General features: G+C 47.7%; 2 protein-coding genes across 3 annotated transcripts; one reads left to right on the top strand and one right to left on the bottom strand.

The window, feature by feature from the left end:
- Positions 1 to 19,975: 19,975 nt before the first annotated feature.
- On the top strand, positions 19,976 to 41,517 carry BNIP5 (BCL2 interacting protein 5). The gene is made up of 12 exons (XM_060615325.3): positions 19,976 to 20,167; positions 27,900 to 28,510; positions 29,464 to 29,583; positions 31,352 to 31,416; positions 31,659 to 31,899; positions 32,939 to 33,070; positions 34,546 to 34,604; positions 34,922 to 35,159; positions 36,277 to 36,408; positions 37,274 to 37,338; positions 38,741 to 38,998; positions 39,740 to 41,517. Exons 2-12 carry the CDS (start codon positions 27,904 to 27,906, stop codon positions 39,773 to 39,775), a joined length of 1,953 nt encoding a protein of 650 aa, XP_060471308.3. The 5' UTR covers positions 19,976 to 20,167; positions 27,900 to 27,903; the 3' UTR covers positions 39,776 to 41,517.
- Positions 41,518 to 41,634: 117 nt separating this feature from the next.
- PNPLA1 (patatin like domain 1, omega-hydroxyceramide transacylase) lies at positions 41,635 to 92,276 on the bottom strand. 2 transcript variants are annotated; one of them, XM_060615326.3, is made up of 10 exons: positions 91,591 to 92,276; positions 66,350 to 66,582; positions 65,141 to 65,206; positions 63,741 to 63,950; positions 61,582 to 61,642; positions 53,157 to 53,714; positions 50,458 to 50,536; positions 48,978 to 49,103; positions 45,495 to 45,621; positions 41,635 to 44,746 (listed from the first exon to the last, which is right to left on the bottom strand). In XM_060615326.3, exons 1-10 carry the CDS (start codon positions 91,793 to 91,795, stop codon positions 44,696 to 44,698), a joined length of 1,716 nt encoding a protein of 571 aa, XP_060471309.3. In that variant the 5' UTR covers positions 91,796 to 92,276; the 3' UTR covers positions 41,635 to 44,695. The 2 variants fall into 2 exon arrangements, with proteins under 2 accessions (XP_060471309.3, XP_060471310.3); XM_060615327.3 differs by lacking the exon at positions 91,591 to 92,276 and adding an exon at positions 67,567 to 68,150.
- Between the last annotated feature and the right edge of the window lie 27,253 nt (positions 92,277 to 119,529).

The raw sequence follows: 119,529 nt of genomic DNA, 5'->3' as shown, positions 1-119,529 counted from the left end.
GTCTACACAGTGTTGAGTAGAGATGGTGGTCTTAAAATAGTGGGTGATAACAACTATGTATAGCTCTTTGATAAAAAGTTCGGTGAGAAAGCTTACTGGCAAGTGTGAAATAGCGTGTAAAGCAGACCGCACACTATACTACACCAGAAACTGATAACGTATCAGTTACAGTGATCACAATGCTCAGTTAGAAATGCTTTCCAGCACTGGCATTTCTTCCACATTTCTGTCGACAGACGTGTACCAATATGCCAAGAACGAAGAACAGTGTGGAAGGCTTTCACGACGCGACACAGAGCTCAGTTACAAATATGCATCCTAGTATTTGGAAACTGATGCCTCTCTTAATGAAAATAAATTTTAATGCAAAAGAAACCCCGTGATGCGGAATGAGGAGATGAATCAACAAGCAAAAAAAAAAAAAAAATGTCTTCCCGGAAACACCTCTTTACCCTTCCGGCCATGGTCGCTGAGAGTGGCTGGTTCTCCACACCCACTCCCGCCGTGGACGTGGGTTGAGGCAGCTTCACCATATTCGCCACCCCCCCCACCCCCAAACTTGTCCGGAGTTTTGCCTTCCACAATCCTGGTTAACCCCGGTTTCATTTACCCTAGTCAACAGTGGCAGAAGCCGATGATTCTCCTTCCTACGTCATTGGAAAGTCAAGAGTAGCCTCCTGTGGTGTCACAGCGCCTATGTCATTGTCCTCACTCGGTCTCCTCGCGTAGACATTTTATCTTCTCACATCATCCCAAGAGGAAAGGTGAGCACAGCGTGGTAAGATACATTGAAAGAGAGAGACCCCATTTACCTAACTTTTATTACAATATATTGTTGTGATTGTTTTATTCTGAGCCACCGTTGTTAATCTCTTACTGCACCCAATTGATACATGAAACTTTGTCATAGGTGTGTATGGATAGGAAAAAAACATCATATATATAGGGGTCTGTACTCTCCTAGGATTCAGGCATCCACTGGGGTCTTGAAACATACGCCCCGTGGATAAGGGGGGGAACCCCTGTGTTCCTGTGAATGAGAGACTTTGAAGACAGGCACGTACTTAGGTACAATCCACAAAACAAAATCTATTATTTGTGCAGGGTTGCTGTGAATCTACACTAGGTATCTCGAATGTATTCAAAATATTTTGTATTTCACAATATTTTTAATTCCATTATTCATTTTCCGAGTTTCATTGTTATGCCTTTTAATGAATGTTCCTCTTTTATTTTTTGGCAGCAGATTGCCTTATGGTGATTCTATTCATTTTTTTCCTATTTCATTCTGTCTTTTTGAATGTCCCTCTTTCATTTTGAATTATTTTATCTTTATGGCAACGTTGCCTTCAGCCAAGTAGTTATGCAGTGAAAATGCTTGCGGTAGAGACATCTGTGGCAAAGACGTTTATGGTGAAGCTGCCTCGACCCACGTCCACGGCGGGAGTGGGTGTGGAGAACCAGCCACTCTCAGCGACCACGGCTGGAGGGGTAAAGAGGTGCTTCCGAGAAAACACCTTTCAGAAATGTTCTCACATACAAGCAAAAATATCTTTATAGAAATAGTCCCTGGAGCCCTGGGTTACAATTACAAAAACTTGGGAAAAGCCCAAATGACTAGCAGTAGGGTTTGGATAAATAAATACAGTGGAATACTATTTTGTTCTGCAAGATAGTTGATATAAATTATACCAAGGAATCAGACTGGAAGCACGGGATATTCTCTAGACTTCGTGTCCTCCAAGAAGTCATGAGGATCTTCCTCACCTCTCAGTGCCCCCAGTGAGAAAGGAGAAGTTGAACTCGGATGTCTTAATTGTCAAATACCTTGGGTTTAAAAGAGGGAAGGGTGTAGCCTTGGAGAGGGAAGCAGGGACCAACTGCCCGACAGCTGGTTTTGATCCACCTCTTCACCCTCTCCCCACACCCCTGCCTGTCTAGGTTGGGGTGCAAGTGGGGCCTGTGAATTTCACTCCAGCTCTTAGAAGGAGAAAGGTCATTAGCGGAAGGCTGAGAAGCCAATGTGGGTGAAATGCAATATTCTTCTAAATATTCTAAAATGCATGGGAAATACAGGGACATTGTTGAACTCCTGTCCTGGGTATTGACTGTCTCTTGGAGTTCTGAACCCTTTCACTCATTCAGTTAAAAAAAAAATTCTTTGGGGGCACCTGGGTGGCTCAGTTGGTTGAGCGTCCGACTTCAGCTCAGGTCATGATCTCGCGGTCCGTGGGTTCGAGCCCCACGTCGGGCTCTGTGCTGACGGCTCGGAGTCTGGAGCCTGTTTCAGATTCTGTGTCTCCCTCTTTCCCTGACCCTCCCCTGTTCATGCTCTCTCTCTGTCTCAGAAATAAATAAATGTTAAAAAAAAATTAAAAAAAAATTCTTTGGAGCTTGGAAGGAAGAAGGGATCTCCCCTACTCTTTGGGCCCAAACTCCCTTAAGAAACAATTTATTGTGGAATCACCACCACCAGAGGAACATAAACAAGAAAGAGCGAGTGGGGGGCGCCTGGGTGGCTCAGTCGGTTGAGCTTTGGACTCTTGATTTCGGCTCAAGTCATGATCCCAGGGTCGTGGGATTGAGCCCCCCGTCGGGCTCTGTGCTGAGCGTGAAGCCTGCTTAGGATTCTCTCCCTCTCTCTCTCTCTCTGTGCCCCTCCCCCACTTGTGTACATGCTTACGTGTTCTCTCTCTCTCCCTCAAAATAAAATAAAATAAAATAAAATAAAATAAAATAAAATAAAAATAATAAAAGAAAGAAAGGACGAGTTGTGAAATAGTGTATGCTAGATGTTCCTATCTGTGAATGTAATAATAGCATTATGTGATGCTATGGTATTTGCTATTAAAAAACGATCCCAGAAGGGCTTATTCAAAACCATGGCTATCTCTAAGGTGTGTGTGGGGGTGTTAGATGGCCAGTGGCCTCCAGTGTATTAAGTTACACACAGACACATTTATTCTCGTACATATTCTTTGCTTTGCCCCCAGCAAAGTTGGCCCACAGGCTTCCCTGCCCGTCAGGGGGCTCTTGTTTTGATAAGATAAGACCTTCAAAGTCTGCCCTGGACTGCTTGGTTTCGGGTTCCCCAGTGGGAGTGAAGTGATCTTCTTTATTTTGCCAGTGCAAAATCCTGCCTCTTCCCTGAAATGTGGCTTATTCCAGCTTGGGCCTTGTATCCAAGATCCTAATATCTGATCAAATTCCCCAGGGAATTCCAAAGCAGTCAGAAAGGACTGGCCCTCAAGTATCACCTTGTGGACAACACCTGCAGGTGAAAACCTGGTCCTGCCTTGAACTTAGTGGGAAGGTCAGAGCTGACTAAGAACCTTGTCATAAGGGCAGACAGACCTGTGAGTAATGTCTTGCCTTGGCTTTGGTTTCTTTGGTACTGGTTTTACATTTTTAAAATTTCAACATTAATTATTTTTCTTCGTAGTTCATTGTATTTGCTTATTTTGTAGGGCCATGAAGGGAACACTTTGAAAGTGGCAGGACGGTACTGTCGTTTGTCCGGAATGCACCCTTCTGCAGGGCCCTCAAGGTGATCGACTCAGGGCGCTTCTGAGTGCTCCCTTCTAGCAGGAAGGGGAATATTCCAGTGGGTTCCTGACTCGGAGGAGAAGGGCAGATGAACCCTGAGCCTGGATGAGAGTTCAAGTGGGGGTTCCGGAACCTGGAGACCCAGATTGCTGAATAGCTGGGTGTGAAAGAGAGTGTATCTGTTTCCTGTAGCTACTGTGACAAACTACCACAGACTTGGGGGCTTCACACAGCAGAAACATTCTTTTGTAAGAGGCCAGAGATCTAAAATCAAGGTTTCAGCAGGTCAGTTCCCCCTGGAGGCTCTGAGGGACAATGGATTCCACGCCTTTCTCCTAGTTTCTGGTGGTTGCCAGTAAGCCCTGGCACTCCTCGGTTTGTAGATGCACACGTACCTCCGTGACTCGCGAATCTCTCTGTCTTTCTAAAGACGTCTGCCATTGGATTCAGAGCCCCCTCTAAATCCAGGATGATCTCATCTTGAGGTTCTTAACATAATTACATCTGTAAAGACTTTTTCCAAATAAGGTCATATTCCCATGTTTCAAGGGTTAGGACTTTGCCATATCCTCTTGGGGGGTCAATATTCAACTCACTACAGAGAGGGACCCAGCGAGAGCGAGAGCGAGAACGAGAGGGAGGGAGAGACAGAGGGACGTTGCTTCTGCTCTCGTTGCCCTTCTGGCTACTGGAATTGGTCATGGCATGCTGCAAATCTCTCTCTAATAATTTGCATGATCTCATATTTGCAAAAGAGCTGCCAGCTCCTGGAGCCAAGGTGCAGCCTTTCAGCCAGTTCAGACCTGGCTGGAAGGTGGGCATAATGGGGCCCTTTTGCAGAAGACACCAGGGCGCTTAAGAGAAGGGGAAGTAGATGGGCACTTTGGGGCCGGTGGTCAGCTTCTGAGGAGCAAGGGCCTTCTCGAAACTCCTCCCCTCTGCTTGTGGCCTCCTCGTGCTGGTGGGGAATGCCCACCAACGCTGTCAGATGGGAAGGCTTGATATGGGTTTATTCAGTGTCTGGAGACACCACGTGGCCTTCTCTTTGGGAGTAGGATCATGACAGAGAAGGTCTGGCCTGCAGACCCAGGGCAGCGTGTCTGAGGCCCTGGGTGGACAGGAAGGAAGTTTCCATGGGGCACAGCAACCTGGAAGCTGTCGCTGAGTAAGATACTCCAGGAATCCCCCCCTAACACCCTCTTTACCGAAGTGGGTACCCATTTCTATAGTTTGCCTGGTGGGGGGACCAAGCCAGGAAAATACTGTTAACTAATTTTAAAAAATGGAGCATATAGGGGAGCCTGGGTGGCTTTGGTTGGTTAAGTGCCTGACTTCGGTTCAGGTCATGATCTCACGGTTCGAGAGTTTGAGCCCCGTATCAGGCTCTGTGCTGACAGATCAGAGCCTGGAGCCTGCTTTGGATTCTGTGTCTCCTCTCTCTCTCTGCCCCTTGCCTGATACTCTCTCTCTGTCTCTTAAAAAAATTAAACATTAAAAAGTGTGGCCTGTAAGTAATACATATGTATTATAGAAAATTTGGAACATTTGGCAAAAGAAAAAAAAATAATCACCTGCAATTCCATTCCAAATGAAAGTCATTTAAAATATTGAAGTGATTATATTTCCATTAAAAAAAAACCACGTGTATGCTTTAATATCATTTACATTATTCTGCATGTGCAATTTTATATCCTGAGTTTTCTACTTAATGTGTCATAACATATGTAATGGAAATACACAGTGTATATAAGGTGTAACTATACATTAACAGTGAAGTTGAACATGTATTATGTGTTTACGGATTATATTAAATTTGTATTTATTTTTCATCCTTTATAAAATAAGGAGAGTAACCCGTTGCCTGTATCATTTGTTGCAAATGTTCTTCCTAGTTTGGTTGATCGCCTTTTAACCTTTGATCGTGTTTTTGATTTGCAGAAGTCTATCATTTTGACTAAATCAAATCTATCATTCTTTTCTTATATGACTCTTCTCATTGTGTTTTTTTGTTTTGTTTTGTTTTTAAGTAAGCTCTAGGCCCAATGTGGGGCTTGAACTCATGACCCAAGAGTCACATGCTTGACTGACTAAGCCAGCCAGGTGTCCTTCTTTATGATTTTTATTCTTACAAAGTCCTTCATTCAAATTTAATTATGTACTTATTTTTTAAGCTTTTTTAAGTGGCGTTATTTTTACATGTAATGCCTTAATGCATCTGCAAATTATTTTATCTTTTAAAATGTTTATTTACTCTGAGAGAAAGAGAGCATGCAGGCGTGAGCAGGGGAGGGGCAGAGAGAGAGAGACAGAGAGGAAGAGAGAATCCCAAGCAGGCTTTGCGCTCAGCACAGAGCCCAACCCAGGGCCTGAGCCGAAATCAAGACTTAGCTGCTCAACTGACTGAGCCACCCAGGTGCCCCATCTGCAAATTATTTTATACTACCGTATAAAGTGTGGATCGAACCTCCCCACCTCCCAGCTAATTTCTCCAACACCATTTGCTGTATAATCCACTTCTGGTTTGTGAGCTTGCTTTCTCATGCATAAAATTCATATACTGCTTGGAGTGGTCTCAGAGCTATCTATTTTTTTCTGCTTGATTTGTCCATTAATTCTTGTTGACACAGCCTTGTTTTACTTCTTTAGCTTTATAATACATTTAACAGCTGGCAGAGAAAATGTCCCTTCTTTATCTCAGTTATTATTTTTTTAATGTTTTTTTTTTTTTTTTTGAGACAGAGAGAGACAGAGCATGAGCGGGGGAGGGGCAGAGAGAGAGGGAGACACAGAATCGGAAGCAGGCTCCAGGCTCTGAGCTGTTAGCACAGAGCCCCACGTGGGGCTCGAACTCACTGACTATGAGATCATGACCTGAGCCGAAGTCCAACGCTTAACCGACTGATCCACCCAGGCGCCCCAATCTCAGTTATTTTTATCTTCCAAAAATTTTACAGTAAACTTACCTGTAAGTTTTCCAGTGAAATATAGCCATGGAAAATTTGCCAGTTTCTAAATTCCAATTCTGTCAAATTCTTTTGAATTTTAGCTGAAACTATGATAAACTATAAATTAACCAGCAGAGAATTGGAGGTTTTCTTTCATAAGCTCTCCCTTTAAGAATATGGATGTTTCTGTATTTTCTCACATCTTTTATACTGCTTATAGATCTCGTACTTTCTTTTCATACAATCTTCATACATTGCTGTTGTGGCTGCAATGTTTTCTGCCATCACACCTTCTAGCTGGTTCTATAGAAATTAAATAGTAAATAGAAAATATTATAAATAACATTAACTAGAAAAACTTGACTTTTTGTGTGTGTATTTATTTTGCACACAGGCTCTTTTGTGTTATTAATTCTAAAAATTTTCAACTGATCCCAGTTTTTTGGCTGTGTAATTATATTTCTGCAAGTGATCATGATATCGCCTATCTGTATCTAAATTATGAAAGGATTTCAATCTAAAATAGAACCAAAGGATATGAAATGGAGAATCTCACACATGCACCCTCAGAAAAACAGAAATTAAGAACCATTAAATGCCAGGCTTACAGAAGACCAAGACTTATCTCCTAATCCATGAGCGTCTGCCAAGAATCTCTCCCTCTCCTCAAGCCAATGAAACCCACTGCTTGGACTCTGGCTGCACCTCCTGTCTATGTGCTCCTTGACTGGAAATACAGCCCATCCCAAGCCCTCAGCGGTCTCCCCCGAAGCTTGCTAAGGCATACATTTCTTGAATTGCAATTCCTCTGCTATTCCAAAATAAACTCAAATTTCTGATAATTTGAGCTTGCCTCAGTTGACCTCCTTCTTTAGGCTGACATTTAATGGTGTCAAAAGTGAGATCGGAAAGCCATGACCCTCCTGCCCCAGGGAAGAAGAGCCTCAGAATCAAGAAAGTCTCCTGCACTGAGCCCTTTGAGCTCAACGCTTTCACGAGTGGCCTTCTGCTTCTAGTTTTGTGAGTCTCCTCTCTGATTTCAAGCTCTCTCCTTTTGGTTGAGCTCTCTGATTTTTTTTTTTTTTTTTTTTTGGATTTGGATAAGGACAGATTGTCCTTCTGGTGAGTACTCTTTTGGTTTCTGAATTTAGAATGCACTTGGTTTCTGAATTTAGAATGTGCTTGGTTTATGAATTAGAATGTGCTGGGTTTAGATTTAAACTTGTGAGTTTTCCTGAGAGCAAGATTAAACTAAACTCAATGGGCATGGGTTGAGCACCTTGATGCTGCTAGAGCCACATGCTGCCTTTCTGTGAGAGAGAGCCATCTCTGAAGCATAAGGCTGCTGGGTAAAGATAAGGTGATCATGGATGAGCAAGTTTCACGGTAGGGCCCTTGCCACCAGCAAGAAAATTCTGTGCAACGAGGGATACCTGGGCACAGGTCAGATAACTAGGGCAGAAGCTGTCTGCCGGGAAAAAGGAGTATCCCGTGAAAGGCACACTGTCAGACAAAACCAAAGTCAACCCCAGTTGGGCATGTCCCCTAGGCAATCTAAGATTTTTTTCTTTGCTCTCAGGAAAACTTCAAAAATGGGATCCCAGTCATCTAAACGCTTTAAGGATGGCTTAAAGGATGCCTCCTTAGCAACTATGGTTGGTTTCATGTTAAAACAATTATGGTCTCTCTTCATGTGCATGGACTAATTTCACGGAAGACAACCTAGAACAACAGACATTATGAGAAATGTTCCAATTAGACAGGATCATTCATTTAAAAAGTGCACTAGAGGGGCACCTGGGTGGCTCAGTTGGTTGAGCGTCTGACTCCTGATGTCACTCAGGTGGTGATCTCAGGGTCGTGGGATCAAGCCCCGAGTAGGCTCTGTGCTGACTGTGGAGACTGCTTCAAGAGTCTCTCTCTCTCCCTCTGTCTTTCTCCCTGCTCATGCGTTCTCTCTCTCTCTAAAAAAAAAAAAACAAAAACAAAAACAAAAAAACTTGCATCCGAAAGCGAGGGTTCCCAAATCAAACAAACAGAATGGGACATGGAACACCTATTTTAATTGGCATGCAGAAGCCCCCGGAGGGCTTCAAATTTCCCAAACAGTTTTATTGAAATATTCATTGCAAAAGGCTAATGAAAAATTAAAGGCATGAGGTACCTAACACAAAAGGCCGTGAGACTGACGTCCCTCCTGCTTCTCCTTCGACTCTCCTTCACTTGAGTCGTTCTACCGGTCCTTCGTCTGATTGGTCTCCACTCTGAAGAGACCACAGTACTGTAAACAAAAGTCAGTTGTTGGTGGTCTTACAGATGCCCCTGTGTTGACCCCTCAAAGAGACCCCTCCCGTGGGCTGACGGGATCTGAGGGATTTTCTGGTAAACTGCTACCAGTGATTTCCTTAAACGGTCAAGGGAAATTAAAATGAAAGTTAATGGCGAGGCACCTGCGGGGCTCAGCTGGTTAAGTGTCTAACTTCAGCTCAGGTCATGTTCTCATGGTTCATGGGTTCCAGCCCTGCATTGGGTTCTCTGCTGTCAGCGTGGAGCCTGCTTGGGATTCGCTGTTTCCCTCTCTCTCTCTGTCCCTCCCCAACTTGCTCTTTCTCTCTCAAAATAAATAAACTTAAAAAAATAAAATAACGTTAATGGGAAATCTTGCCAATTTCTGGCTAGATACCAGAGCCACACCCTGTACTTAATATTTATTTATTTTTTTAATTTCTGGGATTTAAAATTTTTTTTATTATCATCTTTTAAAATTTTTGAGATGGCACAAGGGAGGGAGAGGCATAGAGAAAGGGACAGAGGATCTGAAACACGGGCTCTGTGCTGACAGCAGCAGGCCTGATGTGGGGCTTGAACTCATAAACTGTGAGATCATGACCTGAGCCAAAGTCAGACGCTCAACCCACTGAGCCACTCAGGCGCCTAAACCCCACTTGCTTTAGATCCTGTTGATGGGATCGTAGGAAAGCTGGCCACAGCCAGCAAAAGGTAAGAATTCTTACGAGGGTCAGCTCTCCCGAATCTCTGCCCTGCTCAGTTGAGAGACGAAGATCAAATTTCACATTGTCTCTTCCTTTCCAAATCCAAATCCAAATCCATTGGTTACTGATCCTTTTTCCTCCTGGGTAGCTGTTACTTTCTTGTCTTGTTTTGTGTCCTAAGAACTTGGCAACCATCATGTTGGAGGTCCCCAAATATGGCCGGACAGGAATGTGGGCTGCAGCCCATTTGCAGGCAGGGTCTATTGCCAGCCCCAGGGGGACTCGTCTAAGTCTTTCATTTATTTAACTACCTTTGGAGAGTGGCTTTGGATCTTTGACAGGTATCATCTTTCGCAGGCTTTGGGGCAATGACCCTTGGGTCCGTGGCGTTGTTAAATACTGCCAGGAATATTTACTGTGCATCCTGGCTGAAACCTGACAAGATATTTGAAAAGATTTTTTTAAGTGGCTCCATAGGCAGAAGTTGGCTACATTGGAAACTGATAAAATCTGTATCTATGCGTATGTGCGTATCTGCATCTATATCTATCTATCCATCTACCTACCTAGTTACCTTTTATGTATAACTTTTATTTCCATCTCGGGTCTTGCTGTGTTGGTCAGAAATTCCCGGAACAACGTTCAGCAATTATGAGATAATTGGCTCTTTCTTTTCTTCCTGGTTTCAACTGGAAATACCTCTGATATTTCACCATCATGTAATGATGCGTGCAGATTGGAGAGATTTATGTCCTTCTTACTTATTTTCGTTTTGCTTGTGTGTTTGTTTTGTTTTACCTGGCTCTCAGGTACAGTTCAGGGTACATTGTTTGCCTGTAAGACCCCCTCTGGCATGTGTTATATATGTTAAAAAAAAATTTTTTTTAAATGTGTATTTATTTTTGAGAGAGAGAAAAAGAGACAGAGTGCAAGCAGGGGAGGCAGACACAGAATCGGAAGCAGGCTCCAGGCTCTGAGCGGTCAGCACAGAGCCCAGCGCGGGGCTCGAACCCACGAACCATGAGATCATGACCTGAGCTGAAGTCCAACGTTCAACTGACTGAGCCACCCAGGTGCCCCTGTGTTATGTGTGTTTATCCCAGGTGTATCTTCCGCTGCCAAACTAGCCCTTCCTCTGCCAAACAACCCTGCTCGTCTTTTCAATGTGTATCTTTTCCCTTGTATTCTTACAAACCCAGCATTGTCACACTTTGCCTGCTTATCTTCTTCATTTCCATAGTGTTATTTGGTACATCTCATTCTGTTTCTCACTTTTTTTCGCCAAACGCTACATTTTTAGGATGCTTCCATATTGCTATTTGTTCTTCCAATCAGATGCCTCTAATTGTGGAAATAATTCTTCAGGGTGTAGAAGAATTTTATCTGTCCTCCTCCCCGGATCTTTTAACTCTCTGTTACCACAAATAGTGCTGCGGCAACCCCTTTGTTCACATGCCCTTAAAGAGCCGTGTGAAAATTTCTAGGAGTAGAATTGCTACATCCTGGTACCACGGACACCAGTCCACATGCCCCGTATCCGCAGCAGAGCATGGAAATTCCGGTATCCCCATCGATTCACTACCATTCAGTGCTTCAGAGTCGTGTAACACATGAAACCCAGTTTCAAAAACCACGTTTTTTTCTTTTTTTTTAAGTTTATTTATTTTGAGAAAGAGAGAGAAAGAGAAAGAGAGTGGGGGGAGGCAGAGAATGAGAGAGAGAGAGAGAGAGAGAGAGAGAGAGAATGAGAGAGAAACCCAAGAATCCCTGTGCCAGTGCAAAAGCCTGATGCAGGACTTGATCCCACCAACTGTGAGATCATGACCTAGGCATAGACCAGGAGTTGGATGCTCACCCAGCGACTAAGCCACCCAGGCGCCCCAAAGCACTGTTTTTTTCAGTGGTTACTTTCATTGATCTAAGTCATATTTTGGATATGTTTTAAGATAAATAATTTTATCATGAAAAAGAAATAGCCTCCTAGTCAAAAAAAATCCCCATGGCAGGGGGCTGCTGGGTGGCTCCGTCAGTTCAACATCAGACTCTTGATTTCCGCTCAGGTCATGATCTCACATTCGTGAGTTCGAGCCCCACGTTGGGCTCCGTGTGGGACCCTGCTTGGGATTCTCTCCCTCTCTCCCTATCTCTCTGCCCTTTGCACATGCCCTCTCTTTCTCTCAAAATAAATAAATAAACTTTAAAAAAATCCATCTTTTGAAAAAAAAATCCCCATTGGGATTGCCTATAGAAATTGTCAATTTTGTTTAAGCCCGCTGACATGGTTCCCTGACAGTAACAGTTTCTTAATCTTAAATTGTCCTTGATTTCTTAAAACACAGTCTACTGGATGTTATGGCAAAGTCATATGATATACTTTTAAGTTTAATTTATTGCTTGATATTAAGAAATACGGTTATATTACTGCTGTAAGTGACTCTGATGTATCCCTGAGAGTGACCTGGAAAACCCAAAGCATGTGACTCTCATTATCAATTAGTGTCGGTAAACTATGGCTTATCACCTGTTTTTGTATGGCCCAAGAGCTTTTGAGAATGATTTTTACTTTTTTTTTTTTTAATTTTAGAGAGAGAGCGGGAGTGGGGGAGAGGGGCAGGGGGAGAGGAGAGAGAGAATCCCAAGCAGGTGCCACACTGTCAGCACCGAGCCCCATGTGGGGTTCGATCCCGTGACCCCAGGATCATGAGTTGAGCCGAACCCATGAATCAGGTGCTCAGCCAACTGAGCCAGCCAGGCGCCCGGAATTTTACATTTTTAGATGGTCGAAAGAAAGATTTTCTAGAAGAATCATCTTTCATGGCATGCAAAACTTATATAAAATTCAAATTCAGTGCCCATAAATATGGTTTTATTGGAACAGAGCCATGATCATTTGTTTACATGTTATCTATGGCTGCTTTCTCACTCACTCTGTTCACAGAGTTGAGTAGTTGTAGCAGAGGTCCTGTGGCCCACACAGCTGAACATATTCACCATCTGTGCCTTTACATAAAAGCTTTGCCAAACCCTGGTATAAATTTTTTAATCAACAAAAGTTTATGGAGAACCTACTAGTGAAGAATGTGCTATTCTGGTCCCCATGGGCAATTACTGTCCTACCAGGGAGAAGTCACAACCCAGGGTGACAATTCCTAGGATGAAACAACATGGGGGGGGGGGCTCCAGGGGAATATAGCAGAGGTCTCTGAGCCACACTGGGGAGATAAGAGAAAGCTCATGGAGGTGGTCACATGTAAGCAGACACCTACAGAGTAAGAAAGAGCTGGCCGTGTGAAGAAGGGTGAAGGGAGGTTGGAGGTGGCAGGAAGAATATTCTGGGCAAAGAGAACAGCAAGTCAGATGACCAGAGGATCCCGGCTTGTTGAAGGAACTGGGAGGTGTTTGCATTATCGTTTGCATTATGGGCTTGTTTGTAGTTAAACCAAGTTTAGTTTGCATGTGAATAAATAATTGCCTGCATAGGGCTCTTCGTGATACAAGCAAAGAAGAGGGGAGGAGAAATCATTGACTGATTGGTTCACTCACTCATTCATTCAATGACCATTGACTGAGTACCTTCTCAGTGCTGAGCACTAAGTTCTGAGGACACCGAGGAAAACCTGAGGAGGTCCCTGTCGTGAAGTGAGGAAAGCAGATAGAAAAATAATTTTCACAGGTATGAAGAGTGCCCATAGCGCCATGTCAGGGGGGACCCACATCATTTCCTACCCACTTCTCCCTGGCTGCCTAGTCATTTCCCAGGCTCCCTTGCAGCTAAGGATGGACATACAACCAGTTTTAGTCAACAAGACATAGAAGAGATCTGCTGAGAAGTGTCTGGGGAAACTCTTCACATTAAAGGTGAAGCCTCACAGAACACCATCACTTTTATCTTCTTGTCTACCTTGGAATTCGAATGTGATGGTGGCACAGTGGGATCTGTGGCAGCCATCTTGTGATCATGAGGTGATGGTCCTTGTTAGCATCATCAAGCTGCTGCACCAAACCTGGAACTATCTCCCTTCAGGGACTCCCAGTTGGTTAAGATCATTACATGTCATTGCTTAAGCCAGTGGTTCTTCCCTGGGGGTGATTTTGCTCTCCAGGGAACATTTGGCAATATCTGGAGACATTTTAGGTTTTCACTACCAGAAAGGGGATTACTCCTGACATCTAGTGGGTAGAGGCCAGGATCTACCATACACAGGACAGCCCACCCAACAGATAATTATCTGGCCTCAAATGTCAGGAGAGCCAAGGTGAGAGCCAAGGTATAAGACATTGTTGACCAAGGGTGCTCGTTACTGATACAGAGAGGGTGAAAGGCTGGCCAGAGCCCCAGGAGGGTGAGTGCAGGGAATTATGTCAGCTGGCCTCTCTCCCACAGCACCGTTAGGTTAAACACAAGTTGGGTGAGAGAGGTGTGGTCCACAGCCCCTCAGCCGAGACCTCACCGTGGGCTCCTCTACACCCAGTGTCGCCACTGCCCGAATGCTTACTATGTACCCCAGGTGAGGTGCTCATGAGAATCACCTTCTTGAACTTTCCTGGCAATTCTGCCAAGTCGGTAGGTATCATTTATTCCCATTGCACAGCTATGAAAACTGAGGTTCAGAACACTAGGGGGCCACGGTTAATGACCTGTTTGGAGACTGACAGGTTTTCTTTTGCCATTTAACCATGTCCCTTAAACATTTTGTGTTTTTGCGTGTCACTTTCCAGGTCTATAAAATAACAATATCAACTTTATAAACCTTGTTGTGGGGACAAAAATAAATAACACACGTAAAAGCTCTTAGTACGAGTCCCGACATACAGCAAACATTGCACAAACGGCTGTTGTTGTTACTATTACTGGTATGCCCACCGCAGGCAAGGAGCTGGCCTGCAGCACAGCTCCGTCCAAAGTCAAAGCCATGCCATCACGATGGTCCCTTGAGTTGCCCACTTGCCGCGGGGACCCAGAAACAACTGAGGATGGGGAGATTCTGGGAGCCACTGGAGGACAGGAAGAGTCACTGAGGCAGGGGAGAACAGCTGGGAATGGAGATTCATGGAGCACTAAGGCCCAGCACCTAAATTCAGTCATTTTATGCAGAAGCCTAAAGAAATTCTGAGGCCAGAGGACTTTGGTCCTTGGTCCCTGACCAGGCTTGGTTAAGTGTGAGGTCATAGTGCCCAGGTACCTCTCACTGAGGGCAAAGAAGACGTCTTTCCAGGAAGCTCTGTGAGTGGAGGGCCCACACAGGGCTGGCGCTGGACTTTGAATTGGTGGATTCCCGGCAGAGGGTGTGTCCCTGGGAAGGAGGGCGTGTCCACGCTCTCGTGCTCTTTGCTCCCGGGAATCACCATTTCCATAACGCAAGTTATCTTGCTGGGATGACAGCTGGATTTCTGGGAATTGGGATTCTAACCTCAGACAGATTTGAGCGCCTCTCGTGAAAATTCTTCTTTAGATACATCACTCAGAACTGCCCCTCTCTTGGCTCCTGAAACTAGAGCACTCTCCTCTACCTGCCCCTCTTTTATTTTTTTTTTTATTTTATTTTTTTTTTTTAGTTTACTTATTTTTTTTATTTTTTAATATATGAAATTTACTGTCAAATTGGTTTCCATACAACACCCAGTGCTCATCCCAAAAGGTGCCCTCCTCAATACCCATCACCCACCCTGCCCTCCCTCCCACCCCCCATCAAGCCTCAGTTTGTTCTCAGTTTTTAACAGTCTCTAATGCTTTGGCTCTCTCCCACTCTAACCTCTTTTTTTTTTTTTTTTTTTCCCTTCCCCTCCCCCATGGGTTTCTGTTATGTTTCTCAGGATCCACATAAGAGTGAAACCATATGGTATCTGTCTTTCTCTGTATGGCTTATTTCACTTAGCATCACACTCTCCAGTTCCATCCATGTTGCTACAAAAGGCCATATTTCATTTTTTCTCATTGCCACGTAGTATTCCATTGTGTATATAAACCACAATTTCTTTATCCATTCATCAGTTGATGGACATTTAGGCTCTTTCCATAATTTGGCTATTGTTGAGAGTGCCGCTATAAACATTGGGGTACAGGTGCCCCTATGCATCAGTACTCCTGTATCCCTTGGATAAATTCCTAGCAGTGCTATTGCTGGGTCATAGGGTAGGTCTATTTTTAATTTTCTGAGGAACCTCCACACTGCTTTCCAGAGCGGCTGCACCAATTTGCATTCCCACCAACAGTGCAAGAGGGTTCCTGTTTCTCCACATCCTCTCCAGCATCTATAGTCTCCTGATTTCTTCATTTTGGCCACTCTGACTGGCGTGAGGTGGTATCTGAGTGTGGTTTTGATTTGTATTTCCCTGATAAGGAGCGACGTTGAACATCTTTTCATGTGCCTGTTTACCTGCCCCTCTTTTAAATCAATACCTTAATTTTCGCTGGAGACTAAGTTTATCTTTTGTGTCCCCGTGTTGCATACGGAGGCCACAGCAGAGGGTAAATAATCTTTCTGAAAAAACAACTAGGTGGGGGGGGGAGGGGGGGAGAAAATTCTCCATTTTGTGAATATGTCACTGTTGTTCATTTTATTGTTACAGGGCCTTGGAGTACTTTCAAGTTTTTGAGTTTGGGGCTATTACCCAATAGTGCTGCTATAAGCCCTCTTGTAAGTGTTGTTATGGGGGAGCCTGCGCACACGTTTCTGTTGTGTTTGCATCTAGGAACGGACGTGCCCCCGCCGGGGGCGCGGGTGTCTGTCCAGCTTTCGGAGACATTGCCCCTCAATTTCCCGAAGTGGTCGCATCAGTTTCCACGGTCTCCAGCAGCGCATGAGAGTTCTGGCCCCCCCCCCCGCATCCTCGCAGACACTTGGTATTGTCAGTCTGAGAAACGTACAAATGGGGCTCCGCGCCGCGGGGCTGAAACCTGCACTAGAGAGAAAGAAGCCAGACGTGAACAAACATGCAGTCTGGTTCCCGTGCCCCGAAACGGCCAAAATAATGCAAACCGTGAGAGGTCCCCGTAGGGGTACCGGGGAGAAGCACGTGCTGGGTTCCATTTCCTGATCTGGGCGCTGGTTCCACACGTTCATTCTCTTCGTAAAAATTCTCAGTGGCTATGATTTGTGCGCTTTTCTCTATGTTATATTTATGTATTTACTTACAAGTGTTTATTTATTTGGAGAGAGAGCGAGCATGAGCAGGGGAGGGGCAGAGAGAGAGGGAGAGAGAATCCCAAGCAGGCTCCGAGCTGTCAGCACAGAGCAGAGCATGACTCGGGGCTTGAACTCATGAACCTGAGACTATGACCTGACCTGAAATCAAGAGTCGGTCGCTAAATCGACGGAGCCACCCAGGTGCCCCCTCTCTAGGTTATATTTAAATACAATCTTCAAAAACTATTCCGTCTCAGTTTCCCCCTCTCCCTTCTTCTGTCTACTTTCCTCGCAGCACTGATTGGGAACTGTCCCCATCAGAGTCCCCTCCGTGGCCCTGTGACCTGTACAGTGGCACAAGGCTGGCACTCAGAAAGGCCTGCAGTGGGTTTCATGCTCCGCCGTCTCTGTCTTGGAATAATGAGCACTTTTTGAACAAGGGGCCCATCGTTTTCATCTGGCACCAAGCCTCACACATCGCAGAGCCGGTCCCGGCCACGGGCCGCTGCCAGTGTCTGTCCACAGATTCCCGCCGAGGTTTGGTCTTTGACGGGCACCAGGGACAGGGCTAGGCTGCCCCTCTGCCTGATTAGAGATGCCCGTAATGGCCCTGGGACAGCTCTCCCTTCTGTGAGAACCTGGCATTGTATGTACTTGTGGATGGACTTACTGGGTCATAGGGTAAGTTGGTGCACGTCACCCCCTTGACTCTGCCCCTGCTCTTCCATCTGCTTTTTTAAAAAAATTGTGGTACGATATGCCTAACATAAAATTTACCGTTTTTCAAATGTGTGGTCTTTAAAAAATTTTTTTAGTGTTTATTTTTCAGAGAGTGTGAGCAGGGGAGGGGCAGAGAGAGAGGGAGACAAGATCTGAAGCAGGCTCCAGGCTCCGTCCGGGCTGTCAGCACAGAGCTCGACGCAGGGGCCCGAACTAATGAACGGTGAGATCATGACCTGAGTTGAAGTCGGACGCTCAATTGACTGAGTCACCCAGGTGCCCCTAAAATTTTTTTTTTTTTTGATGTTTATTTGTTTTTGAAGGAGAGAGAGAGACAGAGTGTGAGCAGGGGAGGGGCAGAAAGAGAGCGAGACACAGAATCTGAAGCAGGCTCCAGGCTCTGGGCTATCAGCACAGAGCCTGACGCTGGGCTCGAACCCACGAACCGCAAGACCATGACTTGAGCCGGAGTTGGATGCCCAACAAACTGAGCCACCCAGGCACCCTTAAAATGTACCATTTTAACCATTTTTCAGTCTATGGCCCCCCATGGCATTAAGTACATTCACACTGTTGAACAACCAGTCTACCATCCATCTCTAGCTCTTTCATCTACCCAAACGGATACTCTGTACCCATGAAATGATCCCCCCGTTCCCTTCCACCTCCGTGTATGATTCTTCTGTGCGTCTCTCTTCCCAACTACACTGTGAACACCATGAGGGCTGGGGCAGGGGTGTACTTATTCACCTCTGAATAAGAAAGAGCATGTATGATGCAGATGGGGCCGGGAGGACATGGCTAAGAAAACGTAGTTTCATTAAACAAACGAAAAGAATAAGTGTGTGCATAGGAGGGATATAATTTAACCCTTGTTTGAAGCCTGGGTCAGCTCTTGAGCTAATAAATCCTCTGAATTCAGTGTTGAGACAGTGCCCAGCACATAGCTGGATCCAAAATCTGTTTGCTGGCAGGATGAATGAAATATTAATAACTGTGCTACCAGTAATAAAATATTGGCCCTTTATTGAGCACTTACTAGGTGCTAGGCATTCCTAATACACAGACAGTACAGAGAAACATGCCTGGCACTATATTTTCTTCTTTTCCTTAGGAGCATTATCACATTTAGCCTTACGATCACCCTCTGAGGTGACTAAGTTTTTGAATAAGAAACTCGGAGACACTGTGTCCCCCACTGGAGGTCACAGAGCTGACATATGGTTCCAGGTCTGCGTACCTCCGAAGTGCAGTGCTTTCAATATGTACTTGGTGATGTCTCCCCATGACAATGATCCAAAATTGGATCTCTAACAATTTTTGCTTTTGTTTAAATAAAGCTAGTTTCCTTTTTTCTTTTTATTATAAACATTATAAACTCTCTAAAGAAATTCAGGCATTACAGAAAGTGAACATATGGATTTTTAAGACTTCTTAGGATGTTCCAGGAGCCTGGGTGGCTCAGTCGGTTAAGTGACTCCTGATTTTGGCTCAGGTTGTGATCCCACGGTTCATGAGTTTGAGCCCCACATTGGGCTCCTCACTGCCGGATCCCAAGTGTGGAGCCTACTTGGGATTCTCTCCCTTTCTCCCTGCCCCTCTCCCACTCGTGCATGCTCTCTCTCTCAAAATAAATAAATAAACTTAAAAAAAAGACTTTTGGGGTGCCTGGGTGGCTCAGTCGGTTGAGCGTCTGACTTCAGCTCAGGTCATGATCTCACGGTTCATGAGTTCAAGCCCCGCATCGGCCTCTGTGCTGATGGCCTGGAGCCTGGAGCCTGCTTCGGATTCTGTGTCTCCCTCTCTTTTTGCCCCTCCCTTACTCATGTTCGGTCTCTCTCTCTCTCTCTCTCAAAAATAAATAAATGTTAAAAAAATTTATTTTTGAGAGAGAGAGAGAGGGAGAGAGAGAGAACATGAGTGGGGTGGGGGCAGAGAGAGAGGGAGACACAGAATCCGAAGCAGGCTCCAGGCTCCAAGCTGTCATCACAGAGCCTGACGCGGGGCTCCAACTCTCTATCTGTGAGATCATGACCTGAACCAAAGTCGGACACTCAACCGCCTGAACCACCCAGGCACCGCCCCCCCCCGCCCCCCAAAGACTTCTTAAGATGTTCTGTCAAGATTCATGGCGACTCTATCCAGGGATAGTGGGATTTGGAAAACGTGCCCCTTGTCAACTCCTCCTTTTGAGTTTTTCCTCCAGCTCAAAGGATGGATGTGTGGCATTCAGTGGCCTTTCTTTCTAGAGCCTTCTCTCTTTGGAGAGAACTGAAGGTGGAGGTGATGAAAACTACCTCGTCCTTCTCTCCCCCACCTGCGTTCCCCATAAGGACTTGCTTTCTTTTCCAAGGACTGGCCTCCCTCCAGCCAGGTCTAAGGTTGTTTTTTCTGAGCACTGGTTTCTTGTTGAGGTTTGGGTGTGATAGGGAAGTGTCAAGTGAAACTGTTTTTCTCCTAGCTGAGGTAAGCCTCCTATCGCTGGAAGAGCAGGAAGCGGCCCCGTGATAGGACGGGACGGGGCCGTAACTGGCCAAGGTTGGCGTGCACTGGCCCTCGGCTCTCTGGATTGGCTGCCCATGAGCTCAGCTCCTGGAAGTTAGGATATATATACATGGGACCGGGGCCAGAGCATCTTCTGAAACGCTGGAAAGTGACAGCAGCAATAGGGGCATCTCCTTCCCGGGAGAGTGAGGGGGACTGCCCCTCGATACGACTTCCAGCCGACAGGGAGCGGACCCAGACGATGCGAGGGTACCCGACGTAGAACCCCCTGGTCTGGAGGTCCTGGCCTAAGGTGTCCTGCGACAGAAAAGAGCGACTTCTGTTGTCTGAGGTTCGTTGGACGATACTCTCTCCTTAGGGGGCCGGAGTAGTGGGTAGACATCTTGGGGGTCCTAAAACTAGAGCAGACCCAAGACTCAAACCCTGAGTCTAACCCCAGTTCTGCTCCAGCTTGTTGGGCCTTCCCTAGGCCTCAGTGTCCTCATCTTTAGAAAGAGCAGACTTCAGTGAAGGAAACTCAGCCGGACTTACAAGCTCTGAATTCAAGTCCCAGCCCTGCCACTCACTAGCCCAGCAATCCCGAGCAAGGAATTTCACTTCCTTGAGCCTCAGTTTCCTCATCTGTCGAATGGGAGCAGCATGACCTATCTCTCCTGCTCATTTCTTTCTTTTTAAAAAAAAAAAAATTTTTTTTTAACGTTTATTTATTATTGAGAGACAGAGTGACACAGAGCGCGAGCAGGGGAGGGGCAGAGAGAGAGGGAGACACAGAATCCGAAGCAGGCTCCAGGCTCTGAGCTGTCAGCACAGAGCCCGACGCGGGGCCCGAACTCACGGAGTGTGAGATCATGACCTGAGCTGAAGTTGGACGCCTAACCAACTGAGCCACCCAAGTGTCCCGACTCTTGCTCATTTCTTTATTGAGTGTTGTAGAGGTCAAGTCGTAGTCTTTATGTGAAGGTACATAGTGAAGGGAAACCTTGCATAAGCAGGAGGTGTTATTGTTACCCATGGCTGGATTCAATTTCTATCACGTTCTTGGAATTTCGTCCAAGGACAAGAAGATTTTGTGAAGAGTTCTGGTGGCCTGCTGCTCTGACAGGGATTTGAGGGGGGATTATAGCATTGCACTGCCTGTGGTCTTGGAGGGAGGACACAATGGGGTAGGGACAGGATGGGGCATCAGCAGAACGCAGTCTAGTCCTCTTAGGAGGTTTCCAGCTTTGGCAACGAGGGCCCCACTGCACCGGCCCAAGTGTGCCCCACTGTGTATCATAGCGCCTGAAGTTCCACCGTCGGGAAGCTCATTCTTTTGGGTTTCGTGCAAATGCCCGACCTTTGGAAAATAGGCACCAGGTATAAGTGTGTCTGGCAGCGACAATAAGGAACAGGCAGATGGTCAAAGTCCACCCCTCTATGCTGCAGGTCAGCCTGGGCAGAGCTGGCCCCCCAGCGGTGCCATGTGGTGGCTCAGATGTCCCTGTGATCTGAGGCTTCGTGCAGAGGTCCCGCCATGCTCTGCCGTGGTTGGGCCCTGGCTGGAGCCTCTGTCCTGGCCTAAGCCTCACGTTTTGAAGTGGGCAAGGACCAGCAGGGGAATATCCAGAGGAGGCGCCCAGATACCGGGGTGATGGGGATGATGGACTGGAACAGAGACTGCTTAAGGGGTGACACGGCCTCCCCTCAGGGGTATGCAGGGCGGCCGCTGGTGACTTAAGCTCCGTCTCAGCTGAGCTTAGGAGCTGAGCTTAGCTTTAAGGAGGGCTTCCTTAAAATCTGGGTTGGCTGACAATGGAATGCTCTGCCTTGAAGGGTGGTGAGCTCCCACTCCACGAAATGTTCCAACAGGGGTTCTAAGTCTGCCCTGCGGGAATGTGGCATAAAAGAGTCCTATGCAGGAGGTGGGGCTAGATACTTCCAGGTCCCTTCTGGCGCTCAGAGCCTATTAGGAGCCCCAGAAAGGAGAAAGAATACCTTGAATTGTTACCATCTAACACCTGAGAGGTGGGCGTGGGTAGAGGATGGGTCTAGTGTTGAAAGAAGAGATGACAGCCTTGTCCCCCACTTGAGTCTGGCCAGTGGAGGTGGAGGGTCTTTCCCAAGAAGACCCTCACTACACTGTATGTGGGGGATGTGAGCTGTGGGTGGGAGCCACATCATTGTGGGATCCCAGGTTGAAGGCTTTGAACTTGAACAGAACTCCTACTCCAGGACTTTGGAGTGTCCGTGGGGCCACCTGTGCCGATGATAAGTAAGTGTGACCTCAGGGTACAGCCCTTGATCCTTCAGCCTACTAATTGGCTTCCAGCCCAGGGGTCTGTGAGCCGCGCCTAGGGTTTACAGTCTTTGCCTGTGTGGCACAGGTGTCTGTACGAAGGTACACGTAGACCTGTGACTCCATGTACGCAGGTGACAGCATGCCTGTGTGTAGACGTGGTTATCTTCACTGGTGTGGAAAGCAGATTTGTTCACCCTTAAGTCCTTATGTGTGTGTTCATATTTACGGAAAGCCACTGGGTGTAGGAGAGAGAAGGAAGGATTTAGAATCCAGAGAGGTGGATTCAAGCCCCAGCTCACAATGCTTCCCAGCTGCGGAAGCCCAGGCAGGCCTTTCAACCCTTCAGAGACTCAGTTTCCCACTGCCAGCCTGTCTGGTTCAGCTGGGAACCAGGCAGGCTCAGGTCCTGTCTCTGAACTTGGAGGTAGACATGGGAGTGGGGTGGGGGGAGGGGTGTGTGGCAAATGAGCTCAATTGTTCCCTTGCATTTGGGGCAAGAAAACTACACGGTGTTATGAATCCACATAGGTTTATGTGTGTTGGGTGTGCTTCTGTGACACAAGAATATGTGAGCCCATTCAGGCTGCAGCGACCCATAGACTGGGGGCTCAAACAACAAGCCTTTATTTCTTCACAGTTATGGAGGCTGTGAGTCCAAGGACAAGACGCCAACAGATTTGGCGTTTTTAAAAATTTTCTTTTAATGTTTATTTATTTGGGGGGGGGGGAGGGGCAGAGAGCGAGGAAGACAGAATCCGAAGCAGACTCCAGGCTCTGAGCTGTCAGCACAGAGACTGATGTGGGGCCCGAACTCATGAACCGTGAGATCATGACCTGAGCTGAAGTTAGACGCTCAACTGACTGAGTCACCCAGGTGCCCCTAAAATGGTTTTTTTTTTTTTTGATGTTTGTTTATTTTTGAGGGAGAGAGAGAGAGACAGAGTGTGAGCAGGGGAGGGGCAGAGAGAGAGGGAGACACAGAATCGGAAGCAGGCTCCAGGCTCTGAGCTGTCAGCACAGAGCCCGACGCAGGACTCGAACCCACGAACCGTGAGATCATGACCTGAGCTGCAGTCGGATGCTTAACCGACTGAGACACCCAGGTGCCCCTTGTTTTTTTTTTTAAGTGCTTTTTTTCTTATAAACTTATTTTATTTTGAGAGAGAGCGAGCGCGCGTGTGCCCACGCATGTGGGAGGGGAAGAAAGAGAGGGAGAGAGCGAGAATCCCAAGCAGGCTCTGCACTGTCAGCCCAGAGCCCGATGCGGGGCTCGAACTCACAAACCAGGAGGTCGTGACCTGAGCTAAAGTTGGCTGCTTAACTGACTGAGTCACCGAGGGACCCCCAGATTTGGAGTCTTGTGAGGGCCTCCTGGTTCACAGTCAGCTTCTCAGTGTGCACTTACGTGGTGGAAGGGGTGAGGGAGCCAGTCTCTTTCATGAGGGCTTTGCTCTTGTGACCTAATCACCTCCCAGAGGCCTCACACCTAATACCATCTCACTGGGGCATGAGGATTTAATACAAGAACCTGGGGGGGGGGGGGGCACAGACATTCAGTCTATAGCAGTGAGCGTCTGTGGGTGTAGACTCTGGGCCCCCATGTGGGTGCCACGCACGCTCCCTCAGAGGGGCCAGCTATTTGTTAAACATTTGTTGTGTGAAGCACAGGGGTGGAGAGGCGGGGCGGCAGAATATCCCTGTGAACTGTCGCCAGAGCAGTTACAGAGTAATGTAGCCGGATGAATAAACTGGAGAATGGTGTACGGGTGAGGTCAGTGTGTAACCGAGAAAAGAAAACAAAAGTGTCAGTATGCTTAGAAAACCCCCAGAAAACTTCCTGCTCCACAGTAACTCAAGGTCAGCCCCGTGTGCTTGCTCTGGTGGGTGGTTGTTCTTTTTAACACGTCACTGGCCTGTGTCACATCTTATCAGAAGTCCCGTGATCTGCACATCACTTGGGTGTTCCTGAGCAGACTTGGACTTTGTTCTGAAGTCCGCTTTCTGCCAAGGCCATAAACGAGTTTACGAGAGCAGTTGGGTTTCCATGCGGCAACAGTTTGCTGCAGTTTCAGGGTTAGGGGTCTGGAAGCACATCCAGGACAGGGTGAAATTCCCCGACGGGGTGCATGTGGGTGGACGCCCAGGCAAAGCTGGGGTGCAACACCCGTAAAAAGAGGAAGGAAGGAGGAGGTCTTGCTTTGATGAGTTTTACTGAATTTTACAGTCAGAAAGTCTGCAAAGATTTAATTTCAGCACACATAGAATTTGGGGTGTGTGTGTGTGTGTGTGTGAGCATGCGTGTGCGCGTGAAAACACAATCCTCCCAGGGCTTTAAAAGTCTGAGGACACGCTGGCCAAAGGGAGGATTTTCCAGGGTGTCTCCCTGGGGGTGGGTGGGCTTGGCCTCCTTGGCAAGCCACACGCTCTCAACTCCTGGGGCTGGTGCTGGCAGACAGAATCTTTGGATGTTACAGAGGAGGAGCAGGGGTAGGGGGGAGAGCAGGCTGAGCTGGGTCACCGCTGCCTGGAGGGGGAAGAGTTGCGGGAAGCACGGAGGGGGCGTGTGAACACGGTATCCAGTGCTGCAGCCCCCCCCCTTGCAGTACCTCCCCCCCCATAAGGAAGGACGAGGCATGGGAAGAGTCCCTGGATTTGGAATCGGGAGGCCTTGGGAGATCCTGGAATCTGTCTGGGGAAACGCTCCGATGGCTACAGCCTCTCCCAGCCCTTGGGGCTGCTGCAGCTACTGCTGTCTCCCTCTAGGCCCAGGGCACGGTGGTTCCAGGGAAGGGGTGGCCCAATCAAGGCAGTTTTCTGGAGAAAGCATTAAGAAGGAAACCACTGCCTGGTGGCATTGTACTGATGCTCTGATTGCAAGTTGCGGCGTGTCCTTTGAATGCAAGAGGACGCGACTGCGGCCATCAGCCATGGTGGAAACCGTTACCATAGCAATGACAGCTTTTAAACAGATTACTGCGCCTCTTTCCCCAGTAGCTGGGAAGGATGCTTCGACCCTCTGCGCGATGTCCCCCCCCCTCCCCCCACCCCTGGAGCCAAGTTAGCGTATGAAGAAGAGGGACTGAGCCGAACTAGGGTGTTCTGTTGTGTTCTCCTGGTTTGGTGGTTTTGTGATCGAACAGCTTCTCTGCCAACCCCACCCATTGTGCCCTGACCACAGGAATATATGGAAAAAAGAGAAAGAACCCTAACACCATTCAGTAAATATTTCTGGCCCCGCTGACTTGGATCTTAAATTAAATAGAGCTTCAACCTAAATTTATCTTCTCTTAAGACCATGTGCTACTAAAGAGAGAGACAGAATAGAGCATTCCCATCACCACCACTTACTGGGGTGCCCATTTGAAGAAGACCAGAGCATTTTCTCTGAGGGCACAACCTGTGTCTGGTTCGTTATCCCCAGCACCGGCCATAATTCCTGGTACTTAGTGTGTGCTTATTAAACCCTTGTTGAAAGACATAAACTAGAAGAAAGAGAATATTTTCCTCTATGATTTCTTCGGCTTACCCCACCCTACACGGTATTTTGAAAGCACAACCATAAGGCAGCCTCCGAAGGCTTTCAAGAGCATTAGTTAATTTCCATATAAGGTACAGACATGTCGTGCTATGAGTTTTTGTGTAACTCAAATGCTCCTTTTAAGGCACATCAAACAACAAATAAAGCTTTCCAAGTTGCCTGCTTCCTCCCCAGCCCATTGTCTCATTTCCTCCAAGATTGTCCCCGTGTGTCTACTGCTGCCCACTGGCCTCTGGCCGCCCTTTGCAGCCCTTCCTCCCCCAGACTCGTGCTTGAAGGAGGGAAGACTCCCCAAATGTTACAGTCACCTTCAAATCTCTCTGTATTTCCCCATGCTTTTCCTCTCTCTCTTTACGTATTGTCCTCATATTCACATGGATCCCTGAACATCTGAAATTGCAATTATAGATTGCTGGTTTTGCCTATAAGCTGGACATGTAACAGAGCACATTTTAAAGGAATGAATTAGTCGGTAAATGCAGGAGACACGATGTAAATACATAATACATGAATATGTAATACGCTAAATAATACTTAGTAAATGCATGATGAGGCGATGATTACAAATTAGAATAGGCGGTGCAGGTGTCTGAACTCCACGGGAAACTCTGTGGGGCTCAGATTTGGGATTCAAGATCATTTTTAAAAAATTTTTTTAAACTTCCACCAAAGGGCAAAGGGGGTCTGAACAACTTTGGAAAAATTGGGAAGCCACGGGAGTTTCAGATTAAAGACACACCAATGAAATTCACTGTTCCCATCCTGGCCTGCTTAAAATGCTGCCCAGGAGGAGATGGTTCTTTTTGTCTTTTGCATGGGCAGCTGCTTCCTTCTGGATGGAGAATGAAAGGCCCCTGCTGCTCTCATGTACATTTCCTATATGTTAACTACACACCCAAAGATACCTTATATATTGCACAGTTTACTAAATGTTTGTGTAATACATTTATTGAATTAGTACTTATTGAGTGCTAGTGACGTGCCGGGAGCTGTTCTAGGCACCCAAGATACAAGACCTAGCAAAACAGACAAAGGGAAGGGAGAGAGACTCAGACAATAAACAATGACACACACAAAGGTGTGATATTGCGTAACATCACGTAGTACAGGTGGGGAGTATGTGCTCACGAGGGGTGCACAGAGAGGGCCTCTCTGGGAAGGTGACATTTCAGTAAAGCCCTGAAGGGAAGCAAGGGAACAAACCATAAGAATGTTCTAGAAAGAGGGAACAGCCAGTGTGAAGGCCCTGAGGCAGCGAGCAGTGCTTGTGTGAGTAGAGTGAGTGATGAGAGGTGGCAGGAGGCCTAATGGGACCAGGTTGGACAGGGCCTTGCTGGCCACTATAAGGACTTTGACTTTGACTCTGAGTGAAAGAGGGGCTGTTGGAGGCAGGAGAGTGACGTGCTCTAACTTAGGTTGGAAAAGGCCCCATGGCTTCTGAGGGGAGAATCTGGAAGGAGGACGAGAGGAGAGGAGGAGAACCAGTTGGGAGGTGATTATGGTAGTCCAGGCCAGCAGACCTGGGGCTAGACTCAGGCAGTGTTGAAGGAACTGGGGAGACAGGTCAGGGTCTGGGCGTGCTTTATGGAACCAACAGTCTTTGCTGATGGATCAGATGTGGGGAGTGAGAGAAAGCAAGGAGTCAAGGATGACTTCAAATTTTTGGCCCAAGCGATTGGAGGAGTAGAGTTGCCATTTACCGAACTGTCTTGTGAAATATTCTTAACAGCCTGTGAGACAGACAGGCAGGTCTCAGGCATAATGCAGATGAGGACAGTGGCACATGAGCTGCCCAGAGTCCCCAGGGGCAGGACTTGGCCCCTGGCTCCAGCTGTATTAGTTTCCTATTGTTGCTGCAACAAAATACCAGAAACTCAGAGGCTTTGGAACAAAACGAATTCATTATCTTTCAGTTCTGGAAGTCCAAAGTCCACAATCGGGTCTCCACAGACTAAAACCAAGGTGTTGGTAAGGTCCTGCTCCTTCTGGAGGCCCCAGGGGAGTTATAGACCTGCTGTGACGTCTGGGGCATGACCTCCCATAGTTTAGTTTCCTCCTCTGGAAAATGTGGACAAGGGTAGCCCTCCTTCCCAGGGCTTTTGAGGAATTTAACGGAGACAGCAGCTTTGAGGGCTGATATCACTCACATTGATGGGCAGGGTGGATCGGCGCACGGGGCAGCACTGGTAACCCGCCACCACGTCTCTGGTAGGTCTCCGGTAAGGGAGCTGTTTGCTTTGTTTGCAGTGCAATGGAGCCCAGGAAGCATCTGTCAGGGAGGAGAACCAGGTCTCTGGATAGGTCACAGAGCCCCAAGAAGGTCCGCCGGTGCTTCTCCATGCCCACTACCCCCTCCAGAAGGATGCTTCACCAGGCAGCCAGCGATGGGAGCAGATGTCCCCAGAGCCCAGCTCAGTCTGTGGAAGCTCAGGATGCCACGGCCACAGCCCACAGCCTGGAAGAGACCAGGGAGTTTCTTCCCACTGACCAGAGGCTGCCACAGGACACCAAGAAGGAAAAGACCCAGAGACGGGGCCAGCAGGGGTGGCTGAAGACCTTGATGAACTTCCTCCTGAGGACAGGCCCGGAAGAGCCCAAAGAAAAGGCCAGCCGGAAGGCAAAAGGGAAGGAGGGCCTCCCCAAGCCTGCAGAAACCCCGGAGGCACCAGGGGAGACAGCTCCGAGGAAGAAAGCCCACGACAAGAAGGCCAGTCGCAAGAAACACAGTCACAAGAAACATGTTGCTGAGGAAACCAAGGGGGCCCAAGATCAGAAGGCCGAAGGCCAAGAGATAGGGCTGCCCAAGATGGCTGCTGCCCCACGCCCTGAGGAGGCTGACCTGGGCCCAGCACCCAAGGGTGAGCAGACCATGCCTGGTAACCCCACTGCCCCAACCCCAAGGGCTAGGGTACTCTAGGCTGACTCCTCAAACCTTTCAACAGAGGGGACGTGGAAGTTGGGACAACCATCAGGGACAGCACCACCGTGAAATTTCTTTGAGGCAGAACAGCACGGTGGCTGAAAGCCTGAGGTCAGACCCCTGTTCCGCCATTCATTAGCCGTGTGACCTGGGGCTGGTGACATTCCTCCCCGAGCCTCGATATTTTTTTCGTCCATGAAATGGAGATGATAACAGTTGCTATCTCCTGGGTAGCCGTGGCCCAGAGCTGGCACGCGGAAGGTGCTCCGTTAAGTGGCAGCTGTTGTTGTTAAGTACTCTAGTTGAAGGAGCACAGACCAAGGAGAAATGGGAAGGCAGGGAGGGAGGTGAGGGGGGAAGCCTAGCCCCCAGCATTGATCCCTGTGCGAGGACTGGGGATGGGGCCAGAGAAGTAGATAGAGCCATCCACCCTGGGGGCCGGATCTATACTTGGCTATTTCCAGAATACACCTGCTCTGTGACCTTGAACAGATTGCTGCCCCTCTCAGAGACCTTTGGTTCTTCATTTGTAAAATAAGGAAGCTGGACCCCCCCAAGGTGCCTTTCTTCTTTGACTCTCAGGTCCTGGGGTTGAATGCCCCACAGGCACCTGGAGGGAGACAGAGCTTTGCCCTGTAGCTCTCAAAACTCTCCCTGTTCTTAATGAGAAGCATGTCTGGGTTGATGCCACCTCTTTTCAGATGGAAACCTTGGCAGGTTTCTGATTTTTTTTTTTTTTTCTTTTTGGTTAAGCCTAGTGCTGGCTGCAGCAGCCCATCCTGCTGTGAATTCTGTGTCATTTTATTGTGCTCATGAACAAAGTCAGAAAAATGTCACTGATGCCACTACTCCCATCCCCCACACATACGCTTCCTTTCATCTTTCTTCCAGGTGGGAAAGGTTCTGGTCTCCACCAGTCCTTGCTCATTGAAGCTGGGGGTCCTGCAGCATCCGAGGTTTCTTCTCAAGCCACAGGTCATCGGCCCGAAGAGGAACTCAGAAAGCTTGACCGTGAGTCCTCATCTTCTTAGTGTCCTCTTGCCCTGCAGCCGGGGAGGGGGCCGTTACCAAATGATTGTTCTGGAACAAATGGATTGTTCTGGATGACTGCTTGCACCTTGGATGGTCCCTCTCAAAATGCATGTACTGATCTTGCTCCTTCTGGCGCTTCTGGTCACATTTACTTATTTTAGAGTTTCACAGAAGGGAGTCTCAGGAATTAGAACGGCCACTGGCAAATGTTCCTGCCTTATGTGTTAATGAGCATGGGACTTTTTTTAGTCTTTTGAGATTTATGGAAGGAATGTGATATGGAGGAATATAGAACTTATATATATTTTTAAATAGATGCCAGGGGCGCCAGGGTGGCGCAGTCGGTTAAGCGTCCAACTTCAGCCAGGTCACGATCTCGCGGTCCGTGAGTTCGAGCCCTGCGTCAGGCTCTGGGCTGATGGCTCGGAGCCTGGAGCCTGTTTCCGATTCTGTGTCTCCCTCTCTCTCTGCCCCTCCCCCATTCATGCTCTGTCTCTCTCTGTCCCAAAAATAAAAATAAAAAATGTTGAAAAAAAAAAAAAATTAAAAAAAAAAAATAATAAATAAATAGATGCCAGCGTGGAATAGCTCTACGCACACTCCTATACTCACAATCGTCCACCGGAGGCCAATATTGGCTTCAGAATTGTGTGCGTGTGTAATTTTGTGGCTGAACCATTTTAAGGAAAATGATCCCTCATCCTTAAGCACACATCTCCGAGAAATGACTACAGTGTCACGCACAACCACAATGCTGTTATTGCCCCTAATAAAATCGATAATGAACGCTCTACTAATCTAATTCCCTATAAGGAAGGGGCATATTTTAAGAGATGTCAAACATCTATGCATCTGTCAGAGAGTAACTAAAAGGCATTTAGTTGGCTATTTTGCAGGCTGTTTATTTTGCATGCTGTTTTTTCAGACGAGAGAAGTCAGCTGGTAGACTGAGACAAGGAACAAAAGCCAAACAGGATTTATAAATGAGAGAGGTGAGGGGTGAAAAAATCTGCAGTCCAGGGACCAGGGAGCCTTAAACAAACCTTTTCTGTAAACGGATCAGCTGGCAGGTAGCAGAGGCAACTCTGGGCCTATTGTCTTTGGATCAGTCAGCCGGGATATCAAAGAAAACCATTCATGTTGTTTGTGGTTTCTCTGTAAAGATGTGGTGTGAGGCATCGATGCGGCAGGCTGTCCGTGTCAGGCCTGCTGGGGTCCCTCTGCCCTGCACCTCAGTGTCGCTGGGTCTCTACCATTTCCCCTACCGGAATTTTGCAGCATTAGCCTTGTAAAGTATCTCCAAGCAGAGTTCCTTGATGGCCTGACAGCCTGCTGAGGGAAGCGGGGACGGGGATCATGATTCACACTTCACAGGGAAGGGGACGAAGGCACAGAGAGGTTAAGAGACTTACTCAAGGTCACACGGCTGGCCGAACCCAAAGCAGATATTTACAAATCCGTAAAGGTCAGAGGAAATAATGGGGTCACAGGTTGAATGCTTGAAGGACTGACCTGAAATTGCCTGGGTAAAATTTTGTGCTTTGGCCTCCCGCCCTTTCCCTGTGGATCTCCCAAGCCTCTCTCAGAAGGACTAGCTCCTGGGACATGGTGCTTTTCGCCACTTCCATGGCCTAACAGCATCCTCACTTAATAGAGACTCAGTTGATGTCAGAAGTTCAAGACAGTCATTAGAAAGAGTTCTCGGGGCATCTAGAAAGATTAACTGGGTGCATTTACTTTTTTCCAGAGGATAAAATCATCAAGATGATAGTGGAATTCCTCCAAAAAGTGGGAGACCAGTGGGAGGAAGAGGTAAGGAGCAAATGGTCTGCATAGACCCCCCCTTCCCCCCACCGTGGGCTCGCTGCTTCCTCCTCCTCCTGCTCAAGGCCCGCTTGCCCAGGAAAGTCTCAGTGCTCCCCAGCTCTAGGCTCTGTCACCTCCCTCGCTTGGGGCTACCACGAAGCACTTGGCTGCTCTTTAGTTGTTTCTCAGAGAGCCTTCCCCTCTCTTCAAGGTCAAGGGCCCGACGGTTTCTCTCATTTCTCCCACAGCAGCTTCAAGCTCCTCAGCCAGAGGTGGTTGTACAGATTCCAGTGTCAGTTGACAGGAAGAAATTCCAAGAGAAAAAGTCTAGCTTCAAGAGAGCGTTTTCTCATAAGAAACATGGCTCTGAGGAAGCTAAGAGAGCCGGGCCTGCAGACGTTTCCAGCCCGGAGTCCCGGCCACCCAAGAGGCCCAGCTTTCTCCCCCTGTGTGTTGGGGGCCATCAGCCCTCCACCTCCAGCAGCCCTGGTGAGCAGGCTCAGGGTTACCATAGCAACACTGCAGCTGCCTCCAGCTCTGGAACCTTCTGCGGGGCTGGAGTCGGCCATTGGAAGGGCCGCCCTCCTAGTTCTGACTCTTGCTCTGCTCTGAGCAGCGTGGGGAGGGCAGTAGGGAGGAGAAAGTGGTGTCAGCAGGTCACCTCCCTACACGAGACCTCTCTGGGCAGTCCAGCTAAGCCCCTGTGGAAATTGTGCTGAGGAATCCCCTAGCCCTCTGCATCTCTCCACAGCCTCAGCTGCTGTACCCCGGCAGGGGGCAGCTGTGCAGGAAGGAACCACAGCCTGGGAGGCAGGGGGCCTGAGTTCCGACCTGTACTTTCTACCTCATTCGCCATCTCCGTGCCTGACTCAGTCTCCTCACCTGTAAAATAAGACACTTCCCTACTGTGTGTCTATACTCAACCAGTTTTCAGAGCCGTATCATTATCCCCATTTTACAGGTGGGGGAGCTGAGGCTTGGGGAGGTAAAACAATGTGTTCAAGGTTCTGTGGCCCACCAGTGATGGAACCTGAGCTACAGAGAGAAAGGATCATCCTGGGTGCCAGGGAGGAACAGCCTAGCTGCTTAGCCTGGCCAGGGGAATTTACATTTTAAAAAGGAGGGGCAATGCTCAACACCAAATATGGAGCCCCGGCGGTGGAATTTCCAGCCACAACTGGAGATACCTTCATGCAGGGGGATTCTGGCCCTGCTGCATTACTTCGTGCCATAGAATCAGGCATTTACTCTCCAAGCCAAGATGCCAGAGGGATGAGCTTGCCAGGGAAGGGAGGAGACGAGGGCAAAGCCCAGGAAAGTCAGTTGTAAAGAGGTGCAAAGGGGCAAGGGAGCTAGGTCTGGGCCAGTACATCAGAGCTTTGACCCTGACCCACAGCTCACCTCTGTCCCAGCAAGGCCTTTGCATGATCTAGCCATGAGGTGAACTCTGGAACCTCTTCTAACTTTTGTGTGTTGTTAACACCCTCACCCTGATTAAACACACCCGCCATTTCATCTTGCTTCTTAGGCTCGGAGGAACCCAAAGTCCAAGAGGTCCTGCCTACAGACAGCGGGGGTCTGAGTCATTTGGAGCTTTCCACCCCAGCAGGGAGCCAGGGACCCGAAGAGGACTTGCAGGCGAACAGAGCCTTGGAATTCAGTTAGTACCCCCTCCTTTTCTCAGACACCCCTCGGAAATCATCCGGCCTGACCCCATACTGACCCAGAGAGAGGCAGTAACCTGGCCTTGACTTCCTCTGGGGGCAGCAGGCCGGGAAGGGGCAGTGTGGGGTCCAGAGCACAGACCCCTGTCTTACCCGAAGTGAGCCTCAGCAGTAAAATCACAACAGTGAGGACGCCCTCCTCGGTGAGGCCGGCACAGGCCATGCCAGGAAAGCCTTGGCCCGTGGCAAGGGCTCTGTAGATGATGTGATCTTTAGGGCGTGGGTTTGCATTGGACTCTGACCTCTTCCATCTGTGTGAACTTGGATGAGTTACTTCATCTCTGGTCTCAGCGTCTTCAACTGCAAGATGAGGCTAATACCAGTTCCTAGATCCTAGAGTCCTCGGAGGCACTAATGGAATTAATGCTGATAAAGCAGTTAGAGCAGTTAATAAGCTATTTAGAGCTAATGAATGTTACCTGCCATTTACTGCTATTATTGTTGTGGTTGTGTAGCCCTGTAGCCTGGGGAGAAATTGAGAGGCTGGCAGGGGTGGGGGGGTGGGGGGGGGTGGGCGGTGGGTAGGGGCCACAGAAGGGAAACACCACAAATGGCAGCTGCTGATGCTATTATTGACCCCTTACCCTGGCTAGAGAGTAGGGTAGGGGCAGAAAGAGAGAGGGAGAGAGAATCCCCAGCAAATTTCCAAAAGAGAATCCGATGCAAGGCTCAGTCCCACGATTTTTTTTTATTTTCATTAAAAAAAAATTGTTTTTAATGTTTATTTATTTTTGAGAGAGAGAGAAAGACCAAGCGCAAGCAGGGGAGGGGCAGAGAGAGAGAAAGAGAGAAGGAGACACGGAATCCAAAGCAGGTTCTAGGCTCCGAACTGTCAGCACAGAGCCTGACGCGGGGCACGAACTCACGAATCGTGAGATCATGACCTAGGTCGAAGTCGGACGCTTAACCGACTGAGCCACCCACGTGCCCCTGAAGATACTTTTAAAGATCTACTTCCCCCACCCACCCCCCATCCTATCTTACCTGCTTTTCACAGAAAATGTGCCTTGAAGGGGAATTGAGAAGGGCCCCTGTTCTAAGTAGAAGAGGACGATGCTGGGTGAGGGGACTTTTGGGGACCAGGCCTTTCCACATGGCCTTGAGGCGCCTTCTCCTGGAGGCAGCGGCCTCTGTTATTTTCCTCACACTTAAAGTGCCACATCTGGGTGTTCGCTGACCAATGGAGAAGTGAACGTATTGCCTCGTAACCAGCTCTGCCCTCAGGCCACTTCCGAAGAGTCTGAGGTGTCCGCAGGCAGGGCTTGGGACACCCACTAAGTGCAAGCTCATTAGCACCTGGAGACCTGTGAGAATCAGCCAGGGAGCCACTTGGGCCTCAGGAAGTGACGACTGACCGTAGAAATGCTTTGCTCCATACTAAAGTACAAGCAAACGTTTTGTTCTTTTTTAGGAGAATTCATCCAGAAGATCATTGCCCTACTCCAGGATGCAGAAGAGCAGGGGGGAGAGGTGAGGAAGACACTCCCCACGTAGATCTTGACCCTCACTATGAACACCCCCACCCCTGCCTGGCATAATAACTTTCCTGCCCTCCCCCATGCTACATCTTTCCAGAGCCTGGCTCCTGTCGCTCCTCCTTCCCCAAGCCCCCACTCCCACCCCCACCCCCATCGCTGCCGGCCACTCTTGCTCTGGCCAGGCCGCACCCTCTGCTCCCCAGCGGGTCTCAGTTTGTTTCAGGGGGTGCTGGTGTCCTTCCCCGGCTCACTCACAATCTCCTCACGGTCGGGACCCTGGCTCAGTTTCTCTCATCTCCCCCACAACAGCTTCGAGTCCAGGAACCAGAGGTGGCTGTAGAAAACCTGTCCCCACCCTACAGAAGGAGATCCCAAGAGAAGAAGTCCAGCCTCAGAAAAGCCTTTTCTTATAAGAGACATGGCCCCAAGGAGTCCAGGAGAGCGGGGGCCGCAGGTGCTGCCAGCCCGGAGTCCCGGCCGCCCAAGAGGCCCAGCTTTCTGCCCTTGTGTGTGGGGGGCCATCAGCCCTCCACCTCCAACAGCCCCGGTAAGCAGGCCCCGCGTGGCCATGGTCACAGAGGCTGCCTCTGGCCCCAGGCCTCCTCCAGGGCGGGCTTGGCCAGCTTCGTGGCCTCTGCTTCAGGCTTGACTCTCTTGCTCTCAGCTCTGAGTGGGGCAGGGAGGTGTGGGAGGGCTGCGGAGAGGAGGGGGCCGCTGGCTGCCAGCTGGACTCACCGCCCACAACACACGCCCTCCCTCCACCCATACAAAAACACACCAACACTTAAAAACAAATGCCGTTTGGGGCGCCTGGGTGGCTCTGTCCGTTAAGCCTCTGATTCTGGATTTCGGCTTGGGTCATGATCTCACGGTTCGTGAGCTCGAGCGCCGCACAGGGCTCTGCTGAGAGCAGGGAGCCTGCTTGGGATTCTCCCTCTCCCTCTCTCTCTGCCCCTCCCCTGCTCATGTGCATGCTCTCTCTCTCTTCCTCTCTCTCTCTCTCTGTCAAAATAAATAAACACTAAAACAATAACAACAACAAACGCAGTGTGAGAGCAGCACATCGGTTTATTGGCTTAAGGGCATCAGACTCACCCGAAAGCTAAGGAAGAAACATAAACCCAGGTCTCATGAAGTAGGATATGGCCTGGCCCTCTGCTTTTTCACCACTGCCAAGTGTGAGGTATACAGTGATTCCCTTGACATTTATGGAGTGCCTACTGCATGCCACGCTCACACATGGGATCTCGTTCAGCCCACTTACAGCCTGGTGAAGTCACTCTTGTTATTCCCATTCGACAGATGGAGAAAGTGAGGTTCAGACAGGCTTAGTGGTTCAGTAAAGCCTCACAGAGTCACGGGGAAGTGGGCTCATTTAGGGGGATCTTGGCAGGCCTGCTTTGTTTCCTCCCGGACTGTGAGGAGGCAGAGGGGGCTGGTGGCAGAAAAGAGGAATGAGATTTCCAGAGGGGGTAAAGAAGGCCCCGTGAACGCCTCTGAGGCGGGCCCAGGGGGCTGCGGGCTTGCTGAGGAGCCTGGGAAATCAGGACCCCGTCTGGTGCCAGTGTCTTTGGACGGTTTCTTGTCAGAACCTGGGCCCCGTGATGGACTTGTGGATTTGAAACAGGCACAAAACACTCACACCATCTCCTTTCTGCCCTCAGACCTGGAAGATGTCGAGTTCCAGGAGTCCTCGCCTGCAGAAGAGGCACCTGTGGGATCCTCAGACGCGCCCTCCCAGACCAGAAGTCACCAGCCAGAGGGGGGACCTCAGCCAGATGGAGTGTTCGAATCTAGTTAGTATACCACCCTGCTCTCTCCTGGGTCAGCTGGCCTAGGGCCTCTTTTTGCATGGATCTCACAGGCTGAATTCCAGTAGAGACTGGGAAGGCTGGGGACACACCGGCAGGGCAGGGAGGAGGCAGGGTTGGCCTTTCAACGGGGGCTCTTGGGGCAGAGTTGCAGATGGAGAGTTCTCTTCTCGTAGAGAACTCGGTGGGATGTAACTTCAGTGGGCTTGCTTGAATGTTTCATATACAATTCCTGCCTTGCCCTGGGTCTCATAACCAGTGGCGGACTGGCAAACAGGCTGAGGGTGGGTGTTGGGCGGGGGCAGGGGGGGAGCCCTGATTTGTAGCGTTTGCAGATTGCTGTGATGTAAATATTCCCACCGTGGCTGATTTCAAGCTGCCAACAGTTGATCACAAAAGGTCCACAAATATCCTGAATGCTTGCGATTAGGTCTTGGTGCAGGCAGCCACGTGCGGCCCTTTACAGCCCGGACCGGTGGGTGTGTTCCTGTGGCATCTGTGGCTGTGGCGTCCCCCCCCTCCCTGCTTTCTGATGAGCTCTCTGGGCCCCCGCTCCCATTCCTGACCACGCTACTCTGTAGCCTGGACTGGGGACACTGGGAGGTCTCAGGTTCCCCATCTGTCGAATGGAGCTGACGTGACGCTCAACTGGCCGACGTCCTTTCAGTTTCTATACAACAAACTCAGATAAAGCTTTCACTCTCCAGCCCTAGTTTCGGGGAAGATTTTTCTTTGCCCTTCGAAACAAATCTGTGTGCTGTGTTTTAGAGACAAAGTGCCGTCTGTGATAGATGGATGTGTTGTTGCAGAACTTGTCAGCAGCCCCTGAATCCTTCTTTGTTTTCCTTAGAGGAGCTGGTCATCCAGAATCTGGTGGCCCTTCTCCAAGAAGTGGATGGCCAGTTGGGGGAGCAGGTGAGGAGTGCTCGGTACCCCCAAGGCTGAGGCCTGAGTTCAATCCCTATCCCTGCATCCAGGTGACCTTGGGCATGTCCCTCAACCTCTCTGAGCCTCAGTTTTCTCTTTTGCAAAATGGGGCGGGGGGTAACTACCTACTTGACAAAGTTTAGTGCATATACGGAAACTGCCGGCCACATAGCAGATGAGATAAATGTTAGTTTACAATAATATAATGCTCACGAGGTTTATCCTGCCAGCCAGGACCTCCCCCCATCCAAATCCCCCTTGCAGTTCAGCCCGTGTCCCACCTCCCTCCTTCCCCCAAGTCCAGCCTGCGGGTCCTGCTGATCTCGTCCTCTGCTAGCTCCTTTTCACTCTGTCTTGTCGCACATTTCAGCGTCTATGTGGTCTCCAATCCTTCCACGCTTTTGGATTGTCCTCTCCTGCTAGATAGCCTGTGGCCTCACAGATAGACTGAAAACCTCACAGTCTACTTAGAGACCAAGAGAGATCGCATCTGAGGTGGCAGAGATGAGCACGGGCCGTGGACGGCTCATGAGCATAGCGGACGCTGTGGGTACCTTGCCTTCCCGCCACAGTGCACGCCGGCCCACCTCGCCGCTGCCGGCACCCGCATCTTGTGGCCTGAGGACCGGCCCCTAGAACCATTTTACCACCCACGTGGGAGGCCAGAATGATCGCCCCCCACCTCCCGAGAAGCAGCCCTCAGCCAATGGCTCATGGAAGCTGGTGTATACATAACTCAGGCCCCTTGCCCCTCGTAGGGCTAACTCTGAGGAGTGTGCTCTACGCGGGCTCCCGGAGCGCCCTGTGAGGAACACGCTCAGCAGCCAGTCTGCGTGGGCTGCCTTCCCCTCCGACCCCAGATCTCCATTCCCCCATCGCTGTTTCCCAGCATCGCTACCTGTACCCGAGCCCTCGTCTCTGGGGGAGCGCAACCTGGGGCACTTAGGTATTGAGAGGAGGCGACTTAAAGTGAGAACGAAAATTCATCCAACATCCACTCTGCGTGAGACATTTGACATCAGCTAGCTCACTTCCTCCCCTTCCCCCAACAACACTGCGTGCGGGTGGGGGTATGGTTCCTGCCATTTAACACATGACTAAACAGAGGCTCAGAGAAGTCACAGAGCGAGTAAATGCCATTGAAGCGTCCGTTATACAAAGACCTGCACTATTTTTCCCCCCCTACCTTGTCCTGCTGCTTGGAGGTGAACCTTGCAGAACAGATTCTGAGAGGCTAGAGGTAGAGGAAGCATTTAACAAGGAAGCTCATCCCAGGGACGGGAGGTGTCCAGCCCAGTCTGGGCTCGTGGCATTGAAGGGGGGGGCACAGTTGGGGGAAGGGGGCTACCTGCCAGCAACACTGACGGCCGGCCTTCATTTCTGCTTCCAGATCAGGCGACATCCCAGCTTCAAGAAGTTTTTCTACAAGGTCTCGGACTCCTCCCTCAGGAAGCTGGCAGCCACCCTGCACAGCCAGAAAGCCCGCTCTACTGAGCTGGGCAGGAACCTCACCAAGAGACCCTACCAGCTTGCCTTTGGCTTCACCAACAAATTTGCCAGCAACAACAGCCACGCCATCTTCAGCCTCATGGGCCTGTGCTACAGCCACGCCAGTTACACCCACTTCCCGTACAGGGAGGCCCAGCAGGTGAGAAAGAGCCAGACGGCACAAGCGAAGACAAGTTCAAGATCCCAACAGGATCCTCTTACCGTCCTCTCCCCTCTCCTGCTGGGTTCTATGTTGGCTTGTTTTCCCGATGGAAGCTCCTTAAGACCTTTGACCTCTCTTTCCTCAGCTTTATTTTCTTTGCCCAGATATGGGGTTGTTATGGATAATTTGCCCTCTAGGTTGGGTTAGGCAATAGCTTATGGAGTTTTTGTGAGAGACATTATAGAAACATCAGTTCTGATATCCTCCGTGGCCCTAACTCCATCTCCTGGTTTTACTAACCATTCATTCACTCATTCATCCATTCATTCATTTAACCAATAGGTGTAAGAGCCTCCACTGTGCCTAGCTGTGCAAGGCGCTGTGAGAGCCTGAGGATGGTTCTGCTATAGAAAAAGACAGAATGTTTACTGATGACAAAATTAAGTATCAGTAAAATGCCAGATTAGTGGTCGCTGAGGCCAATGAAGTGATTGGTCCTGGAAGCCTTCCAAAATCTATGTCAAAAGGTGTAGATTTTTGCCCTTGGAGGATGGCGAGGAGAAAAGAGGGGGAGAAAGGGCCAGGAGAGCACTGCAGGCAGGAGGTAGTGAGTAAAGGTCCAGAGGTGACAGCTGATGTGCTGTGTTGATACGTTAAATTAGGAGTCTGTTGTTACTAGAGTAGGACCCACAAGTAACTGGGCTATGGCTCAAACCTATGTTCTTTTTCTCCTCCCAGAACATCACAAATCCTGAGAGCCAGAGTCCAGATTAAGAGCTGTGCTTTGCGCTCAAGTTCCCTTGAGCTATCAAACAATGGCGGCTTTGACCAGGAGCCTCTGAAGATGCCTCACGATAGCCCAATCCAGTGCTTCACAGACATGAATGAAGACCAGAGTGGATGGCCACCTGTGTCCCTGAGCCCTTGTGGGCTAAGACTGAGATACACAAAGCGTCCTTAACTGGAGGCAGAGGCCATGTTAGCGGAAGGAGCTGGGGAGGACTGGGGAGGTGGGAGACCAGAGCTCCGCCGGCTGACCTGCCCCAAACTTGCTGCGAGACTCTGTACTTGTGTGCCCTCCTCTCCAGACCTTGGATTCTGGGCAAGACTGTGTGACCCATCGGACCCCTTCTGGCTCTATCATGCTGAAATCTCCCTAAAGGGGGGCCGTCGGTGCTTTCATTCTGTGGCCAAATACACCCCACAGAGCTGGAGACAGTCTTTAAGTCCTCGTTGGATGCATGAACGAATGAGGGAGAGAGCTCCTGAGATCGCTCCTGAGATCCAGGCAATTCTACCAGGCATTCCTTGGGAGGCCTTGGTCCTCCACTGGAATTGTGGAACCAGTCATTCTATCTCTAAATTGGGGTTTAGGGAGGAAATGGGGAGCTACCTTGACTCAAGCCTTTGCATTTTGGGGCTAACCCTAATACCGACTTATGTGCCCTTTTCACATTCATGTATTTTCTTGCTCCACAGGGGCCCAAATCATGCCCCACTATCACGTGGAAGTCCTGCTGGCATTTTTAAAATGTTAATTTCATATGAGTCTTAGTTTTTTTAAATAAATTTTTATTTAATCTCTCACCAGAGTGCCCAAAGGATTCATGCATTTAAACAGATGTGCATCTATACGCAACAAATAATTTATTCAGTTCACCAATGGTACTTAATGCCCATATGGATTTGTAGACGCCTCTCAGGAAGTCTGCAGGCCTCAGATAGGGAAGACCTGCGGATTGGGGATCCCTGGCCTCTCAGAATCCTTCCAACCCTGTGTCCCAGAATTCTTTGTTCAGAGAAGTGAAGCTGATGCCTTGCACCTCTCGCATATCATGCCTTGCCAAGAGTCAGTGAGAAGATGAATGTGAAGAGTTCTGAAAATTACATAGTGCCTTGTCCATGTATGTTGTTATTATAGTTATGATCTGGGTAGTTTTCAGGAAATGAGGGAAGACTTTAAGGTGGATTGCCATGGATGGTTGCACGGATGTGCACTGCTCAAGAACACCATACCCCAGGAAGTGCTATTCACTTCCTAGACATTGTAGATTTGTAGATTTATGATAATAGGTTTCTACCTGATGGCAGTAAAATGTCTTGAGAAAGGGCTCCTTTTTATTTTTGCCCAAAGGTGAAGTGTGGGCTGTTAGAGGCTCTGCCTTCTACAAAGCTGAATAGTTTGAACAGCTTGGCTCACATGGGCAATTTGCCACATGTCCATTATGTACATGCATGCCCAACAGGGATATGCACATAGCCCTTGGACACTACCTGGAACATACGGTCATAGGGGAGAGGGTGTTAAAATATGGACTCACTGTTATTACCCTTGGTAGATACTCTATTGCTATATTGAACATTCACTGATCACTGTGGGGTAAGGCTGGGGAGAGGGGTGAAACCTAGGGCAGAGAGGCCTTGGGCACTTAGATGGGACTGGCCTCAAACCTGAGGCAAAGTTTTAGGAAGTTCAACCAAGCATATTCTGGAAAGTCATTTTCTTTTATTGCTGCTTCTAAGGAGGTGGGGGAGAGGTGAGCTATTTATGGATTTAGTTTAGACAGTGTTCAAGAACACAGCCCCCAAATGTGAAGGATCAGAACCAGATCGGACATGAGGGTCAGGAACCTTCTGTACATTGTTTCTTATTTAGAATGATGTTCTTTAAGCTATATGACTATTTGGTATGAGTTCCCGATGCTGGCATCTGAGTCTCATTTTTGTACTGTGTTATTTAAGCAAATAAAGAAATTGACTTGCACAAAGGTCTAATCTGGATTATTCACAGTGGTGGCAAGATGGGAGCCCACCCGCCACAACTAGGCCAGTCTGGCGCCTGCAAGGCTGTGAGGGTCAGCCCCCTTGTCCCCGCCTGGGGGCCCTCTCTGGTTGCTCCCCAGGTGTCCCGTCCTTGAGCGCCAACTTGCTAAGACAGTAATGAAGTGCCCTGGGCATCAGGAGACCTGGGTTTTAGTCCAGCTCCCCACAGGCTGAGGGACGTCAGGGACATGATACTTGCCCTCTGGACCTGACATCCTACAACTCTGGGACCCTTAGGATGACAGTTAATTATATGTCCAGGAAAATCTGGGCCAGTCTTGATTCTACACCATCTGTTTTACTAAGTCCCTAATTTTGGCCATTCAGAACCAGGGTAAAAATGGACAGAATACAGTGTCTGGCTTTTGGTCCAGAGAATGTGGTCTCTGCTGGAAGGCGTCGAAGGCCTCCTCTCCCCTCTCTCAGATAACACAGGAGTCTTTCCAGGGGCTGCCTGGGGAGGGCGACCCTCTGGTGTGCACAGCTTGTCTTCTTTCCAAACCACTTTCCGCTTCCAACCCTTGAAGCCTCACTGTCATGCTCTGAGGAGGGCAGAAGAGGGCAGTGCCTCACTTCATAGATGAAAAAGCTCAGGCTCAGGAGGGGCAGGTGCCTCGTTCAAGGTCACGTAACCACCTACAGACAGAACCAGGCCAGGACCCAGCTCCCAGAACCCCTGTTTTAGTGCCTCTCCTTGTTGTCTAATCCATGAGTTCTTTTTCCCAACCAATACTTATTGAGCATTTACTATGTGCCAGGTCTGATCTAGCTCTATGGAATAAACAAATGCAGAAGGCACGACCCCTGCCCTTGGGATGCTCGTGGACCTCGCTAGCTATGGGAATCTTGTGCCAGTAGGAATGTAGGAGCGTGGGACACCATTGTGTGAGGGTGGGGCTCCCTCAACTCACACCACAGAGGCTTTCGAGAGCACCGAGGTGCATGGGACACCCTGCTGCTTCGAATCGCTTTCAAAAGGTGGGTAAGTGACATCAGGACTTTTAATTAACCTAATTTCTGACCCTGAGAAGTCAGGAGGCTCAGTGAGTCAGAGATAATGGGGTCAGCCAAGACCTGGTTGAGTTCGGGATGTTAGCTGAGTTACAGGGAGGGCAGAGCCTCAGGGGTCATTTGGATGTGCTTGTTTGGAAGACCAGAGTGTGCTCTGCCCTTGACCTCCACACTAGTGAGAGCTCCAATTTTGAACCACAGTGACTGACACATCAAAAACCAATCCACTAGTATTGGCTTTAAGAGAAAAGAAAGATAAGGAGAAAGGAACTAATTGGAGTTGCCAAATTTAGCAAATAAAAATATGGGTGGCCTAGTTAAATTTGAATTTCAGATACACAACAAATAATAGCAATACTGGGGCCATACTCATGCTAACTATTCATTGTTTCTCTGAAATCCAAATTGAACAAGATGTCCTGTATTTTATCCAGCGGCCCTGAAACCAACGCAAGAACAATTCTCTTAATTGCCTCCTAATGGGGAAAAGGGACATACGAAAAATGAAGGGAAATATACACAGGAATTTATTGATTCTAACTGTAACCTGACTCTAACAGAAGGGCATCTGGGCTCTGAATACAGGCTTTCAGGTCAAACAACAGTTAATGTCATGTTCAGTTCCCCCTTGCACAGCAGGGCATAAGCATTCCCAAGTTGTGGGAGCCTGAAACCCTCCCTCCCCTGGTTCACAGGTCTCAAGGGCTCTGGCCGCGCCCGCCTGCAAACCACAAGACCACTCCTGGGGGAGAGGCTAGGGGACCGCCGTGGACTTGTCTCTCCGCCCCCACATGGTCCCCAGGGCGCTCCCCTTGACTGGTCTGAGCCACAGACCTGGAGTAGGAACAGGGTGCAAGAACACCTGAGATTTGATTCTTCTCAGCTTCTCAAAGGTACAGTTAAATTAAATTCTTCCTGGCAGAACGTTCTAAAGGGAGCTTGTGTGGACTCCTGCTCCCTGACGTGGTCCTGTTAGATGTAGGCTCCGCCAGGCCCTCTTGCCACAGCCCCCTGCCCTCCATGGCTAAAATTTGCATGCATCCTCCAGAGGCCCCAGCCAAGCTAAGGGCTGTCTTCCACCCAGTCCTCTGGGGTTTGCATTCCAGGATTTGCAAAGCAAATACATCCGAGGCCGTGGGCAGCCCAGGCTTCCTTACTGGGCCTGGCTGGGGCTGGAAGCTATCCACACTCCAGTGAGCAGTGGGGCTAATTTTTTTCTGGCTGGGCTGGAAAAATTGAGGCTGAAGTCTTTGCTGTGGAACATTTTAACTGAGGTGTGAACAGCAGACAGGGTCTGCCCTCGTGTTGCCCTCATGCTGGGGGATGGGAGGGGAAGGGACGTTTGGCCTCTGTGTCCTCTACAACCACACCAGGACTCAGGGAAGTCCAGGATGGCTGGCTCACGCAGCCACACCACACAAGCCCTGGGGAGCTTATCATGACCTCGTGCTGGGTCAGCTCCACGAGTGATTCCAGGGAGCAGCTGAGGCAGAGTCCGGTGGTTCTAAGTCAAGCCTTTGGGACAGTGAGAGAATTAAAAACAAAACAAAGCAAAGCAAAAGAGCCTGATCTCTTGATGGGAAAGAGGAAAGTGCGTCCGTGGCTCAGTACCGCTTGATCCCCAAGGGTTTGGCCCTGTAGACTAGATTCTGGGGGGCCGGGGTCTGACACGGCCCCGTCTCAAAGAAGCGAAGTCAGGCCGGGGCCGGGAGGATGTTTAGACAAGGAAGTGCTCGCCCAGGGGAATCAGGACTCTCCACACCAACAGGCTTGGTAGTGGGTAACACCTGGTCCCCAGAAGGCATAGGGTGAGGGGACTGCATCTGAGAGCCTTGGGAAGAAGGCTCTACCGTGGGGTCATCAGGTTCTCTCCCATTCCAGCTCAAGTTTTCTCTCTCGGCTCACAGTTTCCTAGAAAAAGGACAGAGATTCATCATTTCTAAGTCCCTCATCTAGGACGTTCCTCCCCTTATTTCCGCTGAGAACATCCTTCACAGTTTCAAATGCCTCAGGCAGCCCCAAGCAAGTAGCCAGGCCCCATGATAGCCAACCGGATGCATAGGAATCGGAAATCTCAATTTATACCAGAAATCAGCTATCAGATCCCGCTTTATAATTACACGGGTCTTTTGCAAATGGAGAATTCCACTGACAGAGCAGGACTTAATAGTGTTTGAAACATCATTTGATTTACAAAAGTCTGGTTAGTATTTGGTTTTGCAGGAAGGGGAAAGAAGTGGAGTGGCCTCCAGAGCACTGAGTGCAGTCGTGCAGACTGCACACTGTACAAGGAGACACTGCTAAGACAAAGGGTAAGCATTTCGTGGACGTATTCATGCTGTGGCTTATTTGTACAGTTTTCTGCATGTTATTTGTACAGTTCTGTACCTTTGTACGTCATTCGTACAGATTTCTAGCAGGCGGCAGTCAACCGTTTCAACAAAACCAGTATATTATCACAATCTTCCAGCAGCTGGAAATCAAGTTCTCCAGGAAAGGGTACTGTTTTCTCAGTGCACAAGGCAACATATGGGCTAGTGTTGGCCTTGACTATGGCCAGGAAGAGGCAGGTGGGGTCAGAAAGGAAACTGGGCAGACAGCATCCCAGGACAGAGCAGGCAGTGCCTGGCTTCCAGGGTCACCCTGGGCAGTTCCACACCTCGGGGCAGCTGTATTCCTGGATCCGGCCTGTAGCTGTATTCCTGGATCTGGGATGAGGCCTGTAGGTGACCCAAACTGTCTCGGACGTGGAGAGCAGAGAGAAGTCGAGTGGGCAGGGAGCAGACCTGGATGCGAGAAGCCAAGAAAGCACGTGTGAGGAGAAGTGAGACAAAAAGGGGGCTCTGCAAGGACCTGAGTTTCAAGGCCCCTTCCATGTGCTGTGTGACCCTGGCCAATCATTCGCCCTCTCGAGGAAATTGCAGGAAGACACCCGCAGAGCCCACGCAGAGAAATGCTGGGATGTGGACTTATATGTTCTTGGATGGTTTTCAAATCCGACGGTGTCATTCTGTTTAAATCCTGTAATGATCTCCCAGCACCACAGGTGAAGACCAACTTTGTTAGCACGGCACCCGAGCCAGCCTGCCCTGTCCCTGCCACGTCTGCCCGTGCACCTCCAAGTGCACCCCCAGACCTCTTCCTGCCCAAACGGAGGCACTAGGACTGGGCCCCGTGACTTCCGATTCACTCCAGTGCTCCTTCTACCACTCAGTGATCAACACCAAGACACTGGTGGCAGATGACTCGGATCCTGGCTCTGCCACCTACCTACTGTGTGACTTTGGACACGTTGCTTACCCTCTCTGTGCCACAATGCCTGGAACATAATAACTACTCTGGAAGTTTTAGCTATTATCATTACATTCACATTTGGATAGGGAGAAATTCCATAGTAACTCAAAGGAGGGGCTCTCTACTGGTGGAAATTGGAGGAGTCTGACAGAATGGGTAGCAGTTGAGAGGATTTGAGTAGCAATGAGCAAGAGGGACCTCTTCCTTTTCCACTTGTAGCCTGGAGGCAGCCCCTGGATTTCTCAATCCATCTTGCCACTTTGAGACCAGTTACACAACCCAAATCAGATGACCACTGAACTCTTACTGGAAGAGAGACGAGGCTAGCAGTGGAAAGCTAGGCTGATACATATACATAGCCATGCCCCGGACTCCCTGTAACCTAAGCAGCATCATCCCAGCCAACTCACAGGACTATGGAAGAGGAGAATAAACGTTTGTTTTATAATCCACTGAGAGTGGGGGGGGGGGGGATTGCTTGTTATATAGCATTATCGTAGCAGCAATAACTGACTAATACAATTAGCACCAGAATATGAATTTGAACATCCGATTTAAAAAACACAGGAGAGACAGCGAGAGAGAAGGAGAGAGATATTAACATACGGAACATCTACCTTGTAGCTTTTACTTATTTATTTATTTTTTTAAAGTAGGCTCTAGGACCAACGTGGGGCTTGAACGCAAGACCCTGAGATCAAGAATCACATGCTCTACTGACTGAGCCAGCCAGGAGCCCCTTACCCTATAGCTTTTATTCTAGCCTCTCTTCTGTTTGTTGGGAGGAATATCAGTTGGGGATCAGGAGTTTGCACAGGACTAGGCCATGGATGTGACAATGTCACTTGTGATTGTAGATTTCCTCTCTTTCTGGGTTGCTCCTCCTCTATGCCTAACCTTTTCGAGCATCTTTTTTTGACCCCCTACCCTGGTCTTTGAAGCTCAGAGTATGAATGTGCATGGAATTGCTTAAGACCGTCAATTGGTAAATTGCTTCCAGGCAGTTTCATAATCTGTTCTATAAAGGAACAACGCAGACGGAATGTGTGACCTACTGACAACAGTATTTCCCACAGCTGTGAATGTTGTTTTGTTTGTTTTTATCACAGGCTGCTCCTTTATAAAGCCACTTGAATCCTAGAAGTTTATCGGCCAAGGTAGAGCTCGCTGAGTTACACAGTTTCCACTGCTCCAATGTATAGGAAGAGGCCTGGCCCTGGAATGAAGGGACCCAAGTCTGGGTCTGGCTTCCAGATGGCACTCCCAGCCCCGAGGAAGCTTCCCTACCCCCACAGCAGACCTGCCTATGCTCTCATGACCAAACTTGACCTTGAGCTGCTAGAGACAGAGATATGGACCCTCAAAAGTCAAAGAAATCTGGAGGCTGAAGACCAAGGAACAGAGTGAGACTAATCCCAGGACACACTAAACCGATGACCCCTAAGGACCACCAATGGCCTGCTGGGTCCTGCACCCTCCCCGCCCATCCTTTAATCCAGAAAGTGACACATGCATCTGCCCCGCTTTCTGCAGCAGCTCTGAGAATCTCCTCCCCACCATAACTGCTTCCCACCACCCACCAAGTACCTAACTGCCCAGACCTCAAAGTGGGCCTGTTGCTGCCGGGGTGAGCTTTTGACCTTCATCTATCTGATAATCTCTCTGCCTACCCAGGGATCCCATCTGGGACAGGAACAACACGGAAGGATGTCACTTAAAATGACTTGGGGATTTTTCTGACCAGTGGAGGCTTGAAGCGAATTAGACAGCAATGTGGGTCTGTCCCATTCAGAGAATATTTTGATAATCCAGTAAAATAGTTGTAGATGATTCCTGGCTTCATTTGTGGTTAAAACTGGTATTTTTCGGGGCACTTGGGTGGCTCAGTCAGTTAAGCATCTGACTCTTGATCTCAGCTCAGGCCATGTTCTCATGGTCCATGGGATTGAGCCCTGCATTGGGCTCTGCACTGACAGTGCAGAGCCTGCTTGGAATTCTCTCTCCTTCTCTCTCTGCTCCTCCTCCACTTGTGCTCTCCCTGTCTCAAAATAAATAAACTTTAAAAAAACCCCACAAAAGCTAGCATTTTTCATTTGCGAGTGTATATGTATATATGCATGTCTCTTTTAAAAAATGTTATGGCTCAGTAAAAAATTAAGACTTCGTTCTTGTCTTTAGCTCAAAGTTCAATTTTGGGGTAAACTCTTAAAAGTTGGGGATTGAGTTTAATTCATTCGCTATCTCCAGAGACAAGTAGAGTGCTTAGTATCTATTAGGTGCTCAATAAAGGTTGACTAATGGAATCAATGACAATATAATATAATTAAAAAATATATACCAAGCAGGCCTAAAACGGTTAGGGCTTTTAGCTATAGCTTGGCAACAATTTGGATCTCTACGTGTTGAGGGTCACAGGGTCACACAACTGTCTAGTTTGTTTTTTAAGTAGAGTTCTATTGAGATGGTAGTTAGTTAACCTCTGCCTATAACCCTAATATCTACTAAATTATTGAGTGCTAATTACACATCTTGCATTCTGCAGCAAAGCACTTTACATGTTGACCTCATTAAAGCTTCACAATATCATCCCTATTTTACAGGTTGGGAAATAGAGGCTCAGATAGACCACTTGTCCTAGGCATGCTCACTGAGTGAGATAGTGGCAGACCAGGGATTTTCTGTTGGGTGGGTCAGACTCCAAAGCCCAGCTCCTAACCGCCCCGCCCCCCCCCCCCCCCCCCCCCCCCCCGGCTCTTACTGACTCCTCCCTACTCCTTGTGATCTTCCTGCAGACTGTTCCCAAAGCTTTTCCTCCCCAGGGAATTTGAGAAACATTAGCCACACTCACTGCACTTTGCTGCCTGGTTTTTTGGACCGTGGATGTCTTGGGAAGCCTTTTCTGGTGCCATTTGTCTTTTGTTTGTTCTTCTTGAATATTTTGCTCATCCAACTTGAGTCTTCGGCAGGGTTGTCCCTGAGTGAGAGATGAAGCAAATGGTTTGTTAATAACCTGTCCTGTGTTCCCCACCATCAGGGCCCTGCTCCAGCTCAGAAGGTAGACAGACACACCAATGCTATGGTTTTTAACCCTGGCTGAACACCAGAGTTCCACGGCAAACATTTATTTTATAATCAATGACTGTTTAAGTAACATTATGCCAACTAGTCAATGGAAACTCAAACTTTTATACAGTTATATGTCAATGCAATAAAATTTAAACCATGTGAACAAAAATGCATAGTTTATGCCCAAGCATAAATTTTTAAAATTTATGCAAACTCTTTCAAAAAGTCTTTTTAAAAAATGTTTATTTATTTTTGAGAGAGAGAGAGAGAGAGATCAAGGAGTGGCAGAGAGAGAGAGAGAGGGACAGAGGATCCGAAGCAGGCCCTGTGCTGACAGCAGAGAGCCTGATGCCAAGCCTTGAACTCATGGACCATGTGATCATGACCTGAGCTGAAGTCGAATGCTCAACTGACTGAGCCACCCAGGTGCCCCCCCAAAAGTCTCATAATGAAAATTATACTTAATGTGAGAAGCAGGTATATTTTAATATATTTGATATGATATGGAGTGGGAACATCAGAAGGACCTGCTCTCTCAATACCTGCAACTGTGGCCCTGAGAACCCCAGCCTCTGCCAGAGCTGCCCCAGGGCAGGAGGGATTAGGGTAGGGGAGGGGAAAGATACCCTTTGACCCACTCTCTGATCCCTGCTGGTGCCTGACAATGGCCAGCCCAATTGGCAAGCAGCCAACGAGGGAGACTGGGTAATGTGGTCCCTAAAAAAAAGGAAAAAAAAAAAAAAAACAATCCTCAGGCCCTCTCAGAATGACCTCAAAGGTAGTAATGGAGAACACGTTACACAACCCAGACAACTGATGTGCATTATAAAAAAAGATTTTCTGGGGACAATCTACAACATAGGAATATTATCCCTCTTACCATGCTGATAGAAAATAATTTGGATTAAGGAAGGCCTTTGATAGAGTCCCTCAATTCATACTGTGCAGGGGCTACCTCGGGGTAGGATGTAACATGCCTGCTAGCTCTCTTGAACAGAGCTGGCTCCAGAGAGTAAGAAGTGAGGGGCTGCACATTCTCCTGCTGCTTTTGGAGAAGGTACATTGAGCACAAATAGCTCATTTCCCACTCGTTGCCCCCACTGAAGAAGAGAGAAGTGTAAAGGGGTGGACTGTAATCATACAAACTGGAAAAGGATCCCAGTGTTCCTAGGGCAGCTAAAGAGAAGGAAAAATTCACTTAGCTAGGCCCCCCGTTCCTTGGCCAAAGGAAAGAATGTGTCCCCAGTTAAAGGCAAACTTACATTGCATAGGGCTTGTTGGTGGCTTCCTTCACGTTAACCACAGGCATGGCACCTTTCCGACTTGAAGAGGCAAGGGGAGCTACAAAAGCAAAAATTGAGGAGACGTGAGTAAGGCGTGGACAGGGAGGAGTATTTACTCATTTTTGAAATAACAATAGGAAGTAAGCAAGAGTATCCAGAAACAGTAAACATCTCTCTTAATCTCAAATTCTCATGTTGACGGAGACCCAGGGCAGTGGCATCTTGTGACAGGATGGATACTGACCTTTGGTGTAGTGGTATCAACAATCCCCTCACAAAAAAGCAACCATGTTAGGGCAAGTTTTCAGGAAAATCGCCCGTAGGGGCCTGAACCTCCCATCACCTGCTATGTGTAAAGCTTTTTTCTTTTTTAATGGAAAAGAAAATATTAATAGTTTCATGACCATTGTTCTTAAGAAAGCTCTTTTCCTATTTTCTGTGAGTATGGGGATAGATAATATATGAAGATGACTGTGTAATTTTGTAATATGTATAAATAAAAATAATGTAAACTATATTTAAGTTCCTCCACTTGAAGTTCTTCCATTTGGGGTGTCGTTGGATATCCCTGGCTTTCCCAAACCTATTTGCAGCTCCTGTGTTTATGGATTTTCCTGGGACATTTTGCAACCCCCTTCACCCCTAACAGCAACATGGCCACCACTAAACGACAGATCACACTAACCTCTGAGAGGCTCCCTTCTGCCCATCTCCCACAGATGGCCTAGGCTGTCGTTACTGAGGCCCAGCTGAAGACCATAACTATACAGCACTACTGAATGTAAGGGCCAGATATTTCTTCATCATGAGGCTCTGCACTGTAGAATGTTCAGCAGCGTCCTCGGTCTCTACACACCAGATATTACCCACTAGCTGAAAATCAAAGATATCTCCCGATATTGCCAAATGTCTCCTGAGGATAAAATGGCCCATAGTTAAGAAGCACTGGACTGTCTGTCCCCTCTGTCTACCCCCAGCATGAGCAAGTAATGCCAACTCAGGGCCCAGGATTGCCCAGGCTAACCTGAAGATGGCTATCTTTGGACACGGGTGTGAATAACATAAAACAAATGCATTTAATTTAACAGCATGTAAGACAGCATGTGAAACACTTGGGCCAATTTTCTTACTTTTAAGGTCCTGGTATTTTACTGTGATTAAAAGGTCAAATCTATTCCAGAGAAAGTGTACCCCTGATTTGGGTACAAGAAGGAAACTGTCATGCTAGTCTGTGCTAATGTTTGCCCTAATAACTATGGGAGTTTGGTGGATGGACCATGGAGACCCTATGAGCTGGCTTTAGTCCATCATTTGGGGACCTCTCCATTTGCCCCCACACAGACCATCCACAGTAGCCAAACAGGTATCTTCTTCATCCTGAATGTTCCTTGCACTTTCCTTCTCTGAAACTGAACATCTAGAATAAACAAAATCTGAATTTCTCATTCTACTCTGCCCCATCCTGTCTCACAAACCACGGTCATCAAAATCTTGTTCATTTCAGCTCACCTGTCACCTCCAAGAAGCATTTCCTTAATCAATTACCTCAGACAGAAGTGATCTTTTAAAAAAAAATTTTTAAATGTTTATTCATTTTTGAAAGAGAGAAAGAGAGACAGAGCACGAGTTGGGAGGGGCAGAGAGAGAGGGAGACACAGAATCTGAAGCAGGCTCCAGGCCCTGAGCTGTCAGCACAGAGCCTGATGCCGTGCTGGAACTCACTGACTGCGAGATCATGACCTGAGCTGAAGTCAGATGCTTAACTTGCTGAGCAACCCAGGCGCCCCAGAAGTGATCTTAATCTCTATGACTACTTGACTACCTCCCACGCTCCATTTTTGTTAGTGATGTAGCAGTTACTAATTTTTTCTGTATTTTTGAGGCTGGTATCTCTGTCATCCCCTCTGCTGGAGGGGAGATTTCTTGAGTGAGGAACTGAAAATTCTTCATCTTTGAAGACTCAAGAGCTGTACTTTTCAAGCTGTCTGTAGAAGATATTAGTTGTGAAGAACCAGTTTTTAAAAATCTTTTTTTTTTTTTTTGCAATCCATAATGGAACTAGTACTTTTGTGAAATACAATGAATTAGTAGGAAAATGACCAAGCTCTCGGATGTCCTGACAATATTTATTGCTAAAAATAGTCCTAAATGCTTACTTTCAACCTCTGCACATTTCATTGCAAATTAGTAACAAATAGTTTGGGGACCAGCATTGGTCCACAAAGCACTCTTTGAGTAGCCCTCCCCCAGCACAGTGGCTATCACAATAAAAACCTTCTGGTACAGTGCTTCTCAAACATGGTTCTCAAAAGAACCCCCTGGAGGACTTGTAAAAAATATAGATACCTGGGTCCCACTCCCTGAATCAGTAGGTCTGCGGTGGGGCCTGAGAACTTGCATTGCTAACAAGTTCCCAGGTGATGAGTTTGCTGTCACGGCCTCTGACCAACCTTTGAAAATCACTGGACTAAAAACCTGAACAAATGTCAAGAACACTGTCCCCTTGTGGTGGCCTATCCTCAAAACAGGTGAAGCCTCTAAAGCTAACTGCTCACGTCACCACTGCACCCCTCTAAAGCAATGGTTATCAGCTACCATGTTGTTGCACCTTTGCCAAGGGGCTCCAGACATAAGAAATACTTCTGGCTTCTTCTGTGAGAAGCCAGAAGTGTCCATACCTTGGGGCTGTTCTGGGCCCAGGTCTTCCATGGGTAGCTGTGTAGGTGACGCTGAAGGAGAACATTGGGGCAATGTTGGAGATGTCACTACAGCCGGTGGCCTGGGTGACACAGATGACTGGGAGGATGGGGATCTTGGTGGTGATCCGGTCGTTTGTACCTGCTGCTGTGATTGGACAGGTGTTGAGCTGAGTGCTAAGTGCACAGCTGGGAGTGATGCAGGCATCGGGTCAGCTGGAGAATGTGATGGTGATGAGGCCAGCGCAGTGGCAGGTGACTGCTCAAATGAAGAGCCAGCTGGTGAAACGGGTGATTCTACAGGACGCTCATGTGTGGATTCAGGTCTCTCCACAGGCGAGAACACAAGTGGACCATGGCTGTCCTTTCCTTCCTCTTTGGGAGCCCACTGTGCGTGAAGTTGTATGGATTCCTCTTCTGTCTGGAGGCTTGACTGGCTGCCTTCAGGGCACTCATTGCCAAGGGCAAGTTCTATATTGCAGTACACTTCTACGCGGGGGAACATCACTCTCTTGGAGGGAGAATTGAGATAAGCATCATCTAGGAGAACAACAGTATGGGGTCACAGGTGGCATTTCTAACCCCTGGCATCAGCATGGTGTTTGCAAAAAGGGATTTCCCAAATTATTTTCATAAGCAGGATTAGTGCTTTTGAATGGCCTTTCTTTACTTACTCAAATTTATATTATTTGGTTGTGGATTGATTCACTTATTCAATGGGTATTTATTCAGCATCTATATATGTGCCAGGCATTATATCAGGCATTGAGGAATGAAGGGGACAAAAACAGTGTGATGGTTCCTGACTTCTTAGAGTGTGCAGTCTAGCATGGGGGCAGGCATTGACCCCCCAAATAATCTCAAGCTGTAACCAAGACAAGTTCTAGGTAAGAGTGAAACATGTTAGCAGACAGGGAAGCAGGGAGGACTTAATCAGGAGGAGTTCCCTGAGGGAGTGATATTTGAGCTGAGATCTGAAGGGCGAGTGAAGGTCCAGGTGGGGGTCAGGATGGATGGGGAAGAGCATTTCCAACAGGGGGAACAGCACACACAAATGCCACAAGTTCAAGGGGGCATGAGGAGCGCCTGAAAGGTTAGTGTGGTTAGAACCGGGGTGGGGGCACTGTGGGGAGAGATAGGTCTGAGGAGGCCACAGGGGCCAGACCATGCTTGTAGACAACGTTGAGGGCCCTTGGTTTCCATGGAGACCATGAAAGACTTATAGGTGGGGCAATGCTGCACTACCTCTGGCTTTGGCGAGATCACTGTGGCTGCTGAATGAAGACTCACTGAGAAGGGCCTAGGGGACCCAGGGAAACCTGTAAGGCTGCTCTGGAGAGGTGTTTAGGGCTTGCACCTGGAAGGAGATAGAAAGAAGATTCTGTTTTGGAGGTAAAATAAATAAGAACTGGCACTGGATTGATTGAGGAAAGAGAGGAGGTAGCTGGTTTGCACAGCCAGATGGACGCTGGTTGCTGAGAGGGTGACCATGGAGGGGATGGGTCGGGGGAGCAGTGAGGAGGGCACAGGTTATGAGGTTGTTTGGGGACATGTGGATTTTAAGGGGCCTTAGAGATGTCCAAGGAGAGATGACAAATGGGCAGTTGGATACATGGGTTTGGATCTCAGAGAAGGGGTGAGGGTGAGGGTGTACCTTTGGAAGCCTCATCTATGGATGGTAACTGCAGCTGTGCTGGTGGCTGTGGAGGGATTGCCCAGGGAGGAAAAGCACAGTGAGAACAAGAGGGAGTAAGGACTGAGCGAGGAGAGGGGGAAGGGCGGAACCCAGGCCAAGTTTCTAAAATAGGCAAGACAGATGTAGACTCTCTGTAGACCAAAGAAAGTTGCTGGTAAGAATCCAGTCGAGAGGTGGGGGTTCAATATATAAAAGAGAGATAGAATAATGGATGACTCAAGAGTCCTGAGATGGTGAAGGGGTCTGAGCACAGGCAGGGTGTGGGTTTTAGGCAAGAAGAGGGTTGCTTCCTTTAACTTTCGAGGAAAGAGGGAGACAGAGAAGGGTGAGTCTGTATATTCGGTAGTGCAAAGTTGAGAGAACTTCCCTCTGTTGGCTTTGGTTTTTTTCTGTGAAGTTGTTTGGATACAAATCCCTCTGCTGGGGATCAGGGAGAGGGGTAGTCTTGAGGTGGTGATTACAGAGGAGGAGAGAATGGCTTGACAAGTACTGCACGACTGTATTTTGTGTAGAAATCCACAAGCTAGTTCTAAAATTCATATGGGATTGGAAAGGACCTGGAATATACCAAACACCTTTGAAAAAACAAACAAAAAAAACAAACAAAACAAAGTTGGAGAACTAAGACTACCCGATACCAAGATTTATTATAAAGCTGCAGTGATGAAGACAGCATGACATTGACATAAAGACAGAGAAATTGATCAATGGCACAAAACAGAAGGTCTAGAACTGGACTCATGACATATATAGACAACTGACTTTACTCAAAGGTGCAAAGTCACTTCATTAGAGAAAGCGTAGTCTTTTCAGTACTGGAGGATCTGGATGTCCATATGCAAAAAAAAAAAAAAACAACTTTGTTTTATACCTTGAACCACATCCAAAAATTAACTCAAAATGGAATATAGACACAAATGAAAAGCCAAAAAACTAAAACTTCTAGAAGGAAACAGAAAACATTTTTGTGATCTTGAGTAAGGCAAAGATTTCTTAGGTAAGACACCAAAAGCATGATTCATAAAGGAAGCAAATTAATAATAAGGGCCCTATCAAAATGAAAAACTCCTTTTCAGAATACTGTTAAGGAATTGGAAAGAGAAATCACAGGCTGAGAGACAATATTTGAAAGTCATATTTCTAATAAAGGGCATTTCCCTGGGACCATGACCTGAGCCAAAATCAAGAGTCAGACGCTCAACCGATTGAGCCACCCAAGTGCTCCTAATTTCTTAAACATTTAAATAATTATTAAATTATTGTCAAATGAAAAAGCAAAAACTATATACTATTCCAGGTATAGAAGAAGCCTTCTATGTTCCTATTATCTTTCCTACATACCCTATCCTGAGTTTGAGTTTTATAATTTCTATACAATTTTGTACTTTCCAAATTTATGTACTATAAAAATATACATTATTCTGTATATTTTTAAATTTTGTATCAATTGAAATAAATCATTATCCATTCTCCTTTTTTAAAAAAAACATATAAAAGCTTCTAAATAAAACAATTCAATTTTCAGATGGGCAAAAGGACCCACTGAAAGAGTTTCCAATGGCCAAAGCTGGAACAATGTGAGTAGCAAAATAAATAAAGATTGAAAAATAACCCAAAGTATAAAATAAGTATCCACGAGTCCATACTGAAACAAACAAGCAATTGAAGAAGTACAACAAATGGGGGAGAAGAGACAAATCTCCCAAGCAGAGAGATTTATGTAGATACCCTGCCCTCATTCCCTGCCCTCAAGGAAGTAAAGCCTAACTCTCACCCCTTAAGTGTGGGCTGTGCATAGTGACTTCTTTCCAAAGAGCACAGTATAGAAAGGGGGAAAAAGAGGGGCGCGTGGGTGGCTCAGTCAGTTAAGCGTCCGACTTCAGCTCAGGTCACGATCTCGCGGTCCGTGAGTTTGAGCCCTGCGTCGGGCTCTGTGCTGACTGCTCAGAGCCTGGAGCCTGTTTCGGATTCTGTGTCTCCCTCTCTCTCTCTGCCCCTCCCCCGTTCATGCTCTGTCTCTCTCTGTCTCAAAAATAAATAAACGTTAAAAAAAAAAATTAAAAAAAAAAGAAAGGGGGAAAAAGAGCAACTTCACAGTGGAGAAACCCAATAAACACCACTGCAGACAAGTGCAAGGTCAACATCATGGGTGATATGCCATGGGGATAGCATGTATGTGCCCTCGATATAATGTGGCGACAACGGCACTTTGCCTCTGTGGTCTTCCTCTCTGGAACCCAGAACCCCAGTCTAATCATGAGGAAAACATCAGACAAACCCCAACTAAGGAACATTCCACAAAATATCTGGCCAGTACTCAAATCTTCCAAGGTCATTAAAAACAAGAAGAGTCGGGCACTTGGGTGGCTCAGTCGGTTGAGGGTCTGACTTGGGCTCAGGTCATGATCTCACAGCTCGGTTGGTATGTTCAACCCCTACATCGAGCTTGCTGCTGTCAGCACAGAGCCCACTTCAGATCCTCTGTCCTTCTCTCTGCCCCTCCCCTGCTTGTGCTCTCTCAAAAATAAACATGAAAAACAAACATAAAACAAGGAGAGTCTGAGAAAGTGTCACGGATACAAGGAACCTAAAGAGACACCATGGCAGAATGTGATGTGGTCTCCTGAAGGGGATCCTGGATCAGAAAAAAGACATTAGGTTAAAAAGGAAGGAAATCTGAATATACGGCTTCAATTAATAATAACATCAATATTAGTGAAATAATTGTAAACACTCCACTATACTATGTACCAAATTTTCCATGTACCATACTATAACATCTCATGGGTGTGAGACATTATACTAGGGAATGAGGAGTATATGGAAGCTGTCCATACCATTTTCATATTTTTTCTGTGAATCTAGAACTATTCTTAAATAGTGGGAAATGACCAACAGAATCGAACACTTCGACAAAGAAGATATGTAGATGGCAAATAAGCACATGAAAAGACGCTGAACATCATTAGTCATTAAGGAAATACAAATTAAAATCACAACAAGATACCACCACACAACCAATCAAATGGCTGAAACTAAAAAGACTGACCATTTCAAGCGTTGGTGATAATTTGGAGACACTGGAACTCTTATACGCTGCTGTAGGGATGTAACATGGTCCAGCCACTTCAGAAAATAGTTTGGCAGTCTCTTAAAAAGTTAAACATACATTCTGGGTATATGTCCTTAGTCAGTATACGTCCCAAAGAATTGAAAACAGGATCTCGAAGATTATTTGCACATCCACGTTCATTGCATCATTATTCACAATAGCCAAGAGGAAGAAGCAATCCAAATTGTTCATTGATAGATAAAGATGGATAAACCTTGAGGACATTATGAGAGTGAAATACACCAGTCACAAAAAGACAAATGCTGTATGACTCCATTGACATGCGGTATCTAAAGTAGTCAGTCTCCTAGAAGTAGAAAATAGGACGGTGGCTTCTAGGGCTTTGGAGAAGGAGAAATGAGGAGTTGTTGATCAATGGTACAGAGTTTCAGTTTTGCAAGACAAAAAAGTTCTGGAGACGGGTTGTACAATGTGAATATACTTAACGTTACTGGACTGTCCGCTTACAAATGGTTAAGACAGTAAATTCTACGCTATGTGTGTTTACCCTGGTTATACGTATATAGAATTCTATGATTAAATGTACATTCACCATACCACCTTGACATTCCACTCCTAGGTATTAACCCAAGAGAAATGAAAGCATGCGTTTGTGCTAAGCCTCCATGAGTATTCGCAGCAGCTTTATTCATGAGAGCCCCAAACTGGATGCGACCTAAATGTCCATGAATGGGGGAATGGATAAACGAACTGTGGTATCTTCATAAATGGAATGGAATGGAAAAAGGAATGAACCATTTATACATGCAATAACACGATGAATCTCAGAATAATTATGCTGAGTGAAAGAATGCGGACCAAAAAGAGTCCATACTGTAAGTCCATACTGGAAATGTGTATAATGACAGGAAGTAGGGGGAGGAGGGAGGGGTCACCAAGGAGGTGGAGGAAAACTTCGGGCATGATGGATGATGGTTCACTCTCTTGACTGTGAGGCTGGTTTCACAAGTGTGTGTGCGCGCGTGTGTATGTGTGTGTGTGTGTGTGTGAGAGAGAGAGAGAGAGAGAGAGAGAGAGAAGTTAAATTGTGAGAGGGAGGAAGGTGCCAAAGAAGCAAGAAGGCCAAGAAGGAAGGGAGGGAGGGAGGAAGGAAGGAAGGAAGGGAAGAAGAGAAGGAGGAAAGAAGGAAAGGAGGGAGTCGGTCAGCCTGGCCAGGCACGCCTGGATGCCAGATGGATATTTTAGACAGGGCATCCTCTGAGCTCCAACCTCACTCAACGCCCACATGCACACGTCTGTGTGGGGAATGTGGATTTTCAAGCACGCCAGCAGGCAGTGCCCTTGCCTTTGGCAGAAGGCTGCTGCCGGGGGAGGCCAAGGGTGGAGAGGGAAGCTCGCCTGGCGGCAGGAATAATTAGGAGGATGTGAGTCCTTGGGAGGGCGGAAAAGGGGGATGCCAGGAGGCGGGTGGAGGCATTGAGGGCGACACTGCGGGTGTGGCTTGCTGCCAGAGCTGACCCCCTCTCCAGAAACCAGCAGGGCGGAAGGCTGGAGCGGACTCCCATTTTTCTGTTCCCAGATGGCAGGTGGGAATTAAGAGTGTGGCTCTGGGCACCAGCCACAATTTCTCAGGATGTGTCATACCTCCCGCTCGCATCTGGTGCTGAGAGGAAAATCCAGCCCCACCACACCCAAGAGGATGTAGGGGTGGAGCTGAAGGCCGCACGGACAAAGCCATGCCAACACTGGCAAATTGGAAGAGCAATCAGAAATAGCTGTAGCCGGCACGAGGCATTTTCTCCCTTATGAGTTGTGCCTGTTCCTACTTGGAGTGAGTCCAGGACCTCTGGGAAAACCCGCCATGCTCCACACACAGCCCTAATTCTTTAGCGGATGCCCGAAATGCTACTATTTGAGTCTTGTCCTTGGCTTTGAGACTGCCGTTTACACCATCATGTAAATGATGGGGCCGGGGGAGGGGGCGATGGCTCTGGGTTCCTCCCAGAGGCTGGCAGAGGGGCTACTGAGAAGTGGGGGAAACCAGAGATGCTTAGCAAGGCACTTCATAACTCTCCCCAGGGCTTTCCCTGAGAGGAAGAGAAGGAAATTCTAGGGGAGAGACAGGCAGCCAGGCTGCAACCTGAGGTGTAGACGGGTCTCCTGAGGCAGGGACTGGTATCTGCTCTAGAATCCCGGCCCCAGATCAGGGGATCCCCCAACCCCAAGTCCCCTAGTACACACCATCACAGAGGAAAGAGTGAAGGGGCTCCCCAGCTGGTGGTGGGAAGGACCCCAGGCCCTCGCCAGCCCCTCCTATTCCTGAGGCTCTGTAGGTGAGACCCATCTCCACCCCTTGGGTGGTCCTCCTTTTGGACACTTGGGAATCAGTCCTCACATCTGTCACCCATGTAAATGTGTGCTGGGAGATGAATTACCTGCTCAAGATCACACAGTTAGTACGGGTCAGGAATCAGGATTTAAGCCTCTTTACAGATTAGGAATCAGGACAGAGAAGGCAAGTGATTTCCCTGAGTTCACACAGCTGGTGGGGAGGGGGGGAGTGAGAATCCTGGCCCAGGCTTTGCCTCCAGAACCCATGTTACCTCCATCCTTCTCTCTTGCTTCTCTTACCCCTTGCGGGAAGAATGGACCCAGGAGAAAGGAAAAAGTCAGGACAAGGGGAACTTGGGCAAGCAGGAAGCAACTTTGAAGGAAAAAAAGTCAATACATCCTACGGGGGGGGGGGGGGGGAACCCACGCTCGATCCCTTAATCTCGCTCCTAAAATATATATATTTTTAAGTATATACACAAGAAGCTCACCGCAGCATTCCCTATAATAGTGAACATTTGGAAACTCAAAAGAATGATCAAAATTTGCTGCACAACTGCGATGAAATATCACACAATTGCCAAAAAAGACAATCGCAAGGGTCATATGACAACGCGGGGGGAAAAACACTTCCTTTGACCCAGGAATCCTTTTTTCTGGAAATATGTCCTATGGGCACAATTCTAAGTATGAAAAAAGCCTTGTTTCTTTCCTTTTATCAAAGATGTTTGCCATGGTCTTCATGGAGTTAGCGTATGTAATACACGCCATTGGAATCTTCCACACAAGAATGCACGGAGGAGGTGCAAGTATAGGAATCACACTTGCTAAACCAACACAGGGCACAGGCTCTTCCCTCTCATTTGTTGATCAATATGTCACTTGGGAGTCTTACACAAATATAAACTAGTCATTTCTAGTTCTACATTAACAATACGATTGTCTTGGAAAGAATATAAAATGAAACGACACGAAAATGGAATCCCTCCAGGAAGATGCGAGCTATGTGTTTTCCTAAACATGGTTCTTAAATCCAGAAACATACCTGTACAAAAGCTTATCCACTGACCCCGCAGTTACCCTAAAAAGCACTTTTCCACGAAGATCCCAATTTCTGGCCCGGACAACGCAAGCTGCCGGATCCCCGCACCCATTTCGGGAACTCCTGGGAAAGGGCATCTCTAGTTCACAAAGTTGGGGGGAAGCCTCCTCGACTGAGCCCTTCTACTTCCTGTCTTTGCCCCGCCCTTCCTGTCTTTGCCCCACCCCCAACCCACCTCTTCCTTGGGGCCCCATTTGCTACTTACTCAACCTCCTCAAGTAGGAAACGGCATCTTCGTACCCTCGGTAGTAGTAGTTGTGCAGGATCTGCAAGGAGGGAAAGCGGGAGAAAAAACTAAGGCTGCAGCAATGGAGACAGACGACGTCCCTTCACCCAAAGAAGCTACTTTCATTGCCCTTGAGCTTTATTTGATGAGCTTTTCAAAATGTGCCCATCCAGCATCCCATCCCTCACTATCTGCTAAGAAGTGGGGAGCAGTTCCTGATCATGTGTCCATAGTGACGGTGCGTTAGTTTGTGAAACCATTTACAGCTTCCCCTGGGCAGGGGAGGGTGAGATGTTTCTAATAGAACCAGAGAAGGTGCATTTGGGCCATATGAAGAACAGAGTTTGGAGACTGGGTTCAAATTCCAGTGCTGCCACTTCTTGGCTGTGTAGATACAACCTCTCACAGCCTCAGTTTCTTTACCTTTAAAATGGGAATAATAATAATAATAATAATAATAATAATAATAATAATATCTACTGCAAAGGATGCTGGAGGATTACATGACATTGTTCACAAAGCCTTTTCATAAAGAGCCGGATAGTAAATATTTTGGGCTTGGAAACCACAGATAGTCTCTGTCTCTTCTTGTTGTTCTTTATGTTCTAGTTCTCGTTCTTCTTGTTCTTCTCCTTCTCCTTCCTCCTCCCCTTCCACTTCCCCCTCTCCCTCCTCTTCCTCCTTCTCCTCCTCCTCCTTCTTCTTTTTCTTTCCTCCTCTTTCTTCTTCTTCTTCTTCTTCTTCTTCTTCTTCTTCTTCTTCTTCTTCTTCTTCTTCTTCTCCTTCTTCCCCCTCTCCCCCTCCTCCTTTTTCTGCTTCTTCTGTTTCTTCCTCCTTCTCCTCCTCTCCCTCTCCTCTTCTTGTTTTCCATCCTGTTCTTCTTCCTCTTCTTCTCCTCTTTCTCCTTCCTCTTACTCTTTTCCTTCTCTTTCTTCTCCTTTACAATGCTCTAAAAATGGAAAGCCTATTCTGAGCTCACAGGCCAGAATAAAACCCACGCCACCTTGAGAATGGAAGTACTGATTGTAAGCAGAAACATGAGTTCCAGAGGCTCTGATGAATACGATGCATTTGTTCCATCTTTCTTGAACTGCCTACGTGTGGATTGCTTTTATGAAACTAAGTAGACATAATCTTTATGGATAAACTAGTATAAGGCAGATGCTAGAATTCCTAATGCAACAGTTGGAGGACAAAGAATCAATCGGATTAATAAAATATCTTGTGTATCCATAGCCTGGCTAAGCATAATAGGGTTTTGAGTGTGAGTTTTGTAAATAATAATTAGACTGTAAGTCACAAAACTGGCTTAGAGGAGTTATCATTCAAACAACAATTACTGAGAACCTTCTATCAGCAATGCCCTTTGTAGACACGGTGAGTATAGTCAAAGAAATGAGTAAAGCTTGATGCCTGCTTCTAGGATCACACTTCTGTGCTGAAGTAAGGCATGTATTTTGTAAGTGATAAAAAAACAATTTTTTAAAACAAACTTTATTTTTGGGGCACCTGGTGGCTCAGTTGGTTAAGCATCCAGCTTGGCTCAGGTCATGATCTCACGGTTCATGAGTTTGAGCCCCGTATCAGGTTCTCTGCTGTCAGCATAGAGCCCACTTTGGATCCTCTGTCCCCCTCTCTCTCCACCCCTACTCCACTCGTGCTCTCTCTCTCTCTCAAAAATAAATAAACAGTAAAAAAAAAAAATAGACTTTATTTTTTTAGAGCAGTTTTGGAAATTTAAAAATAAAAACAAAAACCAAGACGCTGGCTGGATTTGGCCCATGGGCCATCGTGGCTGATGCTTACAGTACATGTCAGAGGGGAAATGCTCAGGTGACATTTCTCTCAGCAGTTCTGACATATCTCATTTTACAGGGGGGAAAAAATTGAGACTGGGAGCACTTAGGGGTCTCATTCACATAGCTGGTTCGTGGCAAGGCCAGGAATCAGGTTTAGAAGGAAGTTTAAGGAGACGTAGATGGAGCTGTGTGGGCCCCATTGGCTCCCAGGCCTCACCACCAGTCCCTGCCCCCCTCTCCCAGTCCTCACCACCAGTCCCTGCCCCCCTCTCCCAGTCCTCACCACCAGTCCCTGCCCCCCTCCGCCAGTCCTCCTCCCTTCCACGTCTGTCCTCTCACCAGCAGGTCTGGCGGGAACAAGGCATGGGTCATCCTGGCAATGTTCTCCAGGGAGAACTGGAAGGAGCAGTTGAACATGCGGAAGTCGTGGAAGATGGCGGGGCAGTCCCGGGGGCAGATGTCCTGCTGCCCGCTGAAGGTAGAGATGGTGATAGAGTCGGTCCAGAAGGAGCAGGGCTGCATGCCCGTGAAGCCCCCATCGATGTAGCGCTATGGGGGGCAGGAAGAGTGATAAATGCTCATCTGGGGTCAGAGGTCCTCTTCCCCACCCAGGGAGTACACCCAGGAAATGGATCCCTTGGGACAAACCTTGAGACCCAGGTCCAGGTGGGTGCGTGGTGTGTCCACGGTGGCCCCCAAACTCCCAGCCCAGTGCTCTGTCCCTACACTGTGTCCCCACAGCCGTCTCAGTGGTGCTGAGGTGGGGCTCCCAGGCCTCTGTGGGGAGAAGGCCTTCCATACTCTGGATAGAGCAGGAGCAAATGCTCCTCCATACACCTCCCCTCCCAGGCTACCCCACCTGAACCACTCAACTGTTGAAGGGGGCCCTGGGGATGGAGCCTGTTCCCGTGGCCTTTTGAGAAGGTGAACACAAGGTGGGTCCGTGCAGGTCTCTCCAGACCGCCGTGGGTCCACACTGCCTCCCTCTTTCAGGTCAGGTATCCTCAGCACTCTCCAGGGCACCCCCGATCATGGCCTAGCCACCAGCCACCACACTTCCCTTCCCTCCTGGGGCTTCTGTTTCCTCAACTATGAACACAGGACCACAGATCCTGAGGCTCTAACTCTCTGGGGTGCCTGGGAAGTACCCAGCTGACATGTAATATGTGCTCCATCCACTAGCTGAATCCTGGGTCTTATTTTCTTTCTATATAAAATGAGAAGGGGGCATGAGTTAGACCCTCTTCCTCGGAGGGTGGGGCCTGGACCCGTAAAACTGGCATCAGCCGAAGCTGGTTAGAGGTGCAGAGTCTCTGGCTCCAGGCCTAGTGAATCAGATTTTGCATTATTTTACAAGACCTCCCTGGGTGATTCATATGCACTAGCCTAGATGACGTTAAAGGTCCCCATTGTTCCAGGTACCAATATCACAGGATCTGTATCCTACATTCTCTGTCAAGAATGAGAAAATCCAGCAAGCCTATGGAGTTTTGACTAGCCAGGCTCAATAATGGGTTGGTGGTCCAGAGTGAAGCCCGATATAGGGAGGGGAAGTTCATCTTAAAGCCCCAGAAATCCGTCTACACTGGGAATTCTAAGTAGAAAAACACAAGAATCTCTCCAACTCTTGGTCTTTCCACTGAATCCTGAGACCACCCCCAACCCTCCCAGATGGGGGCCATAGGGACCTGAGGCACCCCTGGGTCCTGGCTCACCCCCTCCCACGCCAAAGCACTCACCACGCCCCGGTAAGTTGGAGGAATGAGGCCGCAGTACACGGGGACAAAGCAGCTGCAGTAGAGTGCCTGTGGGGAGAGAAGGGGCTGAGACACGTTGGCAGCTGGGTAGGGAGGGCTCACCAGCAGGCTTCTGGGTCACCACCATCCTGGCCCTTCTTAAATCCAAGGCAGACGCACTGCCCTGGGGAGCAGAGCCTCGAGTTCAATTCCTGGCCTGGCCCTAACTAGCTGGGTCCTCGTTACCCTACTAGGTAGTCAGGGCCCAATATCCCAGCTTTAAAGAGAGGGAGCCGCCTCAGTGACCTCCAGGGTCCTTTCTAGCACCATGTCTCTACGAATCCAGTGGAACCCAACAACCATTCATGTATGTGTGGCCAGGTCCAGGCTCTGGAATCAAAGGAGGGTGAGATGCCCACCCTTAACGAATGCCCATCGAGGGAGAGTAAGCATGTCATTTACTAATGACAGTACATGGTGAGACAGGTGCCGCGATGGAGATGAGCCAGGGCACTGTGGCCCCAAAAGAGGAGTATCCAACCCAGGGGAGTGTGGGGCAGGCTGGTGATGATGGAACGTACCCAGAAAGAGCAACTGGAGTCTTGTCAAGCAGGTGAAGTGAGCTGGGAAGGAGGGAAGGGCATCCCAGGCAGAGCACCGCAGGTGCAAAGGCACAGAGGCCTGCTTTCTGTGGTTTGCTCTGGTTGGCATGAGTAAGAGTGGAGCTGATAGAAGAGGGCTTGGAGAGAAAAGTCTTGAAGAGCTGAGTGCTAATAAACCCAGGGGGACACGAAGTAGGTGGAGGAGGTGTCCACACCCACTGCCTATTCATTCCCCCACAGCCACGATCATGGCCGTGCCAGTGTGGGGCTGTGAGGATGGGTGGCAGGGCCTTGTATTCAGGAGAGGAGAAGGGGGTGGAGATATGGGACAGAGGGAGGGGCCCGGAGAAGGGGCCCCTTAACCCTTTTGTCCTGAAAATTGGGCAGACCCACAGCGCTGTCCAACAGTAATCATTCATGACTGAAATTTATATTAATGAGCATCAAACAGTGCACAGAGTGCCCTTTCCGAAGCGATGCCCCACTGGGTGATAATTCAACCTTTTTGTCAAGGGCCGTTGGAAGACAGGCGACAGAATGGGGGACCGTCTCCACAAACTGGGCCCCACTCCTTGGGCCCCGCCCCCACACCCTGGGCCCCGCCCCTTGCCTCGATGAGCTCTTCCTTGGATGTGTACTCTGAAACCACGACACTCTCTCCATCTGTGAACCGCGTGAGGGACACGTGGAGCTTCCCCGTGGCGGCCTTGTAAGAGTCCTCAGGCAGGACCTTGTACAGAAACTGCCTCATCATCTGCACCATCTTGCAAGATGGGGACAAGGGTCCCAGGAAGGATTTCTTCACCTCGGCCACACCTACATTGAGGACCCTGAGGTACTCATCTGTGGAGGAAGCAGAGAGGAGCCGGCGGTCAGCAGCTCTTGGACAAGAGGGGTCGCTGATGACTATGCCACCTCCCGCCGTCTCCAACAGATGGGAAACCCTAGAATTCAGAAGCAGGGCCGGTCCCCAGAGTCGGCTTGTCGTTCCGCGCAGGAGGAGAACAAGGCGCGAAGAATGAAGTCACTGGCTCCAGAGAGTCCACGGCTAGTCAATGGCAGAACTAGACCCAGGCATCCTGCCTCCTTTCATATCGAGGGCAGGGGACCGCTTTCCTACCCTGCACTGTTTTCTCCTGCGTCCAGTCACCACATCTGGAAATCTACCACTGGACTACATTCTTCTGGGGTCTTAGGGGCTTTTTGCCCTGGGTGAGATTCCTCTTAAAACACTGATACGGTGGAAAGCCTTCACCAAGTGACACCTTGTGACACTTGCTTAGTGCCCACTAAATCTGTGAGCAGGGAAGGGGCACTGGCCTTGAGGCGAACTTTGTCTTGAAACAATTGCGTCATCTTCCCTTTATAGCCCCTGGTACAGGCGTGAGAGAGAGAAGGCCCTGAGGTGTGGAGTACAAAGGCCAGGTCTCCGGGATGGGGAGAGGAACCTTCTCCCTCCTTCTGGGAAGAACAGGTTGCGTAAGGACCTACCCATGCGAGATGGGGTTTGAAGGGCAGATGTGTTGTTCAGGGGATTGCAGAGAAAGGTGTAACCTGTCTCCAGAATTCCCCTGGGGACGTTAGGCTTGTCAGCTCAAAAAGAAACTGCAATCTTGCCAGATTCTCACAGCAACACTATGAGGTAGGTATTTCCAACCTCATTTTACTGATCCGGAGACCGAGGCTTGGAGAGATAATATAACTGGCCCAAGGTCAACGCCCTGGCGAGAGCACAAAGTGGGATTTTAACCTAGATCCCAGAACCCATCCTGCTCCCACTCCACTAAGCCACAAGCTTCTAGAGCCGGGCCTGTACCTGTTACTCACCAGTTGCTGTTAATGTCTACTCTGTGCAAACCCTCTGGCAAAATCGGAAGCAGAAATAGCATTTGGGAAGTTGGGCAGTTAGGAGCTCTCCGGCCCTGGAGGTAATTAAGCAGAGGTGGGGCAAGTACCTCAGTCAGAGGACTTATCGAAGAGATTCCTGCGTGAGTGCTAAGATTCCTTCCAACGTGGAGATTCTTAGATTCTTGTGGGGGTGCCCGGCAATATATCTGGGGAGTTATCGCGGTGGATATTATTTTCCTACTTACAAACAGAGCGGCTGAGGAGGCACAGAGAGGTTAAGTGATTTGCCCAAAGTTACACACAGCAATTTAGAGACAAACCAAAGCTCGGGACTCTCTACACCTTCATGTTTTACAGTTGAGATTATTTCCCGTTAATCCTGGAGGTGGATAGGATAAAGAGATTTAGCATCGTTTTACAGATGTAGAAACTGAGGCAGAGAGAAGCTAAGTGCCTTGTCTGAGGTCGGACAGCCAGGCAGTGTTTGCTTCCACTCTAAACCCCACCTTCTTCCCCTGGGCTTTGGACTGATCCCAGAGGCTGAGCCAGCTGGGTTGCCATGGTGACAGCCTTCTTTTCTCCCCCCACCGACATCCAGAATCACAGCTGCATATGTGTAGTAGGGACTGACCTGAGCGACAGAGAATCGTAGCTGTCACCCTCTTACAGGGGAGGGTGCTCCTGACAGGTGGGAAGGCCCTGCAGTTTTGGTAAGGCCGGCTTTACCATGTGCCAACAACTTGTACCAACAGCGTTTTCCCTCAAGGGAGGGCGATGGCCAGCTCACCAGTAGTGAAGTGACTACGCATTTGGACGCCAAGAGGCTAGGTCACAGAGTTCTCGCCCACAAGACCAGTCAGGATGGGGAGGCAAACCAGGGTGGGGGCATGCCATTTCAATGAGCAGCTTGAGTGGCCTTGCATGGGTTGGTGGCCTTTCCCACAACGCCTGTGGGCCAGGAACCCCTGGTTGAGCTTGCCCCCACACACCTGAACTCCCGGCAGGAGATGCTCACTGGGACTGCTGGAAGAAAATTTGCTCCCATTGCACAAGAAACACATGTTCCTCGTGGAAAAAAAATAATTTTGAAAAATGCAGAGAAGCAAAGAGATAAAAATTGAAGGGTTTTGGGATCCCTCCAACCGGAGATTAACATCTAGTTTATGTCTTCCCGGATTATATATTTTATTACATGTATTCTACTTATAAGAATACATACATGGAGTCATATAATATACATTATTTTGTAATTGATTGGTTTTTTTTAACCTAATAAATCATGTCTTTCCACATCAGTAAGTACCTATTTATAACCCAATTTACACGCAGCGTGGAAAGCTTTTGTAAGGTTGTACCATTATTTACCGAGGAAGTCCCCAGTAGGGGTCGGTTATTTATTTTGTTTCTTTGCTTTGTCTATGCTTTTCTATGTTTCTTTGCTTTTCAATGCTGCAGTGAAGAATCTCATGCTAATTGTGTGTGTGTGTGTGTGTGTGTGTGTGTGTGTGTGTGTGTGCGTGCGCGCGCCTATGTCTTGTTCTTAATTATTTTCTTTAGGATAAATTCCTAGAGGTGGGAATGCTAGGTCAAAGGCATGCATGTTTCATCTTGCAATGCTTATTTGAATCATGGCATTTGTGTATTATCCATTTACAGCTTACTCTCAGCTCTTCATGAGTGGTGATGGGTGACGGGGACAAAGCAGTGACTGAGATAATAGAAATAGTATAGACCTCTCCAATATACTGACATCTGAAAATGGCGCTGTCTTGAAATCAGCAGTGCTCAAGCCAGAATCATGTAGCCAGGGAGGGAGGGGACAGGAGATTGTCTGATTTCTCCCACTCGGGTGCCCAGTTTAACCTTCTTTCTTGCTGCGCATTGGGACTGTATAGCAAAGGATGCCTTTATCTCTGCCTCTCCTTGTTTCCTTTTCGAGGGCTCTCTGTGTGTGTCCCTGTCGTCAACATCTCTGACCATCCCTTTCTCTGTCTCTCTTTGTCTCTCTCTCCCTTCTTTCTCCCTCTTTTCCCAGCCGAGAGAGAAGCAACTAATCTTCTGGTTAAACAAGTCTCTGCTGGTAGAGAGTCAAGTGTTTAGCATAGCAATTGCTGGATGCTGGGAGGAGGGATAAATTTAGCTTGCTTCTTTATCTCTGTACTTTCCAGCACCTTCTCCCATTTAAAGGCCTCCTTCCAAGCTGCAGTCTGCTGGGCTCCGAGACACAGTATCCCACACTGACCACAGCAAGATGGGATTTAAAAGCAGCACCACAGGAAACTCAAGGTTGGCTCTCCCACCCCAGCCCACACTTGCCACATTCATTTCTGCTTCCTCCCACCTCCTTTCGCACCTTTTATTATCTAAGTGCAGTCTGTCTCCCAAGCCAAGAAGAAGATTCTTTGGGGGAAGATCCTTATGGTCCTCGCCTCTCTAAGGCCTATCACTGCACCCCGCCTGCGGAAGGCCCTTCAGAAACCTTTGCTAGAAGCTGGAAACGCCTCAAGGACAAGGGATGGGCCATACTCACCTTTGCCCACCAAGCAAGTGCCCACGACACTTGATGGGCGTTCAATATTTATTCAGTATGTGAACAAAGAAACATAAAAACCTGACAGGGAGGAAAAGCAAGCATTGGAGATGCTCCCAGGGAAGAGCTACTTGACTTAATTACCTAGTAAAAGCCTGAAGGCAAGGTCATCCCAGAGAGATGGATAGATAACAGGGTCAACGGTATTGATAACTGTGGCCAATTGACCAAATTTTATGCATCTGTCGTGCCAAGAATTTCAATAGAAAAATAAATACATAAGATCCTGGGACTGGGAGGTTTTGAAGGGCATTTGGAAGCTACTCCGGGTCTTAGCCACTCAGAGAGTCGTTTTACTCTTTTTAGGACCAGATCCATTTCTTGGAAAGAGGGCAGGCTGTGGAGCCAGGGAGATGTGGTCAAAATCCCAGCTTTGCCACATACTATCTGGGCCATCACTGGCAAGTCAAGTAAGTTCTTCCAGTCCCAATTTTAGAATCTATCAAATGGGAATAATACTACCTTACTGGGTTGTGATGAGGCAGATCGCTTTTTAGGTGCCTGCACAGAGTACTTGCTCTATCAGTTATGCCAGGAATTCTCCTTGTGACCACGGAGAAGTCTTCTTGATGTTTCTGGCTTTCGGCTTTCTCATTTGAACTGGGGACAATGATCCCTGCCCCCACATCTTTATCGAGGTGGGCTCAGGCTCACTTTTGGATGCAAAGGAGCAAAGTAAAAACACCGTGGAGACGGGACAGTGTGCCTCTGTTTCATGGTGCAGTAAGGTGCTAGGTCAGCTGTAATGTAGTGCTGTTGCTATCCACACTCTCTCCCTCTCTTGCCAACTTGGGGGGCTCTACAGATTTAGGAGGGAAAAGGGGCAGGGCTTAGAAGTATCACTGAGGAGGAAGGAATAAGATATATGTTTATCTTATGTATTTGCTTAAATCTAATGCCTCTCCCCCCTCCCCTCCCCCATCTCTTTGTGAGACCAAGGATGGTCTCAATCTGGCTTATCCTTTCGTCCCTAGCGCCCGATATGGTGCCCGGAACACGGTAGGCACTTAATAAACATGATTGCATGCATGCATAATGAATAAATGAATGAACCTCAGGAATCGAAGGAGGGCACTGAGGTCCAGAGAGAGAAGCAGCTTATCCGAGGTGCCCCGAGAATAAACCCGCTTCTCTTCCCCTCCTCCACACGGCCTCTTGCTAAGTGAAAAATCCTAGAAAGATGGGCACGTGGCGGCCGACAACTTAAACTGCTGGGGATCTCCTTCACAGGGTGCCCGGATGGGGTCTGCGGCAGCGTGGGGTAGATCTGCGGTGGAGGATGGGACTGAGCGGCCCCAGTCTCCCGCGGACTGGTAGCCTAGCAACCTCCGGCTCAGCCAATCACCGCCAGGCGCCCCCCATCTCCCCCCCCTCCCCCCCCAGCCGCCGGCCGTGCTTCCCAGCAGCGGGCGCGGTAAGCAGGGGGGAAGCGGGCGGCGCAGCAGCCCCAGGGGAGGCGGCGGCGAGCAGAGCTGCGTTCCCAGGAAAGCCCTGCAATTCTCGGAGTCCCTGCATGGAGCACCTGAGAGTGTGCAGCTCCTACCTGGTCCCTAATTGTAGGCTGAATTATAGGCTGCCTATCCCTGTGGGTGTATCCTGACTGCCCGACTGCACTATAATAATAAAAATTCCTATTATCTTAACAACAGTCATTTACCCATTCGCACTTGAGATCTCAGTGTTTCTTCACAGTGACAGCGTGCCCCTGAGGGGTAGTGACCCTGGTTTTATTCACCTTTTTATTTCCATACCCCACACGGCAGGGGCATTGATTGAAAAACGATTTGGCTTGAAGCCGCAGCGTGGCCACTGGAAGATCCAGAGAGACCTTCTGGGGCAGCGATTTTTCAGTCGGGGAGCCTTTATTCAAAAGACACCTCAAGCGGAAATCCGATATATACAACAGCTAGAAACAGGGCTGTTCTAGGTTGAAGCCAAGTGGGGTCTCAGACCCTGCCCAATCGCCCCATCCCGCCCTAGGAAGGAGGCTGCTGAAAGCAGCCGAAGATTCTAGGAGCCTAGGTCAAAATACGAAACCAGACGAAATCCTCTTATTTTCCGAATTAGAAATCGAGCCCAGGATAAAGATGACACTCAATAAATCCAGCTGGATGGCTGGATGGTTGGATGGTTGGATGGACAGAGAAATGAATAAAGATGGATATCCCATAGGCCACAGTCTATGTTAACAGAAACTGGGACTAGAATGTGTGAGAAAATTCACATTTTTCTACTCTGTTCTGAATGCATTACAGGCTTTTGCCAAAGGCAAAACCACTCTGACCTAGTAAGCACTTAAAAAAACAAAACCTCAAAGCCAATACTCTTCTACGGATAATAACAATCTTTCACACAGACCTTTTTCTAGCCCGAAGAGTTTACTAAATTGGCTTTAAAAGTTCATATCAGCTTATATCAGGTTGCCATGGAAACAGCAGTGCCTTCCTGCGGTTCATACCTGGGTTCCTGTCAAGGTACCCATGGGGGTCTTTCCAGGACTGCGGCCTCACCCTGCCCCTGTGTGCCTCTTCCCAGAATCCAGGCACAATCTCCCTGACTTGTCACTGAAGGATCTACTGATCGACTGGAGATAAAACAGGCAGAGAGGGAATGTATCTAGAAAGTTCTCTGGAACCTCAGAATTTTCTCAGGGTCGTTGCCTCTGCTCTTTTCTCTCTGTTTTCTGTGGTGGACCAGAAGTCTCTTCGGGATCTTGCTCCAAGGTAGAAACCAGTATTGTCCCCTTTCCAGGCTGTGGCCTATCCCGCCCTACAGACTCTCCTTGCACTACTGAGGGGACCCTACCGTAGTGCAAGAGCTGCGAACTTGTCACCCACTAGTCTTAAAAGTTGTTTTTGTTTCGTTTTACTTTGTATTTTGTTTTGTTTTGTTTTCTGTGTGTGTTGCGGTGGGAAGGGGAGCAGGGTCAAAAGACCTCCAAGTGAGTCTCTGCTAAACAGAAAAAAGGCCATCCCTGAATATCTCCTCATTCAAGAGATGTTCAAATTAGGGTGCCACTGCGGAGGAACACCTGTGTCTCCCTCTCTCCAAACCACGGTAACGCAAGTTCATTTCTGCCAACTGGAGACATTCACTGCCCCCGCTGTCCGAGACTTTGGAGAGTCAGCTCTCTCCATCCATGTCATAGGAGTCTTTTCTTTTTGAAGCTCTCCAAATACATTTTATTTTCATTAAATGTCTAATCTATGTCATGGGAGTCTTGAAGTTCTCTTGAGACCACAGTGTTCTCGTTTATGACACTTAGCACATTTGACACTTAGCACTTTCTGGTGCTGAGGGCTGAGCCGGGCTCTGAGGCCTCATTGTCTCATTTAATCTTCACGACTCCTTTGAGGTAGGTACTAGGGTTATCTCTTTATACCGCAGGAAACAGAGGCTCACCAGTAACTTGCTCAAGGGCGCACAGCTGGAAAGCCGCAGAGCTAGGCCTCCAAAGCCTGTGTGCTTTCCACCGCTTCCTCTCTCAGAGCCTCATACTTCCCACTGTGAGGCAAGGGGGTGGTTCTCACGAAGGCTCTTAGGATCTGCCTTTCTGGGACTTAGCTTAGGCACACTTCCTAAGGGCTCAGATGTCCCCGGGAGACAGGAAGTTTCCCTTTAGAGCAACGGATCCCAAACCACACCTTCAAATATATGTTTTTCTATCCCCACACCCAAAGCCCCTCCTCAGGGGCAGTCTGTCTCAACTCTTCTGGGTAAACACAAGTGCACAATCCTGCTTACTTCCCTTCGACACGCACTTTTTAAAAAATATAATATTTTATTTGTAAGTAATCTCTACACCCAACCTGGGGCTCAAACTCACAACCCTGAGATCAAGAGCCACACGCTCTTGGACTGAGCCAGCCAGGCGCCAAACCCCCCGCCCCCCATCTTTTTTTTTGACCATACAGACCTCACCCTTAAGTCCAGCCCCCTCCCTGAAGCCCTCCCTGCTCACCCTCGCTTTTAGCTCTCTGTCTCTCCTTACTGTCCACACCGTTTATATCAGGCTGTCTTGAGTGGCTTGTCCTGTGTCTCTGGCCAGCTGCATCCCTTGAGGACAAGGCCTGTATTAAGAATATCCTTTCCCCCATACTGCCTAGCACAGTGTTGAACACTTAGTATTCAAGGTATTCAAGAATGAATAAATAAATTATTTAATGTTCCATAAGTAGGGACTATTTCTGTTTTGTTCCCCATTATGCCCTCGGCACTTAATTCAGTACCTGGCACGCTGTAGGAACTTAATAAATGTTTGCTGAAAGAATTAATAAACATTTTTTAAAAATGAATGAATGACGGGTGACCGGGTGGCTCAGTTGGTTAAGCATCCAACTTGATTTTGGCTTAGGTCATGATCTCAAGGTTCCTGAGTTGGAGCCCCCATCAGGCTCTGCGCTGACAGTGTGGACACTGCTTGGGAATCTCTCTACCCTGCCCCCCCCCCCCGCCTCTGTCCCTCCCCCACTCTCATTCTCTCTCTCTCTCTCTCTCTCTCTGTTTCTTTCAAAATAAGTAAACTTGAAAAATGAATGAATGAATGAATGAATAAATGAGTGAATGAATGAATGATGAGCTGAAGAAGGAAATCAAAGAACCTCTTTTCTACTGCACTGACAGGAATCTTTCCAGCTGTGAGAAAGCAAACCACAGGGCAATTTTCTCTGTCAAGCCTGGTCCTAATTCTTGCCCCCACATCGATGGGCACAAGGCCCTGAGCTGGGGCCAAGAAGGAGATTCTTCCTTACAGGGTGGTTTCACGAGGGCAGAGCTGGAGCAACAGGTCAACTCCTGAGTCAGATGGGAGTCAAACTGATCTGGAGGTTTTATTGTTTGTTTGCCTGTTTTCCTTGTGGAATTGGTTTAGAATTGGTTTAGAAATGGATCCACCAAATGCGAGGAGGGATCCCGGATTAGATCCTGGGGCAGAAAGAAGGACATTACTAGAAAAAACTGGCAAAATCTATAGTTATAATGATGTACCAGTGTTGATGGCTTAGTGTTGACAAGCACATCATAGTTATGAAGACACTCACATTAGGGGGGACTTGGGTGAAGGACATATCCCACTATCTGTACAACCTCAGCAACTTTTCTGTAAATCTAGCAATATTCCAGAATTAAAATGGAAAGAAACCAAATGTCCATTGACTGATAAATGGACAAAGATGTGGTATACACACACACACACACACGCACACACACAATAGAATACTACTTAATGATCAAAAAGAATGAAATCTTGCCATTTGCAACAACACGGATGGAACTAGAATGTATTATGCAAAGGGAAATCAGTCAGAGAAAGACAAATATCATGTGATTTCACTCCTATGTGGAATTTAGGAAACAAAACAGGAGGCACCTGAGTGGCTCGGTTGGTTATGCATCTGACTTCGGTTCAGGTCATGATCTCACAGTTTGTGGGTTTGAGCCCTGTGTTGAGCTCTGTGCTGACAGTAAGACACTGGAACCTGCTTCAGATTCTGTGTCTCCCTCTCTCTCGGCTCCCCCCGTCCCCGCCCCCGCCCCGCTAGCGCTCTGTCTCTGTCTCCCAAAAATGAATAAAAAACATTAAAACAAAAAAGAAACAAAACAGATGAACATAGAAGAAGGGAAGGAAAAATAAGATTAAATCAAAGAAGGAGGCAAACCATAAGAGACTCTTAGATATAGAGAACAAACTGAGGATTGCTGGAGGTGGGGGTGGGGATGGGCTAAATGGGTGACGGGCATTAAGGAGAGCACTTGTTGGGATGAACTCGGGGTGTTTATATGTAAGTGATGAATCACTAAATTCTACTCTGAAATCATTATTATACTGTATGTTAACTAACTTGGATTTAAATACAATTAAAAAAAAAAGTTTATTATAATTGAAGTAAAAAAAAAAAAAAAAAAGACACACACACAGATGACCACGACTGTTAGGCACACAGTGCCCGCCACTCAGCAGGGGCTCAGTTAATGCCTGCTGATGTTGGGGGGGGGAACGGATTGCAGGCTGTCACCCCCTTGAGTTGCTTTGCAAATTGTTAGATGTTTCTACGGTGTAACCAACATATTCAAAGAGTTTTACCAGATTTGCCATTCAATTCTCTTCAACTTAAGAGTCCAGGGGCGCCTGGGTGGCTCAGTCCGTTAAGCGTCCGACTTCAGCTCAGGTCACGATCTCGCGGTCCGTGAGTTCAAGCCCCGCGTCGGGCTCTGGGCTCAGAGCCTGGAGCCTGCTTTGGATTCTGTGTCTCCCTCTCTCTCTGCCCCTCCCCCATTCATGCTCTGTCTCTCTCTGTCTCAAAAATAAATAAACGTTTAAAAAAAAAAAAAAAGAAAGAGTCCAGAAGACTGGGAGAAAAAGAACTTTTATCCACTCGGTTGATCAAACACGTTACTTGGAGTGAGTTAAAAGATCCTGATCTCAACATGGTAGTGCGAGTTACAACCACCATGCAGTGATGTCATTTCTAGCATTTTATAAAAAGTCCTTTTTGCACTTATCATGTCATTTGATCTCATTTTCTTAACCAATGTGCAAATGATTGCCTAGCCGCAGAGTTTGGCAGGAAAGCTGTAGAGTCGCTTGCAAAGCAACACCTAAGCTCCTGATTTACGAGGACGGAGAAGGTAGAAATGAAGAGAGAGCTCAGTCTTGGTTTTGTTGTATAAACCCTGGCAAGTTGGCTAATCTCTCCAAATACCTGTTTCCTCCTTTCTAAAATGGGTAGAAATACAGTGTCTGCCTCGTGGGGTTGTGACAAGATGAGAGTAAATAATTCATGCAAGGCGTTGAGCACATTCTAAGTGCTTGATAAATAGCTGTTAATAGCATGACACTAAGACATGAATCAGGGCAGAGTACTTTTTACGGCCCGTGCTGCCATCTTGGGCAGATAAGTAACTCTGGGGATGATTTCTGATGAAGACATTTTGATTCCAAAAGCGCACCCAGCAGCCAGGATTGAACTCCCGGTTCCATCTGGGACACGTGCACATTATACGCACGCGTGCAAGCGTGACGCCCGCGGGGACACATACACGGGCACGCACGGGAAAAAATGGAGGTTCTCATTCTGGTCTTAAAGAACTTTGGGGAGACTTTCCACTGCAGCAGTACAGGAACCTTTCCAGCTTCAGGAATAACCATAACAACAGAGAGCCGGATGTAAAACAAAATTGTGAGACACAGGTGAACTCACCAGAAAGAAGGGGAAGAAAGGAAGGAACTGAAAGTCAGTGCCATGAGAAGAAAGCTGGTAATGTAGTTATCAGACCAGAAACTGGCGTCACAGAGGCGGTAGTCCTGGGCTGTGTGAGGGGCACTGAGACCCCCCCTTAAAGTCGGGACACTCCGATAACTGCTGGACCAGTGAAAGGTGTCAGTAGCTTATCTCTGCCCAGGGCTCTGGGTGAAAAGATAGTCTCTCATAAAAATTCAAAGCCCCCCAAGCCTGCCTTACATGTGGTTTACAGTTAGCATTGACACAGCCTACCAGAGTAATGACCATGAAAATTGATCCTGAGTGGGTGAGAACCCAGGGATGCCTGGCCAGGGCCTGGCAAACCAGCTCAGTTGGGTCCTGTCACTGCCCAGGCCACACAGAATTTGCAAAAAAAACCAAAAACAAACCACTAAGTCGTTGTACAGATGAGCTCACAATTAAAATATTAAAAATATTGAGGGTGCCTGGGTGGCTCAGCCAGTTGAGCGTCCAACTCTGGATTTCGGCTCAGGTCATGATCCCAGGGTTATGGGATCGAGCCCCGTGCTGGACGCTGTGCTGAGTGTGGAGCCTGCTTGAGATTCTCTCCTTCTGCCCCTCCCCTGCTCGTGCTTACTTGCGCGCGCTCTCTCTCTCTCAAAAGAAAATTAATTGGACAAGGTTGGAGTCTAGTAATCTTTGTGTGTGTGTGGTTTTGTTTTGTTTTGTTTTGTTTTGTTTTGTTTTGTTTAAGAGAGAGAGAGGGAGAGAAAGAGACAGACAGACTCTCAAGCAGTCTCCATGCTCAGCGTGGAGCCCAAGGGGCTCGATCCCATGACCCTAGGATCATGACCTGAGCCAAAAGCTACAGCTGGATGCTCCACCAAGTAAGCTACCCAGGTAGTAATCTTTGTTTCAATAAGTTTAATAAGTTCATTAGGACATTCTTCGGTGAAATGTGAAAAATGCTGCTTCACCTATGCTTTTCTATTTCAAGAGAATTTTCTTTGTACTGATTCTTCCCTTTGCTCAACATGCCTTCATCAAAGACCTGTTTTGCCAGGCACTGTGCCAGGAACACCATGACTTCCTTCTCCCTCACTGTAATGGCTAAAGGATGTGCTCGCACCCCCAAGTTAGAGATGGGAAAACCGAAGGGGGAGGCAGGTCACTGGCCGGCCAAGGACCCACAGTGATGAGTGGCAGAGCCGGAAAGCCAGCCCCAACCTCCTCCTTCGTGGGAACCGCACTCTCCACCACCCCCGGGGGTCTTGTTCCTCAACTGACCCAAGAAAGGAGTCACCAGGGCCAAGGTTCTCACAAAGTGGTCTTGTCCTCCCAGTACAGGCCCCTGAGGGCCAGTGGGCCCACCGTCTGGAACACACCTGGCCACCTGCCAATGACAATAACTTCAGCCTTGGCTCCAGGGCCTCAGGAGGCCTTTGGTCACTGGAATGGCAGGTGGGAGGGAGACCAGGACACCTGTAGTGGACTCCATCTCCGTGGAAGGGTCCTGCCGTGCCATGTATGTGGGGCAGGGTCCCTCTGGTGCTCCCATGTGCCCTGCAGGGGCCTTTGGAAGCCCACTTCCTGTGCAGAAGGACAGCGGGCCTTCCTTTCTGAGAATCAAGCACATTTGCTCCTCGGGGCTCTCAGCCCAGAACACTCTTTTCTCTGAGCTCACGTGGCTCCTCCTCCCTTCCTTCCACCTCAGAGAGGCCTCCCCCGACCAGCGCACCTGAAACCTCACCCTTTAATCCACCCTTTAATCGTTTGCCACACCCTTCTCCTGCTTTATTTTCTCCTTGGAGCATGCACGCTGATGTTTTTCTATGTGTTTGGTTATTCATGGCTTCTTCCATCAGGACGAGGTCAGCTGCACGAGGGCAGACGGCTGTTTTGTTCACTGCTGGAACCTGGAATGAATCAATGACTGGTCTATTTTATCACTGCAATTCAGCCAGATCCTGGTCTTCAACTTCTTTGTCTGCACACTAAGTGGATTAGACTCAAACGGTGGCTTTCAAACTTAAAAATCAATCAATCAATCAATCAATCAATCATTGGAACCTTCCTCTAAATGAAATTTTAAGAAGAATGGAACAATAGCAGGAGTATACTTCAAAAAAAATTTTTTTAAACGTTCCTTTATATTTGAGAGACAGAGCCCAGTGGGGGAGGGGCAGAGAAAGAGGGGAAACACAGAATCTGAAGCAGTCTCCAGGCTCTGAGCTGTCAGCGCAGAGCCTGATGTGGGCTTGAACCCACAAACTGTGAGATCATGACCCAAGCTGAAGTCGGACACTCAACCGACTAAGCCAGCCAGGCGCCCCCGGGACTATACTTCTTGAAGCTGGGGGGAGGTCCCAGGGCTTTTGTGTGTGTCCTCTCCCTGTTCCCTGGCTCCTCCCTCCCCTCAACCTCCCCTGTTCTCATAGATCGATGGGGTTCTTCGGAACACAGTTTGGAAAACATTGGCCAAAGCAAGGTCCACCTCCAACCAGTTACTTCCTCTCCCAAAGTCTAAATACAATCATCTGTAAAATGAAAAAGTTGGACTCACTGACCTTCCTTCTATGAAATTCTAGTATTATAAGTCTAATCAGCTGCATAAATGCAGAAACTTATCTAAGAGTCAGGTAGACTCCAAGATAGAAATTGCAAAAACACGTTCAACGTCATGCCTGCCAACAGCCAGCAATCATTGGGAGCTTATCAAGCATTTCTTGTTTGACAAGCAGTTTGTGGAGCCACGGGACTCATAAAATCTCAGATTGCTCAACCAGCTAGTTGATGAAACAAGACACAGCCCTCGAAACGAAATCATTAAGACCGTCTACCATCAAGTGCTAGAACAGGTAGACAGGTTCTATGGGCAAATGAGAGATCACGGAAAGAGATCCAGTGGGGTAAAATGGGAAGGTACCTTGGAAGAAGGTGACATCTCTCCAGAGAAAACCAGAAAGCCATTTTAGGTAGAGGGTGTAATGGCTGCTGTGTTGCACCGTCCGGGCCCTGTAGCAGGACTGAGGTTCTCACACCCTCAGCTGCCCGGAGGGCAGCCTACTGATGGTTCGGAGCTGAGGCCCTCCCAGCCAACAGAATGGACTTGGCCCGGTGGTTATGGAGTCAGGGTCTTGGTCCCAGGCCGAGACTGAGTTTTCCATCATTGCCATGTCTCCAGTTATGGTCGTTGTGGCAGAGACTGCTAATTGTCCCCACCATCCATTCTCCGCTTCTTCCTTGGGACTTGAACCTACGGTTTTGAGCCAGACACGTGGCTTCCCAGAATAAAGTCTACATTTCCCAGTTTCCTTTGCAGTTAGATGTGGTCACGTGACTAAGTGCAGATCCATGGGATGTAAGGTGACATGATGTGTGTCACCTCCAAGGCCTGCCCTTAAAGAGAGGAGGTGTGCCCTCCGCTTTTCCTTCCCCACCTAGCTGGAATAAAGACATCATGGGGAGCCCTACTGGACTGTAGGCAGCACAATGGAAGGAAGCTTGGTCCTAACTCTGTGGTCCCAAAGCTAACCACACTAGCTTTGGGAGGCTGGAATGCAAAAGGTCACATAAGTGAGCAATGCTCTTCTGTCTTGCTGAAGCCTCTGCTATCCCAACCAAAGCAACTATAGTATCAACCCCTTAGTTGGCAAAGCTCATTCATAGGAACCACTGTGATTCCCAGAGCCAGGCCGTGGAGAGGGGAAGGCAGGCCTGATTCTCTCCCATTGTACAGCCACTGAGCTAAGCTCAAGATGGCTGGTCCAAGGTCACTCACTGCTGAGTGGATTCCTGGGCCCAGGGGGAAAGGAAGGGTTTAGACCTCGGGAAAGGAGAGAGTTTAGACCTTGGGATCACACCAGCTTTGGTTTGAACCCCACCTCCCTCCTTACTGAACCCTACCATGAAAGACCAGGTGAAAACAATGTGTGTGGCAAGCTAGGCTGATGATCTGCCTCTAGGACATTTTGGTTCTCAGAATCCAGAGGGCCTGATGCCTAATCAGGTGCTCTTTCCCATGGGGATTCTGGCGTTTGAGCTAAGGGCTATTCTCTGGCTGTGGGAGCAAGAAGGAAATCAGGATTCACTCTCAGAGGAAGTGATGTCTGAGGTAGGCCTTGGAGGATGGGGAGACGTTACATGGGGATAGAAGAAGGGACGGCATTCCTCAGAGAGGGAACAGCTGGAGCAAAGGCACAGGGATATGACTCATCCTGAGACTCCATACCGTGGGACTGAAAAGAAAAGCTCCCAATCCTAGCCCTGGTCCGGAGTCCCACCCTTTTAATATTTTATTTAGTGGTTTGGGGGTTTGGAGTGGTGGGGGCTGGGGCAGAGGTTGGGGGTTGAGAAGGCAGCATGACAGTGCTTGGAAAATAATTACTTAAAAATTTTTTTTTAAGTTTGTTTATTTGTTTTGAGAGGGAGAGAGAAAGAGAGAGAGAGACTCTGAGCGGTGGGGGGGGGGTGGGGGGGGGTGGGCAGGGAGAGGGAGAGGGAGAGAGAATCCCAAGCAGGCTCTACACGCTGCCAGAGCAGAGCCCAATGTGGGGCTCAAACTCACAAACTGAGATCATGACCTGAGCCGAAACCAAGAATCAGATGCTTAGCCAACGGAGGTGCCCCAGGAAGATAATTACTTTTAGAGGACAAAACAAAGTCACCTGATGAGCTCATGGTCCCTCCTCTCACCCACTAGGAGATGCTGCGTAACAGCCACTGAAGCAGGTGCCTGCCCCCACAGTCTGTGCTGTGTGAGCAGATCGACCCGCCTCCGTGCCCCTGGGCTTCCTCAGACTCACAGTCTTTCTCTGCACGGAGATACATGGTCTGAGACGTTCATGTAAAAAACAAAGCCTGGTGAGGCTACATGCAACTTACAAAACAAAGCAAAGCTGGGTGGGGAGGCTCTGGATGAAACCCAGGTTGTAAATGCTGATAACTATTGAAGTTACAGGATGGGTTCTTGGCCGGGGGGCGGGGGGGGGGGGGGTGTGAGTGTCCATGATATTGCCCTTTCTCCAACATGTTTGAAATTTTTTTTGTTAAAAAAGTTATTAATAAGTGTTTTTAATGTACATGTATTTTTATAGCAGCATTATTCATAATAGCCCAAAGTAAAAACACCCAAATGTATATTACCTAGTGAATACATAAATAAATAAAATGTGTTATATCCACATAATGGAATATTGGATAAGAGAAAGAATGAAACAACCACACATGTGACCATATGGACACATTTGAAACCATTCTGCTAAATGAAAGAAGCCAAATACAAAAGACCACGCATTGTGTGAGTCCATTGATAGGAAATGTCCAGAATAGACAAATCTACAGAGACAGAAAGTAGATTAGAGGTTGCCAGGCACTTGGAGGGGGGCGCGGGGTGGTGGTGGTGTAGGAATTCAGAGGTGATATTGGGTTTCCTTTGGAGATAACTAAAATGTTCTAGAATGGATGGAAATTGAATGGAAAAAGCCATTCCCCATTAATAATCGGACAGAGAATTTTCATTAGGCCAGTACTGTGATGGGCATTTTACAGGTTTCCATACGAAATGCTCCAGCCATTTCCACTGCCTCCTGGTCAGACATTCACAGAGTCTTAGGGAGGTAGTTTTCCAAAGTTCACTGGGTCTCAACCCTGGCTGCACACTGGAATCCCCTGGGGGTTGGATAGACACTGGTGCCTGGGTTCCGCCCCTGCCCCAGGAGGATGGTGATTTAATTTGTTTTAGGCAGTGAGCATTAAAAAATTTTTTGTTAACGTTTGTTTTTATTTTTGAGAAAAAGAGAGAGACAGAGCACAAACCGGATCGGGGGAGAGAGAGGGAGACACAGAATCCGAAGCAGGCTCCAGGCACTGAGCTGTCAGCACAGAACCCAACGCGGGGTTTGATCTCTCAAACCGAGAGATCAGGACCTGAGCCGAAGTTGCACGCTTAACCGACTGAGCCACCCCAGGTGCCCCATGGGCAGCGGGCATTTTAAAAGCGCCCCGGGTGATCTGAATGTGCAGTTGAGGGGAAGACTGTTTTAATGACTAGAAGAGAATATTGAAATTATGACATTAGAGTATGGCATTCTATCATTTTTTTTTTTTTTTTTTTTAGAATTACGTGTACATGAGATTATAACATAAACGGTATTTCTCCCTGTGCATTTCAGTCTGGGAATCTGGAGACCTTGGGTCTACAGGTCATCTCTGTGACTGCACCAAACAAAGGGGACCCACGGGAGCAGCAATCGGGCAGGCAGGTGGGTCTCTCAGAGGGCTGGTGTTCCCTTCTTCCGGAGCGGCCCTTTCCCATCTTGGACAACTCTTGCTGAGCCCAAAGCCGCTTCTCTGACACTTGCACATGGCCCCTGACCTCAGTCAACCTGCACCATTCACCACTCCCTGGAGGTATCCCCTTCCCCCCTGCCCTGCTGTGTTACTGTTGTGATGCAATTTGAGGTCCTCACGAGAAGCCCCGGCTCCTGCCCAACCTATCCCCTACCTATGGAACTTCTCCTCACCATTTTCTTTTCTTTTCTTTTTTTTTTTTAATTTTTTTTTAACGTTTTGTTTATTTTTGAGACAGAGAGAGACAGAGCATGAACGGGGGAGGGTCAGAGAAAGAGGGAGACACAGAATCTGAAACAGGCTCTAGGCTCTGAGCTGTCAGCACAGAGCCTGACGCAGGGCTCGAACTCATGGACCGCGAGATCATGACCTGAGCCGAAGTTGGCCGCTTAACCGACTGAGCCACCCAGGCGCCCCCACCATTTTCTTTTTTAATGTTTGTTTTTGAGAGAGCACAAGAGGAGGAGAGGCTGAGAGAGAATCCGAAGAGGGTTCTGAGCTGACAGCAGAGAGCCCGATGTGGGGCTTGAACTCACGAACCATGAGGTCATGACCTGAGCCGAAGCAGGACACTCAACAGACTGAGTCACCCAGGTGCCTCTCTCCTCCCCTTTCAGACACCACCTCAGATGCCACTTCCATGAGGCATCTCTGGAGACGTTGCCCCCTTCCTCTGCACTCCCATGCCTTTGAATTTTCTGACATTCAGCTGGAACTCTCCTGTGTTATACCTACCTGCTGGCTGCCCTTAGGTCCAAGTAGACTATAAATAAGTTCCTTAAGGGTGAAGGCAGAGTTTCATTTTATGTTATATGTCTGTGTCCTCTGTAGAGCCTAGCATAGGCTCAGCAAACACTTGTTGAATGAATGAATGAATGAATGAACATAGACCTTTACTGCATCACTAATGAAAACCAGGCACTGTGCTAAGTGGTTTTACAAACAATTTCACGTAACCCAAATCGGTCCTATCACAGAGCTTGGCACACATTTCCAGAAGATGGACCCCCTGCTGCCTCGGCTTTCCCAGGAACAAAACATACAATCTCGGGGCAGAAAGCACAGGCTGGCAACAAGAGGAGGGAATGTGACCCGGAGGAGAGAGGCCCCGCGTGCCACATGTTGAAGAATTTTCTAAAAAAGAGACAAACCTCAGGGACACCTGAGTGGCATCTAACTCTTGGTTTCAGCTCCAGTCATGATCTCATGGTGTGGGGGTTCAAGCCCTCCGCTGAGCCCCCCATCGAGCCTGGCAATGGCAGCATGGACCCAACAGCAGCTTGGGATTCTCTCTCTCTCCCTCTCTCTCTGTCCTTCCTCTGCTCGTGTTCTCTCTCCCTGTCTCAAAAATAAACTCACAAAAATAAAAAAAAAAAAAATAAAGAGAGACTAACCTCTGGTTACATGGTGATACAGTGATTATTTGCACCTAAAATATGAAATCATCTACCAACAGACTTTTGGAACTATTAAGAACGTTCGCACGTTTGCTCAAAACCAGCTCAATACGTCAAAAACAGTCAACCTTCCTTTATATCAGCAATAATCAATTAGATTAGAAAATGCCATAGGAAGAAAGAACCCGTATTTCACAGAAACAAAAACTAATAAATTCAATAAAGACATACACAATCCTTATTGAATGGCATTAAAGGCCAGAAGAAATAGAGAGAGACTATATTTACAAATGGGAAGATATAATTTCAGTTAGAATCCCAACAGAGCTTTTCCCAAGGGGAAAAGCGGGGTCAAGAATAACAGAGGCAATATTTGAAGAAGAAATTGGAACAGGAGCAGAGGAGGAGAGGCGTTGCCGTATATAATAAGGCTACTGTGATGAAAACAGTGAGATGTAGTGCAGAAATGCACAAATTCACCAGTGGGAGAGAAGAGAGACGCCAGGGACAGACTCTTGAGAGTCCGAAGCTTGAGTAAGCCAGAGGCAGCATCTCAAACCAGTGTGAAGAGGGTTGACTGTAAATGGTGTGGAGAAATTGGTTCTCACACGGCAAAACAATGAGAAACTTTGATTTCTCCCTCAAACTAGCCACAAAATAAAATTAAGGATTTTTTTAATGGATTAACGGAAGAGCAAAAACCTTCAGAACTTTTGAAAGGAAATGTAGAAGAAGCCATCGTAATGAAGTAAAGATATTAAAACAGAAATTATAAGAGGCAAAGTTTGAAACATTTGTGTTAAAAGTGACATTTTCTGAACGACAAAAGACATCCTAAAATAAAAAGACAAGCCACGGAGTGGAATAAAAGGGCTGTAATGTCTGTAACTGGCACATGAATTCATGTGATGACTGTGTAAAGAACATCGACTACAAGTTAAAGAGAACAAGATGATGGTAGGGAAAAAAAAAAAAAACAGGAAAAGCTCACAAGCAGGCAGGTAAGTCACAGAAGAGGGCACACAAGTGGGCAGGAAATACACAGAGATGTTTAACATTACGACCAATCAGGATATGACAATTAAATAAGCAAAATAAAATGTGATATATTCTCACACGCATTAGATTGACTTAAAACTTTGAGGTCTGACAATACCAGGAACTGATGACGTTGTGGGAAACTTAGAACTCGCACATGCTGCTGGAGAATGATTTAGTCAAGCCTGGTAACGTTAATGGGAATGCGTGTCCTAGAGAAACATTCGATGTGGGCATGAGAAACACAAAGAAGGATGTTCACTGACGTGTTTATAACACAAACTTGACTGTGCCATCAATGGAATGGCTAAGCGAGCCATGATATAGTCTTAATGGAATATATACGGAAAGAGGTAAAGATGCTCACAGAAAGGAGTCCTCAGGTAAAGATGCTCAGGAAATGGAGTCCTCCTTCTTGTTCTGCTTCTAATTGATGATGGGATGTTGCACAAGTCCCTTGTCTCTCTTTCTTGAATGCTCTCCTCAGATATTCTCACAGCTGGCTCCCTCACCCGCTCCAGGTCCATGCACAAATTTGACCTGCTCAGACAGACTTCCCTGACCCCAGGATCCACACAACTGGCATCCGTACTCCCTGATGTTGCTTTGTCAAGAAGAAGCATATTTCTGGGGCGCCTGTGTGGCTCAGTCGGTTACGCGTCCGACTTTGGCTCAGGTCGTGATCTCACGGTTAATGAGTTTGAACTCCGTGTCGGGCTGTCTGCTGTCAGTGCAGAGCCCCCTTCGGATCCTGTCTCCCTCTCTCTCTGCCCCTCCCACACTCGCTCTCTTTCTCTCTCTCTCTCAAAAATAAATAAACATTTAAAAACAACAACAACAACAACAAAAAGAAGCATAGTGGTTTAAAAGATGAGTGTGCATAATAATGAAGCAACAGAAAGACAAATAAAGAAACTGATCCCATTCACAATTGCACCAAGAAGCATAAAATACCTAGGGATAAATCTAACCAAAGATATAAAACCTCTGTATGCTGAAAACTATAGAAAGCTTATGAAGGAAATTGAAGAAGATATAAAGAAATGGAAAAACATTCCGTGCTCATGGATTGGAAGAATAAATATTGTCAAAATGTCAATACTACCCAAAGCTATCTACACATTCAATGCAATCCCAATCAAAATTGCACCAGCATTCTTCTCGAAACTAGAACAAGCAATCCTAAAATTCATATGGAACCACAAAAGGCCCCGAATAGCCAAAGTAATTTTGAAGAAGAAGACCAAAGCAAGAGGCATCACAATCCCAGACTTTAGCCTCTACTACAAAGCTGTCATCATCAAGACAGCATGGTATTGGCACAAGAACAGACACATAAACCAATGGAATGGAATAGAAACCCCAGAACTAGACCCACAAACGTATGGCCAACTAATCTTTGACAAAGCAGGAAAGAACATCCAATGGAAAAAAGACAGTCTCTTCAACAAATGGTGCTGGGAGAACTGGACAGCAACATGCAGAAGATTGAAACTAGACCACTTTCTCACACCATTCACAAAAATAAGCTCAAAATGGATAAAGGACCTGAATGTGAGACAGGAAGCCATCAAAATCCTAGAGGAGAAAGCAGGAAAAGACCTCTTTGACCTCAGCCGTAGCAATTTCTTACTTGACATATCCCCAAAGGCAAGGGAATTAAAAGCAAAAATGAACTACTGGGACCTTATGAAGATAAAAAGCTTCCGCACAGCAAAGGAAACAACCAACAAAACTAAAAGGCAACCAACGGAATGGGAAAAGATATTTGCAAATGACATATTGGACAAAGGGCTAGTATCCAAAATCTATAAAGAGCTCACCAAACTCCACACCTGAAAAACAAATAACCCAGTGAAGAAATGGGCAGAAAACGTGAATAGACACTTCTCTAAAGAAAACATCCGGATGGCCAACGGGCACATGAAAAGATGCTCAACGTCGCTCCTCATCAGGGAAATACAAATCAAAACCACACTCAGATATCACCTTACGCCAGTCAGAGTGGCCAAAATGAACAAATCAGGAGACTATAGATGCTGGAGAGGATGTGGAGAAACGGGAACCCTCTTGCACTGTTGGTGGGAATGCAAACTGGTGCAGCCACTCTGGAAAACAGTGTGGAGGTTCCTCAGAAAATTAAAAATAGACCTACCCTATGACCCAGCAATAGCACTGCTAGGAATTTACCCAAGGGATACAGGAGTACTGATGCATAGGGGCACTTGTACCCCAGTGTTTATAGCAACACTCTCAACAATAGCCAAATTTTGGAAAGAGCCTAAATGTCCATCAACTGATGAATGGATAAAGAAATTGTGGTTTATATACACAATGGAGTACTACGTGGCAATGAGCAAGAATGAAATATGGCCCTTTGTAGCAACGTGGATGGAACTGGAGAGTGTGATGCTAAGTGAAATAAGCCATACAGAGAGGGACAGATACCATATGTTTTTACTCTTATGTGGATCCTGAGAAGCTTAACAGAAACCCATGGGGGAGGGGAAGAAAAAAAAAAAGAGGTTAGAGTGGGAGAGAGCCAAAGCATAAGAGACTGTTAAAAACTGAGAACAAACTGAGGGTTGATGGGGGGTGGGAGGGAGGGGAGGGTGGGTGATGGGTATTGAGGAGGGCACCTTTTGGGATGAGCAGGGGGTGTTGTATGGAAACCAGTTTGACAATAAATTTCATATATTGAAAAAAAAAGAAAATTTCCATTTTCTTTTGGTAAATAGTCAGTAGTGGAATACCAGATCATATAGTATTTCTACTTGTCAAATCACTTTGTTTTATACCTGAAACCAATGTAACAGTGTGTGTTAACTATACTTCAATTAAAAGAAAAAAGGAAAAAAAAAAAAAAGATGAGTGTGCAGATGTTGGGCCAGAGTGGGTTCTAATCCCAGCTGTACGAACTACTGCTTGTATCACCTTAGGCAAGTTAGTTAAGCTTCCCGTGACTCGGTTTCCTCCTCTGTAAATGGAGATAATAATAGTTATCTCAGAGGGCTGTTGTGATGACTGAGTGGGTTGATATGCCAAAGACTTAGAACGGTGCCTGATATAAAGGAAGTGCTAGTAAATTACACGGCGGTTAACTTGAATGAAGACGACTGGAATGCCGTGAGATAATAAACCTCACAAATATGCTGCTGAATGACGAGGGTAAGTCCCACATGCACCTCACTCCTCCTTGAACTACTCTCCTGATTGAAATGAATGAGTTCTGACAAGTCCTTGAATGCCAGAGGATGGAAACACCACTTACTCTCCCAGATGGTGTATTTTAAGAAGTTGCAATAAAGATACGACGAGGGTGGGAGCAACAGAGCAGGTGAGTGGCACAGATACACAGAAAGGGACAGAATCCCAGAGGCAGGATGTCTCCAAGGGCAGGAATTCTGTGACTATCAGACGAGGGAGTGGGGGCTCTCACCCAGCCGCTTTTTGAAGGCTTGTCCTAGGGTCCATTGTGTGACTGAAACATTAACTGCGACATTCAAAGAGGTCTCTGTGCATTAAAAAAGATGTAGAAGGGCCAAGAGACACCTGAAAAGATGCTCAACTTCACTCATCCTCAGGGAAATGCAAATCAAAGCCACAATGAGATAGTACCTCCACCTGTCAGGGTGGCTAAAATCAAAAATACAAGAAACAACAAGTGTTGGTGAGGATGTTCAGAAAAAGGACCCTCAGGCACTGTTGGTGGGAATGCAAACTGGTGCAGCCGCTCTGGAAAGCAGTGTGGAGCTTCCTCAAATACTTAAAAATAGAACTACCCTATGACCCAGCAATAGCACGGCTGGGAATTTACCCAAAGAATACGGAAACACTAATTCGAAAGGATAGGTGCACCCCTATACTTATGTGATTTACAATAGCCAAATTATGGAAGCAGCCCAAGGGTTCACCTATTGATGAATGGATAATTACTCAGCCAAAACAAAGAAGGAAATCTTGCCATTTGTAACGACATGGATGGACTTTCAGGGTATAATGTTAAGTGAAAGAAGTCAGTCAGAGACAGACAAATACCATGATTTCACTTCTATGTGGACTTTGAGAAACAAAACAAACAAACAAGGAGAAAAAGAGACAAACCAAAACACAGACTCTTAACTATAGAGAACAAACTGATGGTTACCAGAGGGGAGGAGGGTGGGGGGATTAAAGAGCACACTTACCATGACGAGCCCTGGGTAATGTAGAGAATTATTGAATTGTTGTATTGTACACCTGAAACTAATGTGACATTCTATGTGAACTATACTGGGGTGTAAAATTTTTTAAATGAGAGAAAAAAAAAAAAGATCTAGAAGGATCTAAGCAGAGCCCTTAGCACTGGCTACAGGAGGGAGGCTTAAAAAAAAAAAACCAAAAAACTCCATTTACTTTTGCATTGTTCGAGTTTTGTGCAGTGAGAAAGAGTTAATTGCTTGTGAAATACTAGAAAGAAAAAGTGATTTGCCCATAAGAGGTCCTCAGTAGATGAGCGTTACTATTATTCTTTACAAGGAAGACAGACAGACTTCTCAGCAAGCACAGAGGTGCCCAGGAGGGGAAGGCAGTCCCGCCGGCATGCTTTCCTCACACAATGCAGCTGGGCCTTCTATAAGGCTCACTGGCTCTACCTTCAAAGTGTATCCTGAACCCATTCATACTGTCCTCATCACCCAGCCACCTGCTGTGCTCATCCCTCGTTAGACACAGCGGTGGTCTCCCTGTTGCTGCCCTTCCCCCTCTGACTCATTCTGCCCAGCAGCTGAATGAGGTTCCTTAAAAACCCCAGCCCAGTAGGGGCGCCTGGGTGGCTCAGTCTGTTGAGCGTCTGGCTGCGGCTCAGGTCATGATCTTGCAGTTTGTGGGTCCGAGCCAGCTCGGAGCCTGGAGCCTGTTTCAGATTCTGTGTCTCCCTCTCTCTGCTCCTCCCCCGCTCATTCTCTCTCTCTCTCTCTCTCTCTCTCTCTCTCTCTCCCCCTCAAAAATAAATAAAAACATTAAAAAAAACCCAAAACCCAGCCGGTCGCTGACGCTTACCAAGCAAGCAGTTCCCATGTGCCAGACTCTGATAAACCGGTCCCTCTAGCTCAGTTAATCCTTTAACGACACTGGGAATTCGGTTCGAGACAGAATTTCCACCTTACAGAGGCGGAAACAGAGGCACAGAGCATTCAGTAGTTTGCCCCAAGTTCGTGGCATCACGGGTGCACCATCTGACCCCTGCCTGCCTCTCCAGCCTTGACCCCCACCCCCTCCTCCTCACCCCTACTCCCTGGCCCCCTGGCTGCTCCTCCACCTGGAACGTTCTTTCCCCCATCTTCAAACGACCTGTGCTCTCATATCACTCGGGTCCCTGTTTGAATGCCGCCTTCTCCGAAAGGGCTCAGAAGTTCCCCCAGGGAACCCAGAACCGAGGCCTTACCCATTTCAATCCCGCAGATGACCAGGGCCGCAATCACTGCCCCCGCCGACGTCCCGGCAAAGCGATGGGTCGTTTCCAGCATCCGGGGGGCCAAGTCTCGAAGGGCATCCACAGCCCCGGCCTGGTAGAAGGAGAGAAATCCACTGCCGGAGAAGGAGATGGAATGAGGAGTGTCTGGGTCCCCCTTGAACACCTGTTCTTCCATCTCCTTGGCCCCTCAGTGCTTGCCTCTGGCTGCTGTCCTACTGGAACTCAGGGCCAAGCTTCCCTGCCGGCCCGGAGCCTAGAGTGGGGCCGTCTCTCCCGGGTCGGCTGGGACACTCACGGGCGGCTCAGGCAGCCACCGCCTGGGCTTGTCGGGCTCCTCCGGGAGGCAGTCCCAAAGGCTGGTACAAGGTCTCGGGCCCAGGCCGAGGGGCAGAAGGCACCCCGAATGTGCGAGCGGCGTCCTGGACCTCCGAGCGCGCCTCTGGCTTCATTGTGTGGCTAGGTTCATCTCTGGCACAGACTCCTCAGCCCTTGTCCCGTGCTGCGTTCAGCTAGCAGACCGGCAACTGCCACCAGGGCCATCCCAAAGAGGCAGGCACTGCTCAGCTCTCAGCCCAGGAGGCTTCACACACTGAGTTGCAAAACCTCCACTGATGGTTATCATAGGGTGTCTCTGACATGCTGCGGCAGCAAAGGAATTATGTGTTGGCCTCCCTCCAAGAGGATGGTGTCCCCTCCCCGACAGGGGCAGGGCCGGCAGGTTGGCTATGGTCTTTGAGGGGGACCCACTCACTCCACCCGTGCCCCCCGACAGCATCGCCCCTCCCCAGGCTCCTTCTCCAGGCTCTACGGGCCACGCAATGTGTGTTACACAATTGTTTTTATTTGTTCTTATGTAAGACCGTGTGTGTTTGTTCACGTGTTAGGACTGGCCACGGGCAAAATTGTAAAGGAAGAGAAGTCAGGCTTCAGGGCCCCACCCATCACCACCTCACCATCTCTCCCCACCTTTCCTCTCCAGCCCTACACTGACCCACTCACGCTCAGCACCCTCTCACCAAGCGCCAGACTTCCATGCTGTCTCCTAAGTGTACAGGAAAAAAGTCAACCTGAAATCTAGACATTCTAAGTGATGGGAGCTTCATACTGTATGCTCTTCTAATGATAAGTTGGAGAGGGCAAAATTTAACCCCGAGAATGAACAGCTTTGGGAGGCCAGACAGGGGGGCATTGGGGTCAGGGCCGAGAGGTGTTTGGAGCCCAGAGGGCAAAGGAAGTGGTGCGTGGGGACCAAGGTTGGCTCCAGGGAGCATCGGTCATGCCCCTTCTGCAGCTGTGTAATGTGGCCCGGAGAGGAGGGCCCTTCCTCACCCCACAAATTTCTCTGCCTTGGATACCACAAAGCTGCAAAGTGGCAAAATCACATCTCTCCCCTCCCCCCAACCCAAGACCATACAGTGGTAGGACCAGAATTAGCATTGAGACACCAAGTCCCCCACTCAACGCTCAGCCCAGCTCCACACGCGATGTCAGTGCTTCCCCCTGTCCCAGGGAACCCCCACCAACTCGTGGCCCCACGGATCCACACTGGAATCCACAATGAGGGCAACACCCCGGATTCAGTTAGGAGGAAGTTTTCTCTCTTGCGTGGATAGTTCCAGATATATAATTGTCTCCTCCATCTGGGAAGGGACCTTTTGATTAACTGTGTGTTGTAACAGGGACAACGTGTGCGTCTGTGAGTACAGACAGAGGGACGCGAGGCTTTACCGCTGGTGGGCAGGATGGCGGGACGTGACAAGGTGGAGTCCAACCAGCTTTCGGAACACGGAGACCCTGCCTCCTTCCTGGGAAACCAGGTCAGCTCCACTGAGTATTTGCGCGCCCAGCTCTGTGTCGGGGGCCTGGGGGACGGGAGTGTGTAGAAGCACCATCCTTGAACTCAGACACTCGCAGGCTTCTTGGGAATAAGGCAAAGCCAACGTGAAACAGCCAGAGAAGCACACACGGCAGTCTATAATTAAGGACCAAACTGCGCAGAGCTGAGATTCCTGCCAAGGAAGTTAAGATCCGAGGGTGAGTAGGTAGCATGGGCTGGACCCACCAGAGAAGCCATGCGGCGGACCCCTGGGTTGGGGGGATTTGAAGAAACTGGAAGGAAGAGGGAAGGAATAGTGGCAAGGAACAGTACAAACTCCCCGCAGAAGGCGGAATGGGCGTGATGGAGGGCAGTTACACAGGATGAAGGGCTTTGGATCACGCCGACACGAGTTGAATCCCAGTTCTGCTATTTATTTTTTTTTAAAATTTTTTGTATGGTTATTTATTTTTGAGAGAGAGGGAGAGACAGAGTACGAGCAGGGGAGGGGCAGAGAGAGAGGGAGACACAGAATCCGAAGCGGGCTCCAGGCTCCGAGCTGTCAGCACAGAGCCTGACTTGGGACTCGAACTCACGAACCGAGAGATCATGACCTGAGCCGAAGTCGGACACTCAGCCGACTGAGCCACCTAGGCGCCCCCTCCCAGTTCTGCTATTTATAGGGAGCGTGACCTGTGTGTGAGGCTCCTGGCCTCAGTTTTGCTCATCTGTGAAAGGGACGATAATACCTATGCTGTGGCTATAAAGGTTAAAGATATGGCTGTAAAATGCCTGGCACATGGTACCTCTGCTATTATTAAAGGGTAGTAAGGGTGGAGGCTTCTGGAACAGATGGACCTGGGAGGTAAGATAATAGAAACATGGGCTCTGAAGAGGGAGGCATGATCCACTGGCGACCTTCGGGAGCTGGCAGCGGGCTCGGACAGGGCAGTGAGACCAGGACTGGAGGGTGGGGAAGGAGAACAGCACTGTATCCTCCTAGAGATGTTGGTGGCCAGGCCAGCGCCGAAACGGAAGGAAGACGAGGTAATGAAGCCAACGCTGCAGAGACTCTCATGACCAGGTGACTGGTTGGGTGAAGAGGGGTCACTGCTGATGCCTCGTTCTCAGCCTGGGGGTCGGGAGGGGTAGGGCGGCCTTTGCCTAACTGGAGGAGACTGGGACAAGGCAGGGGAAACTGAGTTCACTTGAAGACGTGTCTGAGAGGACAAGACGATGAGGGAGCTGGAGGGGGGGTGGGGAGAGGGAAGGCTCCGGAGAGGGGGCAGAGACCCCTGCCATTGAGGCAGGAGAGAAGGGTAAGCATTTGGAGGTTGGCACAGTGTTCCGTTGAAGAAAGACAATCTCGGGCCGGTAGTCTCCTTCCAGAACCATGCTGCCATCCCCAAGGAAGCAGGAAGCAAGACCACCTTGCTCTGCTAAGGCTGCGAGGCTTCGGGAAGGCTGGGGCCCGCCATCCTTTCAAGGACGGTGCCCTGCCCTGACGTGGCCTCAGGAGCCCCCACCGCCCTGGCCTGGCTGTTGGGTAGGGCTGTCGTCTTCGCTGAGGGCACTTATCTGCCGGGGATGATGGAGGCCCCGGCAGGTGCAGCACAGCCTCTCTGCAAACGGGCAACCCAGAAAGTCAGGATAGCACACGAGGAGGCCCCGTGGGCGCTGCTAACGTGTTCCCCCAGTGCTGACCCCGGCGGACTGCTTCTCGCATCTTCTCCTGCGCCTCGGAGTCAAACCACTGGGAAGGTTCATCTCGTTTCCCCTTGTTCCGGATGTTATACTGAAAGCCCCAAGAACTCCAAGTGGACGACGTCAAGAAAGGATCCCACTGCAACATTTCTGCGCCTCATTTTTCAGGTCAGCTCATAATCCTCTGAGGTGTTTTGAACGAAGTTAGCACGGCCCATGTGACTCATCAGCCCCTGGGGCAATCACAGGCGGGAAGAGGAGACTGCTTACCGCACACAATCCCATCAAGATGACCCCAAATGAATTTATGGAAGAACCTGCAGTTCCCATTCGTAGAAAATGTGTGAAGCCACCCAGGACACGGCTCTCGGGGAGAAAGGCAGCGGGGAGACTGAGTTAGCCTTTCACTGATGATGCCCCGCCCTCTGCTTAAATGTTGTAAAATATTTCTTTAGTGAAGAAACTTCATTGTTTCTTGAGGCGAGAGAGTATGAAGGCCACAGCATCGCCCGTGAATGATCTTGCCAATAATGTTTAACCTGAATCTGATTAAGACTTACTTTCCAGCTTACGGTGAACACAGAGTGTGAAGGAAAAAGCTAAGGGTGCCGGGTGAAAACAACCAAATTGCAACTGCGGGCAGGGCTGGTAGGTACTGTTGTTGCTCCACAACAGTCGTTCCCCGACCACTTGTTCTTTGGCCACTTCCCTATAAAGCAGCTAAAAGACCTGATACTTGATTTCCCGGTGCGCTGCCCACCCCGCCGCCCCCCCCCCCCCCCCCCCCCCGCATCTAGAAACAATCATGAGATCCATCCAGTTCCTGTCAATGTGAAGTAAGGGGAAATCTTCTAGTGGCTTCTAGGAAGTATTTTCCTCCTTGGTGAAGGAAGAAGGTACAGAGAGAAAGCCCCTTTGGCTCCATCCTCCATTTTTCCTGTCTGAGATGCTGCCCTGTGAGAATGTGATGTTTGGAGCTATGGCAGCCATCTTGTGCCCATCAGGGGAAACATGGTGGACACATGGATTTTATTCATTATCTATCGCTGTGTCACAAATTACCTCAAAACTTAATCTCTTAAAGTAACATTTATGATTGTACATAGTTTCTGAGGATTAGGAGCCCAGAAACGGCTTATTTGAGTGGTTCTGGCCCAGGGTCTCTCATGAGGTTGTAGTTAAACCGATTCTCAGGGTTGCAGTCATTTCAAGGGTCATTGGGGTGGGAGAATCCACTTCCAAACACAGTCTCATGGTTGTTGGTAGGCATCAGTTCTTTGCTGGCTATTGATAGAAAGCTTTGATGCCTTGCCACATGGATCTCTTCAGTGGGCTGCTCACAAGATCACAGTTTGCTTTCCCCAGAGTGAGAGATGCAAGAAAGTGAGAGAGAGAGAGAGAGAGAGAAAGAAAGAGAACAGTGTGAACCCACGTTGGGGATTGTAGTCTTTTTATAACCTAATCTCAGAAGCGATAGCATCCTTTCTATCATATTCTATTGGCCACATTGATAACCCCGGTAAAGTGTAGGAGGGATAGGAATACCAAGGTGGGAACTGTTGAGGGCCAGTCTGGAGGCCAGCTACCACTGGGGATAGCAAAAGAGAAAGAAAGAAAGAGCCTGAGTCCTTGAGAAGATTGGTGACTGACTGTACCAATCCCCCAACCATTTTGTACCCTTTCTATTATGCCAGGCAACTGGGCATCTCAAATGTTTAAGCCACTGTTGATTTTATACTTGCCGTGAAAAACCTCAGGGTTAATGCCAGGGCTATTAAATATTTCCAGTAAAATGAAAACTTGACCTTGAAAGGAACAAATAAAATATGCCATGGGTTTTTAGTAAAAACAAGAAGAAGTACTTTAAGGTAGTTTGTTATTATCGATGAAATCATCTCGATGTGTGAAAACTCTGAAAAATTTAAAAATTTTCAGGAAATTTTTATAATACCTTTTAGAAACTGCTTATCAACAATGACTTTTGTTAGAAGAAGTAGAATGTTTTTCTCTCCGGTATTCCTCCTGAAAATGAAGTGGGGCTCTTGCTAATTAATCAAACAGGGCTCTAACACGGCACTTTGATGCATATGGCTTAATTTCTGGATACTTGATCGACTATAGGTGTATCCTCTGTGTGGTGCAAAGGTTCACACCTTTTCTAAAAAGTCAGCAATTTTTGGGGCGCCTGGGTGGCTCAGTCGGTTGAGCGTCCGACTTCAACTCAGGTCACGATCTTGCAGTCCGTGAGTTCGAGCCCCGCGTCGGGCTCTGGGCTGACAGCTCAGAGCCTGGAGCCTGTTTCAGATTCTGTGTCTCCCTCTCTCTGACTCTCCCCCGTTCATGCTCTGTCTCTCTCTGTCTCAAAAATAAATAAACGTTAAAAAAAAAAATTAAAAAATAAATAAATAAATAAATAAAAAGTCAGCAGTTTTTAAAATTAAGGCTGAGGGAGAGGAGAAAAATGTGACACAAGGGAGTTGGGGACAGAGCTTGCTGGCATGGTGTCATGGTGTCCTTTACATGACCTTGAGATAATTCATGCAGCCTCAATCATATCTTCCCATTATGAAATAGCTCCAACATAAAGTACCAAAAATAGAAGAGGAAGTATCCAAGGACCTACCAGACATATTGAACAATCTTAACATTTCACCACATCTCAGTCAAATGCTTGTTTGGTTTTCAAGAAACGAAATATCGCAGATAGAGTTGAAACCTCCTTTTGAACCCTTCCCCTCTTTCCTAATCTTATCCCCCCGCCCCACTCTCCTTCCCATGGGAAACCAGGTCCCACATTGGACAGAACCTATCTCTTCCATGTTTTTATAGTTCTATTACACAAATATGATTTATAACCATGTATACTGTTGTTTCATAAATGTTTCTAAATTTCACGTAAGCAAACCCTTTGATTTATTCTGCGATTTGCCATTTTCTTTCAGGTTGTGACACACGGTTCTCGTCTTTTGCATTTCGCTGCTTTTGGGTAACCCATTATGGGACCGTGGGACAACATATTTATCATTCTCCTACTGACGGACATTCTGGTCATTTCCAACACTTCACTATAACAGCAATGCTGAAGTGGTCACCCTTGTGTACATCTCCCTCTGTAAGGTATGGGAATTTTTCGGGTCTCGGTATGGGTGTATCTGAATTTATGGAGGGGACTGAGTGATGATGGGAAAGCCCAATGCCATTGAAAGCAGATTTCTCTTACAGTGGTTCCCCATAACAGTGGCGATGCGCCCCAAGACCCCCCCAGTGGATCCCCCAAACCCTGAATAGTAGTGAGCCCCCTATGCATTAGGTTTTTCCTGTACGTACGTACCTATGGTAAGGTTTAACTTATAAATTAGGCATAGTAAGTAAGAGATTAGCAACAACAATAATAAAACAATTATAACAAAATCCCATAATAAAAGTTTTGTGAATGCGGTCTCTCTCTCAAAATATCTTACTATGCTGCGCTCACCCTTCTTCCTGGGCTGGTGTGAGATGACAAGATGCCTACATGAGGAGATGCTACGAGGAAAATGACACAGGCGTTGTGACAGCGCCGGGCTGCCACTGACTTTCTGGCAATACGTCAGGAGGACGGTCACCTGCTTCTGGACCGTGGTCGACCACTAGTAACTGAAACCACAGAAAGCGAACCAGTGGTTGGGGTGGCAGGGGGACGGGGGTGGGGGGTGATGCTGCACTTACATTTCCAGAGACCAGGGCACATGCAGGCCCACCTGGGGAAGCAACGGGTTTGGTCAGGAAGCAGAGGGATAAGGGGAAGGCAGGCCCCAGAGCCTTTCCTGTGTTTTCTGCCAGAAACACAAGGCAGGTGGGAGGAAAAGCTTGGGTTGGCTAGTTTGAATGATGTCATGGGCTGTGGACCGTAGGAGTGGTCTTTAGCTGTCTGGTCCCCAGCCCTGGGTGATTAGGGCAGAGGAATATTGCCTCCTGGAGTATAGGAGCCCACGGAGGAGGTGGGTCGGAGTGTGGGCTTGCGATTGCTTGTTGGCATAGGAAAGGTGTTTCCTCGAATTGGCTAGCCCTGGGGGTTTGGGCGCGTGGGCAGTCTCTCCTCAGTCAGGGATGCCACACAGGTCAGAGCAACAAGAATATACAAAATAAGAAAATAGAGTTAATGCAGAGGGCACTTCTTCAATCGGGCTATTGCTCTCTAGAATGGTTGGGCCAATTTACGTTCCCACTGAGAGTTTATAAGAGATCTAATTGCTTTGCTTCCTTGTATTACCAGAATTTAAAAAATTGCCAATCTGAGTGATGTGAAACGCGATCTCATCGTTCACCTGACATTTTCCTGGTTCTTTGTGAGGCTGGGCATCGTTTCATCCATCCCTTGGTCAATCCAGTTTCCTCTTCTTTGAATTGCTTTTTCTTAGCCTTTTTCCTTTGGGGGTGGGGGCAGTATATGTCTTTTGTCAGTAAGGAATACATGTTGGTACGAATACTAGCTAATATTAAATGCGTCGCAAATAGCCTCTCTCAGTTTGTGACTTGTAACTTAAAAAAATTTTTTTTAAGTTTATTTATTTTGAGAGAAACAGAGACAGTGCAAGTAGGGGAAGGGCAGAGAGAGAGAGAGACAGAGAGGGAATCCCAAGCAGGTTCCTCACTGTCAGCACAGAGCCTGATGCGGGGCTCAAACTCACGACAACATGAGATCATGACCTGAGCCAAAACCAAGAGTCAGAGGCTTAACCGACTAAGCCACCCAGGCACCCCTTAATTTTTTTATGCTGTCTCTACAATACAGAAGTTTAAAATGTATCATTCTTTTTCCTTTATGATTTACGTTTTTGTGGCTTGAAGTCATAAAAATGCTTTCCCATATAAAATAGAATCTTGGTTATTTTAAATGATTTAACCATCAAGCCTAAGCTATCGGTTCAGTCTCCGTCGAAAAACTACAGTCTGGTGGGCAATTTGGCACCATCTATTTTAAAATAAATACTTGTAGAAATTTATCCTACAGACATACTCACAAGAGTCCCCAAAAATATATGCACAGGGTTGTTAAATACAGCAACATTTGTAATAGCAAAAATCTAGAAGTAACTAAATATCCATCAGTGGAAAGAAAGCTAGCTAAATGAATTATGGCACAGTCATATAATGTAATTCTCTGCAGCCACAGAAAAGAATAAGGGAGATCTGGATGTGCTCATATGGAAAGTTCTCCAAGATATATTAGTAAGTAGAGAAAATGAAAATAAAAAACCAAGGATCCAAACAGTATGCTATCATTTATGTTGAAAAGAAAAAAAAAAAAGATTCTCTGTGCACGCATGTAACATTTCAGAAATAAAACTGAGGGTGGTTACTTTGGAGGAGGGGGACCGGGGTTTGAGGGCGGCAAGGAAACCCATTTTTCATTGCCAATCTTTTGTGCTGTTTTCACTGTTATTTCCATTCCTGTAAACAAAGCAGTATCGCTGTGGATGGTCCCATTTGCTGTAAGTTGCTATTTGTTTTGGCATTTGAAATATTCCGAGGTGAAGAGGGCCTCTCGTTCCAATAGCGGAGATGAAATTGAATTATTAGAAATGGGGCAGGAGACTGGGCATCCGCAGGACAGTTTCATTACATGTGTTCTGGAGCTGGGTCGGAAGGGCAGCGCTCCCAGCAGAGAGCAAGCCTGGTGATGAGATTCAGACCGCCGCTGTCTGGGGGACAGGGGGGTTGTCTGAGAGAAGAGGGGGATGGGGCGCTGAGAGATGTGGGGGGAGGGGACACAGGAAAGACAATGGAAGGTCGGGGCAGGTCTGAGCCAGGAGGATCCACCCAGGTCCCTGCAGTCTTGGGCTGTCTGAGTCCCGAGGTCTGGGCCACCTTGCGCTGCTTGGCTGCAGGGTGAGAAGAGGCACCCTTTTCCCCAGTGGAGGAGGGGAGCCCCCAGCTCAATGCTCCTGGCAGGCAGTTCTCTGGAGAGGAAGAAAAGCCATGCTCAAAGTAGGAAAATGCTCAGCCTGCAAACGAGCATTAAAGGCACTTGAGCCTACCCTGGAGATTTAAGAAGGAAAAGGAATCAGGTCAGCAGTCATAGAACAAAGACGAAAAGTGCTGCCAGGGTTAAACCCAGCTGCTCCTTTCAGGGCAGAGCAGTGTAGCTGGTGAGGGGCCCGGGCTCTGTGGGTTCGAATCACAGCTGCAACACTGCCCCGCTGACAGGTTACTTCACATCTCTGTGCCTTAGTTTTCTTATCTATAAAATGGGAGAATAATATTTACCCGCATAGGGGGTTGCCCTGGCATATAGTAAATGCTGATGAAGCGTTAACCTCTGTTCTTCTTTCCTTATTTACCACCTTTGTAAATTCACCGTGGCTGAGGCCCTGGCAGGGACAGGGTCAGCACATGTCTGTCACACACGTCTGTCGTGGATGAACATTAACCACGTTCACAAGCCTGATGAGTAAACTGGAAGCCAACTTGTCCATTTACACTGGCCAGCACAGCAGGTGGGTCCATCATCCTTCTCTGTGCTCCCCATGTGGGAACCTAGACTGGTGCTCAGAGGCTCCCTGGGGAGTAGAAACAGTTCTGTGCTGTTATTTGTTTCCACCTGCTTGCCTGTCAGCCCCTTAGGGGAAAGCACTTTGGTACACAGGAGGATCACAATTCATGGCTGTCAACAAAGTACTTGTTGAATGAGTAAATGGTCATAGCGCGTCCCCTGTCATAGCGACACTAGAAATGATCTACATGTTGGACAACAGGGAGTTATTATTAAATGTGGTCCAGTCACCCCACAAAACCACACAGTCGTTGAAAAGGACGATTATTGCAGTTATAGAGAAAGATCGAGTTACGCTTATGATGTAGTCTTAGAAAAACAAAAGAAAACAAAATAGGCTGGACATGATGTTGATCCATCTTGGTGATAATTCGTTAACTGAAAAGGCAACGCTCAGAAGAGGGAGTATAATAAGCTACCATTTGTGTCAGAAAAGGGGCAGAGAATATAAGGTGTCACGCTCAATTATAAGCATAAAATACTTCTGAATGACACACAAGAGACTGAGAACACTGAGGGCCTGTAGGGAGGGGACAGAGAGGTGAGCAGTGGGGGACAAGTCACTGACAATTCTTCTGTACCTTCTGAATGTTGAGCCATCTGAGAATGTTTCCAATTCAAAAAATCAAATAATTTCAAATACCTGCTGGAAAGAAAGAAAGAAAGAGAAAAAGGAAAAGTTTAGGGGGTGCCTGGCTGGCTCCATCAGCAGAGCAGACGACTCTTGATCTCAGGGTTGTGAGTTCGAGCCCCACATTGGGTGTGGAGATTACTGAGAGAGAGAGAGAGAGAGAGAGAGAAGTAAAATAAAACACTTGATGATACATAGCAAAGTAAAACAGATCCATAATTTTTTCCTACTATATTCCTCAATTCTAAGGTATGGGTTTTGCTCCCTACATTTTAAAGTTTCTGATATCAGAATGAATCTCATGATCAATGGACATCCTTAACAGGTTCTTGCAGTGGTTTCTTTTTTTCCCTAAAATGCTTTTAGTAAACGGATGCTAAGTCTTAACATTGATGGTATTTTAGAATCAAGGAAAAACAGTACATAAAAATGTGGTGTGTGGAAAGGGATTGTAACAACCAAAACTGTTATGTGGTGAGGTGATGGGGATCTTTCTACTTTACAATGGTCCTGACTTGTATTTTTGTATCATCTTTTCAATAGTTTGTGGAGGTTTTTTAAAACATATTTTAAACCATTTTTTAGGACAATCAATGGTTTGAAAGGGAGCTGTTCCCCAGCAGCAGGGTTTAGCTAACCCGCAAAGCGGTAAATCCAGGAAAATCACCCCTTCCTCAGCTTAGTTTAGTTTAAATAATTATCAGAGCCAAGCCCTGGGCCCTCCATTTAGCTGTGGTTACAAGGAAAGACTCACTTCCCGTGAATTTTTTCCAAGATACCACCTTCCAGGAATCTTGCTTCAAAAATTGATAAACACTCACTCTGCCACCAGGGGTGTTCATTCCTGCAATCGGTTCGGAACTCAGGTTTTGGTCCGAACCATCGCCATGGTTCACAAACGTTTGTTGAGTTGAGAACGTTGATAAAACCCAGTGCCCGCTGGTCAGTCTGTCATTGCAGTGAAGCACACGTTATAACCAGAAGGTGGCCCAGGAAACCTGTTGCTCAGTGTGCTGAGTGTACCCTACAGGACGCAGTTCTGACATGTGCTCTGTGGGTAAAGGATTTCTTAATCAAATGAACAAGTGTAAGAAATACTGCAGATGAGATTGGGGATAAGAACTTGGAGATCCACAGTGCAAACCTTCATATTAAAGGCTCTGAAAAGTCCTGGGTGGCAATTTCCTTTGCTTTTCTGCTTAATAGAGATTCTTAACTTATTCCTAGCTAATCAAACCCTAAATCTGTTTACCCTCTTCAGGGCAACCATGTCCCTCAGGGCAACTAAGTCCCAGAACAAGGGGGATTAAGAAAGAGCAGGAGAACGCAGTTGTGGCCAATGAGACAGAAGAAATCTGCTGGGGGATTCTAAGAAAGCCCTCTTTGTTTTTTAAAGAGACACTAATAAAAATTATGCATCCAGGATGACATGATATTATAACAGAAAATCCTAAAGGGGCGCCTGGCTAGCTCAGTTGGTAGAGCATGTGACTCTTGATCTTGGTATTGTGAGTTCGAGCACACATTGGGTACAGAGATTACTTAAAAATAAAGTCTTTAGGTGCACCTAGGTGGTTCAGTCGGTTAGGCATCCAACTTTGGCTCAGGTCATGATCTCATGGTTCGAGCCCCATGTTGGGCTCTGTGCTGACAGCTCAGAGCCCAGAGCCTGCTTTGGATTCTGTGTCTCCCTTTCTCTCTGCCCCTCCTCTGCTTGTGCTCTCTCTCTGTCTCTCAAAAATAAAAAATAAAAAATAAAACACTAAAAATTTTTCTTAAAAATAAATAAAATCTTGGGGAACTTAGGTGGCTCAAAAGCAATATACAGATTCAATACAACCCTCATCAGGAAATCCAATACAGTTTTCATAGAAATGGAACAAACAGTCCTAAAATTTATATGGAACCAGAGAAGATGCCAAATAGCCAAAGTAATCTTGTGAAAGAAGAACAAAGCGGGAGGCATCATGCTCCCCGATTCAAACTATATTACAAAGCTATAGTATTCAAAACAGTACGGCACTTGCATAAAAATAGACACATAGCTCAAAGGAATAGAATAGAGAGCCCAGAAATAAATGTATACAGTCAATTTATGACAAAGGAGCCAAGAACATACAATGAGGGAAGGACAGTCCCTTCAAGATGGTGCTGGGAAAACTGGACAACCACATGCAAAAGAATGAAACTGGACCCCTATCTTACACTATACCCCCAAATTAACTCAAAATGGATTAAAGACTTGAACATAAGACTTGAACCCTTGACACTAGTCTTGGTGATAGGTTTTTAGATTTGACACCAAAAGCAAATGCAACAAAAGGAAAAAATAAATATTGGGACTACTCCAAACTAAAAAACTTCCGTACAGCCAAGGAAACCATCAACAAAATGAAAAGACAACCTATGGAATGGGAAAAATATTTGCAAATCATAAATCTGCTAAGGGGTTAATATCTAAAATGTATATTTAAAAAACTCATACAACTCCATAGCAAAACAAATAATCTGATTAAAAATTGGGAAGAGGAGGGCCGCCTGGGTGGTTCAGTCAATTGGGCGTCCGGCTTCGGCTCAAGTCATGATCTCGCAGTTCACGAGTTCGAGCCCCGCAGCCAAGCTCTGTGCTGAGCTCGGAGCCTGGAGCCTGCTTCGGATGCTGTGTCTCTCCCTCTCTGCCCCGCCCCTGCTCATGCTCTGTCTCTCTCTGTCTCTCAATAATAAATAAACGTTAAAAATTTTTTTAAAAAATGGGAAGAGGATCTGAATAGACATTTTCCAAAGAAGCGCTCAATATTACTAGGTGTCAGGGAAATACAAATCAAAACATCAATGAGATAGCATCTCACACCGCTTAAAATGGCTATTATCAAAAAGACAAGAAACAACAAATGTTGGCCAGAGTGTGGGAAAAAGGGAACTCTGGTGTAGTGCATTTTGGAATGTAAATTAGTGCAGTCACTATGGAAAACAGTATGAAGATTCCTCACAAAAATAAAAACAAAAAATACAATCCAACAATTCCACTTCTGGGTATTTGTTCAAATAAAATTAAAACAATGACTCAAAAAGCTATCCGTGCCACCAGGTTAGGAACAAAAGGAATGAAATCTTGCCATTGCAACATGGATGGACCCTCAGAGCAGTGTGCTAAATGAAAGAAGCCAGACTGAGAAAGACAATACCATGTGATCTCACACGTGAAATCTGAACAAACAAAAACAAAAAACCCAAGGAAGCTCATAGACACAGAGAACCAATTGCTGGTTGCCGGAGGCAATGGAGGGCTGGGGTGGAGTGGACAAAATGCGTGAGGGGACTCAAAGGTATAAACTTCCAGTTCTAAAATAAATAAGTCCTGGGGATGTAATATACAGCATGGTGGTTATAGTTAATACTGTATTGCATATTTGAAAGTTGCTAAGAGAATAAATCGTGAATGTTCTCATCGCAAGAAAAAGGTTTGTAACTACGTGTGGTGACAGATACTAACTAGACTTATTGTGGTGCTCATTTTACAATATATACAAATATCCTAATTATTATGTTGTATACCTGAAACTGTTATATATCAATTACACATAAATTAAAAAAAAAAAAAAAGTCATGCATCCGATGACTGAGCAGCTCCTATGGGACCACAAACCATCCACAAGACAAAATTATAAAACGCAACTATGAAGTCACTGAAGAGTGATCAAAGCACACAGGTAATGAGGAGGAATCAACACTGGCAAGAAGGGGATAGCACTGGATAGGTTTGTTTTCTTTTCTTTCTTTCTTTTTCTTTTTTTTTTTTTGTAAATTTTTACATGAGGGAATGCCCATCAGGTGCATGTGGGGTGGTCAAAACTGGAATAGAAGCCCACAGTTGTGCTGGCATGAAAAACAAGAGGACAGAGTTCTGGTGAACACATGGCTGGCAAGTGAGGAGCGAAATCCTAGAAAGGAGAAGGAGCCACAAAATGGGAGTCCCAAACTCTGTATGTAGACTGCACAACTCTCTGAAGCCCACTTGTGCAGGACAGACTTCAAGCAGCACAGTTAAGGCTAAAAAGGTCTACACTGAGATAGACGTCCATCCGCTCACATCCACCAGAGGGGAGACGGTGTTTGCAAAGTGGGAGTTCAGCCACGCCAACGGCCTACCGAAACAAACACACGCAGAAAGCAACACCCTTTAGAAGAACGACAGGAATCGGGAGTCTACATCGTATCGTTTGCAATGTTCAGGATACAATCCAAAGTTACTTGACGTTAGAATAAACAGGAAAACGCGGTCCATATTGACAGAGAAAACTCAATGAATGGAGACCAACCTCCAGATGACCAAGATGTTAGAATTAGCAGATGAGCATTGTAAAGCAGCGATTATAACTACGTCTAAGAACATAAAAGAAAATAAAGGAAAGGACCAGCAATAAATGAAAAACTAGAAATCTCGGCAGAGAAACAGAAACTATAGAAAGACCATAATGGAAATTCTAGAACTGAAAAATACCCCAAAGGAAAAAGACTGGAAGAAGAAATAGCCCAGTTTTTGCCTTTGGCCAGCATCAAGAGGTGATGATTCTTTTACCACTGTCATCTTCTAGTTGCGAGGATAGCTAGCGCAAGGATGGGGCCCGTGCGCCACACGAGGCAGAGCAAGAAGATGGACGGGACCTGGGTCCTTAATGATATCAGTCAGCCACTGGATTAACCAACCTGGGACCTTCCCTGATTTCTCGCATTGGGAGAAAAATAAAAAGTGCTTATACAAGCAATTTCTATTTGGGTTTTATGTTACTTAGACGAGAAAGGAAGCATTATAAGTTGTAACACCATAGTGAAGAACTTGGCTTAATTTTGCTTAACCCAAGGTTGACCAAATTTCTGTGACCACATCTTTTTTTAACTAATACCTATGGAAATGTCAAGCACACTTAGGTGAGTCCTGTGTCGGCCCTAGTTTCTACCTTCTAAATCTGTGCCATTCAATTATATCACCTGTAGGAAGTTAAAGGCCACAGGCTGTTTTGATCATACGAAAAAGGGGAATACATAACAACTGTCCAAACTGAGGATTTTGAAGCCTGCCCGGAATCTTCTTCTTCTTCTTTTTTTCAAAAAATTGTTTATGTTTATTTATTTTTGAGAGACAGAGTGCAAGTGGGGGAGGGGCAGAGGGAGAGGGAGACATGCGATCTGAATCAGGCTCCAGGCTCTGAGCTGTCAGCACAGAGCCTGACGGGAGCTCAAATCCACCAACCGTGAGATCATGATCTGAGCCGAAGTTGGGCGCTTAACCGACTGAGCCACCCAGGCATGCCTGTCTGGAATGTTCTATTAGAAAATGTCACGTTTGCAAATTACCGCAAACCCTCGTTACTGAAAATGCGGGGTGTGAACCAGCAGCAGCAACAGCATCTCATACCCCAGACTCACTGAATCGAAGATCGGCATTTATTTTTTATTATTTTTATTTTTTTAGAAAGAGAGCGCAGCAGGGGAGAAAAGCAGAGGGAGAGGGAGAGAATCCTAAGCAGGCTCCATGCTCAGGCTGGAGCCTGACACAGGGCTCCATCCCACGACCCTGAGATCATGACCTGAGCTGAAATCAAGAGTCGGATGGCCTGAGCCACACAGGCGCCCCTAAGATCTGCATTTAAACAAGACTTCCAGATGATTCATACACACACCGAAGTTTGAAAACTACTACAGACAACATGTTGCAGTATAGATGTTAGCTGCGTTATCATTAATGAAAACAAAACATAGTAATTAGTTAATTTCTTAATCTGCTTTCAGAGACCTTCAGATAATCATCTCATTTGGCTTTCACATCAATACTGAGTTGGAGGTTTTTTTAAATCCCCGTTTACAGAAAAGAAAATGAGGCTCAGAGTAATAAAGTGATATTTATTATATTGAGTTTCACTAGTCCTATCCCGGGGGTAAAGGTGGCCAATTCATTATTCAGATGCTGTCAGGGTTTTTGATAATGCAGACATTTGACGTCCAACTAGACTGGGTGGTCAGTCCCTTCCACCCCTTCGGACATCCCTTCCAGTCTCTACTACGATTGTACTCCTCTCTCAATGCCCAGGGCTGTCCTGCCCCTTAGGAGGAAAAATACGACAACCCAGTTCACAGTTCAACCTGTCTGCTTAGCCAGGCTTCAGAGAGGACTCAAGCCCCAGTGGGGGTTCTTGAGCCCAAGGCTGAATAGCCAGGGTAACAGATTCCAGGTCTAGAAAGCCAGACGGGTGCTTACACCAGCCTAGCAAGGACTTTTAAACTCCACTCCAGTTGGAATAGCCCGTTCTAATCAATTAGAGGATCAAGGCCAAGATGTTATTAAGCTGTGATTGAAAATAATTCAGGATTTGTGAGAAAAGAACAGAAGCATTTATTTCTCATGAAACTTAAGTATTGTTTACACCTCAGAGGGGTTTTTTTGTTGTTTTTTTTTTAACAATTGATGATGTTGGATTATTTGCTTGGCTATTTAATGGTTACTTTGTTTAGCTGTTTGACCAAGGGGTGCGATTTTGTTTTGCTTTTTTTTTTTAAATTTTTTAATGTTTATTTATTTTTGAGAGAGAGAGGGACAGAGCACGAGCAGAGGAGGGGGAGAGACAGAGGGAGACACAGAATCTGAAGCGGGCTCCAGGCTCTGAGCTGTCAGCACAAAGCACGACGTGGGGCTCAAACCCACGGACCGTGAGATCATGACCTCAGCTGAAGTCAGATGCTTAACTGACTGAGCCACCCAGGCGCCCCGCGGTTTTGTTTTTTAGAGGAAATATTTTGCCTTCTAGCTCAGTTAGCAATATTTACAATGTAAGCCCCGTATCCAGACCAGATGAACTCAGGATCAGAGCAGCATACCCTGACCGTAAGGATCCTAAGATGAAAAAAACAGTGGCGAGGGCTCAGCTTCCAAGGTGAAAATAGCCACCACACATACTAAGTTCTTCCTGAGTCAGGCAATCCATTCTCGCGACTTTAACATTAAACACATTCTCTCATGCAATCATAGAAGCATTTTGGTTCTACCAATTTGCAAAAGCAATTTGACTATTCAGAATCATAGCACCATTTTGGAAAGCAATTTGGCTATTTACCAAAAATCATAGCAGTTGTGTCTTGGGTGAGGTCCACTGCTTCCAACTCACTTCTTTGAATGAGTTATTCCATCTCTGGAAACTTATCCTCATAATCTTAAGTCAGAGGAAAAACTCTGGCCGGAAGAACTCACCACAGCGCTATGTTGAATATTCAAGCATTGGAAATTCATAACAACTGAGAGTAAGAGAATAGTTAAATGACCTACCGTGTATCCACCTAATGATGCTAAGTAGCCACATTTTATTTATTTATTATTTATTTTGGTTTTTTATGCTCAATGCCCATCACCCACTTTCCCCTCCCTCCCACCCAAGTAGCCATATTTTATTTTATTTTTTTAATTTTTTTTAACGTTTATTTGTTTTTGAGACAGAGAGAGACAGAGCATGAACAGGGGAGGGGCAGAGAGAGAGGGAGACACAGAATCTGAAACAGGCTTCAGGCTCTGAGCTGTCAGCACAGAGCCCGACGCGGGGCTCGAACTCACAGACCGTGGGATCACGACCTGAGCCGAAGTTGGACGCTTAACCGACCAAGCCACCCAGGCGCCCCCAAGTAGCCATATTTTAAATGATGCTTACATTCAAAGTATATTCACAACGCCTTCAGCACACAGCACGTGTCTCCTCCACTGGGATCCTTGACATCAGCCACTGGGTTTTCAGACTCCTTTTATTTCGCACAGCCTGCAGCCCAACCCCTGCACCCAATCACTGAGTCCTATTGATTCTACCTCCTAGCTTCCCTGAGCTCTCTTTCTATTCCTTCAACCAAGGCCTGCACCCAGTGCCTCCTTAAATCTCTCAGGTGGACTCCTGCAGTCCTGTGGCTAACAGTGTTGTATCGTTTAGTTTGCTCTTGGCTGCAAGTAACAGAAAACACAATGCAGAGTGGCTTAAATCATGAGGAAAGTCTGTTCTTTTTGTTTGGGAGAAAACCCCTTTCCAGAAAGCCCTCCAGAAGACGCTCCCTCAGGGTCCACTGGCCAGCGTTGGGTCACACCTCCATGCCTCAGCTGCAGGGGAGGCTGGGAAGGCCATCATGTGCCATTTTCATCTTTTTTTTTTTTTAATGTTTATTCATTTTTGAGAGACCGAGCGTGAGCGGGGGAGGGGCAGTGAGAGAGGCGGGGGGCGGGGAGGGGCGGGGTGGAGGGCTGCGGGCAGATACAGAATCCAAAGCAGGCTCCAGGCTCCGAGCTGTCAGCACAGAGCTCATCGCGGGGCTCGAACCCATAAACTGCGAGATCATGACCTGAGCTGAAGTCGGACACTCAACCGACTGAGTCACCTAGGCTCCCCATTAAAAAAATTTTTTTAATCTTTATTTATTTTTGAGAGAGTGAGAGAGAGAGAAAGAGAGAGAGAGAAACAGAGCGCTGGGGGGAGGGGGGGGCTGGTGGGGAGTAGGAAGACAGAGACAGACAGACAGAATCCGAAGCAGGCTCCAGGCTCTGAGCTGTCAGCACAGAGCCCGACGCAGGGCTCGAATTCACAAGCTGCGACATCATGACCTGAGCCAAATTTGGACGCTTACCCGGCTGAGCCACCCAGGCGCCCCACATGTGGCATTTTCAAACTCTACAGTGAGTTTGGAAGAAAGTAGGCTGAAGAGGTAGCTTCTATGAGGGCAGGGACTCAATAGTATCTGTCTCAAAATCCCTGCCTGGGTCTCCCACCCCTTTAACCCATTTCCAACACTGCCATCATTTATTCATTCATTCATTCATTCATTCAGTTAATGATTCATCCATTGATGAGTCAGGTTAATTTTCAATGGCCATGGGCAGCGGTGGGGGGGGGGGGGGGGAATAGAGCACAGAGATCCATACCAGCTCTCACCTGCTTCTGCCTACAATCAACATGTATCAATTCTGCTCACATTTTATTGGCTAAAGCAGGTCGTACAGCCACACCTAACTTCAAAAGGGGATAAAAGTGAGATCATCCTCTGTGCAGGGTAAATAGCACTACCAGTTACCACATTCAGCAAATATTTATTGAGCATTGATTACATACTAGGCAAGGTGCTGGAGGTGCGTTGGGAAGAAACACAAAGTACTGCATCTGTTCCAAAAGCATTTACAGTCTAGAAAGGAAGCAAGTTCTTCCTCCATGCCCTCATGCTAACATATAAAGACTCCCACTGTACCATCTCTTACATTTTTATTGCATTAAAAACAAACAGTCAAAAAATTTGGCTGTCTGCTCGAATAGGCTGTAAAACCCTAAAGAGGTCTTCTCCCTCCCTGTAAACCTAATACCTCGAATGGCGCCTAGAGCTAGTTGAAACTTAATAAATGTTTGCTGAATGATATATGAGATAGGTTGGGCTCAGCTATAAGGAACAGGAAGCCCCGCTGACAGCAGCTTAAATAAACAGCGCTCGTGCGTTCACACAGTGACGAGTCTAACAGCCAGCAGCTGCCGTGGTTGGTTTCTCTGCACCCAAGCTCTTTCCAGCCTTATGCCAGGACATGCTCGGCTTATTGGCTTTTTCTCCTTGTGACTGTGCCTCAGGGTCACAAGACCGCTGCCACTGCTCCACGTAATGTATTCACAGTTAAGGTGAGAAAACATAGAAGTGGGGGGGGGGGTAGCAGGGGACTCTCCTCTGGTGACTGTCCTTTATCTCAAGGCACAAAAGCTTTCCCAGAAGCCACCCAGGAGCGGATGTCTCACAGCAAACCATGGATCACATGGCCACCCCAAGCCTCAAGGAAGGCCGAGATAAAGAGTCCCTAGATTTCCAGTCTCTGTGGTTGGATGTGGCAAAGAAGGGGCTGGGAACCGTGCGGGGAAAAACCCGAAAGGGTTCGCCACCAGTGCAAAATCTGTGCTCAACAAATGTTTATTGGTGGAAGTTTAGATTTTCATGATCTGGCTCTTTGTTGATTTTTCACCACCCAGAAAGAAACTCCATCATTGTTGTGCCAAACCAGTCTGAGTGCATCTTCTGTTCACGCCGGCCCCTAGGCCAAACGGGTTACATGAATTTTCTAATTCAGTCTTTGCAACCTCATGACAAAGTTCTGATCAATCTGTTTTACATATGAAGCAATTGTATCCCAGGGTAGTTAAACAACCCGTCCAACCTGTTCACTTACCAGCTAATAAGTGATAACACAGGGCCTTGAACTCCAGTGTCTCGAGTCTAGAGCCCGTGCTCCTACCCTAGAGCTTTAGGTCTAGAGGGCACTGGAGAGCTCATTAGAACTAAGCCCTTTATTTTCATGGTGCCAAAGCCCAGAGATGGCAGGTAACCTGCTCAAGGTCACCCAGCAAGCCCAGGGCAGAGCCGGGTCCAGGCCCCAGGAGTCCTGACCTGACTCGCAGGTTCCCTCTACCACAGTGCACTGCCTGTATTTAGAAATCTCACGGATTCACTGATCTTTAAAAAGATGAACTGCCAAACTTGGGATCCCGTTGACAATTCAGTTAAAAAAATAACTATTGGACTTAGGGTTGGGCAAATCAGAACAAGTTGTTTCCTTTTTGGAGTCAAAACCTGGTGATGAGTTGGTCCAAACTCCTTTACCCATCTCAGTGGAAAGGTATCAGTGACCCATCTGAGACTCCAGTCTGCACACTATTTTCTCAAGTCGTAAGAGAAAGTAGAAGTTCAGAGCTTCAGCTGGGACTTCCCGAGATCACTTCAGACTCCAAGCTCATGGCCCAGAAATGCCTTCCTTGGGGTGTGTAAATACGTCCTGTCTATCACACAGCCTTGGGAAGCCTCTCGATAGAGTAGAATGTATCTGATTCAAATTCTCCTTCCACCATGGACTAGCTGTGGGAACCCACCAAGTGGGGCTCGTGTACAGAAAGCCCCCGGCACAAAATGGCACGCGGTAGGTGTCGGTCCCCTTTCCTGGTCTACTTCCCCTTCTGACTCAGGGCTGAAAGTGCAGCCGGCAGGTGACCTAACCAGCAATGCCCGTGTTACCCGCACCACGCCCTGTTTCAGGAAGGTCAAGTTCCTTTTGCCGACAGGACTCACAACTGTTGGGGGAAGAGTTTGCTGGAATTGAAAAGTCATTTGGCTGTGACATTTAAGACCCTGGAGAGTGAAGGTTATGGGCATAGGCTCTTGAATCACACAAGGGTTTGGATTTAGGCTCTGACACTTCCCAAGTCTGTGTGTTGCTGTGTAACCTCCTTGCGTCTCAGTCTCCCTCTCCACGCAATGGGGGTATATTATGATAGTGCCTACCTGGGGGGGGGGGGGGTTGTTGTGGGGGTGAGATGAGAGAATGTGGCCTGAGAGCCAAGGACCGTGAGTCCGCCCCACAGGGAGCATTGTGTTCACATTTGATGGAGGCCCGTAGGACCCTTCAGTCTCTTCCACAGACAGCCTTTTTCTTTTTTTTCTTTTTCTTTTTTTTTTTTTTAATGTTTATTTATTTTTGAGACAGAGAGAGACAGAGCATGGACAGGGGAGGGGCAGAGCGAGGGAGACACAGAATCTGAAGCAGGCTCCAGGCTCCGAGCTGTCAGCACAGAGCCCGACGTGGGGCTCGAACTCACGGACCGTGAGATCATGACCTGAGCCGAAGTCAGATGCTTAACCAACTGAGCCACCCAAGCGCCCCCACAGACAGCATTTTTCATCTGAGCCCTGAGTGTGGCATAGACAAAACATTTTCTCTGCCTCTTTTAGGGGTAAGGACAGTTGGGCAAGTGACTGCATGTGACATAGCAGTAGCAGAGAACCCAGGACCATGGGGCAGGAGACCTGGATTTAACTGGGTGGGGATTTTGCAGAGTGACTAGGATCTAGCAAGCTTGAGATGTGAGAGGTGTAGGCAAGAAAGAAAAAGCCGTAGTGACTAACTGGGGAGTTGAGGCTGGGAAAGGAGGGGAGGCGGGGCTTGGAGGGGACAGTGAAAAGGTAGTGAGTCAGTGACTGTGGGGCCCGTCGAGCCGAAGGCTTGAAGGAAGGAGCTAGGAAGAAATTTGAACATGGGATCTTCGGAGGGCCCAGGGCTTGACCGTGGGGCTGAGTAGCTGAGCCACTGCAGGAGAGGAAATCAGGGAACGGGGAGGCCAGGACATCAGTGGATGACAGACGAAAGCACCGAGCACGGTGGCAGGACCAGTGGAGAGAGGACAGTAAGCGGGGAGCTAAGACCCTCAGGTAATCCATTAAACTGACAGCGGTGAGTGGCGGAGCTTATAAGGACATATTTACCAGTGCAATTTAATGTTACATTTCGGGAAGTCCTCTGTTGCTTTTATAAGACCTACAGGAAGGGAGAGAGTTGTTTCTGTCACGAAAGGCAGGCCTGAGCATTAAAGGGTGGGGAAGTACCTGGGAGAGTCTTGTTTCGTCCAGGATCCAAGTTGTCAGCCTAAGAGACGGAGCTCTACGCGTGCCATCGAAAGCAGCCCTAAGCTGATGGGAAGGTGTTTTGTTTTTCAGGCGTGAGGGGTCTTCTTGCTTCTCCTGAAATACCAAGGAGGCAGCCACCATTCCAACAGAAATTTGCAATAATGCAATGATGCAATGATGCAATAATGCAGTAATGCAATAATGCAATTATAATGATAATTTAGGAGTGTCATCTATGGAAAGCCGTTGACTGAGAGGCCCTGGTGTAGGGGAGTGAAGAATTTGGGTTCTGCCCGGTGTTAATCCCAGCCCCGCTCCTCACTCGTCCTCAGTTCACCAGATCGGACAGCGGGGGTCATAACAGCACCTACCCCTTCCGCCTCTGAGAAGTAAATGAGCGGATATATGCAGAGAGATTAGCCTGGAGTGTGGGAGGACTAAAAGAAATGTTGGCTAGATATTCTACTCTTTCTCATCTCTGTTGGCAAATAAACAAGCAAATAAAAGCAGGCCTGGAAGGCCCCGCATCCTTCCTATTTCTCTGCATGGAAAACCAGCCAGAGATCAGAGCTGAGACATGGGTCCTTCCTCCACTCATTGAGAGCCGCTGGGAGGCAGTGTGGGCCAAGGTCAGGGAGTCCGCTGGGCGTGAGGAGCCCTGGGATTTAGTTCCTCCTCAGCCTCCGAGGCCCCAGCCGAGTGCACCCAAGGGCACGCCTGGTGTCTCTGAGCCTCAGCTTGCCCACCTGCAAAAGGGAGCGATCATCTCCCTTTGAGGAAAGATTCCACGAAGGTAAGTGGTGACTCTCTGGAGGAGTGTGTGTGGCTCACTGTGTTGAGTGCCTGCCTCCTGCGCGCTGAGCACAGAGATTCAGAATTTGGCCCATGGAATTTCCCCTGCCAAGAAGCACCCAAAAGATAGCCAGAGTCTATGGGAGAAAATGCTAGAGGGGTCAGGTTACAGGAGGAAGTGTTTTTATTGTTAAGCCTATGAGCAGAATTGGGGAGAATACAATGGTGGTACTGAGTGTAGTCGTCCAAGAGCTCCTCCCAAAAGATATTCCTGCTCATGGAAGATGACCTGAGCTCAAGGCTGTTCACTGCAGAATGGTTTAGAGCAGCATGAGTTCAGAAGCCCCCTGAATACCCACCAAAATGAGCAGGGGTTGTATATATGGGCTATAAAGCAGGATAAGGAGGGGTGCCCGGCTGGCTCAGTCGGTGGAGCATGTGACTCTTGATCTCAGGGACGTGAGTTCAAGCCCCATGTTGGGCATGGAGCCTATGGAAAGGAAAGGAAAGGGAAAAAAAAGAAAAGAAAAAAGAAAAGAAAAGAAAAGTTCTCCGTGAACTGACGTAGAAAGACTGCTGAGAATACTAAGGAAAAAAAAAAACTAGGTGCAAAGCAGTATGTAGGATGCTACCATTTTTTGTTCAAAGAAGCAGGGGAGAGTATCTATGGAATATTTTTATTTATATAGGCACAGAAGATGCTAAAAGTAGTTATAAGAAACGAGTCCCATAGTCCCATTAGTTGTCTCTAGGAAGGGTAGGAAGAGGAGTATCACTGTATATCCGTCTGCCCTTTTTGATTTTGGAGGCCCTGTAAATGCAGTATGTACAGGGGAGGGGGTGGGGCGAGGAGCACTGTGTGGGCTGTGGAATCAGGGAGCCGGGCGTGAATCCTAGCTTCACCTCTTCCCAGTTGTGGGAGCTTGCATGAGCCGCTCAACCTCTTTGAGGCTCCATTCCTGCATGAAAGGGGCATAGTAATGTGGTAACACCTCCTGGTGTAACCCACCTGGACTCGGGAGACTGAGGCTGAGTTTGAAGCACTCAGACGGAAAATGGTTGCTGTAGCCGGTTCACCAGCCAGGGCTTCCCACTCTCCAGATCAGCTTCCAGACTTCCTGGAGGGTACATGCAATGCCCCAGGCACCCAGCCCCAGGGAGTCCCTGTGCCTCCGGGCTACCAGGTCCAAGCAGAGGGTGTGTGGGGCTGGGGGGCGAGGGGAGTGTCCTGAGTCAAATGCAATACAATTCTTCCTCCCAGAGAAAAACCCTGCAGATAGGCTGCTGGGCTCTCTGGTAACAGGGATCAGCTCTACTGAGCCCCACACCCCTTCACGCTGCTCTGCAGCCCCTCACTCTGTTGAAAACAGCAATTCTCAAACATGACAGCGTGCGTCTGAATAGTAGGTACACCTCAGATTCCTGAGTCCTCCCTAGGACCTCGCTTGCCCACGGAGGCCTCCAAGATGGAGATCCAGCCACATCTCCAGCACTCGGTCCCACACCTTTTACACTCCATGTCTCTCCCCAGATCACTCACCCCTCCTCAAGCATTTTCCACCTTCACTCTCCACGCTTCGGATTTCAAGGATCTCGTCCTCAAGGGAGGTTTCCCCACTTGTCTAAATGATGCCTGTCTGGATGGATCCAGCACAAATATCTCCTCCTCCAGGAAGGCCCTCTGATTTCCCCCTTCCTCCAGGTACTTTCAGACTCAGAATTTGCATCTAAAATAGCACCACCGTGGCTTCCTTGAATTAGAAGTATCCTCGGTAACAAAGAGAGCTATGACTCACAAGGGCCTGAACGTGGGGTGCTTTGTAAACATCAGCCCCACGGTGCCCTGAGCCCCAGAGACATGTTACTGTCCCCGTTCTATAAAGAAGTGAGCTTCAGGGACATGGGGGTTTGTTCAGGGTATCATAGCTGATGGGTGTTGGATTGGAATCCATCCTAGCCCCTCTGGTTGTTTCTGTGTATGTGCTGCCCCGACCCCTTTGAGACTATATACTCTCTTAGTTTCTATTCTTCTCCATCAGGGCCGAGCCAAGTCCAGCCCCTCAAGGAATACTAATTCTGAGACAGGGATGGTCATAAGAAGGAGATGCTGGGGCAGGGACTGTCCCTGAGTGATCTCTCTGGTGGTGGGGGTGGCGGTGTAGACGCCAACAAGATGGTTCTGGGTTGGTGCAGAGGGAAGGACGGGGTGCGGGGGGTGGGGCGGGGGAAGATGAACATCATCATCTGAGGAAAAAGACAGTGCAATGAAACAAGACAGGGCATATGCGGCTCCCACCTTGGGGAACTCAGGGAATGAAGGGAGTTTTCTGGAAATAGGCACAGTGCCAGAGGTGAGCAAAAACGGTCTTCCATTTTCATCTAAACGTTTCAGGAGGTTCCTGTGTTAGAAAAGTACACAGACTCCTCCGCGAACAGATACACTTTACCACCAACATACACCTATTCATTGCGGAATTGTCTGGGAAACACTGGGGCCAACTCCGTGTGTATCAATAAGGAATTGGTCACATCAGTCAGATTTTCATCTGATAGGTCACTCTCCAGCCCAAAAAAGGAGGAAGAAGTTCTCATTGCTCTGATATGGAACAATCACCAAAATATATTTTAAAGAAAAAATGCGATGTGCATAATGGGGCGCCTGGGTGGCTCAGTCGGTTAAGCGTCCGACTTCGGCTCAGGTCACGATCTCGCGGTCCGTGAGTTCGAGCCCCGCGTCGGGCTATGGGCTGATGGCTCAGAGCCTGGAGCCTGCTTCCGATTCTGTGTCTCCCTCTCTCTCTGCCCCTCCCCCGTTCACGCTCTGTCTCTCTCTGTCTCAAAAATAAATAAACGTTAAAAAAAAAAATGCGATGTGCATAATCAGGAAAATAAATCTTTTTTAAGTTTGTTTATTTATCTTGAGAGAGAGAGAGAGACAAAGAGGAGGAGGGGGGCAGAGAGAGAAGGAAAGAGAATCCCAAGCAAGCTCTGTTGCTGTCAGTGCAGAACCCTGCATGGGCCTCGATCTCACCAACCGGAAGATCACGACCTGAGCCAAAATCAAGAGTTGGGTGCTTAACCGACTGAGCCACCCAGGTGCCCCAGGGAAATAAAATTTTAAAGCATGCTGAGTGATAATTTTACACGTTATCAGTCTGGAAAATTTTCAAAACTGTTAATTCCAAGTGTTGGCGGGGAAGTGGGGCAAAGGGAATTCTTAAGCATGTTGGCAAGTGTGTGAATTGATACAACCACTCTGGAAGACAGCTTGGCATTATCTGCTGAAGTTGACAAGGTGCATTCCCTAGGATCCCGCAAATTGCCCAAGGAAGATCTGTACCCAAGTCCCCAGCAAGGTCCCCAAACATACACACCAAAAAAGAAACAATAAACAACATTCACACCAGTACTGTTCCTAGAAGCAAAAAATTGGAAGCAACCCAAATGTCTTAAATAGTACAATGAAAACTTAATGCCATTATCTGAACACAATGGAATTCATACAGAGTGAAAATGAACCGGCTTGCAGGGGCACCCGGGTGGGCTCAGTCAGTTAAGCGTCCAACTTCAGCTCGGGTGACAATCTCACGGTTCGTGGGTTCGAGCCCCGTGTCGGGCTCTGTGCTGACAGGTCAGAGTCTGGAGCCAGCTTTGGATTCTGCGTCTCCTTCTCTCTCTGCCCCTCCCCTATTCACGCTGTCTCTCTCTCTCTCTCTCAAAAAAAATGAATAAACATTAAAAAACATTTTAAGATTTTTTTTTAAACATTTATTTATTTTTGAGACAGAGAGAGACAGAGCATGAACGGGGGAGGGGCAGAGAGAGAGGGAGACACAGAATCGGAAGCAGGCTCCAGGCTCTGAGCCGTCAGCACAGAGCCCGACAAGGGGCTCGAACTCACGGAGCACGAGATCATGACCTGAGCTGAAGTCGGACGCTTAACTGACTGAGCCACCCAGGCACCCCGAAAAAATTTTTAGAAATGAA

Source organism: Panthera onca, chromosome B2 (assembly GCF_046562875.1).
Source record: "Panthera onca isolate mPanOnc1 chromosome B2, mPanOnc1 haplotype 2, whole genome shotgun sequence".
NCBI classification, from domain to species: domain Eukaryota; kingdom Metazoa; phylum Chordata; class Mammalia; order Carnivora; family Felidae; genus Panthera; species Panthera onca.
This window is presented reverse-complemented; position numbering and strand designations above follow the sequence as displayed.

Coding starts and splice junctions, on each gene's coding strand:
- BNIP5 (XM_060615325.3), top strand. CDS start 27,904: ATGGAGCCCAGGAAGCATCTGTCAGGGAGGAGAACCAGGTCTCTGGAT. Junction 33,071..34,545: donor GAACAGAGCCTTGGAATTCA/GTTAGTACCCCC, acceptor GTTCTTTTTTAG/GAGAATTCATCCAGAAGATC. Junction 35,160..36,276: donor CTCCACCTCCAACAGCCCCG/GTAAGCAGGCCC, acceptor TTCTGCCCTCAG/ACCTGGAAGATGTCGAGTTC.
- PNPLA1 (XM_060615326.3), bottom strand. CDS start 91,795: ATGGAAGAACAGGTGTTCAAGGGGGACCCAGACACTCCTCATTCCATC. Junction 53,715..61,581: donor TTCCTACTTGAGGAGGTTGA/GTAAGTAGCAAA, acceptor TTGTTCTCCTAG/ATGATGCTTATCTCAATTCT. Junction 49,104..50,457: donor ACCAACAAGCCCTATGCAAT/GTAAGTTTGCCT, acceptor TCTCTCACTCAG/GGACAACCCTGCCGAAGACT.